The sequence below is a fragment of the Lissotriton helveticus genome, chromosome 2_1 (assembly GCF_964261635.1).
Source record: "Lissotriton helveticus chromosome 2_1, aLisHel1.1, whole genome shotgun sequence".
NCBI classification, from domain to species: Eukaryota; Metazoa; Chordata; class Amphibia; order Caudata; family Salamandridae; genus Lissotriton; species Lissotriton helveticus.
The window spans coordinates 2,037,733,108-2,037,877,286 of NC_136059.1; the positions used below are offsets into that span (position 1 = coordinate 2,037,733,108).

The 144,179-nt window shown below is 42.8% G+C and overlaps 1 long non-coding RNA gene across 1 annotated transcript; it reads right to left on the reverse strand.

Annotated features, from left to right (window-relative positions):
- Positions 1 to 54,071: 54,071 nt before the first annotated feature.
- LOC144819027 (uncharacterized) lies at positions 54,072 to 116,011 on the reverse strand. The gene is made up of 3 exons (XR_013607199.1): positions 115,918 to 116,011; positions 58,294 to 58,498; positions 54,072 to 55,913 (listed from the first exon to the last, which is right to left on the reverse strand). It is a non-coding gene; the product is annotated as an uncharacterized LOC144819027 (long non-coding RNA).
- Positions 116,012 to 144,179: the final 28,168 nt, after the last annotated feature.

A 144,179-nucleotide genomic window follows, 5' to 3' on the forward strand; every position in this document is an offset into this window, starting at 1 on the left:
TGCCTATAGAATTCCGTAGATTCTATCTACCGTATGTCAATGATCCAACTGTGGGGCTGGGAATATTTTGCAAACAGGATTCTGGGCCCATTATTACCCGTGCTCCACGGACCCAGCAGCTACCTTTAGGGGATCCAGTGGAAGGGTCTCCACGGCTCCAACTGTCAGAATTCCTTGATCCAGAGATCCACGAACTGGGAAGGTATCCACTGAATGAGAATGCAGTATACCACACTGAGAATTCCAAGCTCCTAGACTTGGTTTTCCAGGAATCTGTGCGGTATTCCCGCTAGCCAGTGGCCCAGATTTTAGTGGGCGGGGACCCATGGTACTAGAGCAAAGGCTGTTGGGATCCTGAAGCAAAGAAGGCGGGTGCCTCAGGAACTGGTGCAGTGCCTACTCATGCTCTGTGGATAGCGTCGTCTCTCCCAAAGATTGGTTTGCAATTCTGACGCTCCGTCGGTGTTGCCACTAGTTGGCAGCCAATTAGAGCCAAGCTTGAGCTTGGGGGTTAGGCACAGCCAACTTATGTACTTATCCAATCACTCCGCCAATTCCCAAGCACTTATAAATTCACCATACACTCTCCTTGCAGTACTCTAATCACCCAGTACATATCCAGGAACTCATAGAATGACCCAGACAAAGTTACATAACCAAGGTCTTTCCCACTGCCAGAGGTAACATGGTTGCATGCGCAGTCAACAGCTCAATGTAATGTGGTAGGGCCCAGGGCCATCATGCATAAATAATAAACACATGGACACATTTTGATAGATAGTAAAATTGGCTTTGGGCACGTGCGCCCGGCTCCTTTTTATAAACAGGGTCACATGTACAGTGACACCTGTGCTGGATGTGTGTGCAGTGAGTGTAAGCCAGCCCTCAGGGAATGGTTAGTGCTGGCAACAACTACAACAGTTATCATCGGATCACACACAGAGATTCAATCATAAAGGGTCCATGACTTGTGGTGCACTACGGTATGGGCCACAAGATCTTAAATCACAAACAAAAATTTGTATCGTAATGCGTCTATGACTTGTGGTGCACTGAGGTAGGGGCACCAGAGATGAGCGTGCTCATGTGAAGAAATTGTTAATGTCCCTTCGGGATATTCCTGCTGCTTGAGGTGACATCATGAAAGTCAATCATATAAAGTCCATGAGTTGTGATGCACAGAGTTAGTGGCACCTGAAGAGCTCAATGTGTGCCCAGCCAGCGATGATGCGTTGTGCGGGCAGGCTGCACTGGGAACAATGTCTTTTGCCTACTGCACTGCATCATCTGCAATCACAACTCAGTCTGAATTCTGAGCCCTGCTGTCCGCGGTGTAGGCCGGAGGTAGCGATCAGCAAGGACCCACAGCCATGTGGCCTTGAGTTGAGCTGCACAGTTAGTGGCACCAGAAGCATTCAGCGTGTGCGCAGAATGCGATGATGAGCGGTCCGGGAAGGGCTGCAATGGGAACAATGTCTCTTGCCTACTGGACTGCGTCATCTGCAATCGCGACTCAATCTGAATTGTGAGCCCTGGAGTCTGCAGTAGCCTGTACAGACATAACTCTGAGGTGCTGTGCCGCTGGGTTTGCAGGGGGCCTGTCTCGAGGAGGTCGGTGGTCACAGTGGCGGCCTCGTGGCCGGGTGAGAGCCGCCACTCTGGCAGACACATTGGCCTTCCCAGAAGTGAACCACGCCCTGAGCCCCAGTCAATTTATTCACACTCCTATGCTGGAGTGGCGTACATTGGATCAGCCCACTCCGCTTGAGCTTCCACTTACAGGGGGACAAAACTGCTACATGACCGAGATCTTCCCCACTACCTGAGGTAACATGGTTGCGTTCACTGTCTATAACAGTACAAGCACCAACAGTATATGTACACATGGAGAGGTCTGTGCTCTGCAAAGTGAGGTCTGTTCAGCACATCACAGCTACATTTGGAATTGTGTGCATTGTTATTGATGTGTGACTTGCCTCCTTCACACATACTTGGTTGCCACGTTTCCCAACATTCAGCTATTGTGTGGCTGAGGGGCCATGTCGTTTTGCGAAGGTACGACGTTCTGCGCTGCCTCAGTGGTAGTAGGAGGGGATCCGGGGGGGAGGTCCTGGGGTGGTGGCAGTCGGTGTTGTGGCCTTCTTGGGTGTGGGCGCTCCATGATCAGTATCTCTATGACATGTGTTGGTCTTCAGATGTGGCTCTGGGTTGGGGTCCCTTTTATACTGTAGGTAGTCGTCCTGCTTTACACCAGTAAAAGGCAGATGTTAAATTCTTACTGCTACCACAGCTTATCGTCTGTTTTTGGATCGCATCACAGATTTGGCTGGTCGTCAAAAATATTGGGAAGTGGTGTTTTCGTGTTTTTTTTGCACAGGAATGCCTACTCTGCATATCATAGCATTGGTTGTCGCTCTCATTCATGGCAATGTTTTTTGTTGTAGCTATCACTGGAAAACTGGCTATAACGGCAGCTTTCGCCAGGTTGAGAATCGGATGATAATTCTTTTGCTGCTCTAAAGTGCCGATAACTCAGCAATAAGTCCTTGAGAATACGCCCCATCGTTTTTTTTTTTTTTTGGTCAGATTTGTGCACCCAGCTGCTGGGGCTTTTTGTGGGATCCCCTGAGCAGGCCTAGGGGGTCTGGGTGTTTATACCCTGCCCAGTTTTCTTTTTTTTCATCTTTTTTCTTGTTATTTGCATATAGATACAACAAAGTCCTAATAAACACAAGGGCTTGTTTTAGAGTCACCCTATAACCCAACAGTGGGGAGTTATCACCGACTTATCGGCACTTTCGTGCAGCAAAAGTGGCGGAATAACTAACGCCCAATTATCAAATTGGTGCACACTGCCACATTGCTCACAGGCTGATGGTACCAACATAGTGGACAATCAACATCTTTAGACAGACAAAGCTGCTGGGTGTGCTGCACCTGTTGGACTCTGGTACCTTCCAACTAACAATTGTGAGAGTCAGAGGAGTCTCACAGCCAGACCTATTAAATATCCTCACACGTCTTGGATGCATGTCTACAAAAGCAACGTAGCGCCCCTGTATCCGCACCACCCGCTCGTCCCAATTCGAAGTATTCCAGCACAACGAACCACAAACCCAACCGTTGCTTGGCGCCTCTGTGCTCTAGATCCAAGATTGTAGTCACTGAATTGGGGGTGCACCAGGTCATGATGTCTAGTAGTCAACAGTAGTGGAAAAACTGTACTTTATTAGAAAAATATAAATTAACAACACAAAAACATCAAACAACGAGTGACATTTCCAACGGGGTACATCAACTTGTATATCGAAATAACTGTATATCATCCTGGAAATCTCAAAACTTGTTGGATAAATGAAGACAATGGTCAAGGGTTAGTATGGTCACAAACGTAATATGGTAGAATGTATTGCACTTGGACAAACCGAAATGCTACAGGTATGATCAATCGTGCTCAAAATTACCGTAACAGAAGTTTGTGTGGCCATAACATTCATAGGAAAGAAAAGGAACGCTACAACCACATGAACTTCTGTTAAAGTCTCATTATGCAGGATTTATCATACCCGTAAGCAGCACGGTTTGTTTCAGCTTGATACATCTGCATGTTCACTTCACTTCACCCACACATTGCACATTGTCCTATGATGCCTGTGCTGTATGGGTGTGCTGTTGGTGTTCACCAGCCATCAGGGCGTGGCTGTGGCATGCTGACAACTAGACCTGTGATCATCAGATCACAACAGGGGTGACCTGGGACATGTAGCATTGTAGTTCCCTCCTTGTAAGCGTAAGCGGAGTGGGCTGGCTGAAACTTGCATCCTTCACGACTTTACCAATATGACGGTTTGAATCCATACACCCACCGAGATAGGTACACAATGGGTGCGCGACTCCACTTTTTTCTCAACAAAAAAATATATATATTAATGCTCCTGAAAACAGAAGACATTATATGATTTTATTAACAAACCAAAAAAATTACAACTATTTTTAGTATTTAAAGTTACAAAATATCACAAAAAAATCTTAGTGAAAAAACATAGGTTTATTAAACCTTATAATTAAAAAATAGAATTTAAAAAACCATTGAAATTCACTGAAAAAACCATTGGTTTCAGGCACGTTATTGTTAGAAATTAGCCTTTAAAACACTTTAGATTTTCACTGGAAAAACCATAGGTTTCAGGGTTGTTACAGTCTGACATAAAATGTATGTTTCCCCTGTCATGCATTGTAAGAATGTTGCAAGTCACTGCTGGGTTCCATGACCATATAATGGAACAAAACAAAAGATTGTGTTTCTTGATAAGCTTACGGAAATTTTCAGTCACAGTCAAAGAAGTCATGTTGGTTAGCAGCACAAATTAACCAAAGCAACTGTCCTGCCTCTTACTAAGGAACATTTGCCTCTTCTGAGTACAAACTCATTGACTTGCTTATTCTTCTGTACTCCAATAAAAAAGCCTCTTCCTATGTGGGTTACAAAAATATTCCACCCACTATGTCAACTTTCTTACAAAAAGATCCCCCCAGCACTCTGCATCTTACTCTGTTTCTTCAGCAGCCCACATTATATATCGTGTAGGCATAGCCTCTCCTTCTACATCGGCGTGCCCTCTCCCTGTGAAGCAGTTTCTTATATAAGGCTGCACGTTACTGAGGGGGGTGATTCCTTCCATTTCCATCCATGTCCTGTTCCTATATGCCTCTTGTAAAAATAACTTCTTCTACAGATTTACAAGAAGTAGGAGATATGCTGATCAGTAGTTGTATAGTGTAGCCCACTGAATAACTTTTTGATACTTTTGGGATAGCAAACTGGTCACTGCCTTTAAGCTTGAGCCACAAATTTGATTCAAATTGTGCACATTCTGAGTAGGGCAGTTAACTATTTCCTAAACAAAGCAAGATTCAGCCAGAAACCGGTCCCAGGATGCTTGTTCCCAGTCCAGGCAAGACATGGCTTGGCAGTTCGGGCTGGACTGTTCTCATGAGTCACAGGGTCAGACTGATTAGCATTTGGCTATGTCTGAACTGGGGTGGCGGATCAAAAAAGATTGAATGGATCATCAATTCCTGTTTACGAGACTGGCATGAATCATGTCTGTTATCTGACACAGAGTACAAATATTTACAGGCACAGGACTCCCGCTATCCCTGCATCTACATCCTCCCGAAAATACACAAAGGGGGGAAAGGTTTCCCCCCGGGCGACCTATAATAGCAGGAAACGGGGGGCCAACAGAAAATCTCTCTGAATATGTAGATGGATATTTACAGCCCTTTGTCAAGAATTTACCTTCGTAGATAAAGGACAGTAGGGATGTTCTTTGTAAATTGGAAGACTTCACTTGGAATAGCTCAGATTTGCTCTTTGTCACACTTGACGTAGAGAGTTTGTACACATGCATAAAAACTGACTGCGGCCTGTCTGCCCTAAAACATTTTTTGTACAAACGAAATGCATGCAATTTGGAACATACTTTGATGTTGCTTGAGATGACTTGGATGATACTTGATATGAATGCTTTCTTACACAATGATGAATGGTTCCTACAAAGACAGGGTACGGCCATGGGATCCAGGTTTGCTCCGTCTTATGCAAACCTCTTTATGGGGTTGTATGAGGCGGAGCATGCCTGGGGACCAGGCTCACGAAAGTGGAATGATAACATAATTTTCTATGGCGAGTGCTTGCACTGTTCAACACTCCACCCATCATCCCCTGTAGTCTTGCTTTGTTCGCCCTAAGTTGGCAGGCTATGCCCAGACATGGGTTCCTTGCTCGCTTTGCCCCTGGATTCAGGCTAGCCTGGCTGATGACGGCTGATTAACCAGAAACCCGTCCCAGGACGCTTGGTCCGTTCCAGGGAAGACATGGTTTGAACGTTCAGGTTGGACTGTTCCCATGAGGCACATGGTCAGACTGATTTGCGTATGGCCATGTCTGAACTGGGGTGGCGGAGTGATCTGAAGAATGATGATGCATTAAACCCGGGTCAGTTGACTGGGGGTGAGTGCTTGCAATATTTAACACTCCGTCCATCATCCCCTTTGGTTTTTCTTCAGAACATTTCAGCCAAAAATTGTCCCGTGAATCAATAGGAATTTGACATTGCAAATCGTCTTTCCGTAAAATTTGCTTGCAGAGTTAAGTCTGGGAGAAGTTGTCTGAATTAAAATCCTGTTCATAGTTGCTGCTTTTGGCATAGAATTACACTCCATATAAGAGTTGTACTAAGGTTCATAGGAGAAGTCGGGAAATAAATCAAATATTGTAGTACACTTAAATGTAAACTGATTATAGTCATAGACTCTGGGGGTCACTGGAGATGCTCCCTGGACACATTGTACAACCATTCTACAACCGAAACAACCACATAATCAAGTTATGATTGCAATATCTTTAATAAAATGATTTTTTGGTATTTTTAAATGTTTGTTTTGCCACATAAAGGAGTTTCGAAAATTGCTAGGATGAATATTGATTAAATGTTAACTTCTATATTTTGCTGTGAGCGTATTTAAAACCAAGATATTTATTAATAAAGAACAGTTAGACGCATGCAGAACATTAAATGCAAAATCATGAATGCTTTCAAAATGAAACCAACGTGAAACTGGAGTGTCTGTGACATCAAATACATTTTAACACAGTCTTTCTTAACGCTATCTGTCTGAAATAGCAAAATCAAATTAAACAGAAGAGAGAAAAAAGTTAAATAAAATAGCAATAGTTTTCGCCTTCCGCAAACAACAGAATAGAAAATCTCATTTAACCTACCAACAACCTCTTCTGCAGCAGAGAATAATAGGATTCATCTTTAATAATAAAGTCTAGTTGTTTCTGTAAACATGCCGTAAGACTCAGCTGTATGTAACACTGTATGTAAAGCCCTGATCCCAATTAGACATCCCCTTGTGAATGGTCACCATGAAAAACAAAGTCTGGGCTTCATGACAATAAACTTAGAACATTTAACTTCACAATTAAAAGGTTGTCTTAAAATACATTTGCTCTTAAATAAAAGACTTTGGGCCAGATGTACGATCCTTGGCTTTTTTGACTCGCAAATTGCGAGTGGCAAAAGACAATGTACAACAGTGTCAGAGACACTGTTAGCGATTCCCAATGGGGTCACAAAATTCGAGGCTCATGAATATTAATGAGCCACTCACAATTTGCAACCCCATTAGGAGTGGCTGGCCCTCCCAGGTATGGTGGTCTGCTGGGCTCAACAGACCTCCATGTCTGGGACTGCTTTTCAATAAAGCAGTTGATTTTTAAAAAATGCAGCCAATTTTCCTTAAAGGAAAAGGGGATGCATTTAAAAAATAGGACCACTGCCCGCCCTTAAAAAATATTTTTAGAGCTAGTCACAGAGGGGAAGGTTGCAAAATATTCATTCATTTACAATTCACAAAATAGTGTTAGTACATTGGCCATGTAGGTTTTTGCATGCGCAAACTGGTCGCAAACCCGTTTGCGCATGCACAAACTGTTCGTACATCTGGCCCTATGCCTCAGTTAATTTCCTTTAAATGTCCTTGAGAAGGTTACATGCATTTATTATGGTATGGATTCAAGATTTTGTAGAAATAAATCCAGCTGTAAAACCAGGAATAGCATTTTTTCGATTTTTTAAAAAAGACTGAAATCCTATCCATCTCGAGGATATTGTTATGTTCTTTTGCTGAGAGATTCTTGATTTTTGGCCCTCTGTCCACTATTCCATCTCACCAGATGCTTAGAAATCGGAAGTGAACAACTTTTTTCACAACCCAGGCTTTAGAAAATAATGTTCTTATTTTTATATGCTCTCCCTTTAAATTCATACTTTTTAATATCTGATGACCTAGGGGCAATTTAGATTTAGTTAAACATTTGTGAGAATTGAATTTGCCACCTATTTGCTCATTATGGTCCGTAAAAATATAGAAATATCACCAAGGCTATGAGAGAAATGCAACTTACAGAGCTTTGACGCTTTAGACTCTAATGCAGTGTTTCCTTTAGACCCATTTGAAGGAGAATTACAAAGGCATAAACAAATGCAGTGTTTGTTTTCGGAATATTGCACACATAAAACCAAACAGTCAAGGCACTCCTAGGCAATGTGGCAAAAACAATTTTGAAAGGCTAGACAAAGACACTTAAGAAGAGAACACTGTGAATTCAACAGTCTTCATGTACTTCCCCTTGTTCAATTCTAGGAATCTACTTCATTAGTTTTGTTCTACAAAGCATAATAGTTCACAGACTGTGGACTTAAAAAATGCCTAACATTCCATGCTGTAAAGAGAGAATCTGCCAACTAACAATGATCGATGTGGAACAAATAAACATGTAAATACTGTACAGAGGAAAAATGAACTTCAATAATGTATGAACACTGAAGTATAGAAGTGGGAGTGTAGAAATTTTTACAGCCTTAGATCCCGCTTTTGAGGGTTATACAAGTTGTTAAAGGCCCTATGCCCAAGTTATAGGCCCAAGCCACAGATGAGGGTCTATAACATGGGAGAGGGTCTTTAACAGCCTGAGGTAGAAGGGTTGTAAGGCTATGTGTAGCCCGCAAAAGAGGGCTATAATGGTAGGAGAACTGTAGCGGGCTGAATATTCAAAATTGTGAAATAGAGGCCTCATGGACCAGAGGGGGTTGTGAACAAAGGCAAACATTTAAATGTTGATGCTCTGGGCTTCTACCAGCCATTAGGCCTATAGCACTCCATTGTCTTCAATGGAGGTCCCAAGATTACAATGTTCTAATGTGATATAAAAATTCATTACCATTAGTATTTTCGCTATTTATTACAATTGAAATTCTGATTCTTCCTCCTAGAGTCTGAGTTCTTCAAGCGAGCAGCATGTGCATAATTTTTGTTCCAATATCTGTGATCACAGTCAGTGCAGCTAAGTTGAGATTCTGGCAACTTAGTCAGCTGTAAATTAACATATGTTCCATATTTAAACCACAGAGAACTGTGAAATATGTTCCACATATGGAACTTTAAACAAATATGTTATGCTTGAACTTATTAGTTACAATGGTAGATATATTTGCATTCAGAGTCCACTATAAATAGTCAAGCACTTTTAAACAAGAGCAGCATTACTCTGTGAAAACTGTGTTAGACTCAAAACCTCATATGAATACACTGTTGGCAGGAGAAAAATGTGTGAATACTTAAATATGAGTGTGATATTATTAATACGTCAAGAGATTACACTGACAAAGTATGAATATTTTTAATAGTCGCTTTCTTTAAATATGCATTAACATTTCCAGTCTCGCGATCAGACCCCTAGTGACAATACTTAGACGTCTTCTGATCATATCAGAGAAGAAGTTCACTATGGAAGCTCATTCATGAGGCCTTTTCCCATGGGCACAGAATGGAGCAAAGCGGTTGATACTTCAGACCCTGATACAATGCTGAACATATTTAATTGTGTGCAAATCAAAGGAAAAATATTTACATGCTATCACTGACGCGCTGATGAAAATACAATTTGAATAAAATATTTTTGGGTTCATAAATGACAGCAGGCCCATGCGCAAGCCCTACTTGGCAGGGTATGCCCAAATGTGGGTCCCTGGCTCATTTTGCCATTGGATTCAAGACAGCCTGGCTGATGAGGGTTCCGAACCCGAAACCGGTCCCAGGATGCTTGTTTCCAGTCCAGGCTTGGCAGTTCAGGCTGGACTGTTCCCATGAGGCACAGGGTCAGACGGATTTGCATATGGCCATGTCTGAACTGGTGTGGTGGAGTGAGCTAATGAATGATGATGGATTAAACCCAGATCAGTTGACTGGAGGTGAGTGCTTGCATTGTTTAACACTCCGTCCATCATCACCTTTGGTTTTGCTTTGTTCGCCCTAAGTTGGCAGGGTATCCCCAGACTTTGGTCCCTTGCTCATTTTGCCACTGGATTCAAGATAGCCTGGCTGATGAGGGTTATGAACCCGAAACCGGTCCCAGGATGCTTTTTTCCGGTCCAGGGAAGACATGGCTTGGCAGTTTGGGCTGGACTGTTCCCATGAGGCACAGGGTCAGACTGATTTGCATATGGTCATGTCTGAACTGGTTTGGCGGATTGAGCTAAAGAATGATGATGATTAAACCCAGATCAGTTGACTGGGGTGAGTGCTTGCAATGTTCAACACTCTGTCCATCGTCCCCTTTGGTTTTGATTTGTTTTAAAACCGTCAAAACTACTAACTTAACACAAAAGCAATTTTTTGTGTATAATATAGTTGTTTTGTCACCAGCTCACATTTGCAAGTGTCACACATCTGAATCTCCAATTTGGTGGCCATGTGTAATAATATCGGTATCCTTCACTGTACATATGGCAAAGTATTAAGGATTTTTTGTAACAGATGTTTAGAAATGTTCAATCTTCTCTGAGTGTTGCAACTCTTTTTTGCTTCTTTACTTATTGATATGGATATTAACACATTATTTCTGTTCTTATAGATCTACTCCTTGTGATGGCCTTTAAAATGATACTGTGAAAATGAAAATATTTAAATACACTATCCATTTCTTTATGGTGGAATTTAATATGTGATAATCATACATTTCACACAGTTTCTTCGTTACCTTCTATTAGACCCGATTTTTTTCTATTTCTTTCCTTTTTCAGAAAATTCATATTTTAAACGTTGTGTTTTTCATAATCTGGTTACCTTCCATATATTTTGTGACATATTTTTATTTTTAATTGTAGCTCAGTTATAACCTACAATTCATTCTGAGAGGCTAGCTCAGTATATGATGTACACTTATGTAAGTGGGCTCCTTGCACCAATACAGAAAACCCTGATGGTAGTTTTAGTGGTCTTAGACAACCTTACCAGAACATAATCGTATAGATTTAGAATAAGTGAAAAAGAACCACACAGTGTATTTATAAAAATAAGTATTTATATAGACACTCACTAACACATACAGATATCTCCTAGCCCGAGATATACATAATAGACACAATGCATTGCAATAGAAACAGGTAAGTTCCACAGAACACCCAGTGGTCCCCAGGGGGAGACCAAACCATATACTAAAATAGTAGCATGGAAACCACGACTCGAGTCAAGACAATAGTCAGAGGATGTAGAAGTGCTGGGGACCCAAGGAACCACTCAAGGTGAGTATCTAGGAGTCCCATTGAGGTTGTGTGCAGTGTAGGAACACAAGCACCCTCTCAGTACAAATCAATGCGTAAGTTATAGTTGCAATTTTAAAGAAAGAAGCCTCTTCCCAGTGGACCCTGAAGAAACCAAGCAGAATACAAATGGTTGCAGAGCCACACCACCTGTGGATACCTTAGGAAGCAGGACAAGGGAAGCCAGGTGTATAGGTGTGAAGTGGCATCAGAAACCACTGTCAAACTCAATGGGAGACCTCAGAAAGATGCAGCTGCTGGAGAAGGTGAAAGTGTCCAGTGGAACCCAAAGGTGGATTCGAGATGTAAAGAAACTGCAAGCAGAGGGGTCAGAGTCTTTGCCACTCAGGAGTGACCAGGTTGCAAGTAAGACGAATGCCCACCGATGTTGGATGTTGCAGGAGAGCTGAGTTGTAACATTGAAAATGCAGCTGTGTGGACCAGGCGATGCTGTGAAAGACCAGGAGCTACACACAAGCTGTCTAACATCAGGTGTTGAGAGTTGAGGGGTCGGTGTCCAGCATGAGCACCAACAAACCTTGGCAACTGCAACCAATGGGGAAGTTAAAGAATGTGCAATGTCAGGATCAGCAAGGTCCAGGAGACTCACCACATGCAAGGGAGTCAGGGCAGACCCAGAGCAATCAGCGTAGCCCAAAAGAATTCAAAGGTGATTCTCAAGGGAACCCACAGGCCAGAGGCACTGGAATCGCAGAGGACCTTGAGCAGCTCCACAAAGAAGCAGGCCGACGTTGCAATTTATACAGATAGAAAGAAGATCTTGGTCACCGGAGATGCTTGAAGTTGGGGCTTCTTGGACCCTAAAGATCAGGGTGGAAGGAAGCCACAAAGCCTTAGCAACTGCTAGTCGACGTAATGCACAGGGGTTCAGATCCTGCAGCTCAGACGAGGGATACTGGCCTCAAGCTTAGTGAGAGGACAGGGCAGGCCTTGAGGTATGTGAAGAGCCACCACTTGTGTTGCTGAGCCTTTCAAAGTCCCTAGGAGCCCAGGATTAGCAGACTGGTCAGCTTAGCTGTGGTGCCTCCAGATGCAGGGAAGTAACTCTTTCACTTCAAGGGAGATTCCTTCAGGTGTCTTAGATGTTTACCGGCCCTGGACTGGTTCCTGTATGTAGCACAGGAACGGACGTTGCAGCAGCGAGTAGGGGGAAGACATCAGGAGCATCAGGAGTCTTCCCGTTTGCAGCCTTAATGTCCACTGAAGTCCAGCGAAGTCCTCCGGAGTGCCCAGACGGTTAAAGTTGAAGTGGTGTCTGAATTGTATCATGTCCCATGACAAATCTAGGGACCCACCCACAGGTAAGCCCTTTAATACCCAAAGGAAATGGTTGGAACAATACAGGGGTCCCTCCTAAGGAGGGGATGGACAAGGGGGAGGATACTGCCCTGTCCTTTGTCCAGTTTCATGCCAGAGTGGGAGCCAACAGCTCCCTGAACTGATTTGAGCTGACCTATGCATGTAGGGCACCAAATGTGCCCTGCACGCAGGCTATGTGGTTCAGGCAAGAGCTCCCACCCTGCCCCAATACACTAAACCCTGCATGGGAGGTAGTCACACCTCCCTGTGACAGGATGCCTATTGTTCTGCCTTCCCCTGCTCGAGCTTGGCTCAGAAGCAGGAGGGCAGAATCAATTCAATTCAAATAATCTTTATTTCGATCGTTGAGATCATAAAAGATGTACAGGTAAACAAACATTAGACCGTTAACAATAAAATTTCATATTAAGAATAATTCATCAATTTTAAAATCCATAAAATCATTTTCTAAGTTTCAAAGTACATTTTTAAGTTAGATTAGGGACAAATTGATCGTGGCACGGTAGATTCCCTTATAATTCCTGCGCGTACTCTCCACATTGCCGTCAGAAATTTCGCCATTACAAAGACTGTTGGTGGTGCAAGGTCAGTTTTAAGGACTCTGTAAGCTGAGGCATAAGTTCGAAAGCCCAAGTTCCTTAAGTAAGGGACGAGCCAGTAGCTCCTAATCATGCTGTAGACTTTGCAAAATAAGATCACGTGTATGTCACTTTCTAGCTTGTAATTACACGCAGGGCAGTTGGGTGAGTCTTGATTACCATCCCAGTTTTTGGTGAGCGACCTCAGGGGTAGAGAGCCATATCTCCATTGTACAAAAAATGTTCTTACGTGCACAGGGGACATTGCATCAAGGACATTATCGAAACTGTAAAAATCTTTTACTTTGGCGAATGTATCAGTTAAAGAACCCTCCCGGATTGAACTAATGGAACTTTGCAACATAAAATCATAGAAAAGTTTAGAAAGTGCTTTCCGGGGAAGCCTTACAGACATTAGTTCAGGGTTATTCCATTGCTCTGGGACTCCAAGGGTCATACACATGTCTCTAATATACTTGAGCCATTGAATTTTGGACACTTGTATCGATCTGAGAAGCTCCTGTAATTCGCTTCTATAATGGCCCAAATCCTGACTGCTCCACAAGCGCCTCCAATAAGTCAAGGGCTTGAGGCCCAGTTCTTCGGTAATTGGGCACAATGCCAAGTCCATTCTCAGCGGGAGTAGTGGAGTGCTCGAGGGAAGGGCCGTCAAGTGTCTGATAAAATTGTTCTCTGCCACTTGTATAGAATGAAGCGAAGTGTGTCCCCATAATTCGGCCCCATAGGTAATGCCTCCTCGTGCTTGGGCCTTGTAAATTTGTATTGCAGGTGCCAATGGACGAAAGGGGGATTTTTTAGCGATTTTTGTGATTGCGCCCGCCCTCTGGATTAATTTAGTGGTTGCTTTTGTTTTGTGTGGCGACCAGGTTAAATTTTGATTGAGTGTTATACCCAGATATTCAATCACTTGAACTCTCTCCAGAGGTGTGGACCCCAGGCGTGGGTTTGGACAACTTTTGTGCTTGTGGCTCAGGATCATAAATTTGGTCTTCGCAGGGTTAATTTCTAAACCCCTTTTATTACAGAAATCCAAGAATCCATCCAGGATCCTTTGTAGCCCCATTGGTGTTTTTGACAGCAGGAGGGTGTCATCCGCGAACATAATCGCCGGCACCCTACTGCTGTTCAATTGCGGCGCATCAATATTGGGGATTCTACACAGGTGCTCTATCACCCCGTTCGTAAATAAACAAAACAGGGTCGGCGCCAGCACACATCCCTGTCTTACCCCGCGTTGGACAGGGAACCTATCTGTAAGCTTGCCTCCCTTTCCATATCTTACCCGGGCATAGTTATCTGTATGAAACCTAATAAGGATCTGGAGAATATCTCCAGGGACACCCATGTCCTCTAGTACCGCCCACAACCTGGCGGGCAGAATCATGTCTCTAATCGGCAGAAGCCATGTTGTGCTGTCGGGTCAAGAAGACTGGTACTCGGAGCTCTGGTAGCCTAACGGAGGGCATTTACAGTGCTTGAAATCATAGCTCCCACACTGTTTACAGTGTGGGGGTATGATTCTTACATGTTTGATACCAAACACAACAGGGTTCGTTACAGCCAGTTTTGAGATAGTCATCGTGTAATGACACGGCGCCCCTCCATATGTTATAGGGCTGTCTCACTTACAACCCAAAGGCTTGGAGGGGGTTCCTGCTCATGCAGGAGCACCCTTACACTTAGAACTGACCACCCTGCCTTTAGGATTGAAAAGGCCAACTGTGGGGGTGACTTATAGTTTTTAAGTGCAGTGACCTTAAATATAGGGAACGTATATCTTCTGTAAGTGGTGCTAGCCCCAGCTTGCACAGGGTGCAATGGCAGGCCTGTAGAGATAGTTTGAATGGTCTCCCATAGGTGGCATAATACATGTTCCAGCCTATGGGGTCCTCTGGGGTACCTATGCCCTAGGTACCTTAGTACCATATACTAGGGACTGAGAAGCACACCCCAGTATCCAATCTGGGCTGTACCTAAGTACTTACCATAACAATTTAGGGGAGAAAGCAGAGAGACTGGGGTCCTGATTAGCAGCATCCCAGTCAGACTAGTCATAAACAGCATTACATCAAGGAAAAAGTGGGGGAGACCATAGAAGAAGATCCAACTTTCCTACAGATTCTTTTTTATTTCAATTAAAATAATTTCAATTAAAAATAGAAAATTGGTGCACACAGGTTGAACAGTAATGTGAAGAGCAGCTAAGGAGAGATGAGTTCCTCATCGGCAGGTTCAATGCAATTATGCTCTGGAAAATTAAATTATGCTGCAGGAGTGACTGAATGATACGGCGTAATATGGCACATTCTGTTGCAGTATTATTTTGCTGTTTTGTAGCTTTTATTACAATTGTCAAATTATGCAGATGATATTGGCTGCAAAATCACATAATTCCAATGGCTCTGCTTACCGGTGTCATGGGCTACATACAAAGGTTGGCTCTTTACTTCTAAGTATCTCTAAACTGATAACCTTTTTATGAAGCCAAACTTGTTTAAAGTAGTGGTTAAAGATACAAGCCTTGCAAAGCCAAAATATTTGACTTTCATATGGTACATTCAGATATGAACACAGGCATTCATTATTAGGGGATACTTGAGAGATTAAACATTCACAAGCAGATAGAGCAAGAAAGAAATTGAGTTACTTTGCTGATAGAAGAGGAAGCCCCACTCAGGCAACAATCACAATCCTCATGAGGTAGCTTGGCACAAATCAGTCAGGTTTAACTTAGAGGCAATGTGTAAAGTATTTACACAGCACACACAAACAGCAATAAACTTAAAACACCACACAAGGAAAATCCCAAATCATTTTTTAAAATAGAGTACATATTATTAAATAAAATGACACCAAAAACAAGAGAATCCAACTAGTAGAACCTGAGATATTGAATATTAAAGATTTTGGTAAAAATGGCGTCAAGAAGCAGATATTTGGTTGCGCTAGACTGGAAGAAAGTAACACGTTCATGCCAATCACAATGGAGTGTGGTTCAAAATCAGGACCCAGGCTAGTCCCAGTGAACAGTTACCTTATCAAGTCCAGCACAAAGAGTTATGTTGCTTTGAAGGAAGTCACAAGGAGACTTTCGCATGAAGAACAGGCGGAGAATCAGGAACAGTCGTTGCTGTTGCTGAAAGAGACTGTTGTCACTGGAGCTCAGAAAAGTTCAGAAAGGGACATGAGTTAAGCAGTCTCCCAAGAGAGAAGAGACCACCAAGGTGCACACAGCATATGCATCAGTCTGGAGTCCGCAAAGGCAGGTCTGGATAGATCAGCAAGGAGGTCCGCAAGGACGACAGTTCTTCCAAGAAAAAGTAGGTGAGAGACTCCCCCCTTTATGTCAATTCAATATATATTATGATCAGAAAGCTCAGAGGTGACACCTCCTTGGTCACTTCACTTGATCACACAACTCAATCCATTGGCCAGTGCAGAACATGTACAATGTTAGATCATTCACTAGTTGTATATCTTTGAACAAAGATCCTTTAACAAAGGAAGTTCAAAAGGACAGTTTCTCAGGCAGATGTTCCAAATGTAGCAGAAATTGTGACAAATAGTCCTTGTATACGAATGGGAACTCTTGAAATGAGACATAGTTTCAATTCACTTACAGTCATTGAAAACTTACCCATTAGAACGGAGTTGAGTATAGCAAAGAGAACGCAAGCAGACAGGCTGGCCTGCATTAAATTCAGGCTAATATAAGCAAATTATAAAGTATTGAAATATACATTTTCATTGAAGAAATATGACATTTGAATACTGTTTTCTGCTCGGTTACACTTAGGAGGCAGATTATAATAATTGTAAATTGCAGGTGTAACTATGATGTATTACTGCAGTTTCAAGTATCAAAGTATACCTTTATGTCAAATTCCAAATATCTAACATAGTTTCAGGTGCTTTAGCGTATATTTGAAGATCATTCTGTCAAAGATGCAATCAAATTGCATAATTATGAATATACAACACCATTTTCTCTTTCTCTTTCTTCACTTAATCAAACGAAAAGATGGAGCTTAAAACAAAAATCCCCATTTAGTACATAAACATTATCAAGACTACATTAGTCCTGCATCAGTTGTTCTCATGTATCAATACATACTAAGGATGATTAATGAAACACGTGAGTCGTCAATTTCAAATTTTCTATTACACGTTAAAGAATACACCAATGCAGCTTAGTGAAACAAGAGCCTATGGTATTCAAATGACTTATTTTGCTTATTCTACATATGCTTTTAGGGAAACATCCTTTACAACGCAACTTTTACCACGCAGTGCCTTTACGACGCAACATTTACAACACAAACCATTACAACGCATTGCGCTGGGGGGCGCTCTAGGATAGGGAATGTGTTTAATGTACTATCCAACACCTTCCCTACTATCCACCGGGACTGGAGTTGGAATAGTAAATTAAATAATTCACTATCCAGCGCCCCAAAGCACTATGCGTTGTAATGGTATGCGTTGTAAAACTCACGTTGTAAAAGCATGCGATGTAAAAGCATGCGTTGTAATGTCGTACATACATGCTTTTATGATGCAGTAACTACATTTCCGGAGATTTTTCTCCTACATGTACCTTGTACACATTTTGTAAAACGTACTTTAAAATGGGGTCACAATCGGCTGTACGTTTTATTTAAAATGCTTACCAGTTTTTCAACTGCATCAGAACCCCCTTTGATGGTGAATCAAGGCATCAGACCATTAATTTATCAGATGTGACTGATTACATTTCTGTGGCCTTCATGAGCTTTAACTAGGTTTTTCTGAAGCCTTCATCTCATCATAAAACCCAGTTTTCTGTCTTCCGCCTCTATCTCATCTTTTTTCCTCTTTATTCCCCCTGTATTGCACCTTTAACTCCTTTGCAAGAAGTCTAAAGAAAATTGGTTTTGAAGAACTATAGATCTCATTGCAATCATTTCAGTGTCTATTGCCAAGAACCGTCCAGCAGTATCTGTAGAAAGCTTGTCCACTACAGTAGAAAGTTTTGTATTTTGTGAAAAGTTCAGAATCACCCCCAACAGATGGTATTAGGGCTAAAAGAAATATCGCCCACTATCTCTCCTGCAGTTGCATGTCTTTCAAGTCTTTTGTGAGAGATATACATGCATTTAGTAGTATTAAAGTTAGGAATATAAATGCATTTAGTAGTTGTAAAGTTAGGAATCCTAACTTTACTACTACTAAATGCCTTTTGTGAATACCGAAAGTCATAAAGTTAAGATTTTGTCTCAGATTACTTTTGTGAATCCGGTCCTACATTCTCATCATTGGTGTGTAACTCTATTCCTTTTGGGGTACACTACAATAAGCACTTGAGCTTACACAGCAAGTCTCGTCCCAATATATTAACGGAATTTGAATCATACACAAGACATTCATGCAAATTCTCAAAGGACCATATTTGTGCCGTATAGGTTTAGTCACATGCTTTGAAATTTTTCAATTTGCAACTCCTATAACTTGGATTCTGTCTCCCAAGAGGCATAGGTTTTGAACTTGTGCTGTGTTCACAGTGGAACAGGTAGCACCCGTGTCGATAAGAAACAAAATAGGAGTTCAATTTACCTTGCCAACCACATAGTTCATTCGGAGTCAAAATCGTGAACTACGCCGACGACACCCAACTTGTCGTCTCCCTTTCCCATCCGGACCAAGGGCCGGGTCCCCTCCACGCTTGCCTATCAAAAATATTCATTTGGATGGGTGAATCTTCCCTAAAACTGAACGGATCCAAGACAGAGATCATGATACTAGGGAATAAAGGATCCACCCTCCCGCCGAACATCTGGCCTACCTGTTTGGGGGAGCCCCCATCTCCAAAAAAGGAGATCAAGAGTTTAGGGGTCTGGATGGAACAGGACCTATCCTTTAAGACCCAAGCCAAAAAAGTAGCGGGAACCTGCTTCGGCCTCCTTCGATCGGCTCGGAAGGTCCTGCCCCTCCTTCCGCAGACCTCCCGTAAGCTGCTCATCCAAGGACTGATCCTGTCTAGACTGGATCACAATAACGCCATCTTCCTTGGAGCGCCGGAATCCACCTTCAACAAGCTCCAACAAAGAACACCGCAGCACGGCTACTCACAGACACCCCAGCCAGATCATCAGCCAGACCAGCACTGAAACGGCTGCACTGGCTCCCAATAAGAGTAAGGATAAAATTTAAATCCCTCTGCATGGCACACAAACTACTACAGGACAAGGGCCCCCGCATCCTTAAAAACCTAGTCATGCCCTATAAAGCCAATAGATCACTCCGCTCAGACCACGAACGCCTAGTCACAGTGCCCAGAGTAAAAAAGGCATGGACAGGGGGACGGCGGTTCTCGGTCAACACAGCCAAACTGTGGAACTCCCTTCCCCTCAAACTTATGACCGAACCTTGTTATCTCCGATTTCGGAAAATTCTGAAAACCCACCTCTTCCCCTGATCCCCTCCTCTTTTTTCTCCCTGTCATCCCCTCTGATTCCAGCTGTCTTGGTCTTTAGCGCTGGGATGCTTACGGGTTACTACGCGCTTTATAAACCCACATTCATTCATTCATTCATTCATAGTGACCACTCTGGTCTACCTCTGAGGATGTGCCAAGCACACATTCTTCCTCTCCACTCAAGCACCGTCATTGTGACAGGTCTGAGTCTGTAACATTCATTTGAATCAAGTATTGCTGGGACACATTTTGGGTTATGTTTGAGTCTGCATTTGTATGAAACCCTTGGTTCGAATTCTGCTTCTGAACCTGATATTGATTTGAGGTATCGGGGCTACGGACATATTCAGATTTTGATTTTTTCAGTATGAGTGTCTGCTGATTCTGTACCATGCCATCGCCCTGTAACAGTGTATTTCCAACATTCTGAACCTCTCCTCCATTTTCCTGATTCATCAGAATAACTTGACATTCATGCTTCTAGTGCAAGAACTTGCTGCAAATGTGACACATGTTTGTTTTCTTCAACATGTCAATTGAAACACCACGATCTCTACCTTGTGGCTGCATTCCACCTACTCCTCGCATAGCTGAAGTTTGCAGATAACATCCCTGCAAAGCAACCATGTGATCCACACCTGATCCATTCTGAACTTTCTGTACAGCCTTCATCTGAGCTATCATCAGTTTCTCTTTGAGTTTCATGTGTTTAGAGTCAATCTCATCCCCGCAATATTTTTAATTTCTGAGGATTTCATCTATGAGCTTACTCTGCCAGCAAATCAGATGCCGTTGGCTCATGCTGCTAATCTCAGGTCTCAATCCATACACAAACTGTCCCACATCCTTCTCAGACACATACTCCTTCCTGCTGTACTGTCTGCAATAGTCTTTCATAATAAGCATGACCTGTTTCTTTCAGCTACTGCGTTGTCCTATCAATCTTTACCAAATAAATATCTTTTGTAGAAATCTTTCCCTTTAAATAAGTTAAGGCTTGTTTATATTTCTACATTACCTCAGGAGATGGCGCATCTGTGCGTACATTCCTAGCTGGTTCTATCTCTGGCTAATCAATAGTATTTTATTTTCTGCCCACAAATCACTTGGAGCCATGTTGTCAAAAATGGTATCCAGATCCTTCAGCAGAACCTTTGAAACCTTCACAAATGTCTCAACTTGTTTGAACCCCTTGAATGGAGTTTTTCTCAGGAAATCATTTGTAAAAGACAATATATCTGTTCGGGTCTAGAGGACATGTACATATCCTCCCCCAGGTACTTCTCCCATAGGAAACATATTCCCTCCCTCGTCCCCATCATCTTCGAAGACTGGGAACAATTTAATAGTGACTTTCCTTGGCTCCTTTTTTCTTTGCCCATCTGCCTTCCCATTTATCTAATTCTCCCTGTAGGAGAGTAGGATCTGCTTACCATGGTTACCCCCACTTTTTGCTGGTGTTTCACTGTTTTTCGACCTTAGCTTGGCTGGTACCCTGCTATCCAGGACCCCAGCCTATCTGTTCCTCTCTAAAATCATTGCCTGTACTTTAGTTACGCTCCAGTTTGGTTACTGAGGCACCCTTGTGAGTCTCTAGTATATGGTACACTAGGTACTAAGGGCATAGGTACCCCTGAGGCCTACCAGGGGCTGAAGCATGTATTATGCTACCACTGGGAAGCCTTCCAAAATGACACCACAGGACTGCTATTGCAGCCTGTGTAAGGTGGTGCATGCACCCCTTACTAAGTCTCTGCTATGACAGGCCTTATCAATCATGAAGGCAGAGCGCTTGGTTTTTTGTGAGAGGGTGCCCATGCATGAGCTGGGCCCCTCTGCAACTCTCAGAGCCTTTTCTCTGAGGCTGTTCTGTGATGCAACCAGACCATATACTATTAAGTGCATTATAACCATGCAGTAAATGCTAACTTTGGAATGGCTGGATGGAAACATGTTGGGTTTGGTGTCAAACACTTTGGAATCCTACCCCCACCCACAAGTCCTGGCAGCAGGGGTAGAATTCCACCCTTCTAGAGTTTGAGAGACATGTACACACTGGTCTGACCGGTAATAGTTTAAAAGAGCCCTGGCATCACAAAATGGATGCTGCAGCCACAGACCTCCTGCTGCTGACGGAAACTCGGGCAGGTGAGGCCTGGACAATAGGTTTCCTGTCACAGGGAGGTGTAATCACCTTCCAGACAGGCTTTAGTTTATTGGTGCTTGGTGGGTGCACTCTGAGAGTAATTTGAAGTCAGCACTGGGAGCACATTTGGTGTCCCTGTGCATAGCCCAGTTCAAACAGGTTGCAGGGGCTACCAGCCCCTGCTCTGGCATGAAACTAGACTAAGGAAATGGATGTAGACACCCCTCTTTCCATACCCTCCCTTAGGTGGGTCCCCAGAGTATGTCCAACCCCTTTTCTTAGTATAAGTAAGAGACCCCTGGCAACAGAACTTTAGATTACACCTTGATAAAACTCTGAAACTGAATCTTGGAACTTTCACGCTCTACTAAAGACTAGAGGACGGAAGAATCTCCCTTGGGATAAAGGAGTGACTTCCCTGCTCAAGCAGGCACCAATAAAGCATTTGCCAGTCTGCATCTCCGAAGCTCCAGCCGGACTCTGAAGTATTTGCAGCCCAGGAAGAGGATTTAAAGGCCGACCCAAGTCCCCTGCAAAGCGGAGACCTGGATCCCTCACGAGTGATGTAGAACCGCACACCCTGGACACCGTGCATATTTGCTAAGTGCATTAACTTTTTGAGATATTCTGAAGTTGCGCTTTGAGTTACTTGTATCTCAAGCCCGAGCACCATCTGCACCTAAGATTGTGGGCCTACACTCCTTGAGTGTTCCGTGAGCCCGCTTCTTGCATTTCTGCTTGAGGCTCCTTCGCAATACCTGGTCCGTCGACTGGTGGGTCCCCTCAAAGGTAACTCTACTTTTCCTTGGGCTTCCCTGGTTGCTCCAGATGTGCCCTGACTCCCATCAAAGGGTGAGTCCCTCAGACCTTGCTGGTCTGCACCTAAGCATTTCTTTAATTCCTGCATGGGTTGCTGTTGCTAAGGCTTGTTGAGTCCAATACAGAAACTGACACCGCAGCACTCAACATTCTTTGTGGAATAGCTTGAATCCAGACCCTGGTTGTCATCAATGCCACCTGGTCCACGTGGCTGAAGAGTCAAGCTTCACCTTCTTCAGCTGAAATCACCCGACATCAGAGGGCATTCTACTATCATGCCTCCGGTCACTGGCAAGTGACCCAGACTCTGTCCCCTCTGCTTTCAGGTTCTCCTGATCTTCCATTCAGGCTTGGATGCCACCAGACATTTTCCACTCCTTCGGCAGCAGCACTTTGCAGCAGATCGCCATTGAAAACGATGACGAAACCCGACACCAAAAGAAACCTATGCAACCGGCTTCCCTGAGTGAGGTAACTCGAGTACTCCAGTGCTCCCGTGGATGTTGTCTCTAGAACCTCTTAAGTCTAAAGTGATTTACTCAAAGTCCTCCTCTAAGTGTCCTTTATTTTTAAAATTCCAACCGCGCCTTTCCCCATAGAAGTTAATGGTGATTTGCAACTGTGTTTAGACACTGTCTGCGTCCCCGTGAGTCCCCCTGTGTCACTACCTCGGGTGGTTCCTGGTGGCCCCAGTGGTTTTACAGGCTCTAGGCCTTGTATCTATGCAAGTTGTGGTTCTTATACCACTTTATTGATATATGGTTTTGATCGCCCCTAGTGCTCAACGTATATTGTGCTAATTTACTGTGTGTTAATGAGTTTAGAGAATGTACTTTTGCCTGTTGCCTTATAAAGAGACTAGATGAATGTGTTTAGAATAAATACATAAATTATATATATATATATATATATATATATACATATATACCTGGTGTGGTTCTCCTGTCATTTGGTCATTCACAAGAATATAGACTGGTAAAACATGCTGCTTTACATTCCTCCAAGACTTAGCATGAAGGCTGCTCTCCACAGCTATCACTAGGATAGCTTTCTATAAATGTTCTCTTTAACCTATCATCAATAAGGGTCGTTTGGACTGGTGCAAGGTGCCCACTAGAATAGTGGCCAGCATACGCCAGGCCAACTTCTCACACTCCCCATTTCCTTAAGATAGCTAGCAGTTCTTTGATTTGTAACCTCATTCTGGAAGGTCTTTTCGATATCTCTGTCACTATAGTCTACTCTGTAGGGATTCTGAATGTTTTTGACTTTTGTACATCCACCCATATGTCAATGCTAATTCAGACTTCTAGTGGTTCGAGCCTGGCTAGTTATGTCTTTGAAAATAAATAATTCATCACCCTGATAAGCAATTATCCTATCCTAGCAGGGCCTATTGTTTCTATAATCATCTCTTCCACCTCTACTTTATGGCTTGCAACATCAAGGGAATTTTCTTTATTTACCCTCAGGGCATTTTTCCCTCTACTCCCAGCAGTCTGATCTTTTACAAGAGTGGCCATGCTCTTAAGCCAATTGTCTAATTCTTGAGATGTAGAACCTGTATGCTCTGCTGGTGCATTCCCAAGTATATTCTCATGATGAACCTCTGTCTCATTGATGGGGGTCGAATGCAAAAAGGACATGTCAGAATCTGGTCATCCCAACAAGAGAGTGTTGGCAGATCCGTTCTGTGTTACCGGCAAAGGGTTCATCGTATCTTTTCCAGGTACGTAGAAGATCTGAACTAACCAACCCTCTGCTTGTGGAATTTGGATCCGTGGTGTGCATATTTGAACCAAGTTTGGTTCTACAGGAAATATCTGCTAGAGTCTTAACTAGGGGCATCTGAGTAGCATGTCTTAGTCTTAAATCTGTAGAAGTTGAGGTCATACCATTCATCTCAGTAGGGACGGCCAATGTATGTAAATGGTTTCCTCTAATCCCTGGCTGATACAAAGGAACTATGGGACCGATAGTCACTGGAATGGTCAAAACATCACGAGCATTCAAAATAGTCTGATTATTTGTATCAGTCATCCCTATTGTGCCATTCACAGGTGTGAAAGCAGTGTGAGGTACTGGGACTTTTCCTCATTATAAGTTGCTGGACGATTCAATAACAATTCATTTAGAAGTTTGTCATCGAATTCACTGTCACTATCTCCAGCCGGAGGTAGTATCGGTGTAACCTCAAGATGTTTCTGCTTTTCCTTATCTCTTCCTCCACCTTCCTTCTCCGCGAATAATAACAGGATTTTTGAGTTCTTTCCGCTATATATGTTCTCCAAGTTTTCTGCCGTGCATCCCACCTGACCTCAACATATCGATTCAAAGTATTCTTGTACCTTCCCTGAAATCTCTGCTTCTCTTTTTGGTGAGCCATGTGTTTCTAATCACTATTGCCTCAAAATAGGGGTCTCAGTAGAAACTCCATCTTATCCTAGCTTCATCGGACAGAGAGCAATCCGACTACTACCACAGTTACTGTTGAAGTGGTTGAACCCTTTTTCTATCATCAAGTTATTAACTACTCTCTTGGTCTTCCTATGGACTTTTCTTGGTACTGAGAGGGGTCGGATAAAATGAGTTTCACTCAGCCATCCAATGTAGACAAGGCATTGGATCGCTGTTCTACAAACAGTATACGATCCTCAGAACTACTCTATACAAATATAATATTAAAACCGGCAGACCACTCTCCGAAGAAATTTGTTCTGGTTAATATCATGCCAACTAATAATTCAGTACAAGCTATACAAAACAACAACATTAAAACTTGACATTCAGAGATCTCCCTAAATTGATCAACAATTAATTGAAATGCATCCTCAAATGAAAATGAACTATAAAACAGAGGCAGTTAAATTTGTAAATTTCTTTATTGATTTCAGTAAGTAAGTACATTAGCAGTTATTTTAATAAATCAGGTTTGCCATAAAAGGACCAAAGCTCAGGAAAGTTCTGAAAGGAACATGAGTTAAGCCAGTTCAGGGCAGTCCCCCAAGAGGGAAGAGACCACCATGGAGCACACAGCATATGCATCAGGCTGGAGGTCTAAATAGATCAGCTAGGAAGTCCGCAAGGATGAAGGTTCTCCCAAGAAAAAGACCTGTTATATAGGCCGATTGTCATGAGGTATAAAAAAGAAACATATTGTGGGAATATAGGTGTTGTAGAATACGTGAACGGTCAGGTCATTCAGTAGGTGTATACCTTTGAACAAAGATCCTTTTACAGAGTGACATGAGCAAGTTCAGAAGGACAGTTTCTCATGTAGATGTTCCCAATGTAGCAAATAGTCTTTGCATACGAATGGGAATTTGAGAAATAAAAAATTGTTTCAATTCACTTGCAGTCAGTGAAATCTTTCCCGTGAGAATGAAGTTGAGTCAAGCAAAGAGAAATGTATGCAAGCAAGCAATCAGACAGGCAGGCATGCCCGCATTGAATTTAAGCTAATATAAGCAAATTATAAAGTACTGAAATATACATTTTCCTTGTGAAATATGACATTTGAATTTTGTTTTCTTCTTAGTTACACTTAGGTAGAAAGTTATATTAATTGTAAACGGCAGGTGTAACTATGATGTATTACTGCATTTTCAAAGTACCAACGTATAACTTTATGTCAAATTCCAAATATCTCACATAGTTTTTGGTGCTTTATATTAGTACATATGAAGATCATTCTGTGAATGTTGCAATCAAATTGGATTAATTATGAATATGCAGCACCACTTTCTCTTTCTTCACATTATACACTTTTCACATATGAAGATAGAGTTTAAAACAAAAATCTCCATTTCGTACATAAACATTATCTAGGGTGGTTAATGAACTCTATTATATGTGTGTCATCAATTTCACATTTCTATTACATGTTAAAGAATACACCAATACAGTTTAGTGAAACATGAACCTATGTTATTCAAATGACTTATTTTGCCTAAAATGCACTCTTCTGCATGCTTTTGCAGTAACTAAGTTTCTCAATACTTTTTTAACATGTAACTTGTGGATGTTGTCAAACTTCCTTTAGTGGGGTGTCGGAATCGATGTATGTGTCATTTAAAATGTTTAGCAATTTTCCAACTACATCCTCGTAATGGGCGGTCAGTTCACAGAAGAAGGAGGTTGTTTGCGGTTCCGTGGAGACCAAACTTCAGGATTTTCACCTTTTGTTTTAGGAGTAGTTGAATCTGATGCCAGCGGAGTATCCGGGACCTGCGGGGCACCTCTTGAGGATCAGGAATCATTCCAACAGAGGACAGCTGCAGGGCTCAGGAATGTTCAAGTAGTACTGGTTAGCTGGGCAGTTGCATGAAGGCCTCTGTAAGTGTGTTGTGTCCCTGTAGATGGCAAAGGACGTCAGCCAACTGATCCTTGGAGTCACTCTGGGTAGCCTGGGCTCAATCAAGCAAGTCCTTCTTCAATCAGCAAGTTAGTCCTTGTGGCAGCAAAGAAATCCTTCTGGCAGCAGGGCAGTCCTTCTTCTGAATTTTCCACAGTGTTCTGATTAGTTGTTCTAACTATCCTGTTTTTATACCCGGTGTCAGCCTTTGTGAGGGAGAGTTCCCTGACCTACCTCCATAGCAGGTTCTTGTCAGTTCTTCCCCTTTCCATGAGTATGGCACCAAACTGATACGGGTGACAAAAGGCAGGGAAGGCTTGGTGTCAGATTCCTTTGTGTGTGCTGCAGACTTAGCCAATTGAAGTGTAATCAGGGAAGGGGACAGATCTTCCCAAGCCATCCTGACAGGATGACTCACTCCCCTCACACCGAGGCCTTCTTTGTTCAGATATCTTTAAGCAACACACAAACCACCACTGAGAGCCATCCATGGTCATGTAACTCTGGACACAGGTGTAAAGGCTCATTTAGTTTAAGCAACAAAATGGCAACTTTCAAAATGTATTCCAGACAATGATACAATGCACTCCTTTTCAACTTTAAGCACTCGTTTTAAAGTATGCTCTTAGGCAAAATTGTTACTGCAGACTTGCGTGTGCCAAGCCCCGCCAACAGCACGTTGTAAATGATACCACAACAAATGGAGCGTACATTGCGTTCCAAACACGTCGCACAGCAAAGAAAATGGAGAAGAATCCATTGCTTTTCAATATTTCATTAAATTCAAGCTTTTTTTTCAACCATAAATAGTTCATCCAGTTCATCACATCTTTCTTCCGTTTTTTACGAGAACTTTCATAAATTCCATACTTTTCAAATGCTAGGGAAATGCCTGTTCAGGCCTTTTCGTAGCACGTGGGATTAAGTGGCCCAAGGCAGCTTCATTTTAAATTACCCAATGCATTTCGGGCTAAAATAAACAGCCCATCTTCAGGGGTAGCTGTAAAGTTAAAAACAAGCATCAATCTGAAGTGTATTTAACAACGATTATGTACACAACATGGCTGTAACTCATACGCCAAAACTATTAGCCCTATTTCACTATCAGACATATTTCATCATACCGCTATTATTATTGTCTCCGTTCGGAAATATTGTCCTAATTACATCATCTACAAAGTGCTCCCGACCCTCCCAAATAAAACCAGCCTTTCAAAGAAAATACGATCAGTGATTTATCGGTTAAAATGCTCAGTTGACCAACACAGCTTGACTTATGAGACAAGTAAATTCATTGCTATTAGTATGTAAAACAAAATGAACAAATAGTTTAGCTCCTTATCCTGCTGCTTTTAAAAGATACAAAACCACAGGCCGTTCTACAACTGACACCTTGGTGTTTTTGGAAAAGAGAAAGTCAGTTTTGCTTGCACATTTTTTTGTGCATCTAACACTGCTTTACCATTCCGCTGAGTTGATTAGTGACATCCCAGTTTTTTGCATGTCTTTGTGGCGCGTTTAATAAGTGTGGTAGAAAATAGTAAAGAATACACAATAAACCATTCCTTTTTGCGTTTCCCACTCATCAATAGTTAGAGAAATGTTATCATATACGTGTTATTTTTAAACTATGCGTTTCAAACACTTATCGAGAGCCCGAGCCTAACTCTCGAAATAAATCAAGTGTCACTGCCCTTCAGTCTAAGCATTCACAGCTCATATTAAATCTCCCATTCGGAAACACATCAAGCGTGTGAGTGGCATAATGTAAAAATTGAACATAACTTCAGCACAAACCAACAGCACGTCTACTGTCCCCTCTCTAAGTTAGAGCAAGACACGCCTCATGTGTAATTTTGTTTTATGCGCTGAGTATCATGCGGCGCGGGTACCACAAAATGTATGATCAAAAACCTGGCACCCTTTTCTGGATACATTTCGGTCTCATAATTTAGTATTCAATATCCTACTGGTCCATCCTCTTCACTCAGCATTCACTTATTGGGCAGAAAAATAGAGATTGTTTTGCAGGGACATTAAACTGGGCACACTAGGGTATTAAATTGAAAGGAGCAGCACTGGGTTTATTGAGAGGGTGTATGCAGTGTATTTATGTCCAAAGATTTTGTCGGAGTATTTCCTATAGGAATGGATTCGTACGAACATACTATGGGCCAGATGTACGAAATCCAATTTTGCATTTCCTAAATAACGACTCAATAGGAATCGCCATTTAGGAAATTCTAAATTATATGTATGAAATTTACTGGCACATGCATCAATATTGCATTTTGCGATTCCTTAATTGCGAATAAAAGGAATCGCAATTAAGGAATTGCAAACTGCAATGCATCAGGAAATTGCTAAAAAAATAGCGATTTCTTAAAATTCCTTAATTGAGATTCTCTAATTGAGAATCGCAATTAGGGAATACCTCCCCATCCATTCCTATGGGCCTTGAGGCCCATAGGAATGAATGAAAAGACATTCTTAATTTGCAATTCACCATTAGAAATTTGCAAATTAAGAATGCAATTTCAAGGGTGCAGGGGTGTCCAAAGGACACCCTGTTGCACCCCTGAAATATGCTTAGAAGTACATTTTGCACACTCACATGTCCCAAGGGCACGTGTGTGTGTAAAATGGAACTTTGAAAAATGCACTAAAGTGCATTTTTCAAAGTTTTCGCAAATTACCATGAAGGTCAACTTCATGGTAATTTGCTCCCCTTATTTGCGAATTCGCAAATTTTAAAAGTTTGATGCATTGCATTTAAGGAATCTCAATTTGGGATTCCTTAAATGCAATCGCAAATTAAGAAATCGCAATTTTGCAATTTCTTAAATTGCAAAAATTACAAACATGTTAATGCATCCCAAAAATGGAAATTGCATTCGCAAACGGCCGAATTTTGCGATTCACACCATTTGCAAATGCAATTTCCTTTGATGCATGTGCCCAAATATATTTTGTAATCGCGATTCCTAAAAAGTAGGAATCGCTATTAGGAAAACCCATGCCATTCGTACTAATGGGCCGGTTTTGCATTTCCAAAATAGCGATATCCTGAAATTGCTAAACTAGTGATGGCCATGAGCCAAATTACTGACCCTTGAACCATAGTGCAAGAATGTGTGCATTCCGTCAAAATATACTTTAATCCTTCTTAATCTTTGTTAGTGTGAGGTACTGTGCAGCACATGCAAAGTTGGAAAAATGTGAAGTGTATTAAAACTTGCTCAACTGTTACCCTCGCCTTGAGGAAAAGTACGTTTTCATGCTAATCCATGTCTGCCAATGTTAGTAGTTAGGGATCAGACTCCATTGGTGGAAGTCATAAAATCCTCAGCAGGACAAGGCAGCAAGCTATGGCTGAAGAGGGCTCCATGTCATTGGACAGCTGCTGGATGAGGTCTTGGTGAAGCCATTGGCTGTTGATGATAAATCTCAGAGCAGGAGAAGTTTGAATTTCACACCCAAGAATGATCACTCACAGGCTGGATACTTTTGGCGGATTCGCCCAATGAAGATTTCTATCTTTGGACTTAGTCACTTTCTTGGAATTCAGATTCTTCCAACGGGTAAGGTTACAGGTTGTAGCTGAAGAGGGTTCAACGTTGCTGAATAACTTCTCTGAGAGGTCCTACTGAATCAGATTTACTGGTGCGGAAAAGCTCCAAGAAGGAGCAACCTGAATCTTTGGTTCAACAGCAATGCACCTTCTTTTAATTGGCTTGGCTGGTTGTTCTTGGTCCCCTAGATGTCTTTGAAGCCAAAATATTTTCACATCCCAGGTATCAGGAACATTTAGGAGGAATACACGTTGAGACCAGCAACATGTCCAGGATCATGGGCACGGCACTGGAGGGTCAAGGTCCACTACAGCAGAGGCCAGCAGCAGGCTCCAGGGTAGGTCCAGTTCAGCAGTTGCAGAAAAAGCTGTCTTCTAGCTTGTTGTGTCCATCTAGATTGAACAGGAGGTCAACCTACGATCTTTGGAGGACAATTCTTTGTCCTGGGTGCAAGACAGAGAGCAGGTCCAGTTTTCTAGGCTCTATTCATGTCACAGACAAGTGGTCCATTCCTCTTCTATTCTTCCACTCACCCAGAAAGTATTAAAGGAGTTACTGTGGGTATAATATCTATGTCTAACACCAGCATGTGGGCAGTGGTGACTCCTTCCATGCAAATGGAGCTCCTCAGGTTTGAAGCAGGGTAAAGATAACTTTATACATTCAAAATGTCAAAATGTTTATTCCAAATCTGAGTTCACCAATGATTTGGCATTGCAATAAATATTTGTAGGAAAGTGCCCCTTTTAACATGGTTACCCCACACTTATTGCCTGTGTGCTGGGTTCCTGCTAACCAGTTCCCCAACATCAGTGTTCTTTTCCTAAACTGTACCATCTTTCCCCAATTGGTACCTCTTTAGGATCCTTGTAAGCCCCTAGTAAGTGGTAACTCTGGTACCTAGGAACCTGGCCCTGGAACTAAAGAGAGTCCCTAAGGGCTGCAGCACGAATTGTGTCATCCTAAGGGACCCCTCACCAAGCCCATGCAAACTTTCTGCAGAGAAAAGTGAAGAGTTGACATGCCAGCAAAACACTGCATGTGGTACAGGTAAGTCACCCCTACAGCATGCCTTCCAGCCCACAGGCAGGATGCACTATACCCATGTTTGGGTATATCTGCATGTGTGGATGTGTCTCCATGATATCTAGGTTCACCCTTAGATATTACAAGTGTGCAGGGAAGCCATGACAAGTACATGGGCTGGACACTAGTGATTATGAGTTCACCATCTACATGATGACTTCACTGTATCCCAAGGAGTTTAATACCTAACATCTCTTTCTATTAAACCCACACTGATGCCATTGCTTTATTTATTTTTAGATGCACCCATAGAGCACCTTAGAGGAACCCCCTGAAAACCTACCGACTGCTCGTGTGTTGACTGACCAGTCACGACCACCCAACTACCATCGACAGGTTTCCGACCTCCTAAGTTGAGAGCCTTTGTTGGAAGAGGACAGGAATAAAGTCTGCTTTGGGTGGAGGTGTTCACACCTCGTCCGTGCAGGATGGGTATTCCAGGGTGGGAAGTTTCAAAGGGCCTGCCGCCTTTGATATGCAACCCAAGCCTCTCTCAGATTCAGCCAGTAGCACCCCTAGGGTGTGCCAGCTGACATGGACAACACTTTTATGATTCCTTCATTTTGTTTTGGATAGAATTATTATTCTAGGGTCAGGGACATGCCCAATTTCCACAGGGTGTGGTCATATAGAGGGTGTAGACACCTTAAAGGTGGGTAGCCCATTGTCTACTACATTTTACTCCCAGTAACAGCCCATAAATGAGTATTTAGGTGACACCCCTGAACCCAAGAACATAGATATATGGATCAGTAAAGAAAGATGAAGAAGAGTCACTGCCTGGTGAAAACTGCAGCAGAACATTGGCCTTTGGCGTGAAACCATGCCGTCTTCAGTCCTCTTGTGACAATCGCAACAGAGTGACTCGTCCTGTGAGCTGGAGCACTACCAAAGCTCTGGATAATCTGTCAACACTTCAAAAACCACCAACAGTCTCCCTTGAAGTAGAGAAGATACTCCCCTGCAGTCCGAAGGCACTAACAAGCAGAGTCTGGCCCACCACCTTCCAGCTGCCTGGCTCGACCAATGCCAAAGATAACCAGGAGAAGGTACATGTGCTCTAGAAGGTGAGATATGTCTCCCCACGGAGTGTGAAGACATGAGGACCAAACAGAGCTGTGCCATACCTACCCCTGGGGTACTGGAAGTCCTGCAGCAAACACCAACAGTGAGTGTCCAGTCTGGATTGTCTCTGCCCCAGGACCAAGCAGCTGTCGAGGGATGTCAGCATCACTGAGACCCACTTCGTGAGTTGCCCAGGTGCTTCAATTTCTCCTCCATCAGCTGTTGTCCCTGACTGCAAGGTACATTTTTACGCACCAGTCTAGCCGCCAAACCACTCAGCACCCTAACCACCTGGCCTGGGTCCTGATGAACAGGCTGTGCCCCCTTGCTCTACGACCCCTTATAACCTAAGACCGCATTTGAGCGATGTCAGATTTGCCCGCATCTCCCCCTTTGCAGCCTGTTTTTGGGTCACCCACTTAACCCACTGCATTCTGCAGCACACATACAAAGAGGCAATACCTCTTGAGATTGTTTTTGTACAGGAAGGTGTCCCTTACAGCACAAAATAAATAATCCCACTACACAGGTACCCCTTGCACCATGATGCAAGCGTGCGCATCCATTGGCACATGGTAGCCAGTTGCAAGCCAGCACAGGGGAGAGCATAGGGATCCATCATATTGTTGTAAATATGGTGCATGTCTGTGCTTTGAAAGTACTGCAGCATGGCACAGCCTAAGTACTTAAGACTCCGCACTGCATTACTTTCTTGTAAATTTAGCCCCATGTGTACAAGTACATACAGTGTCTCAACATGTAAATATGAAACCACAACATAAGAGTTATTGAATTCCTCGCCACCATTGTGATGTATTCAGTATCTCAGAACTGTTCTACTTAAATGTATCAGATTTAAATATTGGAAACGGTGCATATAACAATCTGCACGTTAATCTCTATCAAAGCATTTAACTCACTTATTGTTACAACTACATGCAAAGTGTGTTACAGCTTGCATATATAATTTACCAGATGATTCTAAAATACTACATATTTCTCAGTAAAACTTGCACAAACATGTGTTTATGGTTGAATAGATAAATACTCCTTAGATGATTGAATTTGTGCATTGGTAGAACCTAGGTGATTTATTGAGGATATAGGTAGTGCCTAGATGATTCCGAGTATATCAGAACCCCATGGGTCATTCCATATCTGCATAGTTACTGCCTGCATGTTTACATGAGTATATCACTACCATCTGGGAGTTTGGAGGAGTGCCTGAGTAGTACTTTAATAATTAGTCAAGTGCATGACTAATGTCTCAATAATTTAATGCATGCATATATAGTGGTTGGATGATTAAATGAGTGCACTTTAGTGCCTGAGTGATTGCAGAAGTGCCTATATAGTATATAGGTGATTTATAATGAAGTGCATGGATAGTGCATACGTGATTGTGTAAGTAAATGCATAGCAACTAGTTGATTGGATGAGTCCATGAGTAGTGTTTCAGTGAATGCATGATGCATGGCTGCTGCCCATGTGTTTTTGGTTGAGTGAACAAGTAGTGCCAGGATGTTTAGATAACTACATGGGCTGTGCCTGGATAATTGAATAAGTGCATCAGTAGTGCTTGGCTGATTACATAAGTTCATGACTAGTGTCTGTGTGCTTGCATGAATCCATTGTTGAACCTTGAGATATTAGATTAAAGTAATTGTACTGCTGGGGTGAATGTATTATTGCAAGAGTATTCCCTCAGTAATTAAATGAGTTCATAGCTACAGGATAGATATCAGGTTTACTACAATGGTACTCTTTACATAATTAGATGAGTGCAGGAGTAGTACCTGAGTATTTGCATGACTTCATAAGTGCGCCTCAGTATTTCATTGACTGCATGGGTTGTAAGTGTGTGTTTAGATGACTGCATAGCTTCTGCACAAGTGTTACAATGCCTGCAAAGTTACAACCTTGTTAATTGCATAAGTAAATGGTTAGAGTATGGGTGAATAGACAAATGTATTGGTAGTGCCTCCATAGTTCAATGACTGTGTAATTTCTGCCTGTCCCATTCAAAGAGAACATGTGTAGTGTCTAGGTGATTCAATAACTCTATGAATACTGGCTCACTGATTTGAGACTGCCTCACTAATGGTTGAGTGATTGCATGAGTGCCTGAATATTGCCTGACTGACTGTGAAAGTACCTTCATTGCTGTTAGATACACTGCGGTTGTGACTATATCTCTGACTCACTGGTTCTCTTCTATCAGCAACAAACTACCTGTTTTACTGTATAAATTTTTTTCTAGTGAGCAAAGCGTGAGTAAAGTCTAGATATCACACTTGGTATATCAATCAATCAATCAATCAATCAATCAATCAGAGTATTTGTAGAGCGCGCTACTTACCCGTGAGGGTCTCATGGTGCTGAGGGGAGGGGGGTGCTGCTACTGTTCGAAGAGCCAGGTCTTGAGGAGTCTTCTGAAGGCGAGTAGGTCTTGGGTCTGCCGTAGGTGGGTAGGGAGGGTGATCCAGGTCTTGGCGGCTAGGTAGGAGAAGGATCTGCTGCCGGATGTCATTTGTTGGATGTGGGGGACAGCGGTGAGGGTGAGGCTGGTGGAGCAGAGCTGGTGGGTGGGGGCGTAGAAGCTGAGTCTGCTGTTCCAGTAGGCTGGTCCGGCATTGTGGAGTGCTTTGTGTGTGTGGGTTAGGAGCTTGAAGGTGATCCTTTTGACGATGGGGAGCCAGTGTAGGTCTCTCAGGTGGGGGGTGATGTGGCTGCGGCGGGGGACGTTGAAGATTAGTCGGGCAGAGGCGTTTTGGACGCGTTGTAGTCGTCGTGGGGGTTTGGCTGGGTTCCTGCATAGAGTGCGTTGCCGTAGTCCTGTCTGCTGCCGACGAGGGCCTGTGTCACCGTTCTTCTTGTTTTGGTTAGTATCCACTTGTAGATCCTTCGGAGCATGCGGAGGGTATTGTAGCAGGAGGAGAAGATGGCGTTGACCTGCTTCGACATGGAGAGGGAGGAGTCGAGGATGAATCCTAAGTTGCGTGCATGGTCGGTGGGTGTCGGTGCTGTTCTCAGTGTGGTCGGCCACTAGGAGTCATCCCAGGCTGAGGGGGTGGGTCCGAGGATGAGGACCTCCGTCTTGTCCGAGTTCAGCTTCAGATGGCTGCTCCTCATCCAGTCGGCGACGGCCCTCATTCCCTCGTGGAGGTTGGTCCTGGTGGTGTGTGGGTCTTTGGTGAGGGAGAGTATGAGCTGGGTGTCGCCGGCGTAGGAGATGATGTTGAGGTCGTGATGGCGGGCCACCTGTGCGAGGGGGGCCATGTAGATGTTGAACAGCGTCGGGCTGAGGGATGAGCACTGGGGGACGCCTCAGATAATGTCGGTGGCTTTGTATCGGAAGGGTGGGAGGCGGACGCTCTGGGTTCTGCCTGAGAGGAAGGATGTGGTCCAGTCAAGGGCCTTCTCTTGGATTCCGGCTTCTTGGAGGTGTGTCTTTAGAGTGCGATGGCAGACCGTGTCGAAGGCGGCTGATAGGTCCAGGAGAATTAGGGCTGAGGTTTCGCCATTGTCTAGTTGGCGCCTGGTGTCGTCTGTGGCGGCGATGAGGAATGTCTCGGTGCTGTAGTTTCGTCTGAATCCGGGCTGGGATGGGTCCAGGATGTTGTTGTCTTCAAGGTGGTGGACCAATTGCATGTTGACGAATTTCTCGATGACCTTCGTCGGGAACGGGGGCAGGGAGATAGGCCGGAAGGTATTGAGGTCCTTGGGGTCCGCCTTGGGCTTTTTGAGGAGGGCGTTGATTTCGGCGTGTTTCCAGCTTTCCGGGAATGTCGCTGTTTCGAATGAGATGTTGATGATCTTCCGTAGTTGGGGTGCGATGGCTGTGTCTGCTTTGTTGAATCGTGATGTGGGCATGGGTCTGACGGAGATCCTGAGTGGATGGAGTTCATGACTTTGCGTGTCTCGTCGTCGTTGACGTTGGACCAGGTGGTCAGGCGGTTGGTGCTGGTGGTGTTCACAGGGGAGGTAGAGTCTGGCGTAGTCTTTGCGGTCGAGGTGATGAAGCTGTCCTGGATGTCAGCGATCTTGCGGTGGAAGAAGATGGCTAATGAGTCGCACAGTTCTTGTGAGGGCGGGATGTCAATGGCATTGGCACTGGGGTTGGAGAGTTCCTTTACGATGCTAAAGAGTTCTTTGCTGTCGTGTGCGTTGTTATCCAGGCGGTCCTTGAAGGAGTATATACTTGCATACATGGCTCTCAAAGAGCATACATTTCTTTGTTACTGAGCATGCACATGCATCAGTAAGTTTCTGAAAAGGAATAAAAGATTTTCACTTTTTTAAAAGCACAAAACCTTTTTTTGAATGGTGTACATACATAATTTCTCAAACACTTCTTTTGCTTCTAAAACATATATTTAGCATTTCTCAAACAAAGTTTACACTCCAAATGAAGGTAGCCCAAGAACTCTCAAGGCATTCTACACTGTTAATCCTCCTCAATTTTAAACAAACCATGTTTAAAGGAAAAACACCACCTGCACCATATACATGAAATATTCATCAGCCGTTCTGAACACGGATCACCTTGTACACATATATGCGATTTCTTAATAGATCTTTCGAAAAATATATACCTCTCTGCATCTTTAAATAATCTCAAAAGTTCAACTGAATATATTGCTAGCTGCAACCACAAGAACCATATCTCACCATCTAAGCAGATGTTAGAGGTCATATAAGTAAAAAAAAACACATTGACAAACACTTCCTAATACATACTTAACAAGTATTTCATCTTTCTAATTCATAAATAGGTAGACAACATGTTATCATCTTTTATTTGTGACTACACTACTCCTGTTTAATAATGTTACTAAAAGTACTACAACTCCCAGAATACAAATAACAGATGTATCCCTTCTGCACATTATATTTAGACATTTAAAACATTCTTAGTTCCTCTGTTGGACCCGGCCCTTTTTGGCAGGTTCACCCTGAAACTTTGTGCTTTTGCCTAGCCTGTTTCTGTAACCTGGTGTTGGTGATTTTAGGTCTCTGCGCACTTTTACACTCTGGTCCAGTGTAAAGTGCATGGGCTCTTTGTGTATGTGTGATGAGTGACCTGCCCTCCCATAGGAATGCATGGGGAATATGTGTGACCATGATAGTTCCTGATGTGTGGGGAGTGCAAGGTCGAGTTTGGTATGTGCGAACTCGTGAGATTGAATGCTGTGCAATGATGTATGCGGCATGATTGTGTCTAGTGTGGAAGTGCCACTTCTAGAAGTTGGCATGTTAGCGTAATTTGTGTCTGGCGTGTGATTGGCTGGAGCTGGCTGGTGAGCCTGGCTCCAGGAGTCAGGATGGGTCAGCCCCGGTGGTGAATGGAGAGATTAGCATGCTGATGTGAGTGAGGGGTACACCTGGGACCTGAATAGGGCTGGTCCTTCCCTCCACAATGCTGGCTCCACCCCCTGTGGTGCGTCTGATGTCCCTAGCCTGGCCAGTGAAAGGGAGTTCCCCATAACCAGTTGTAGCTGGTTCTTACATTGCCTACACCCTGCTAGACAAAGGGATTTTTGTGTATAAAAAGAGGCTGTGACCTCTTGTAAAATGTTCTTGTTTCCTGACTTGAATCTACCAGGGGCGTGCTGCTGCTGGGGCCCAGGGGAAGGCTTGCCTCCCTGGGCCCTGCCCAGCCCCTGGATGCCTCGAGGAATTTCCTTTCCTGGGAGCTGCTGTGCTCCACCTTTTATGTCCTGGACCTCTGGGACCCATTTCCTCCTGTTTTGATGTTGCCAAGGCTTATTACAGCCTTCCTGTGCCTCATTTTTGGGATTATGCGCACTGATTTAAGCTCCCTGGGAAAGGGAGAGCTTGGGGGCTGCAGCCCTTCCCGAGGGGATCCCCCTCGTAGGGATTCCCCCTCCCCTTTGTGCTTTGCAGGTGCCACCCTGCATTATGCCCGAGTATCGTTGACTGCCTTGCAGGCGCCACCCTGCATTTATGTCCAATTATTGCTGTTTGAATAGCGGGTACAACCAGCTCCTTAATTATTTTGCTTTAAGGGAACCTACCCCTTTAACTGCCAACGGAGGAAATCCCCGCTGCAGCCGGTCCGAGAACCGGAAGTCAGGCAGGCCCGGCGGGTCGTGTGCGGGGCCTGCCCTCAGGCCGGAATAGGCCAGCACGAGCTTTCGTGGGGCTCCCAGGTGGAAGGGAGAGCCCCGCGGCAATGGCAGCAAGCCCCGGGTCCGAAGAGGGGGCCCGGGTGAATCCACATGGCGGCGAGGCCGCCGACGGAAGCGCTGGGCTCCCAGAAGCCTAGGGGAGCCCCGCAGGAGAAGCGCTGCCGTGTCTCCAGGAGAAGGACGCTCCCCGCCCGGAGGAGCTGGTGAGTACAGCCTGGGGGGGGAGGGAGCAAAACGAAGACACCATGACGGTGCTTCCCTCAGAACAGCCCCGCTTGGCAGAGGGCTGCTCCAAAGATTGGGTTATATTGGATTTTGAGCCCACGAGGCTCCACCATCGATAGGGGGCCTTTTCTTTCCTGAAGAAACCAGAGCGCTCCCAGGCACACACTGTGTGCAGAGCCTAGAGGGCTCCAACATTTTGGGCATCGTTATGTTAAGAGCCATATGGCTCTAACCTTTGGCGGCTAGTCTTTGCCCAGGCCCAGAGGGGCCCATGCTTTATTAGAGGGGCATAGTTGAGGTCAGAAGCTAGAGGGCTCCATCGTTGGTACAGTGGTGGTTCCAGAGCCAGGTGGCTCAGTTTGGCGCAATTTTGTTTAAAGGGCTAGTGAGAGCCTGTGGCGCAGACTTTGCTCTTAAGGGCCAGTGAGGGCCCCTGTCACAGTTTGCTGATTCCCAGCTGCCCAGCAAGTAGTGGGCAGCTGCATCGTTTAGGCGCAATTTGAGTGAAAGTCCCTGGGAGGGACAGAGATGGCACAGAGGTGCCAGGCCTTCTACAGCTGTGCAGCACTTAGTGCCAGCTGCAACGTTTAGGCCCTGTTGTTGTTCCCAGCTGCCCAGCAAGTAGGCTGCCCAGCAAGTAGTGGGCAGCTGCAACGTTTAGGTTTGCGCCGGTCGCACACCCCTGACTGGTGCTGCTTTCGCAGCGCGCCCTGACATTCTGGACACAGGGCATTTGAGCCCCTTCTTGATGGCCATTTGGCCTAGGGGCCTGGTAGAGGTATAGGGCGCAAGGCCCTAATGTGATTTTTGCGCAATGTGATTACTTACTAGGTTTGTGATGATAATTGCATAATGTGATTCATGTGCTTTAAATGTGGTGCTAGGAAATGTAATGCATCTAGTATGTTTTATGCACCCTGTATGTGATACCTCTAGAGATGGTTTTACCTATGGAGGTTGGTGTTAGTGAGATTTTACTTCACTGTGAGTTACGCCCCTAAATGTGATTTATTCCTTACGAGGCAGAGTCTAATGTATTTAGACTAGTGAGGAGATTGCCTACTGTATTTTTACTGGTTAGGCCTAAATGTGATTTATGGGTAATGTGCAATGCCATTATGCCTGTGATACCTCTCACTGTGTTTTCATGTTTAGGAGGTTGTTTGGCCTAGTATAGTTTATACTAGAGAGGTTATGTGTCCATGCGTGATCTATGCCTCTGGTTATTAGTATTGCGTAGTGTGTACCTACTTGTTACCAGTGGTTACTGGTTGTGATCTATAATTGCTATTTGGTGTGACAGTTATTCTAAGTGCTAGTTCTACTAAGTGCTGATTCTGACAGTGGCCCACGTGGCCCTGTCCTGGTGTAAATAATCCCTTGTGAATATTGCTCGTGCCAGTTGGCACAATGATATTATGTGAGTACTATCTGATGTGTTTTGACAATACAAAAGTTATTTTTATATAACCTTGTGTGGAGTTCCTTTTGTGGTGTGCCTAGGATGTTGTTGCTGTTGTGTGCGTGCACAAATGCTTTACACATTGCCTCCGGAATAAGCCTGTCTGCTCGTGCCAAGCTACCAAGGGGGTGAGGAGGGGTTATCTTGGCGTGTGACTTCGTTGCCCTAACTAGAATGGTGGTTTCTGCCTGGCTTTGGCGTAAGCCTTAGCCAACCAGAAATCCCAGTTCTAACATCCTCATTGTAACTTTCCACAATACTATGCTATTATTTTTCAATAAACTGCACAATGTAATAAAGAGGCACTAATTCATTTTTCTCTTACTTTCCAAAACTTTCACCACTAACCTCTTAAACACATACACTCTAATAGATACAGTGCATCTGATATATTTTTTCATATCACAGTGATACTCTTTTTGATCAAACTCGAATATACATCTTCTTTTCTAACGTAATTTTCATATAAAGAATTAAAAAGTTATGTACATACCATTGAATTTAGTTTGTGGATTATTTTGTTATTTTAGCTCTTTCTGAATAGTTTTGAAACTGTTAGGATTTGTAAACACTAAGCAGAAGAATTGCACACAACTCTCATACAAAGCAACCATGAAATGGCAACCTCTTGAACTTTGCACTCTGTGATCATGAAAAAGGTAGCAAATGAAATCATGTCTTTCATTTTAGAAGACACGATCTCCACTTGTGAAAGGTTAGTATCTGTTAACCCTTTCCCTCCCTTTCATAAAGAGATTCCTTTCTATGTGGGTCCGCAATGTAATTGCGATGATTGCGGTGAAATGTTGAAATAATGGGAGCTCAAACCTATATCTAGCTTGATTTTTTTTAAATTTAAATACACAACAGTTTATTGCATGGTCCTGAGTTGGAAAGTATAGCTTGCCCTCACTTTAATTGTGTCATCATCATTCAACTTAAACAAAACAATTCTCTCTCTATAACAACCTTCCCCCATACACTCTAAGCTATGTTTACCTAGCAACCAAGTGCAACCAGTAGGTCACAAGTTCACAGCAGATTCTAGAAGTAACATGCTACTTCCCAAAAAGAAACCGCAGGTGTGCTTTACTCCACAGAATGAAAAGCATATCCCTGTCTGTATTATATTTCTTTTGTTTATATAAGAGCCAATAAACAGACTTATTGCCTAGGTATCCAACACACTACCTCATTTTATTCACTTTCATGTTGACAGCATCCAATGATATATATCTTAAAAAATGCTTAAAAACACTTTTATTTTAACTGTTTTTCCTTTGAAAAACTACCTCGTTCAGCTCCAGCCTTCTCCTGACTACTATTGCTCTTTCACTTCAAAATGCTTAGAGTGTGGATTGTGAGCCACATCTATGTCTATTAGGTGAAAGAGGCTGCAATAAAGAGAGGTATGGATAGGGACTTGGGTGTGCCAAATGTGCACATTGGCCAGAGAGGGATACATTTTCATCAGGTGCTGGCTTTTGTTAAATCTATTGTGAATTCACAAGCTCCTCACCTTGAAAATGACCTAGGCACATTGACTAGGGTAGGGCTGGGAATCCAAATGAAAGAAACCTTTTCAGAACAGATGTCTCTTTTCCCTCACACTGTCTTGGTGTACCCTAATACCTTCCAAAGCCAGAAATGGAAGTGGTCAAATCAACTTGTTAATAAAACTGTCTCTTCATTCCTCAGAGACCACCATATGGGATGCACTTTGCAAAAGAAGGCAACAGGGTGTTTCTAAACAACCTGAAACTCTGTATCCAGTCTTATGTGTAGCAGCCATAGACGGCAACAGCTCTTGTCAGAGCCACCCTAGTACCTGAAGCATTGTGTTTTTTTCTGGAGGTTTTTTTTTCTTTCTTTTTCGGATCTTCGTGACAATGTCATGATCCCTGTGGCCACGTCATAGAAACGGAAAATAAAAGCAGACATTCAATGACCACCAACACTTCAAAAAATAATATGAAATAAATCCATTACACTACACATATTACTAGATACATACTTCTTTGAAAGCATGTTTAAACTCATATTTTGGTACTAAGTCTCTTTAAAAATCATCTTTCAGACCTATTTCTCGTTTTCGTGGTTATTTGGGACATTCCGGTGACGTTGTTAACCACGACGATTGTGCCTTTTTCATGAATCCTAAAATATGTATATTGCAGTATTTTATACACCAGTAGTATGTTACTGCACACTTTAAAATTCATGTTTTTCTATTGTATTTCTAAAACAACCATCTCTAAAGCCTATTTTCTGTTTTCACTGTGAGCCGGAGATTGCAATGATGTCAGTCATCGCAATCCTGTTGTTACGTCGTGTATACGGAAAGCAAACGAAGGAATTCAATAACCAACACAACATTAAAAATGATAACTATATAATTCATTCTAACCATCACAGTATACATAACTCACTATATGAATAACATTCTTAAAAACATTTATCAAAATCTCTATGATAATGAGTATTAATGATTCACTGATATATGTTTTTCATATTTCCACCAATACTCGCAGTGACGTTGATAGTCGCAATGTCCCCGATATGATACAAGGGGGCCACGGTGGCGGTCACGTCCTCATTGCAAATATTGTGTGCGATTACAAATTTCAGTTTGAGCACATAACTTGTGTCACTGACAACCCATTTCTCAAACATAGGGTCAGAGTACCCCTACTCTGACCTTTTATGTTAGCTTTTTCAGAAATTATCATCCCCGGGAAGCATTTCTGATAGATAAAATGACAACTGCAACTTCTTTTTCATGCTCCGTCCAGCAAATCAGAGCATTCCTATTAGTGCGTGCATTTGCGATTAATCGCAAAACCGTTGCAAAATATCTATTGCCAGAGATATCACAATAATTTTACACTTACATTTCTCAACAACCTCTGAATGGATTTACACCAAAAAAGCAAAAGGAACTTCCTTAAACCAACATCTACCTCCCTGCCAAATTTGGTGGAACTCCATTCAGCTGTTCTGGCTGTAGCTGTGGCTCAAGGTTCATATAAATATTAACTTTACAAATGCATCCTTATGTTGTGCCCCAAAGTCTTGGTACCCACTCCGCAGATCACCCACAAGCTTTCCATGATGCATAGAACCTACTTTGACACTTTTTAGGGAAAATTCCATTAAGATTAGTCAAACAACGCCAAAGTTATAGCCAAGTCAAAAAATGCTTTTCCTATGGAAACTAGGTCTTAACTAAAACTACCCACTGGTAATTGCCAGTAGGTAATTTACACTGAAAAACCAAAGGTTAGAAGAAACTTCATAGTTAGGCTTAGATTTCAGTCGAAAAAACCAAACCAAGCAAAAATCAGCAGCTATTGTTACCTGAGCTAACTATAACTCATGCCTCAGCAATGTACTGCTTATAATCTCACATATTACATCACTCATGACTTGGTCAGTGACATCACTCATGACATCTCAAATGACATCACTGATGACATTATCCAGTGAGTAAGTGTTGTTTAAAAATGTATGGGTGTTAAACATTTATACTAATCTACTACAAAAGGTGAATTAGTAATCTGGGTGAACTAATAATAAGTGATACTACTTTTAACGTGTAATATGTGAGTGGCTGTTTGTATCTGTGTGTGAGTGGGTGTCTGGGTGGCTATACAGGTGTGTGAGTACCTGTTTGGGTGTATACGTGGGTTTGTGAGTGACTGTATGGGTGAGTGAGTAGGTACCTGAGTGGCTCTATCAGTGAGTCACTGGGTGTGTAAGTGTGCTGTATGGATGAGTGAGTGGCTCTTTGAGTAGGAGTTTGGTTAAGGGAGTTGGTGTGTGAGTGACTATATTTGAGAGCATCTGTCTGAATGGTTGTATGGGCAAGTGAACAGATGTGTGAGTACTTATATGGATGTGTGAATGTGTATGTAAGTGGTTGTGTGGGTGTGTGAGTAACTACAACTGCTGAATTTCTAGTATTGTCCATGTTCCCATTTTTTTAAAGTGAATTTCTATGCCTTTTTAACTAGTTGTTGCGTTTGCAGAGTGGTGGAGAAAGGGGGCAGGGCCTATGATCTTTTCTCAGCAATCCCACTGTGTGGTACTTACTGGAGGTAAGAGGATGGGTTCTTGGCCAACAAGGACTCTCATCATCCAATAGGACTTCCTCCCCTAACTAGTAGTATCCAAGAGGTGTGTTTGCTGACTGATGGGCAGAGGGAGCGGGCCATCCGAAGACTGCCCAGCAATCCTGCTGTATGGACTTACTGGACATAACAGGAATGATTCTTGTCCCCAAAGGACCCTCAGCATCCAAGGGGACTTCATCCCCCAACCAGTAGTGCACCAGGAGGCACGTTTGAAAAGTGGTGGGGAAAGAGGATGTGGTGTTCTAAGACCTCTCAGCAATCTTGCTGTGTGGGACTTACTGAAGGGAACAGGAGGAGGTGTTGGCTGCCAAGGACCCTTCAGCATCCAAGGGGACTTCATCCTCCAAGATGTGCATCACCAGTCCCCTTTGCAGAGTGGTTGATAAAGGGAAAGTACCTTCAATGGCTTCCAGGGGGCCAGCCTTTTAAAAAATATACATTTTATTAGGGAAAGGGGTTCCCCCTTCCCCAGGGCAGTTTCATCCCTGTGGATCCCAGCCCTGGGGCCAATCCTTTTCATAATGGGAGAGAGGGCCACACTGCCCCCCTCCCCAGGCTGATTTTGGCCCCGGTGACCCCATCCACAGGGTTCACTGTTATTGTACTTTCTTAATTGTAATATGGAAGTGGAACTGTGTGACCCTCCTCCCTGAGCCGATATCGACCCCAGTGATCCCATTCCCGGGGCACAGTATTTTAATTGATATATTCCTTATTGGGGAGGACGGCTGCACTCACCACCTCTCTATGATGATTTTGTCCTCAGCAATCACTTCTCTGGGGACGACAATTTGCAAATGGTGGATGGGAGCTGCGTTGCCCCCTCCCCAGGCAAATATTGGCTTGAGAACCCCATACCCGAGGCCTGGCGATTATTACTGGGCGCCCCTAAGGTACCCGGTCTCCACAGGAACGGGGGATTGGATTGAATATCCCTGCGGTCCCTGCTGGCTCCCCGCCTTCTGCGTGCCGGCATTACTTTCAGACACAGAGAACTCCTAAACATGCAGCTCCTTGTGTCGGAAAGCAATTTGTCTGTTTCCCTGCTCACTTGACAGTGGGCAGAGAAACAGACAAATACTCTGCTTCCAGCATACAAGAGCATTTTGTCAGCTCTATCTTGCTGGAAGTGAAGCATTTGCTGTGACTTGGCAGGAGCAGTAAAGCTCCCGCCAAGCCCCTGCAAACACCTATGTCCCAGGGATGGGCACCCTGGGACATAGCAGGAACCATTCCTGTTGGGTAGTTCCTGTCCCACGGACCATGTATGGCTCCAGGATAGGGGTCACATGCCCCCCCCATCTTTTTTGTTTTTAGGGCCTGCCCCGGGGTGGTGCCGGTCCCCGCAGCCATGAACAGCGTGCGAGGGGGCAGTGTGTCCTCCTCCCATTTAAAAAAAAAAAAGAAGTTACCCCGGGGAGGTGATGGTCCTCGAGGCCAATCCATTACAATTTTAAAGCACCAGGGAGGTGGTGTACCCCGGGGTCTGGTATTCGTGTGCCCCTCGATCCATTTTGGGAATATGGCCCCAAGGAGGTGGTGGTCCCCTGAGTGGACCGAGAGGCCCCACTTAAACAAGCTATATGCTCCAGGGAGGTGATAGTCCCCAGGGCATTTAGATGTCACAGGATGAGGGACCTGGTCCACCCGGGGGCCGATTAGTAAAGCAGCGCTGCAGTCAGTGCTTCTTTTTAAAAAAAAGTTTCAGCCTATCCACAGATCTACTGCGGATTCAGTGTGGCTTCCGCCAAGCTTTTCTTTTATAAAACGCCTTATTTTTCCCAGGCGGGCTCTCTCTGTGAACCACCCTAAAAGGCCTAGGTGGTCACGGTATTCCTACACTGCCTCCCCTTTCTTTTTTTACATTTTTGGTTGGACTCAGCTCAAGCCGAATCCCAAAATGAGCTAACACTTCCTGGTTTGAAGTGCTGTCAGCCAATCAGATCTCAGCATAAGATTGGGAGGATTCACTGAGCCTTTGCTTTCCCTATATATACAAATTTGGATTTTCCTTAATATTTCATAAACTAGTGTATAGATTTATGCCAATTTCTTTTAAAAAGGTCACTTTTTGGACCAATGGCCCTTTCTGTCAAATTTGGTGTGATTCTGTAGCTCGGGCTATAGATGTGTCTAAAATTTTTACAGGAATTAACATGGGGTAAATGTGTTTTGTGACCCCTTTTTCTCAAACCCCCGCTTGACAGATCACCCCAAAACATTCAGACAGCAACTGGAGTGAGCGTCTTGCTAGTTTTGAAAATTTCGCAAGGATTCGTCAAACAAAGCCAAAGTTATTTGCAAATGAAAAAACGCTCTTCCTGTGGAAACTACATCCTAACTATACCTACCTATATATGTAAAATTGTTTACCAAATTATTAATAGGTATTTAAAGACAGGTTATCAAAAGCTACATTATACTAGCATTGTAAAGTTATCTCTGTTTTTTTGAGTTTTTGATATGAGGTTTTGGACATAACACATTCCTGATTTTTGAGACCATATTTAATTTAAATTGATTTTATGTAAAGTGTATTGATTGTCTTGTATTTGACTAATTGTTGAAATTAACTGAAATTTTATTTTATTTATTATTTCATTTGTTTATGCTTGTTGGGAATAGGTTAATTTTACAGAAAAAGTGCATATCTTTGTTTATGTAATCTTCATAAACGTTTAATATACAACCAGCTATTTTGGAATCCTCTTAATACATGTGCTGTGAATTTACTTTGGGTAGTTAATGTATATACCACACTCTAATTTCTACATTACGACTGTATGACCCTCTTTTTAGTATTGAATTCATGTTGTTTAACATTGCTCACATTTATTTTTGCATTTTTTTGGTTCTGTTTAGCAATATGTATCTGCATTTTATAGTAGAGAACTTTTCATTTTGGTCTCTCTTACTGTATTCCAGATTAGACTCAATGTAGCTTTTTCTGTTATGTCTTGTAAATTTCGTATTGACACCTGGAAGTGTTGACTGTCAGGAGAAGATGTTGTGATTAAGGGAAATATTCAGGTAGACAGATATAAACCATAGAGAGCAACACCACCACATGCATTAATTAACACCCCTTTTCTAATTCTTGTTGAGGAGTGCCAATGAATGAATGAAATAGTTTATTAGTCAATTAAAACCATAAACCTTAAAAAGGACATACATTGTGAAACATAAACCTAAAATGATCTAAAAACGTATTATCCATTAGCGTCAAACCATTTTGTTTCTTAACTAGAGATAAATTCAAGATTTACTACCCATCATGTTTATAAGTGACAAAAAAAAGGCTAAACAATCCTTTAAGTCATAGACCTTGGAAAAATCATACTACTGCAACATATATCTACAGATCTAAAAGTGTTTGTCGATCATAAACCAACTTTTTTATTTCTTGATTAGGGAGCATGCATAGAAATTTCTGTACAACTTATTGTGAATTTGCAGATAAAGTGCCAATGAGCAAATATAAGGTGCAGCTAAAGTGCCAATGCACAAGATTCAGATGACAAATAAAAAACAACTATATAATGTGCAAATGTTTACATAACTTGCCGGGATAGGGAGAAGATTATGTTCATCTCCCTAGCAACCCGTGGCCACATGGCAATTCACCCCTTGGATTCTTATTGGCTCTCTTCACCGACTCACCCAACTACTCCCAGGACTAAACATATACCCCAATCAGTGTCAATAACACTTAACCCCTCCAGCTGTCTCACAATGAAGGTATACGTAGTAGGAGATAAACATACCCATTCTTTATCTTTCGCTGTCTAAGTAAGAGCTCCTAAACACCCAGTTATTGCCACAATTCTGGAAAATTCAATTTTAGAATATATGCAAAGATCTGGTCGAATCCCAATGACACAGACTGATAGCTGGAGTGTATCTCAGCTAGTTCAGTGATTAAAGAAACACTTAATTTGAAACCCCACTAATGCTATCCCATGTACTGGCTCAGCTTCAATCTGCATATGTGTGTGAGGACCCTACAATTGTGCAACTTTAAATAAAGAAGCAGCTACTGCATCTCTTGTGTCTGGTGGAAGGGATGAAATACATGTTTGTGAGAGTTTAATATGGTGAGAAGCTGCAGAGAGTTAGAAACAGATAATCTCTTTGGTCATGGTAATGGGATGTGAATGAGCAGACTCAGGTGGTACCAAATCTACAGATCTAAAGTCATGTGCCTCAGGATTTCAATGCTCTCTAGGCCTTATAGATTCTCCCCCCATCTCTGTGTGTCAAATGTGCCTCTTCCATCCAGCATGATGCATGCACCTGTGAGCCTGCTGGACCCGGGATTCCCTGGAGACTGTACATAGATTTAAAATGAGTGTGCTTTAATCATCAGTGAAGTGAAGTGAGCTGCAGTCTCTGGTAACTCTGCCTGCACCTCACCCGCATCTGAGCACCATGTAGGACTAGTGTTCCGGCGGGCTTATACAGATCAAAGTATGAAATGCTTCTAATTGGTGCCTCTCTGCATCAGACTCAGTCTCAAAAACTGCTTGGGCAAATCAGCAGCCCTTTTCCATCTATGCAGCAACGATCTGGAACTTCAACTCCTTCATTAGGATCGTCCAAATGCTGCTTCAATTTAAGAAAGAGTTGAAGACTCATTTAAAGAATATAACATCACAATGCATTAAGCATCTACAAACCAGCTTTCTCTCCTATTACTCGTTGAATCAATTCTTGTCTTTGATCATATACAGTGCTCCACTGCCTTTTGGCTAGATTTGCATTATCTAAATACCATAGATATACATACATGCATACACACATACATATTTTTGATACATATAAACATACATACATGCATAGATACATTATAGTTCAAATGACTGGATCCTGAGACGGTCTTTGGATGATTGTGGGCTGAGGTATGTCAGTGTTTTATATCTCACCACCTGTTCCTCGTGCACCAGCTGAACTGTGTGGATAGCAGGGGTCAAAAGATGTGTGATGTAGATGGAAGACAAGCTCCTTTGCTCTGTAGCACAAATGATCCATATCGGGGGGATGCTCAAGGCCCTTATCACTGATCATGCTGGTAAACAAGCTAAAGGTCATACATCACGACTGACAGTGCAATCAAATAAAAGCGGGTTCTAAAGACATTCTTGAGACACAGGTTGCTGACAATAGTCCTCCAATCTCCTATCTGAAGAGCAAGGGGATGCAGGAAATAGGATAATCCTGCAGCCACATTCAATCTAGAGGGGAATGGCCGAGGGTGAAAGCAGGAGAGAGAGAGAGAGAGAGAGAGAGAGAGAGAGAGAGAGAGAGAGAGAGAGAGAGAGAGAGAGAGACAGAGACAGAGACAGAGACAGAGACAGAGAGACAGAGAGACAGAGAGAGAGAGAGAGAGAGAGAGACAGAGAAAGAGAGACAGAGAGACAGAATATGGCACACCAGCTCGATCTTTGGGGCCGATTAGGATGGCGGACGGACTTGCGTCCGTCCGCCACCCCTGAGTAGGAGGGACCGTCCGCATGGGCAGCGGCGGTCCCTCCATGGCAATTAGGATGTGACCGCCAGGGTGGCGGTCACATCCTCTATTTTTAACATTGCGGCGGGTGCAGCTTCAAGCTGCACCCGCCGCAATGTTAAAAATGCATGTGTTGCATTTACATGCACAAAGCGGCAGGCACCGCACGGTGCCTGCTGCTTTGTGTACGCAAATGCAGGGGGGTACCATAGGTACCCCCCATGTGCACCCCCCACCCCCCATTCACCCAGGGGGCCCGCAACGGGCCCCCAAAGTGAATGTCCGTATGCTTTTCCATGGCGGAAAAGCCGCCGTGGAAAAGCATATTTACACCAACATCATAATATGGCGGACGGTGTCTCATAGACACCGCCTGCCATGTTATAGCTTTTCCGCCGCGGTCGGAAGCCGACCGCGGCGGAAAAGCGGCGGACGGAATTCCAGACCCACCAGCCATCCTAATTTGGCGGTGGGTCTTTGGAGTCTCCGCCGCGGTTTTTCCGCATCCTCCAGGCCGGCGGACACTTCCGCCGGCCCGGAGGATGCGGAAAAACCGCCATCCTAATCGGCCCCTTTATTCGGCTCTCAACCATCATTCAGTAGCTCTACTTAACAAATGTTAATGTTGAATAGCGTTTAGTTATATGGTACACAAACATTGAGCTACTTTGTAAGCTTTTACAAGCCAACTCTGTTCACTTATCTTATGCTCTAGTAAAGGTGCAGTTGATGACACCGGAGAGTTCCAGTAACCCTGCTGAGACTCAGCAGCAGTAGAACACCAAACAGAAACAGTAATCATTGAATAGGGAACACAACCTTGGGGTAAAAATAATTTAGAGGCAATAAAGTCAAACTGAGAGACCAAACATCTAGGGAAATACCAAATGGTGAGCAAACTAACGGCTCCGGAGAGCCCTACAACCATAGACTTCAGGAGGCAACTGCTTAAGGCCTGCAAGATCTGCTTAAGCTTACCTGGAAATCCCTACTCCTGTTCCCCAGTCTCCTCAGGCCAAGCCTCCACTTTCTCCATTCTCACAGTGTTCGTCGATGGTTTACCTTTACCCTCTGTTTAATGGACTGGCATTCATCAATGTTATGACTTTCTGTAGTTTCAAAAGATTTTGCCTCAAGTTCCTGAGAGTCGATTTCTTGCGTGTTTGCATGATTGCTGAAAGTCAAATCCAAAACACGTGAAGCCATTCAGCCCTTTCTGAATGGATGTTGCAGAAGCTGGCTCTCTATATTGTGCACTTAAATGAAGTACACTGTGTAGAGAGTCTAGTGAATCCCAGACTGTATACAGAGGCAAAGGAATGTAATACTAATGCTCTACTTGTGATAGTGTAGGCAAGCAGTTAGTCTTATCAGAGGATAGTTCTAAGCATTGATTGTACTCACAGAGGCAATAAATTATACACACACTCAAGAATAAATCCGAGACCAATTTATAAAATGTTTAGTATAATTTTTCTGAACAAGCACTTAATTCTACAGTAAGTAGTTTTCGAGATATGATTTTTTCATATTTGCAAAATAAATCACTTTTGTGTGATATAACACACATTTGAAGCCAATAGTATAAAAGAAGAAAATGCATATAAACTCGCACAGTAGGATTTCAAGGTTCACCTTTGGGATATAGGTAAGTAGCAAGGCCAGGTCCAATGTTCCACCAGCAGTTTGTTGGGTGTGTCTCAGATTTAGTAGAGAGCTGGGTGCTCAAGATGTTGCTAGCTGGTGTGCTACGAAGAAGGAGGCCACCTGAACACACACTGCGCACGGGTACTTAAAGGTAAGTCCGAGGGGTCCCACTCAAGGGAGCAGATCACAAGGGCCGCAGGAGCACAGCTGGTTCATCAGTTCCCAGGCTGGGCAAGCTGGGTGATGAGCAGATAGGTCAGCCGGGCGGCGTGCGCCAGGATGTTTTCGTGGTCAGAGGCAGGCAGGTTTCCGGGACAATCCTAGGACAGCAGGACCACTCACAAAGTCGGCCTCAGGGGTCTCAACATCCCTCGATAAGTGCTTGCTTCCTGGGCATTTGGAGTCCGGAAGGAACTTTTTGTCTTAGTGTAGGTTTCAGGGGGTTCGGTACCGTAGGTATTGGTGTGGCAAGGCTAACATAGGTCCTGGTGTCTATAGACTTGATAGAGAGACAAATCTGACCCTCCAAGCTGATGAAGCTCTTTTTGTTTGGATGACATGTCAGAGTCGCCAGGGAGCAACAAGTCGAAAAACTTGACTTTGCGGGTTCAGTGTCTGCAGACTTCAAGAGAGTAGTTCCACTATCCCAATGGAGTTCTCTGGCACTTGGCAAAGGGCTGGGGGTTCTCCAGGGTTCTTGGAGTGCTCATAGTCACAGGACAAGACAGCACACCACAATTGTTTAGTCCTCAATGCAGCAGGCAGGGTTTTGTGCCAACATTCTGCAGCAGGTCTTTTTTCTTTGGGTCAGCAGCTCTTCTCTTATCCTCTTTGTGTCCTTCAAAAGTTAAAAAGGTCCAGGGTTGCCAGTAAATGCTAAATGTAGGGAGAAAGGGAGAGACGTGTAGTAGGCAATGGGTTACCTACCTTTAGGGTGTCCTACAGTCTCTAAGTGACCACTTACTGTGGGAAGGGGCACTACCCTAGTCCTAATTGGCTAATTCCATCTCAAACCAAGATGGAGAATAATCAAAAGTGGACTCTATATCACCTGCCTCACCTTAGGGGTGGTGCTGGCTGAATGTATGTATGTATGTATGTATGAATGGGGACTAACCTCCTAATTTAACTAATTTTCCTGCCTGTCCTCCCACCAGACGTGGAGCATGGCAGGTGGTTGATATCCTCCACTATATCGAGATGCCTGTTTTGCATTTCAAAGGTGGCATCGCCTTTGAAGATTTCTACCTTGAAAGGATATACTAGTGTGGGTGAGGTGTGAAGCACCTTCATCCAGATAAATATTCAAAGAATGAGCTGGGAGTGCTAAGTTATCTCAGAAACATCCAATCATTTAATCGTCAATGATATGCAAATGAGTCAATAATCAAACAATACACATTGATGTTCAAATAATATTACAATCACAAAAACAGTGTGATTCTTGTCTTTCGAAATATTCAGCAGCCGATGCGTTTCGTCCTATAGGCAGGACGTCATCAGGGCTTGCATGATTGTTTTAAATCTCTTCTATCTCTGCGTTTTATTTCTGAACCTTTGATCAAGGAAGCTTTCTACATGAGGCCCGATTCTTCAACAATCTACCGGTATGATATCAAACTTGTAACCACTTAGTCAATGGAACTCTCCAATCGCTCTATCACTTGTTTTCTAAATCAAGAGTCTTTTAAAGTACTTTGCCAGAAGAATATCACACCCAAAATCAATATTGCTATGGAAAAGGAATAATTAAAATCTCCTTTGAACCGATCCTATCACTTCCTTCCAATCCGACAATGTCAACAGTAACGAAGCCTCATGTTCATCCGCCGCCACCCGGGTACGATGAACATGAGGCTTCATTACTGTTGACATTGTCGGATTGGAAGGAAGTGATAGGATCGGTTCAAAGGAGATTTTAATTATTCCTTTTCCATAGCAATATTGATTTTGGGTGTGATATTCTTCTGGCAAAGTACTTTAAAAGACTCTTGATTTAGAAAACAAGTGATAGAGCGATTGGAGAGTTCCATTGACTAAGTGGTTACAAGTTTGATATCATACCGGTAGATTGTTGAAGAATCGGGCCTCATGTAGAAAGCTTCCTTGATCAAAGGTTCAGAAATAAAACGCAGAGATAGAAGAGATTTAAAACAATCATGCAAGCCCTGATGACGTCCTGCCTATAGGACGAAACGCGTCGGGTGCTGAATATTTCGAAAGACAAGAATCACACTGTTTTTGTGATTGTAATATTATTTGAACATCAATGTGTACTGTTTGATTATTGACTCATTTGCATATCATTGACGATTAAATGATTGGATGTTTCTGAGATAACTTAGCACTCCCAGCTCATTCTTTGAATATTTATATGTTTAGTCTGGGGTTGGGACGATGCCCCAGTAGCTGGTTGAGTGTACTTTAATACTATTGACTGATAATAACCCTTAGTAGTGCACCCAATTATACCCTACGTCGTCCACGAGCTTTTTTGTATAACACCTTCATCCAGAGCAGACTTTGTTCCTTGCCTCTGAGAGTGCTGGCTCTCATCCCATGAGGTCAGAAGCATGTCTGATGGTGGAAGGCTGGCTAAGACTAGTCAGAGACAACACCATGGCTTGATAGGTTTTTAGGGGACCATCTAAGGTGTACCCTGTGTGCATTTATTGATAAATCCAACAATTGCATCAGTGAGATTTTCTTACAACAAGATGTTTGGTACCAAACATCTTAGGGTACAGTGAATTCATCATAGAGCTAGGAATCTCATGATGACAAGTATCCAACCTATGTACTCTCTACGACTTCCCTGGGCACAATATCCAAGAATGGCTCAGATATTCTAGGATCATATCTGCTCATGCAGATATGTGCACACATGGGGTATAGTGCACCCTGCCTTAGGGCTAGGAGACCTGCGGTAGTCGTGACTTACCTATACCTCATGCAGGGCGTGGGGGCATGGCAATCGGGATGTGTTCCATGTTTTCTCGTCACAAAGATATGCAGCCTGCTGTGGCAGTTTGCATGATCTAGGTGACGCGTTTCTGGGGTGGCAAAATTTGTGGTGCAGCCCTAGAGGGCCCTCTTCAGTACCAATGCCCTTGGTACCAGGGGTACCATTTATTAGGGACTTACAGGGGTGTCAGAAGTTGAGCCTAAAGTGGTACAGTGTTAGGGAAAGAACACTGATACTGGAGAGCAGATTAGTAGAGACCCAGTAAACCTCAGCCAAAGTTGCATCAAAAAACAGGCAAAAAGTGTGTGAAGGGTACTGCAACACAAACCCTTTCCCCACAGGTTTTGTATTGCAGAAGCAATATTTGTAGCAGGAAAACAACACCTTAAATTTCTGAAAGGAAGTTTACCGGGTGGTACAAGAACTTTAGGAACTGAAGTCACCAGAACTTTGAATTGTGCAAATGACATCTGCAGGTCAGAAAATATGTTATGCTATTGAGCATAACTCCAGAGCTGTTTGCACCCCAAATAGGTAGGAATGTGAAGTCCTAAAAGTCAGCAAAAATGGTTTGATCAAAATTCAATTGATAGCATTCACAAGAAATAATGATCATACAGTAAATATGCAACACACAATGGGCCAAAAATCTCCAGCTAGATGGTGATCCTTATATTGAGGGCTGCAGTCAAATTTATTATAATTCCACAGCACCGGGGCTAGAACCAATAATACTACTACCATCTTGCAAATGTATGAAAGAATGTAGATTGGAATCAGCATACAGCATGAATACTGTGTTCCAATTCATGAGTGCAATGTGTATACCCATAGTATTACTATGCAAGTGTTAGCAGTTTGTAAAAAACTAATGCCTCAGCTCTAAAGCATAAGTGACGTGCTAAGAATCAGTAAGTTTGAAGTGCAAGTCTTTTGTGATGAACTAAGAGATTTTGTGGCTTTAATGTAGTATATGGCCATGTACATATCCATGCTGCAGACCTGCCTCTTAAAGAGTGAACCTACATGATGGACCCCCTAAGCAGTAAAGTCACCTAATGGTTGCAATATGGAAGAAGGTTCCCGAGTGTAGGTAGCTTAGATGTTTGCTGTTTACGTTCACATGGCCATCCATTCGGCATTTAGATAATATATCATCTACAGTATTCCAGAGAAGAAATAAAGTATTCCTTGTTGAAACCGGTTGCAGTTTCTGTAATATATCACAAGAGAAAAAAGAAAAGTTTGTTTAGAATGAATGAGTTGCATAGGGGCTAACATTATCATCATGCAAAATCAAATTTCAATTAAAAAGGCCTTTAAATTGGATGCGGCATACCAGTATTTCAACCTTACACACTAGATAAATCCTAATGTGGGTCTAAAGTCTTTACAAAATTGATAGATTTTAACACAAAGTATGTCATCTTTATTTTTAGGAAAGACATGCCATTGACAAACTGGATCTTCCAAGATGAACTGCTATGGGGCATATTTACAAGCCTATTTTTGCCGTGCTGCACCTCGACGAGGCGAAATAAACATCTCTCTATTTTCAAGAACACGGTAACGCATGTTTCCTTGATGCATTAGCCGTTTTCTCTCCATTTTGCATGTCAGCAATTATTATCGCTAAGGGCATGCAAAATGGGCGTTCCTCACAATGTTTGCATGATTTAGGTGGCAGACAGACCTTCGCACTATTTACAATGTGTCCCCAGCGATGTAAAAAACCATGCTAGCCGCGGTAATCGCATGAATTTTACGTCTGCTTTTTTCTTCTACTTAGCTTTCCTGATAATGGGTGGTGGATCACCATGTTACGATCAGCAAGCATCTACATTATCATCGCTGGATTTCTGGCGATATTTCTGTTTCTCGCCGTCTATCGCTGGAATTACATCGCCAGTTTACAAAGCGTTGATAATACGCTGCTAACATGGCAATGTAATTCAGAGTTAGACGACGATAAACTGGATCGCAGTTAGTGCGCTTAGCGATGTTTACCGCTCTTCCTCAATGCAATGCCCCTAAGTTTAAACATGATTGTACCCTGTTGCAAATGATTTGGTTTTATAGGTAACCCAACTTAAAGATCGTATATTCTAGAGTGTTAGGAATTTTAAGATGCACTAGAATTCTACAATAATAAGAAGCATTTAACTCAGATAATGCATATCTCCAATCATGTCTGCTATGAATAGAATTAGGAAAGTTTCATATTGTTATAAGAGAATGCTGCAACATCCTTGTAAAATGTTTATGAAAGGTAGAAGACAAGTAGGAACCATGGTTGGGGAGGTATGTTATCTATAAGTGTTATGATTGATTGATTGATTGATATATGTATGCTTAAGCAGCCTTAGAGAAAACTTTTCAGATGAAAAATGATACTGTGGAACACTATTGTCAAAACATTTCTTTCATATCATGTGTACGACTTTGTCAAGAATAGGTAAGAACGACACAACAATAGCATAAAGGTCAAAGAAGGGCTAAACAGAACACGTTTTCCTTGTCAATGTAATTGCCAACATACAGAGGTAAAAAATGCAATATATTCACTTAACCCCTTAGCTGCTAATACTTTTCCCACGGGAAACAACCTTTACACCGCAACTTTTACAACGCACTACCATGACAATGAAACTTTTACAACGCAACATCCATTACAACGCATGCATTTACAACGCAACCATTACAACGCATGACACTACAACGCACACCACTACAACGCGTGTCATTACAACTCAGTCATTACAACGTATACCATTACAACGCATAACATTACCATCCAACACTTACCCTACTGTTGCACCCCCTGGAATTAGAATAGTAATTTTTTCCCCTACACTATCCAACACTTACCCTACTGTTGCACCCCCTGGAGTTCAAATAGTAATTTTTACCCCTACACTATCCAACACTTACCCTACTGTTGCACCCCCTGGAGTTCAAATAGTAATTTTTACCCCTACACTATCCAACACTTACCCTACTGTTGCACCCCCTGGAGTTAGATTAGTAAATTTTACCCCTACACTATCCAATACTTACCAGACATGCAATGTAATGTAATGCGTTGTAATGGTATGTGTTGTAAAGGTAGTATGCATTGTAATGGAATGCGTTGTAAATGTAGTTTTTAAAACTTCGTTGTAATGGCATTGGTTGTAATGGAATGCGTTGTAATGGATGTTGCGTTGTAAAAAATGCGTTTTAAAGGTATGCGTTGTAAAAGTGTGCGTTGTAACGTCATACATCCTTTTCCCACCTTCAGTGCGGAGCCCTTTTTTGCTATTGGGGCACAATGCACTTATGTCTCCATGAATGTTTTTCCACATCAGGTATCCTTGCCAAATTTGTGTCTTTTTTTTCCAACATCATAAGAATTCTACAGGAACTTGGGTTTTGTCGACTCCTCTGGAGGGGACTGAGAACATTTTCAAAATACAGAATATTTTGGGTCTTTAGGAGCAATGGAAAAAAGTGCTGTGTTTCTTCCTAAAAATGGCATCAACAAAAGGTTTACTGTTCTAAAATCATTATCGTCCAAGCGTTCAGAAAAAAGCAGAGCCGTATGAAAAACCTACCTTTTTACCACAGTTCTGGCATTTTTTAGAAAGATAGCCCATTTTTCCTAATGTTCATGATTTTGACCTGTTTCCAGTGTGTGGTGGAAACGGCTGTGGAACCTATTGATGATGCCAGAAAGCTGCACAGTTCTATACAAGAAACAACACCCTGAATTTAGCAAGGGGTCATTTGTGTAGATCACTCACATTTTCCCAAAGAAACCTAAAATTAAAAAAATGAAAATTAGTAAGCAAAAAAACATCTATTTGTGAGAACCTTTTTTCTGTAACTTATTGCAGGATGACTGATTACCAAAAGAAATATACGGTAACATCTGTTGGACCTTTCTAATTATGAGATTATATAAGGTTTGCAGGTCCTCCAAGAACCCAAGATACACAGAGCCACCACCTGACATATACTGTACAATAGCGCAATTCATATGGGAAATATAAAGAGTGAAAAATTGGTGTGAAGGAAATCTACATATTTTTTAAATAAACACCTTATACTGAGCTTTGAAGCAGTGATGTTTTGTACATCTCTGAATTTGTGGGTAGCGGGTAGACATACTAGCATGTGATGCAGAGATCATTTAGCAAAATGTCTTCTTTCTTGCACACTGGCTTACATTTGGAAGGCACAAAAGCAGAGAAGTCCAATTGGTAATAACAAATGCTCTATTATTCCATGTTCCCTCTCATCTCCAGTAAAAACGGCACCACATTTGTGTGGCTGGGCCCTGCTCATGTGACACAAAACACCCCAAAACTAGACTTGAAGACATCATATTTAATCCAGCAGAACCCATACCTTATACATTGCTTGTAACTGTAGTTTTTGGGCCCTGGCTCAGCCACCACTCAGGAACAAACATACACAAACATTTCTGAAAACGAGATACCCAGGGATGTCCAGGGTGGTGTGTCTTGTCTGGTTGTAATGAGGTTTTCTTACCCAGAAGCCCTTGTAGACATCTAACTGTCCCTAAACACATGTCCTTACATTTCTGTGAGGGGAAGTTCTCGAATCTGGGGGATGGGCACACATTTTCTGACACCCAGTGTTCCACCACTTCTCACAATAAAATTTGTACCACACTTCTGTGGGTGGGCCTTACACCTGTGGAGAAGTGTGGCTCAATGGTTAGAGCGGCAGACCCTGAGGCAGAGGTCTAGCCCGGGACCAGGGTTCAATTCCCCGCCTCGGCGGGTCTTGAGCTCAAAAATTCCACGGACCTGATAATTCTCGCTTCGGTGCCTATTCCAATCATGGAGTCCCACTCTGCAACTCTGGGCAATAGCTTGCTTAATCTCCACAACGGCCCCCACAATGCTAAGGATGCCTGGCCTCCACCTTGGGGGTGCCAAGGAGTGGACACCTCACAGGGAAAGCCAGGATGGGTTCCACAGCGGTATTCGTACAAACGCCTTGAGACCCTTGCGGGTGAGTAGTGCGCTATACAAGTATCAAATTACATTAATTACATTACATTACACCTTGAAGTGAACGGGTTGAAAAGGAAATATGGATACATCAAATGTTTCCACAGAAAACAACCCTGTTTTGGCAATGTGGGTAGCTGTGGATTTTGGAACTTTTCTCGCCCCGAACTTAGAGAAACACACATATGTCTGTAAACTTGACAACTGATAAAGTCCATGGTTGTGAGTCTTGTTTGGATCTCATGGTCTTATACAGAAATCTTTGCAAATCTCAATGCCCTGCAAAGCTCTAAGTTCGCCTACAATTATGCATTTTCCTTGCACTTGGAAACTTATGGAATCAGCGGAAATTCTGAAAATTCCAGCCACCCATCATTCCCCCAATTCTCCCAAAACCGCTGGGCCTATCGCCCATAACAGGAGCAGATCAAACTAAGGTCAATGCGAGTTCTGAGGTAGAGAGCTGAGGTGCAGCGCGCTACCTCAAATCCCACAGCTACTCCTATTGCCATGGCTTCAATTGTAGGACATTTTGCATCACAGGTGCTATGCCAAGGCACACAAGGGGCCTAATATTTTTATAAAGACATATGTGAAACCACTAGGTAGTAGAAATGTTGTGGCTATGCACAGATTCTGAAAGTGTCCATCATAGAAAAAAGAGTAACATCAAACCAAATATCGTTATCAAAATCAATAGAACATCAGTCCAATAAGGTATCAATCCAAAGTATTCTCGGTTATAGTTCTTCTTTATTTACTTATTTCTTTCATCCAGTTCATAACCATGCATGTATTGCACATAGGTTCAAAATAACACATTGGTTTAGATGGTGTAACCAAGATGTAGCCTGTAGCCAACACGTGTTTTGTCTTGGGTAAATCGCCCAAAGTATTTGGTTTTATGTTTATCTTCAGTGAATTTTAGTAACAGAGGATTATGGGGGTGTATGTGGCCATTTCCTTCTTGTTCCCTGGAGCACCCTTTAAGACATTTGTTGTACACCCTGATTGAAATATTGGTTTTGCGCAAGGTTTCACCTAGACACGCTTCAAAGTCATAATATAAAAAAGAGTAACAGTTGTGATTTTAACCATTTAGGAGACTCTGGAAGATAGAAGTGAATTGTGGAAAAGTGAATGGGACAAATACTGTTTTAAAAAATGTGAGGAGATGTAATTCTTCCTTTGTTTTCTATCCAAAACTAAAGTACAGTTCATACTGGTGAGTTTTGGCCCTCAGTAGTAATAGGGTCCAAGCTTAAATACTAATACCAGTATCAGAATGCTGGACTGATCACTTGGCGGTAGTGAGCTGTAAAGCCACATCAAGGCACCAACCACATTACGTTCCATTCACACACCTTTGATGCATGCCATACAACACCATTCATACTGCCAACCACAGACCAACACACACAACACTCACATCAACAAACAGCCACCATTCAAGGGCCCATCACATTCATAGGTCAACAGGAATGAACCAGCTACCACACTGCCACTCAACCTGTTACCTTCCTGGAGCTGTGAAAGGCTACTTTACATGAGCCTTTCAACTGCCCCCATGTGAAAGGCTCATCCTGTTTAGACTTCAAGTCTAGAACAATCTCAAGAGATCTTTCATGCAACTGTCCAGCTCAGCAGTTCCAACTGGACCTGTTCTGGACCCTGCCGTTGGCCTACCCTGTGAGTCCTGACCTCCAAGTATTGTATTGCTTGGCTGTGTCTTGCTGGACTTCTCCTACCACCTCTGAAAATGAGTAATATTGTTCAAATTCAAGACTATCGAATGACAGGGACCAACCTGCCAAGCTGAAGCCCCTGAGGTGCGTTGCCTCTGGGCTGAAGATTCTGGTTCCTCCCACTTGGAGCTTCTCCACAACAGCAAATGAATATACGATCCTCAAAGTTCAGCCATATCTAGAAATACCATTGACAGTACAAACAAAGAATACATTTATGACCCCAAGAGTCCGAAAACTGCCAGGATTAATGCATGCAAAGCCAACTAAGCTGATCCCCTGTAAACTATGCAATCAGCGGGAAGAATATATTATAGATTTGGTTTGCATAGGCACAAAAATGAAGGATCAAAGAAAGGGATATTTAAAGAACAGTTTTAATGAAAGAAGTGTATGATCATGTAGACAAGCCTTGGTAGTTTGTTTTAAACCAGCGGACATAGTAATGAATGCAAATGTTACTACATTTCTGATTCTTGCAAAAAAGAAATTGGATGTCAGTGATTTGAGCATAGTAAGATCGTAAGTTGCTGATATCTAGAGAAGAACTTTGATTAGCACATGTAAATTTGCACAAAAGTAATGAACTTATAACTGTTGATTATTCCTATTTTAAAATGTACCTTGTTGACTTGTAATGACGATTAACTAAATTAGCATATACAATGTATTCTTTTTTTTTACCCTCTGTGGAAATTGCTTGACTAAGGGTTAAGATGGATTTTGAAATTATAGAAATGTTTTAATGGTGGTGTAGTGATAATTTTCTAATTGTAAGATTTTAATTAATCATGCAATAAAGTTATTATTTTTACAACAGCAAATCTGATTCAGTGGAAACTCGCAGAGAAAGTATGTGGCCTTGGGGAGCTCTCTTCACTAAAGCCTTGCGACTAGCCCTGCTGAAGGATTCAGAGCTCTGAAAAAGTGATTAAAAACAAAGGTAGAAACCTTGACATTGAAAAGATTTCCTTGGGTGCAACATTTGAATATCTCCCACTCTCAGCATTTATGACCAAAATCAACAGCTTCACCGAGAGCACACCCGATGCATAACACTCTTCAGCTAGAGCCTTCAAACTTGCCCCGCTGAAGATTTTGGACTTCAATTTTTAAGACTAAGAGGCATACTTATGAAATGCTTGTGTCACATTTGCACCACACAAAGTGGCGCATGCATGACACAAGCCTCTAAGTCTGATTTCCGAAGATATACAAAGCCACATTGGGTGGCATTGAATGGCTTGATAACTCTGGAGTAAGGCAATGCAGTGCAAATCGTTGCATTGCTTCACTCTGGGCAGGGGAGGAGTTCCATGGGCGGTGTTCCCATGCAAATCCCATGGTTATTGATGCATTCCCAAATTTACCAAACCTGGTAGACCTGGATATGCACCAAAAAGATACGCCTCCTCAGATGAGCTGTAACAAGGGGAAATATGCTTATTGTTCTCTTTTGTTTACTCTTTCTATATGTGCTACATTCTGCAGCCCATATAAAAAGTGTAAAGAACCTGTATGGGTTGATTTTGTGCAGGAAGGTCCTGCTTGCAGCACAATCAACAATACTGTCTATAACACAGGTACTATGTGGTGCAAGGGTGACTGTGTTGGAGCTAGACTGCCGAAACAGCACCAGTGCAGGGGGAAAGGACAGTAATTTCCTGTATTGTTTAAATAGGGCGCATTCCTACCCTTTCCCTCTGGTGCGGTGTGGCGTAGCAAGGTGACTGACTTGCTGCGCTGCACTGCATCAGAATCTCGTAAAAATGCCCCTATATCTCAAGGTAATTTCTCTGACTGGTACATACCTGGTATTTGTATCTGACCCGCACTCCTTTGTGGTTAGCCTTAAATTGCGCCCATGTCCTGATCTACCACAACCAGTTCACCATGGTTGGCGCTTAACAACTTTAGTTGCTCTTTTTTCCACATTATAAAAATGTATGTCAGTGGTTCCCGCTATTGAATTACTGTAGTTTTAAAGTCATTTTACTGATTACAATGTACTTTACTTATAAAAATTGGTTTGGAATTAATAGTGTGTCATCTTATTACTTTATGACCCTTTTGATACTGCATAAATAATTTACACACTTCCCTAAGTTAAGCCTGTCTATTCTGTGCCATAGGTACCAGGTGGATGAGCGCATGTTAATTTAGTGACTTTCAGGTTTACCCTGACAAAGATTGGGATTAATATACAAGGTGGGTAGTTCCCCCCTCAACTAATACTCCAATTTCTTACTGCTTCTTTTATAATTTTTCTTTTCTTTTCTGTAGGTCAGCCACTACAACAAAAAGAAGATCTGGTGGGCCAGTGCCAGGGCGTCCATAAGCATCCCAGCATAAACTGTTGTGAAAGTGTTAGGACCTTTAGTAGAGGACCCGCCTAATTTCTTTCTGTAAAATGTGGTGGATCTTCCAGCAAAAAAAGGTGTGGTGGATGCTGACTGCATAATGTTGTGCATTCTGACAGCAGCCTATCCTAACTTAGATTGGAAGATGAAGGGTAAGGAGAAGTGACAAAGGAGTCAGGGCCATAGCTATCAGCACTGATGCAGTGCTGTGCTGTACAGTGTTGTATCAGAAAAATCTGCACTGTGTTGTGGCATTTCCCTGCACCAGGGATGGTCTGTATGTATGGGATGGTGCACCATGGGGCAAGGACCAAAGATGCATCATGACTTCCGATGCAACTATGTTGGAAATGGCCGAAGGTGTTATAACGCAAGTGCTCTCTATGTGATGCAAAGCTGATTTGCACGTCATAAAGCACCTCTACATGCCACAAATCAGCATTGCAACACACAGGAGTGCTTTGCTTTGTGGGAGTATTTGAAAAAGTGGCACACTCAACACAGCAATTCTCCTGAAAAGAGAGAAGCATGGAAGAAGCCCAGGGAACCAGGATGGTACCAACCCCAACACAGAAAACTTCATATCAGCCCAGGGGAAGAGGAAGTCTAACCTTATTGAGGAGGAGAACAAGATATTTATAACTGAGGTGACACAAAATGTGTCACCTCAAAATTTCCATTAGGGAGAAATGATACAATTTTACAATACATAATGGACAAAATAAACTGTGTAGTGCAAACAAAAAAGACCATTCTGGAGTGCAAGAAGATGTGGCCTTAAGGTAGTCATGAGGACCAGAAGAGGAGAAGACCTGATCTCCAGGAGAAGTTGGATCCATTGGAAGTGCAGATGGCATCCCTCAGATAAAAAGAGTTGGTAGCAGGAGTGGAAGGGCAGGACAAGTATAGTACCATCAGAAAATACAGGGTGAGTAAAAAAAGGGACCATATGTTAACAAAGTGTCATAATGGTCAACACAGCAACACACGTTGTTTGGAAATGGAAGGGGCAGGAATGCCCCGAATGTCAATTCATCCTTCACATAACTGTCCCTTCATTTGGCAATACCAATTTTACCAGCCCAGTCCAGGACTTCCAAGTTTTCCAGGTCCATACTTAATGTGCTGCCCCAGTCAAAGTATTTCCTTACAATACTGGGACTTATATTGTCATTTATCCCTTCACAAAACAGGACCACAAGTTACAGAATACAAAGCACAAAGCCAGCACATCCTCATTGACAATGGAAACTTGGAGATATGCCAGTGCCAAAGCAGGCTACGTTACACCGTGACACAATTGTGCTTGTGTTGAGGCCAAGAAGCCAAAAGTGTACTGTAATGTAAATTCAGTCAATGTGACTATGTCGAAGGCCAATTTGCAACCCTTAAGTGTCTCCAGGTATGAGTAGGTGCATGCACTGCAAGTATTATAACTCAAAGAGCCAGGTGTATAGTTACTAGTACAAAGCCATATTTGACACAGCCAAGCAGATGTGCTGGGAGAGGTTGTTACAGGTGTTGCCTGTAATGTATGAGAACACCCTACCTCCTGTCTTGTTCATATGGATATGGGGGATGTGGGTTTGTGCGAGTGATGCAGAGCGGAGGTTCATGATTTGTTGGTGGAAGCGTAGATGGTGTGTGAGCTAGGTAGGTCTCTGGTAGTGTAGTGCCTTGTAGGTGTAGTGCAGCACCTTTAACTGCAAGTGTGTCTGAATGGGGCGATAATATACGTTTTATGAGGTAACGTGTGATGTGCATGCCACAAGGTAGGCTGAGTGACAGTCTGCCAGTGGTGTGATGGATATAATACAACATGGCCATTTATACTTGTAGAATGTTCCACATATCCCTGTGTATTTCTAAGTGAAGAAAAATACTGTCCGATTTTTACAGAAATCACGGAATCTTCATAAAATATTTCTATTTCTTTTCTGAGGGAGAAACACTACCTCCTGGAGATTGGCCTGTGTGTGATGCCCAACCTGTTGAGGATATCATTCTGCCCTCAAGGATCAAGATATGCTTTTATGGCTGTTTACAGTCAAATAAAGAAAGGATGCCTCCTTCAAATAGCACCTAGTCACTTTTGAAACCTCTCCTCCGGTATAAGCTAGGGAAGATAACATTGCTGTGTCTCCAGATGAACCAACACACACTGGACACAGACCATCATCGTTTGACATCACAGCTGAGGACTCTGAGGACCCCCAAGTTGCTTTTCAAAGGTGAGTGATAGGAGTCCAGCAGCAAATGGATGATGAGATCCAGTTGGGGTAGGAGACCATAGAGGGCACTCTTAGAGGAGTCCATGGGTGTCTTAGCCCTAATAAGGAGTTGGCAAGGGCTAACATAGACACCTATTCCTGGTTTCATGGAACGGATGAGTCCCTAGCTGACAATCAATGGTGTCATGATACAGAGGAAACGACAACACCAGCCTTCTACATCTGACACCAGTGAAGTTGTCAGGCAGCTGGGGACCATTATTACATCCGTCCAGTCCCTGGAGGCCAAGATAGACTTCTTTATAGCATCAATGAGCGCCCTCAATAGCAATTTTGCTTTGTTCGCTAACCAGCAAATCCTTGCCAGAGACTACCATGCTGCCTTATTGGCACCCACAAATGTTGTTGGGAACTTGGGAGTCACATATTCTGCCTCTGATGTGTGTGTGCCTTAGGCTAATCTCTAGCAAAGGAGGAGACTGTTATGGCTTGTTTACGAGGTCCAGAATGCGTGCCCAATCAATACATTACATGAAGAGTATGCTGTTCCACAGGGCGGACAGCGTGTTACAGAGTCCTCAGACACCCAGCAAGCTAGGTGTAATGCTTCATCATATGGACTTGCTCCTTGTCAGGTTGGTGCTGCAATATCCGACGGGTACCCATAAAGGGGCTCTTTAGTGGAGATCTTTTGTTCCCAGCCATATGGTGCTGTGGGAGTAAGGGCTCTAAAAGCAGTGTAGATGTGGTAAGGGTGGGTGACATTAAAAAAGGTTGGATAATCTAAATAAACTTTTATTAGGGTGGTTAGCCACCTTCTTAAAAGAAAACAGAGTGGCAGCTCTCTGGCTCCATGGTCCAGTGGAGCTCGGCTCACCTCTCATAGTATGGTCGACATGTTTCATGCACTGTGGTCAGTACTGATCCTTGGCATGTCAACAGGACCTAGTGTATGCACTAACTACACATGGTGGTGGGTGAAGAAATTCCTACCTACCACACTTCATGGATGTGAGCGTTAAGTCCCACCAATCCTGGTGGGAACTTATAAGGGTATGACATGAAAACAGTATGTAATCACAAGATACATCGATCTTGCCGAATCTATTCAGCGAACAAGTCATATCACCCTGACACACTCATGACAGTTGTCCATTTAGTGAGTTATTAGGGATTTTGTAGTCTAACCCCTAGTTGAAAACGTAGTATGATTAAAAACAGAGAGAAGACTGAATTACAAGACGGCTAAAAAAGGGCGACCAGTAGTAATAATTGATAGCATTCCCTGGATAGGCAGTCAATATATCGATGGTAACTCACCTAACTGTAGGGCAAAACTCCCTCCATTTGGTATTTTGGCTCATGACACCAGTATCGTGGTGTCCTAAAGAAATGGGGGCAAGGTGAATAACATTAAGGTATCACTGATAAACCAGCCAACTCAGGCTAATAACATCTCTCGGCTGCCTTCCATTCAGACACCACAACTTCCAGGGGAGATAGAAGACAATCAGAGGAGGAACATGTAGAGTTCCCCAGTTTCCGATGAAGAACGTTCCATTAAACTTTTGTGAATGCCCCTTGGCCAGCTTTCCCATCTGTCCTGTGTAGGACATCATGCCACCCTCTTTGGTACCCTGGACAGTACTATTTGTTTGTGCAGTACTTTATTCTGTCCACTTGTGGCACTAAATGCTAAGTAACTCTTGATAATGGCAATTAGTTCCTTCTCTTTAACCTAACTACACACATGTAAATGTGTTGTAACATGTAAACAATGTATTTTTGCACACAAAACCTAATAATTTGACATGTGTTTATAAAACATTCCACAAATAAGCCTACTCAGATTTTCTAAAATGAAAATAGGAACCTCTGGAAGAACATAAATATGATTTTCACAAAGCATAACAAGATTCAGATGGTTATTCCTCAAATGTCTACAAACATAATGTAACCATAACACCCAGCGTCACATTTTCAAGCTGAAGAAGGGTGAGCTCAACTTAATTGCACATGCTTTCTTTGTATGGGCACCCACACCAACTATATCCATTGCAATGCTACGAAGACCAATGTGTACCTTATCAAGGTAATAACAGAGTGTATCAACAAGATGCATTAACTTGAAAGACACACAGCGAGAAAGTTCTTGCAAAGTTCATACACACTCACCACCTATATATGGGAAGAATGAGGCATGTGAGGACACACTGTAACAAATATCAAAATAAATGTTGCAATGTAACAATTACAACATAATTCCAAACGTGAAAATATCACTTATCACACAAAAGATAATTATACTTGTAGGATAGTCATACCAATACTAGGCAGATATACATGCCCATAGTCTTCATGGATTAGCATTGTACTTGTGCCACAGAATGATGCATAAGGGCAAACCAATACCGTAAATGACAGTACTCAAGATAAACGGGTGCACCTTGCCCTGCCATGTGTAAATTGATGTGTTGAGTAATTCAACACAGGCCAAAATAGCCAACATGTTACTCTGCACTAGAGAGGCACCACATGGTTGAGTTTGAGTGCATCCACATATAAAAACTTTTACCCATGTACGTTTTGCATTGGTGGACAACTATTGAACCTGGATTAATGCTACACCTCCCCTGGGGAGGTGTAAATGGAGGACCAATGGTAAACAAAATATTGCTGTCAGCTTTTTATAAGTGCGCTGCATTAAGTGACACACCAAGCAAGAACTCCATTCAAATTATGATGGAAGCTGTCCAGGCAGGTGTTTCTTCCTGCACAGTTATATCTGCACAACAATGCAGACCCTCTTCACAATGGTGCAAGGGTGTTTACGTTAGTGCTATGCAGCAGTTTAGGTCACACCGCAGCCAGGAAGCAGCATTCTGTAATAAAAGCCCAAACTAAACATTTACCTACCCACTCCCTTTCACACAAGATCCTACAGTAAGAAGACTACCTTTGTTGTGCTGTGTGTAAGATCAAATAGTGAACCGCACTCACAGTGTTTAAACTATGGAAATGGTTCCATACAGAACTCAAACGTGAAGAAGCCTTACAGTTGTCCAGAAGACACTGACAATGCATCATATTTCTACAATGCACTCATGACAAGTTGAACATCATGTACTCACCTGACACAATAGTACCACTGCATTACAAATAAATTTCATCCAACTAGAGAACAATGATTATATTAACAAAATAAAGAACCTAAAATCTAAAAACCCTAACTAACCTACACTAACTATCCTTACAACTTGCCTGTAACACCTAAACTATACTGCCTAACCTATACTACCTAACCTATGATTAACACTATTGACACATAACAGGTTAAACGTAAACCTCTCCATCACCCTTACTACACATATCTCAGAACAATCCAAATATCAACTACATCCTAAACATAAATTAACTACAAATATATTTCTTTGCAATTTTATATTTTCTAATACAAAACATCAACCCCTATAACCACTTAAAAGCCTTACATAACAAAATCGTATTAACCCCTTCGATGCTCATGACGGAGCGGTTCCATCATGAGCATCGGTTGGGTTGTGCTCCTGACAGAGCCGCTCTGTCATGAGCACAGCCCCTAGGGGAAGGGCTGGCGCTCCCCCCTTGTGGTAACGATCTTGCCCCCGCAGAGGGGGATGGCAGCGAATGAGTTTCCACTGCCACACTGGATCCCCCACGCTTTCCCATGATGACAACGCGCCTAGCCGATGTCATCCGTAAGTGCTGTATGCGCTGGAAACCATTTGTTTCCAGCACATCGAAAGAGGAGGGTGAGTTTTTGTTGCTCCGGAGGGGCGGGGGGCAGTATCTGCACACCTTGAGGCATCGGGGCAGAGGAAAAAGTGTTTCCTCTCCCTTGATGTCTCAATGCAGGGCATTCCTGGTGCCCCATTGCACACAGACTCATGATTGTGCACCAGGAATGCCCCACTAGACACTAGGGATTCGTTTTTGGATGCTAAGGAAGCAACCCCTTGGGCAAGGGTCGCTTCCTAAGGGGGACATTTAATTTTAGACTTTTCTGGGAACAGATTAGCCAATTTATGGCCTTTTCTGGACCCAGGGGGGGGCAGAAAAGCCCACTAGAGCCAGCGATGTTTTTTTAAATCAGAAGCGACCCCTTGGGCAATTTAAAATCGGCCCCAACATAACCACCCCCAATGTAGAAATCCCTATGTTCTTCCATCCACTAAATCCTGTCAACGTCGAGAGCTGAGGCAGGAGACCATTATGCCAATGGGGGGTCTCCCCGGTCAGTCGCCCTAACCATTCCAGGTGGCGCAGAACCTGTCTCAATAGGGTGAAGACATTCCTCGTAGGTGGCAGAAGGGTTTGAAGCACTGCCTCATGTATAGAATAGTTTGTAATGTTGTCTTGCCCATTAGCCTTTGCTCCAACATGTACGCCGGGGCTTGCCTATCCCCATACCACCACTCATTGAACACCAAAAGATGGAATGCTGCATAATATGCCCGGGTATCTGGAGTAGCCATTCCCCCACAGAACACAGACTGGAAACAGGTTTTCAGGGCAACCTGGACTGACCTCCCACCCCAAAAGAACTGGCCCAGCAATGCACTCATCTGCCTGAACCACGTGGCCGGGACTGGATATGGATGATTTTGTAGCTGATAGAGTAGGCGTGGGAGGGAGACCATTTTAGAAATTGCAGAGCAGCCGAATAGGGTGAAGGGAAGGTGAGACCAAGTCCCAAGCTGTGCTTTAGTCTGCGTCATAAGTGGGGCCAAATGTCTTTCATATACGCCCAATTGGGAGGAGCCAGGCACACCCCAAGGTATCTGAACCCCTCCATGATCACTGTTACCTCTCCGGACCAGACGCCCAGGTCCGTCCCCCCACCTAAAGGCCACAGGAATGATTTATATAGAGGCCAGAAGTCTCTCTGAAAATTAGCATGATGCGAAGTATCTTAGGCCCTGACCGGTTAAGATCGGTGGGAAAAAGCAATACATCATCTTCATATAGTGCTATGTGGTCCGAGATGCCCCTGGGCCATTCAAAATCCTGAAGTTGAACATACATCCGACCCAAGCTGCAAGCGGATCCATAGCAAGAGCGAACAGGTATGGGGTGAGGGGGCATCCCTGGTGAGTCCCTCATCCAATAGAGTTTCTGGGAAGTGGAGTCCGCCACAAGCACCGACGCTGTAATATCCGTATACAAGAGTAGTATACAGGATAGAAGCTGCTAACAGCAGGGCCCCAGGGCACTCCAGCTGATCCGCTGCCACAATAGTTTTATACGCCCAGTGGATATTTTGTCGCATAGCGCAGCCGGACATAAAGCCCACCTGGTCTGGTTGCATGAGACCGGTGATGTGGGGTAGCAAACGGTTTGCAATGACCTTAGCCATCAGCTTAGCCTACACATTCAATATTGAAATGGGGTGCTATGCTGAGTGCTGTTCGGGAGGTCTGCCTGGTTTCAGAAAGATGACCACTTCCGTGTGTCTCCAGTCCTGTGGAAGACAAGATGCTTGGATCACTTTCAGGTTGTGTGGAAGGAGCTCAACCCGAAACGCCTTAAAAAATTCATTAGGGAAGCCGTTCAGCCCGAGTGCTTTACAAGAGCGTATCTCAATCAGCGCGGACGTACGTTTGTCAACTGATAATGGAGCATCTAGTTCATCCCACACCTCATCCAAGAGCATCCTGGGGGGCAGGTAATCGAAAAAACAAAGAATTGTGGCCATTTGTAGAATTGCATAATAGTTGGCAAAACTCACAGCAATTTGAGCTGGATTAGATAGTACTGTGCTGTTGGGACCCTGAATTTCGGGAATGGAGCGTGGCTGCAATGCCTGCAGGCAGAGCGATGTAATAGTGCACTAGACTTGTCCCCCACTGATACATCCGGCTACGGGTAGCGAGCCATGCCGATCTGGCCTCTTCATTAATTCAGCTGTTGTATGAGGAGGAGTTGTCGGCATGCAATGTTTCGCTCTGCCCCCAAGCTCTCTTGATCAAGTTCAGTGTGCTGAGCCTCAAATTCGGTCAATTTCTCCCATTTCTTGCGGTGCTGTGCTGCACAGAAGGATATATCAGATCTTCTTATAGTAGGCTTCATGGTCTCCCATAGTACTTCTAAGGCCTCAACTGACCCCGTGTTGTAACCAAAATAGTCTATGATTACTTGGTGTATGTGTACCTTGTATTCGCGGTCTTGCAGGTGCCAGGTCAAAAGTCGCCATTGACACGTCAGACATCACAGGCCTAGTGATAGCTCAAGTGTCACTGGGGAGGGATCGGAGAGTCCTCAGGGCAACATTTCTGCCCCCTCAGTCTGTGGATGTACCCCGATTGTATAAATATATAATCTAAGCGGGCAAATGAATCATGTGTATTGGAGTAGTATGTAAACTCTTGCGCAAGGGGATGTATTCTCCTCCATGTATCTATCCAATCTAACCAGTCCGTCATATGACGCTACCTGGACTCGCGCTGGGGCACCAAACTCCGACCACCTTGCCATCTATTGCAAGTGGTGCACATCACGTCATTCCAGTCACCTCCAACTACCATCAGACCATATAGGAGCTCACCCTAGGTGCTCATCAAACATTCGACAAAGGTCCAACTCAGGTGGAGCATAGACACTACCCAGGGTAACTGCGTCTCCATATAGTGTACCTGTTACTATAGCATAGCGAGAACGCAAAAAGGGGGTGTTAATTATCGCAGGGTCTTATGTGGCGCTTGCCTAGTGTCGTGGATGTAGCAAAAGGAAGGTTATCGATGCGGTGCAACAGGTGAGGAAAACCCCTAAGCCCTCAATTCTGGACACAGGTCCGTTTATATATAACAACAAGTCCTGTGCACACGCATATGAGTAAATACAACATTAAAGGTAATCGTTGATAAAGAATGATGACAAAGTGCTATTGAAGTGTAGATTTAATGGTGTGTTACTTCACAGGCCAGCCAACATGTGTTTTGTCATCGGGTGTATAACCCTTGACTTATTCAGGGCAGGAATTAAACATGGAAAAGGGTTTGTGTCACAATGTGTTACATAGAATCTTACATGTTTGTGTCCTACAAAGATGGGACACAATAAGTACACTAGTAATTCTAATTTATCAACCAATGGAGGGAAACACCAAAAGGCGTGAATTTGAGAGAAAAATCGTCATGAAGACATTATTATTTAAGACCATGCATAGTGAAAACACTGTGTTCGAACACTCAAGTTCATTTTCCATATTATTCTGTGGTAACAGTGTGGTGTACTGGTGAATACAGTACAAAATCCTATGCCTGTTCAGTTAAAACATAAGTACAAGATCTAGTGAAAGTAAGGGTGAAGTGCATTGGTGAAGAGTAAACCTCTACAATGTGAGTTAACGAATACGCAGATGGGGTGTTATTGTGTGTTCGTATTGACATTATTTCGCCGATTGCCAGTGTCTGGGCTAGTAGGAACAAACTAATTCTGCTTCTCTACTATTCATAATATCATACAGAAAGCTTACCTCAAGTATAGTATAGCAAGTCTTTGGACCTGGAACAAACAAAAGGGCACTCGGGTAAGTCAGTGCCCATCTTGGAAACATAACATAATAACACAGTAAGTGTTGCATACCATACTCCGTACTGCAGCTGATATGTGTAGCTCACCTTTCAGCTGGTGATAATTCTGACCCAGCGGGTCCTAACAATCAATCTGATGTGTGCGCTCTCTTCTTTTAGTACTTCAGTAAATCTGTATTATAATAACTCCCATGAGTATGCTGTAATCAAATCCCTCAATTCTTCTTAGACCAAACCAAGAGTCAGTATCAATTTATCAGTCAAAACGGAAACCACCCTCTCTTCTTACCTCTTAAGGAAGGTAATATTATTAAACTTCTGTCGCCGAATCTGGCTGTGTGTGCCACATTTATATCCTTCAAAGTTATATGCCAGTACTCCTCAATAAGGAAAATAAAAGTAATGCGCGCCGTCCACCGTAGGAAAAGATGTTATTAAGAACATAGCAGAATATTGTCAAATGCATGTTTTTGAAACCCTCACACAATCTCTGAAAGTGAAAACCAGTATTTTTGAACCCAAACTAGCAACTAAGTTTCTTACCTCTGGCGATTACGCCCTGTAACTCCTGACTCTGGCACCGTGTTTCACCGGAAACTCAGTGAGACGCGACCTGGAAGTGATTTTTAGCACAAGATAATGCCATTTCACATCATTTTCGGAAGGGAGATCGTTCAATGCATCAGGATAATCAAAATGCCTCCATAATGAACATGACATTGTAAATGATCGGAAAAAAACACAATTAAGGAAACACATTCCCGGACATGGTAGTATCTTTAATAACGCTGCCACTACTCAGAAGTATTGCAACACTTCTCATGCAAACCACGTCAGATGTAATTCTTGTAATTTTTTAACAAAGTAAACACAAAATAAAAAGTCATGAACCTAGTATAGACTGACATAAAGACCATTGCAAAGGGCATTATAGATAGAGTGCAGGACGTCATACCGTAAACAACCTGCAGATAGGTGAATCAAAATGCTGCTAGTCTCCCAGAAAATAATGCATCTCCCAGTCGCTGTTAAAACCATGCTCATTGGATTTCAAGCGCATGATCCAAAGGGCCTCAGAGCATCTTAACCGTAACTCCCTGTTCCCTCCCGTCGGACTGGGTGCAGGGATGTCTATTCCATAGAAAAGAAAACTTTTGTGTGAATCTTGGGATGGGCACTCCCACATACGTGATGTTATTAGGTATCTTGGGTCCTGTTGTTTGAGAGCTCTGATGTGTTTACCTATTCTTTCCCTGAGGATTTGCTGATTGTGCTGCCCACATACTTCCCACCACAGGTACATTCAAGTACGTATGCCAAAGATTTTGCGTTGCAGTTTATGTTGTGTCTAATGTCATATGTTCTGTCAGGACCGGAGAAGACTGTCTTTCGATCGGAAGCCTTCCTGCAGATTTCACATGAACCACATTAATAAAAGCCCACGGTGCGTGGGGTTAGCCATGTGTCCTTGTTTAGTGTTCTCGGGTAGCTGGGACTAAGTCTGGTTCTGAGCGTTTTACCCCTTCTGTAGGTGATTTGTGGATTCGAACTGATATGTTCTGCTAGCTCTGTGTTACTGATGAGCAGTTTCCAATGTTTATTTAAACTCTTGGATAATGCCCCACTGAAGTAATTAAAGTCTGTGACTAGTCTTTCTGTCTTTTTTCTGTTTTATGTACTTTGTCGTGAATAGTTTCTACCTGATGCTTATGTCTGATTCTGGTTTCAGCTTTGTGAGATCCAGGTGTGTGTAACACCTGTGTTTGAATCTTGCTTTCATGGCTAAGACAGAACAATGTCATACATTCACCCCAGTACAGAGATCTGGGCCTAAATCCCTCACTTTTTTGCTCTTGCTCACCATGCCATTCCAGTTTGGACCCAGCCATATGCTAATCAGGCTTGAGCCTGTGCCCAATGGGAACAGTCCAGCCTGAACTGCCAGGCCAGGTCCTCCCAGGACTGGAAACAAGCATCCTAGGACCAGTTTCGGGTTTTCAACCTTCATCAGCCAGGATAGCTTGATTCCAGTGGCATGGAGAGCACAGGACCCACACTCGGGCATACCTGTCCCACTCAATAGATTTAACCCCGATCTTTTGACTGGGGGAGAATGTTTGCATTATCAGAATTCTGTTCATCATTTATTTTCTGTAACACTTTTCGCCCTAAGTGGGATGGGTATGCCTAGACCTGAGTCCCTTGCACAATGTGTCACTGGATTCAACTTAGCCTGGCTGAAGAAGGGTGACATACCCTGAAACCGGTCCCAGGATGCTTGTTTCCAGTCCAGGGAGGACCTGGCCTGTCATTTCGGTCTGGACTGTTCTCATGAGGCACAGGGTCAAGACTGATTTGTATATGGCTGGGTCCAAACTGGGGTGGCATAGTGAGCAAAAGAACGATGGATTTAACCCTGATCTCTTGACTTGGGGTGAATGTATGATTTATTCAGCATTCCGTCCATCATTTGTTTGCGTAGCACTTTTCACCCTAAGTGGGATGGATATGCCCAGACGTGGGTCCCTTGATCACTCTGCCACTGGATTCAAGCTAGCCTGGCTGAAGAGGGTGACATACCCTGAAAACGGTCCCAGGATGCTGTTTACGGTCCAGGGAGGACTTGGCCTTGCAGTTCGGTCTGGACTGTTCCCATGAGGCACTGGTTTAAGACTGATTTGCATATGGCTGGGTCCAAACTGGGGTGGCTTAGTAGGCAAATGAACGATGGATTTAACCCAGATCTTTTGACTGGGGAGAATGTTTGCATTGTCAGCATTCCATCCATCATTTGTTTGTTGTAACACTTTATGGCTAAGAGGCAGCTTTCAAATGCCTGATCACTACTGCAATTCCTTCTGGCTCTAGTAAATTCACCAAAGGGAATTGCGCAGATCCGGGTCAAGGGATGGGCGCTGTGAGCATGAAGAATAGAGTTACATGCAGTATCCTTGCGAAATAGGCGGGTCTGTGAGGTGTTATGGCTGATAACCGAGAACCGTTAGAACCGAGTAGCAGAATAATTGTTACCCTGTTGTTTTAAGCACTGCACTTTAATCACGAATAGCGCTTCTTAACCATTGGCATTATTGTATTTTTTGTGTTTAGTGTAAAATTCACTTGATAATTGCCCCCGACGACCGGAGTGAGCTGCTTCCTCCTGCAGAATTTATTGCTTGTAACGAAGCCGTTTTCAGGGCTCCCGGTCACTCTTAGCAATCCCCCTCGAGGCGCAGAATTACGGGCGTCATCTTGAAACGGGGCCTGGACAGCGCTCTAGTGGCTGGGCGATTTGGGCCCACTCACTATAAAATGAAGCCCTTTTCCCGTCCGCGCAGCGGGCGGGCGCAGCGGGCGCGCCGAGAGGCAAGCCCGTCTGGGCCCGTCCGGTCCAGGCTGGGCTCAGGGCCATCCACTATGCCCATTTCACCCGATCATCAGATCAAATACTCACGAGATCGCCTTTTACAATATAGTACGGCTGCCTCCCCTCCCCTCCCTCCACCTTCTTATCAGGCTGAGCCCATTTGGAAAGCCAATCGCCATACACCAAAAAATGTCAGCCTCGCTTTGCTTAACTGTAGATCTGCATCTAAACACTCCACAGAAATCAATCTGTTGATCCAAGATACTAAGTTAGACATTCTTTTCCTCACGGAAACATGGTTGACGTCTAACTCCGAGGCAGATATTGTTAACATGTTACCTCACGGCTATGTAATACAGTTCCAGAATAGAACTAAGGGAAAAGGAGGCGGTTTAGCAATCGTGCACAGAGATAACCTTACATGCCGGACACAAGAGGGAGGAATTGCGGACTGCGAAAGCGTTCATTTTTCCCTTCAAATCACCCCAAACAAATCCCTCTCTGGTATTCTTATATACCGTCTGCCCGGAAGTCTAGGAAACTTCGTCGGATCACTGCTAGAGTCCACAATCACTTCTTGCACCGTGACCTCCAATTTCATCCTCCTAGGAGATCTAAATCTCCATTTTGAGGATTGCGCAGATAAAATTGCAAGCGACCTCATATCAGAACTGAAGGCATTTGACCTCAATATAAAAAACTCAGAGGCAACACACGCCAAGGGACATCTTTTAGACCCAGTTTTCGCCAACTTCCCTAGAATAGAAATTTTACCCTCACTCCCGCTTCCATGGTCTGATCACTTCCTCATCCAGTTCACATGGCAAACCATTCAAGACACCGCCCAAAGTCAAACATCCAGAGTCCAGGACAGAATATGGTCCAAACTCTCATTCGAGAACTGGACCCAGGAATTAATACTATGTTCCCCTCTCGCAGACCCTGACCCCGTGAAAGCTGACGCTAATTTTACTAGATGGCTCACCTCCACTCTGGATTTAGTCGCACCTAAGAAAAATCTAAAGAAAAAAAGCAAAATCTTCAAATCTCCATGGTACTCTCAAGAACTGAGGAACTTAAGAAAAATCTGTAAAAGCCGAGAGCGTAAATGGAGGAAAGATTGGGACCCCTCAACAAAGAGGAATACAAAATAGCGATGAGGACTTATAAATTAGCCCGAAAAACAGCCCAAGCCTCCTTCTTTGAAGAAAAAATCAACTCTGCCTCTAACTCGTCCCGGGAGACTTATAAAATAGTTAAAGAGCTACTTAAAATTCCTAACCCTCCCTCAATTCAGGAAACCACGGTCGCTAGATGCAACCAAGTAGCAGCCTTCTTCGAGAATAAAATAATAACCATCTTACAAGCCCTCCCGCCAAAATCTTACAATAATGCCCCTGCGTCCTTTCTGGCCTCAACTGAAGGCCCTACTTTGGACAGTTTTAACCAGCTATCCAATGAAGACTTCCTGAAAACCCTATCAGGCATGAAAAGTGGTTCACCAAATGACCCAGCCCCCATTAACATCATCAAACGAGTGGGACCAACCATCTCGCATCTGGCCACCAACCTCATTAATGCCTCATTTAACCAAGGAGTGGTTCCCCCCAATTGGAAGCACGCTATAGTCAAGGCTCTACAGAAAAAAACAGGACTTGACCCTTAAGACCTTTCTAATCTTCGACCAATCTCTCTTCTGCCTGGTATAAGTAGATTGCAGAGAAGGTCGTGAATCAGCAATTGTCGGCCTTCTTAGAAACCAACAATCTTCTACGCCCCTCACAAACAGGTTTTCGCCCGGGTCAAGGGACTGAGACCGCTCTTTTGAAAGTGGTCGAAGAAGCCAGGTGCATCTTGGATTCAGGAGGATCGGTTCTCCTGATCCTCCTGGATCTAAGCGCTGCATTTAACACGGTAGATCACACGATCCTGATCCAGCGACTCCTTAATCTTGGGGTGAGAGACACAGCTTTACGCTGGCTCACATCCTTCCTTTGGGACAGAACTTTCCAGGTCTGTGAAGGGAATGTGCGATCCAAGTTTTTCCCCCTCCAGTGTGGGGTTCCTCAGGGCTCCTCATTGAACCCTACATTATTTAATATCTATATGGCACCCCTGGAGGATGTGGTCATTCCCTTCGGGATCAAAGCCGTCACATACGCTGATGACACCCAAATGGTTGTCTCATTCTCTCTAGAAAGAGATAAAATTAGAAACCTGCATGACTGTCTTGAAGGAATACACAACTGGATGTGTGACTCAAGACTTAAACTAAATGGCTCCAAAACTTAGCTCATGCTGCTGGGTCACCAAACAACAGCTCTCCCCATTGATATGTGGCCATCGTGTTTAGGAGCCCTTCCACAACCCAAGACAGTACTCAAAAGCTTGGGCTTCTGGTTGGAGCAAGACCTCTCTCTGAAAACCCAGGCCAAGAAAACGGCTGGCACCTGTGTGGGCCTACTCCGCTCAGCAAGGAAGATCCTCCCATTACTACCCACACAGTCTCAAAAACTGCTCATTCAAGGTCTAATCTTATCCAGATTAGACTATTGCAATGCCCTTTTTCTGGCCGCCCCAGAATCCACTATCAACACCCTTCAGCGAACACAAAACGCTGCAGCAAGGCTTTTGACAGGCACTGCTCGGAGAGCATCGGCCAAACCAGCGCTAAGGGTTCTCCATTGGTTGCCGATCCGTGAAAGGATCAAATTCAAGGCCCTGTGTACTACTCATAGATCTTTGCAGGGTAAAGGGCCTCCCATGCTGAAGACCATGCTCTATCCCTATAAACCGAACAGGTCCCTTCGTTCCTCCCAAGGGAATTTGGCTACTGTTCATAGAGTCAAGAAAGTCCGCACTGGAGGGCGACGTTTCTCAGTCACAGCAGCAACTCTGTGGAACTCCCTTCCAACTCAGTTGCGCTCCGAACCGAACCATATGAAATTCCGGAAGCTGCTTAAGACCTTCCTCTTCCCGCAATAACCTTAAATTCACTTCTTCTACCCCTCTGTTTTCCCTCAGTCGTACACTGCAATCACAGCGCTGGGACGCTCCCGGGCAGCCATGCGCTATATAAATCTTTTTTCATTTCATTTCATTTCATTTCATAAACATTTCGATGTCTAAGAAGGTGATGCTCAAGTTACTCCTTTGGTATGTGCAGCGCATATCATATGTGTTCGTGTTCAGATAGGAGCAGAAGTAATTATGTTTGTCCTGTGGTCCTGTCCATATTAAAAGGCAGTCGTCGATGTAACAACCCCAGAAAATGATTGAATCGTTGAAATGACTGCCTTTTGGACCCCAAATCCAATCCTCTTCCAAACGATCCAAGAAGACGTTCGCAAAACTGGGTGAAAATTTAGAACTCATGGCTACACCTGTTTTTTGTTTATACCAATCTGTCTTGAAAAAAAATGTTGTTATCAGGAATCCAGTTCATCCTGGCCAGATGCATATTTGTATGTTGCCACTGTGATGCAGATCTTTTGTTTATGAGATTGCTTTTATAGCCAAGTCTGGTTTGATACTTGTTTAAAGTGAAACCACATCTATGGTCACAAGGGTCATGCCTTATTCCCACATGAAGTCAGCCAGTATTCTCAGTACGTGCTTAGTATCTCTTATATATGATGGAAGATTCCGGATCAGAGGTCCAAGAAATAGATCCACATATTCAGCCAAGCTTTCAGTGGGACCCCCTATTCCTGAAACAATGGGTCTCCCAGGGAGAAAAGGCAAGTGTTTGTGCACTTTGGGGAGCGTGTATATACACGGCTAGTGAGGTCTATAAACTCTCATGTAAGTGTGTTCATCATCATTGATGAGCCCTGCATCATGCCATTCCATAAGTCTTTTGTTGATTTCAATGATTAAAGGGCCAACGAGATTGAATGTAAGACGTTCATAGCAAACTCCAACTTGAAGTTGTGTTAGTATCTCATTATTGTAGTCCGCCCATTTCATCACTATCACGTTGCCCCCTTTGTCAGCCTCTCTGATGAATATGTCATTATCACTAGATAATTTTTTAAGAGCTGTCCGTTCCCCTGGTAGGAGATTGTCAATATGTCTGTTTTTGTTTCTCATTCTCTTATGGAATTTATCCATGTCCTCTAGAACCAGTTTATGGAACATGTCTATGGTGTTGCCACTATTTAGATTAGGTGTCCATTTGGATTTTTTCTTTAGAGCACTGTCAATGGTGGAGTCAGTATGTATATATATATATCTAGTTCTTGTAACAATGTGTCAATGCAGAGTGGTGTTTCGTCAGTGTCAGACAGTGATAAAACTGACACTGTTAAATAAACATTGGAAACTGCTCACCAATGTCACAGCGCTAGCAGAACATATCAGTAAGAATCCACAAAGCACCTACAGAAGGGGTGAAACGCTCAGAACCAGACTTAGTCCCAGCTACCTGAGAACACTAAACAAGGACACATGGCTAACACAACGCACCTTGGACTTTTATAAAAGTGGTTCATGTGGAATCTGCAGGTGGGATTCCAATTGAAAGACAGTCTTCACTGAACATATAACATCATCCACAACAAAAACTGCAACACAAAATTTGTGGTATATGTACTTGAATGTACCTGTGGTGGGAAGTATGTGGGCAGCACAATCAGGACCCTCGGGGAAAGAATAGGTGAACAGGTCAGAGCTCTCAAACAACAGGACCCCAGATACCCAATGACATCACGTATGTGAGAGTGTCCATCCCAAGGCTCACACAAATGTTTTCTTTTCTATGGAATAGACATAACTTCACCCAGTCCTAATGGAGGGAACAGGGAGTTATGGTTAAGACTCTCTGAGGCACATTGGATCACGAGCTTGAAATCCTATGAACATGGTTTTAACAGCGACTGGGAGATGCATTATTTTCTGGGAGACTACTAGCATTTTGAAATACCTATCTGAAGGTTGTTTCTAATTTGCAGTATGACTTCATGCGCTCTCATCTATAATGCCCTTTGCCACGGTCTTTATGTCAGATGATACTAGGTTATTGGCTTTTTTTTTCGTGTTTACTATGTTTAAGAATTACAAGAATAACATCTGACTTGGTTTGCATGAGAAATGTTGCAATAATCATGTGTTTTCCAAATAACTGTCCGATTTTACCCTGATCTCTGTAATTTTATTGCATATTCATTATCAATTGAAAGTATAAGTAATGCACCCTGAAGTGATCGTATCAACACTTACTGATGGAGCAAGGTTTCACTTGTAAAGAGACTTGCTTGGATTCAACCCTCTCGAAATAATATATAATATTTTAATCAACATGTTTTGTCTTACTAACAATGCACCACACAACATGTTTAGTATCTAGGGGAAGCTTGCATATGTGCTTTCACTAACCGTAACTTGAGTGACTTAATATGGCCGCTGCAAAGCGGGAACTTTTCTGCGCATGCGTCTGTCACACTCACGTGACGTGAAGTATTCTTTACTTGCTGGGAAATCTTTGCTTCTGCACACTAGAACTAAAGATGGCTGCTCTATGTTTTCATGTGCTAATGCTTGCTTTGCTGCTTTTACTAAATTGTTCATTCTGCTTAATTCCTAACGCTGTAGTTAAAAATAAAATAATGGGAATAGAGTAGAGATAAGTGGTATACAGTGCATTCATTTATTCTTTGTTCTAAAACTGTTCTTCTTTGACTTTGCTATTAGCTCGTGTTTGGACCAATCAAGTACAATGTTGTTCCATCTTGGGTACCGCGACTGCACATGTGCAGCGTTCTCAAGAGTCCACAAGCCATGGCATGGAATCCATGCCAACGACAGTCTTGCCTGAAAATGCGCCTGGGAAACTCACCCCGCAACCTCTCGAGAGGAAGAAACTTTTATAAATTGTTTAACATTGTATTTACTATTAGAACATTCATTGTTGGGTGGAATAAAAGGCATGGGGAAATTAAAGTTATGGGTGGGAAGATAATTTGCATTATTGATCAAGTGACCTCGTATGGTGTGATGACCTCTCCTCGTCTTCTGACCAATCAAATTGAGGGAATACACACATTTACAACATTTGGGGGGTGGTACACTGCCCTGGAAATTGGTATAACTAAGGTAGGCTTAGCTAGTTAGTTTGTCTCACTTGTCCGAATAGCTGACCTGTCACTGACCCAATCGGTGTGCTAGGAAGGAGTTCGATAACCCAATCGGGGTTCTGTGGGAGAAGGTTTGATAACCCAATCGGTGTCTGACTGTTAGTTGCAGAGAGGGTTGCAACGCTGGCTTTGCACTTTAGCTGTGGGTGCCAGTCCTGACCTAAGGTGGTCCTGTCCTGATCCAATTTGGTCCGTACTTATCCTGATTCTGGTCTGCACCTATCCAATCCTGTTGGCACCTGAACTGTTGGGAGTCCTGTCCTTTATCCCAGCCCATGGCCAGGGTTGGTCTTCACACCATTCTAGGTAAATATAAAGTTGTGTGGGTATGTTATTGTACAGTTTCCCTTTTCTTACCCTTCGTATGTTTCAATACTTCTAGTCTCATAATATTTTCTTAATCTTAAGCTGCTGAGGGGCGTGTATCTCAGCAAAGAGACTAGACACAAAGGCCTCCAAGTCCGACCCCTCCGTCCCTTCCTCCAAATTCCGAATCCGAATCCGAATGTTCTCCCTCCGGGTTCTGTTGTCCAGGTCTTCCGCTTTGAACTGAACCTGCTGCAACAGGGACTGCTGTGTGTTGTGCATCGTGGCCTGGGCGGACGAAAGGGTCTGCAATTGCCCTTCAACCTCCAGCAGACGGGATCCTACAGCATCTACATCCTGCCGCAGCATTACAAACAAAAACACCAGTGCACTTCCAATATAGTCTCTTTGACCGCTTCGCTATTTTAGCGATTCATTAACGGTCCCAGTCTTTGGTCAAAACTGTCAAATTCACAGACATCAGATGTAGTGGAAATTTCAAGCCTTTATTTGTTTCACTTAATGGTCCACAGCCGACACGCGTTTCGCCCCCTTCGGGCTTTCTCAAGGCTTTGTGTTGTGTACAAGTAATCCTCAGTTCCAATATATATGTGTACTTTTTGAAATTATATTCATAATGTTTTATCCAATCGATCTAAAACATAAACTTATTCTGAGACTTGATATATGTTGTTACAGGATCGTAGTATCAATTTTTCCCATGGTTTGTCTTGGTGTGGAGCCATATTACGTTCCACAATCTCAGCGCGAGTCGTAGTCTACCTTGTACGCCGTGCAACAGGGACTGCTGTGTGTTGTGCATCGTGGCCTGGGCGGACGAAAGGGTCTGCGTTTGCCCTTCAACCTCCAGCAGACGGGATCCTACAGCATCTACATCCTGCCGCAGCATCGTAAGCTTCTCGGTAAGGTCAGCCTTCAGTTGATCTACTGATGTTCTGAGGTCTTGTTTATACTCCCTGCAGAGCTCCCCCTCGAACTCCCGGAGTGTCGTCACGAGGTCCTCGCGGGTGAGTGCCATGTCTTGCAATGGCGCAGGATCCTCCCGGGAAGGCACCTGGCCCGAGGCCGTAAAGTAAGTTGAGACCTTGTTAGTCTGCTTCTTAGGAGGCATAAGATCCCTCCCCCTGGAACCAGGGGATGACCGGAGGGTACCCACGTCAAACCAGTATCGAGAAGTGACCAGGGCTGCTACCTGCGGGGAGGTAGGGATGACCGATGCGTGAATCCTCACAGCACAGATCCTTGAAGCTATCAGCAGAGCAAGGCACCCCACCAGGAAAGCGGGTGTAATCTGGGGGTCTCCGCGAATGAATGGAGCCCCCTTCAGGCCCAGGTTCACCCCCGCCGCTCCGCCCGACCTCTGCGGAACTCACGACCGCCACTCCAACATAGAATCAAGGCTCCCCACGTCCTGCTCCGCGGCTGCCATGTTAGGGTCAGGCACAGACATCCATAGACGCGGGAAGAGACCACCATAGTGCGGACCTCAAGAGACGACCAGGGCGCGCAGGATCACCCCTGCAGCCGTGCGAGGTGCCCAAGCAGCGCCCCTGCTAACGCCTCCACTGCACACCACAGCCGAAGAGGCGCCAAAATGGGGCAAGCCGCTCTGTCGTACTCGCCGCACCCCAGCAGCTCAGGACACCGACTCCAACTACTCCTCCTCAACCAGTCGTCCTAGGGGACCACTTGCAGCAACCCTCCGGACCCACTCGGGGCCGGCCCAGTCCCCGCTCACCACTCGGGACACCCTGCGTCGCCCTCCACAAAATGGCGCCCGGGGTCCGCGAGTGTCTCCGGGACTCCTCTCTCAAGACCACTGCATCTGTCTCCCAGCCCCGCGGTCGTCCCCATCCGACCGGGCACCTCCAGCAAGCTGCGGATGCCCGAGGAGCAACTACAACCATCTCTAACGCGCAGGTAGAGGCCAAAGAACGATCGGGCAGGTGCGGAGCAGAGCAATATCACGACCGCTCCACCATCTTACTTGGCCACGCCCCCCTCATAATATTTTCACATCATCTTGCATTGATTATATTCTTCCTAATTGATTGAACTTTGACTAAATTAGTATGGACTCTAACATTTAAAGAATTTACATAGATAAAGTGTTTAAATTGTTCCCGAGTCTGTGGTTATTTTATGAATGCAAAGTTTATTTACTCTCTACTACGCTAACACCCTTGATCCCTTAGGACTGTAGGACTGTAGGTACCGGTGACTAGAATTGGTATTCAATTGGTATAGGTCCTAAATAGTTTATTAGGAAATTTTCTGATTGAAGCGTAGGTTTACCTGTTCAAAGTGTGTACTTTTTATGGGCCAAGGTGAGTATGGTAAAACGAGTAGGTGAGCCCACGCTCTATCACTACTGTGTAGTGGCAGCGTTATTACCGATACAACTGTGTCAAGGGAATGTGTTTCTTTTAATTGTGTTTTTTTCGATTGTATACAATGTAATGTTCATCACGCAAGCATTTTGATTATCCTGATGCATTGAATGTTCTCCCTTCAGAAAATCATGTGAAATGGCATTATCATGTAATCTTGTGCTAATAATTTTTTTAAATTAAGTTGTAGTCACCTCGATCTTCAAAACCTTGTGCACTTCAGGCATGTATTGTAAATACACACACTACATGTCAAAACTGTCACTGCACACGCAGCTGAGCAAGGGTTCTAAAGCTGATCTAGCGCTCTAGTTGTTTGGCCATTTGTAGCCTTAAAAATCACTTGCGTCTCACTGAGTTTCTGGTAAAACACGGTGCCGGAGTCAGTAGTTACAGGGCGTACTCGCCAGAGGTAAGGAACTTAGGGGTCCATTATGATGTCGGGCGGATTTCCTCCGCCAGGCTGGCGGTGGCTACCGCCAGCCTGGCGGAGGATATCCGCCCGACATCATCAGCTCAATTACCCCCGCCATATTAGTATGGCGGGAGGGACCGCAGCGGTGACAAACACCGCCCGAATGTTTTCCGCCCCGGTCGCCTTGCGGCCGGGGCGGAAAACCAGTAACATGGTGGCGGTGTCTGTTAGACACCGCCCGCTATATTACAATGGGCTTTGGACAATGCCTTTCCGTGGCGGCAATGCCGCCACGGAAAGGCATGCGGAGACTCCCTGTGGGGGCCCGTTGCGGGCCCCCTGGGAGTCCCTGGCTTGGGGGGTTGCACATGGGGGGTACCTATGGTAACCCCCCCCCCCGCATTTCAAAGTGCAACATGGCAGGCACCGTGCGGTGCCTGTCATGTTGCGCTTTGCAAAGCACAACGTGCACTTTTACCATTGCGGCGGGCGGAGATTTCTGCTCCGCCCGCCGCAATGGTAAACATACAGGATGCGCCCGCCTGTGTGGCGGGCGCATCCTAATGCCAATGTCGGGACCCCCGCACTGTTAGCGGGCGGTCCACTTCTCCGTTAGGGTGGCGGGCGGGCAAAGCCCTCCCGCCATCCTAATGGACCCCTTAGTTGCTAGTTTGGGTTCGAAAATACTGGTCTTCTGTTTCAGAGATTGTGTGAGGGTGTCAAAAACATGCTTTTGATATTATTCTGTTGTGGTCTTAATTACAGCTTTTCCTATGGCAGATGGCACCGTGATATTTTTATTTTGCCCAATGAGGCATACTGGCATATACTTCTAAATACTGGGGATGGGCACTTACTTCTAAAACTGTCACATGGTTATTTGTGCTATAGTTCTGGTGGTTGTTCCGTTGACTTGGTTTCCACAAATAATTTTCTTTATTGTTCTTTCTTCATTCGCTGCTATTACAATTAATGTAATGGTGTCCTTGATGACTCTATTCATAAACTTGTGAATATATAATACTTTGTTCTTGATGCATCTTAATGTTTTGCATGTTGTGTTTTTTTAACTCTATTCCAGCATGGTAATTTTTGTATATATAATTGAATTGTTTCCTCTGGAGCCTGTCAAATATTTAGTATGAATTTGATTAAAAAGATATAGTGTCTATATGAAGAATTGTTGTGAAAAACATGTGTCTACTCCTTTTATATCTGCAGGTACTTTGTCCCACCCCTTATTGTACATCTCCGCCCTGATGAAAGCGCGTTGGTGTTATTCGTGTAGTGGCAGCTGGATTATTTCTACCCCTACCGCCACTTTGTCATCTGACCATTCTGTGGCTGTTATGCACGATTTCTAATTCCATGTTGTTCTGTGAAGTTGTGTGAATGATGCATGAGTCATTATAATGAGTTGTGGGAATGTATGACGGGAGGATTGTGTTGTTTGAATCAGGTGTGTGGGACCAGATCTTTGGATTTTTGCCTAACTATCATGTGCTTTGATAATTATTATTTGTATTTATAAACTGTTTATAAGATTTTGTAAAAATTAATAAAATTGCTATCATTTTGTAAAAACTGATGTGATTTCTCACGTCTGTATTTGATTCGCTCCAGATATGGTGGATGTACCTTAGGACCCTCATCTAGGGCCTGGTTTTGAAAAATGTGGGCAGGTATTCTCTTGTGTCTTTGGTAAACCGCCATTGTCACCAGGCCACACCGGTATAATCAATTTTGTGTCAAACTACTGGCCGTGGGCCCCAGGCCCTCTGGGTGGCGCCCACTTGGGGCTTATTGCATAAGTTTGCCTCCAGCTGAGTGAAGCGCGGTGATGGTCCATGCCACCACAGGGCCCCGGGGGGATAGACACTCCACCACGCACCTCAAGCCCAGATAGGTCACTCCACAGCAGGTACCTCCCTGGGGGATGTCAAGATGTCAAGGGTAGACATTTTTCAGGTTTGTTATTTTGTTTATTTTTAATATTTAATTAATTTTGTAATTTATTTAATGTTTTGCAATTGAATTGTTATTTTGCATATATGTGTATATCCACCATGAGCATCAGCTAATGAAGAAAATTTGCAATTACCTGGTGTCCATGTCCCGCTTTTCGACTTGTAGTAGTCGTGGAAATCTTTGTGAAACATATATATATATATATAACATGTATTTAAACTAGTGGATTTAATAAAATAACGTAAACATGTTCTTGTAAAACATAGATTTTGGACACTGGAGGGTTGAGCAGGATGCTTATGAATTTTGATAATATTTGTTTGCAGGAAATGTGGAATGTAAAGGGATGTTTTCATTTGGATGGTTTTACCTCCTTCTTCAGTCCCAGCAACTCATCCCGCCATGAGTCATGCCTGTGGCAGCCTTACCACTTTGGTAAATCTAGGTCTTAGTTGTAAAGTTGAGGTCCTGAAATCCAATGTAAAGACCATTATGGGTATTTTTTTATTAGTTACTAATAAGTGTAGATTGCTTCTTATTAATTTTTAATAATGCAGCCATGCTGAAGAATAAGCTGTATGCTGTTGTTAATCTCAATGTATTTATTGATGACGCTTTTCAATCTGAATCCCCATTCACTGTGATCATGCTAGCTGGGGACTTCAATCTGCATCCTTGTCATAATGACTCAGACCACGAGCACTCTTTTATTAACCAGGTTCATTTACACACTTGCCAAGGTGATATTGCCAACAGTTTAATTTCTAAGTTTAAATTGATGAACCTAATGGATCTTAATCAGGAGACCCTGACTGAGAGAACACCAACATTCTAGGCGGGCTGGCACAGTTCTGTAATAGATTATATCTTTGTTTCTTTCTGCTTAAGCTTAGCCCTCCTAGAATATAAAGTACTAAGGCATAACCTGAGGGATCGTAATCCCCTGACGGCTGTCTTTCTTTTGGGCAAAACCCACTGGTATCGTTCCCTCACATTTTGTACAACATTTGGTTTCTACGTGTCAATCCTATTTTCATACCTCTTTATCTGAAGAAGAGCTGGTTCAAGGTATCATAAAGTCATTTTTAAAAATTAGTAGGTTAAAAAAATAGTGCTCTGCATAGCAGGTGTACCCCCCTGATTCGTAAATTAAGATGGTTTGATGAAGGGGCGTGGCTAACCGCAGAACATGGCGGCCGCAACCTGACAAAGCTCCGCTGCAAGACACTCTAATCCTGTTAACATAGCCAGAACAGGAAGTTAAACACTGCTATTACTCCCTTCTACCTATCCCTGGACAAAGCGGCACAATACTGGACCACTGTGAAGTCGTTGCATGAGGTGCATGCGAAGGGAAAACCGCCAGAAAATTGACTGCGTACATTGGGGCCCAGCTGTGCAGAAGACGGAGGCCCAGGACTGCAAGCCGCGACACCAGAGGCTGAAGCAGCGCGATCATGCACTCACCGCTGCTGATGAATCCAGCTCACTATTACAGGGGTCATGTACTTCAGTCATCTACCATTATTGAGCAACCTATGATTAAGACCGTTTGTCAGCCCACCAGTTCGTCTCCCATACGGGGTAAGACAACCATTTTCTCGATAACCCACAGTTCATTAATAGCTCAAATGTCAATCTTCAGCATACTGATCAATACCACTTTTGTATTCTCACATGTGCAGCACCAGACCAGGTCCCCGTGTGAGTATTCCCTTTTCCTCTCTCACTTTACCAGTGTCTCACTTATTTCACTGTCTCAAGAGGCTGAACAATTGCCATCAGGTACTAATTATTCCATCTAAGTCCTTTTTTAAGGATCCTAGCTGACATATAGCATTCTAAGCGTATGCCTTCTTTTCTTTTTCTGATCATTAGATTGTCCCCATATCCCTTGGTCCTGAAGAGACCCTGCACTGTAAAAGGGTCCAAACTCTGTTGACTGTATTTGAAAGCGAACAATTTTAACAGCTCTGACTATTGTACACAGAAGCTGGAATCATTACTAAGTTAATCTTTAGTCGCCTTTTTAAAAAATCGTAACATGTTTTTCACTGTTTGTTTTATGGTTCCATTTCACTTGGGGACACAAAAGCACTATTGTTTTTTCTTGGACTGTGTATATATCAATTTGAATTTTACAAATCTGATTTAAAAAATTTATGTGAGCATAAAGTCTGCAAGGCCCTCTTTCTTTCTGACATCACCTTGACCCGTTTGTGTGATAGTGATTGTGCATTTGATTATTATTATAGATTAGCCTAACTTCCGTTGGAACCATTGTTTCTGTTACACATGACATACCCTGGTTACTAGTGAGTAGGGTGCCCCTTGTTTTTGCTGAATCCATGAGGAGCAGTACTAGTCCGACAAAAGTGACCTGCACGGACACATGCCGCAAGGCAGTATGGTCTGAAAGACCGAAGTAGAGCTGCAAGGAATGCTCGAGCCTTGGCGCACCGCAGTTCCCGGAGGATCTACGCACTACGGAGCACACCAGCAGGGGTAAGACGGCACCACTGACCATGTTGGAAGAGAATCCCCCTGCAACACCAGGCGGTGTTCCATAGAAATACTTGGAGTGCCAGCCCAGACCGTGCCGGGCCCTAAGGCCGGGCCGAGACTGAGGTGATGATAAGCTGGGCTGACAACTGGAGGCCAATGGAACATTGTGGCCACAGTGATTGATCCCCGAAGGCGGATCTGAACCGTGATACCCGTCGTAAGCAAACATTAGTACGGGGCGCAGTGACAGAGCTACGGACCTCGTGCACATATGGAAACGGCCCCCCTCCCTTCACCCTTTCCACCCACCCCCGCCGGAAAGACTGGTGATAGCCGTGCCCATTAATAGCTGAAGTGGGGGCGCGACAGAGGCAGACACAGGCAAGACCAGTCTGTTACACTAACTTGGCTATAAATCAGGACGCCACACGTACAGAAAATAGCAAGAACATCCAATATGGGGCGCACAAAGGGGAAAAATGTAGAGCAGCCCAAAACCAATGTACAGATACAGGGAGTTTTAGAAGAGGCTCGCAAATCAATTAGCTGTGTCCCACCAGCCAACGAAGAGCTGGTACAAGACAATCTGTATGTAATCCTCCAGGAGACACGGTACTCAAGCAAGTGTCTGGAATAACAAATAGGACCCCTTAACACCGATTTGACACCAAACGGACCATGTAAAACTGGCAGACACAGTCAAAAACAACAAGCAGATGCTGCTAGAGATCCTGCCGCAACACAAAGGACATACAGAGACACTGACGTGGCCTGCCAGATCGGACGGAGGGGGCCAACGCAACCCAGTTCATGGAACAATGGTTCCGATACCAGATATCCCCTGAGGGACAGTCTCCTTTCTTTTGTGTGGAGAGGGCTCACCATATTCCAACAGGCAGACCAACGGCGGGGGCAACACCGAGAACAATGACCGCCCGTATTCTCAATTACAGAGACCGAGATATCCTATTACAGAGGACCAGAGAGAGCGCGCCCATCCACTTTGAAAATCAACATATCTTAGTGTACCCGGATTATTCTATCAAGGTACAAAAACAACAAGCATCCTACCTGCCTCTGAAAAAGAAACTCCAAGAACTGCAACTTAAATATGCCCTAATATTTCCTGCCTGACTAAAAATCCTGCACAACCAGAAATCCTACTTCTTCGACAGCTCAGAGGAAGCAAATGACTGGCTTGAGACCACCCTCCTTTTCTCAGACTCTGGACAAACTAAATCACAAGAAGCACTGCACTACACCCACCAAGATCGTGATTTTGGAGAAACAGTAAGCCCCGCAAACCTGAGGAACGGGGACCCTCCCTGGAACAGACCATACGGCACCAAGCCTGAGCAATAGCAGCTGTGTCAGCCATGCGAGATCCGAACTCACCCTCTCCCTCAACACAGTCTGAAGTCACCATAGAACCCTCTGACTCTGAAAGCCAAGACCCACTGTTCCCAACCATTACTCCACAAACAGTGCAAACGCTCTTTAGGTGAAGCCGCAGAGCTCAGAGACTATCGAACACTGTTGTCGACCAGGAGCCTATGAAGAAGGGAAGTAAGACTAATGTAATCCATTCCTAATGTAACTTTACCCCCAGGAATCCTCTCAATGATGTGATAAGATCGGGTCCTTGCCGGTGTGCTGCACCGTCGGGCAAGGAGACGTAATGGGTCCTATAGGTCCCACCCCCCACCCCCCACACATATCATAATACTTAACCGTGTGGATGTTCACAATGTTTTGGATACCGTTTGGACTAAAAATTTTCTTGTGATTGTCCTAGTATTAGGAAGTTTAAATAGCTAGATTTTTGGGAAGGAGTCTCACCTTCGATTAGTACTCTCACTCTTGTAGTACAGGCCCAAACTGATGTAACACGTTTAACCAGTATAAGATATGCATATACACGGTAAATATAACATAGTGACCTGGAATGTTCGGGGTATGGGATCGGTACCCAAACGATACCGGATATACACCCAATTGAATAGGAGTAAAGCACACATAGCACTATTACAGGAGACCCATCTAGCAGCTAGTGAAATAACTAAACTATGCAGCAAATGGAGAGGACAAATCTATAGCAAGTCTTTTTCCGCCTTCACTAGAGGGACTCTAATTTGGGTGAGACATGGTGTGCCATTTATACAAATAAAGTGACATATAGACCAGCAAGGTAGATACACAATAGTACACGGTACACTTGACGGAGAACTCTTAATTCTGGGTAGCATATATACTCAAAATTACGAACAAGATAAATTCCTCACTAGCCTGAATATCACGTAGAAGATTGGGTGGATATCCCGTGGACACTGGGCGGCGATTATAATGCAGTATTAGATACTCAGCTAGATCGTTCCCACCGCCGGACCCCAGAGCTGTATCCCTTAAACAAACAGAATTCCTGAATTCATGGGCAAAGGGGTGGCTACTGGGAGGATGTGTGGCGTCTTCGCAACCCCACTAATTGCAAGTATTCCTTCTATTCCCCACCGCACCTACTTCATGCTAGACTGGACAGAATCTTCTGCTCTGCAGCTATCGCTCCACAAATCCACCACACCACATAATTAGGGATTGCCCTATTGGACCATAACCCACTAGAGGTCACTCTGGAATGGGGGATGATCCACACCCCAGTTCCCACCTGGAGCAACTGTTGAAAGACACGGTCTTCAGGGACGGGCTAGATACAGGTATCTCCCACTACTTCAATGAAAACACTAACTCCAACTCATCCCGCTCCATTGAGTGGGATGCACTCAAGACAGTAATGCGAGGTACATCCATAGGGGTGCTGGTGGGGGCACGACAAGAAATCAACAAGGAGAATAATATCTTGTCGGATTACCAGGCAGGGTTTAGGGCATGTACAAGAACGATCGATCAGGCCTTTAGGCTGGCCCTCCTGTACTGGAAGGTGGTGACCATCGGCAAAGGCAGTCTTTACCTCGCCTTTATGGACCTAAATACTGCCTTTGACCTGGTCCCCCGAGACCGCCTTTGGTTGGTCTTACAGAAGATGGGGATTCCCTCGCCCATCCTGAATCTCCTGTTCGTATGCATGAGGACAATTATGCCCGAGTTAGGTGGGGCACACAGGAACAAAAAACTGAGAAAATTCCTTTTGAGAGAGGTGTCCGCCAGGGCTGTGTTATGGCCCCAACCCTCTTTTCTCTTTTTGTGAACCTATCTACTAGAGATAAATGCAGACGTTCCAGTCGTGGCGGGCGATAGGGTGCCGGCTCTACTTTTTGCGGACAACACCCTACTAATTTCCAAAACCCCTGCCGGACTCCAAAAACTGCTAAATGGTTTTCTTTTTTCTGCAACTTGAGGGGTCTGTCAATTAATACTTCAAAGACCAAGCTCCTCTTTTTTAATCCTAGCAGGCAGGTAAAAACTACCCTCACATTCGACGGGGTGCCCTTAGAGTGTGTTAAAACATTTGATTATTTGGGTATTAGAATCTCAGATAAATTGACCTGGAAACCACATATTGATAAAATGGCCTTGAACCATAAGCGGGTTGTGGGTGATATAGGTAGAGAGCATCGCAGTTCAAGATCTAGGCCAATTGCTCCTGCCCTTGTGATTTATGCTGCCAAGGCCGTAGGCTCGGCACTATATGGTGCTGAGCTCTGGGGCTTTGAGAAAATCGACGATATGCTAAAGGCAGAAAATAAATTCTTCAGAGAATTGGTCTCACTCCCTCATGGCACTCCAACCAAGCCATTATTGTGCGATTTGGGACGCCGCTCATTGAAAGATCTCGCTACTCTACGTCCTCTTCTCTATTGGGCTTGCCTTTGGCGTACACCCGAGTTATCCAAATATGCCAATGGCCTAAGAGAAGTGATGCGTCTTGAGGGATCCTACAAGATCAGTTGGCTTGCAAATATAAAAAAGTTCCTTATAGTATTGGGATTCAGAGAAGCTTGGGACTCAGGGACCCCGCTGAACAAGGCAGTCATCAAAAGTGCCTACTGGGCTTGGGTTGACAGTCAGGAGACTAGAAACCACAGCCTAGGTAGGCTGACTGATGATTTTCGCTTGCATAAACAGGTTCCAAGCCTAGAACCCTATTTAGATTTTATCCAGAAACCCAGAGACAGGGCTCTTTACATCCAGTTTAGATTGGGCACACTTCCTATCCGTGAATACACTAGCAGTTGGAAATCTCCCTATCGGGCGCATTTATTTTGCCCAAACTGCGATGGAGTGATTGAAAGCATCCCGCACCTCGTGTTCGCATGCATTGCTTATTCTAATCCAAGAAGAAAATGGTTGAATCATGTTTGTCATCAATTAGGAACCAGGAATCACCGTGAAGCATTGAGAATATTACAAACAGACACTAACACCACTCTGGCCTGTGGTGTGGCCAAATTTCTCAGTTGGGCATGGGTGATCAGATTGAAAAAGTTATGCTCCGGATGATGATCCTTTTTAAAATTTTGTTTTTATTCTGTTCCAAAGCTGAAATTGTTTAATCTATTTTTAAAACATGTGTTGTGTGTTCTTGTTTTGATGAATTGTTATTTATTGATTGCACACTTATGTATGGGAGGTATGGAGAAAGGAAAAGGGAAAGTCGCATTACCTTGTTGTGTTTTTAATTTTCTGCTACTATGGTACCCCTGTCCAAAACTTTTTTATTTTTTGTACCCTCTTTACATAATTTGTAAAATGCTTTTATGATATATTTATATTGAAATAAAGCTTTAATGATGAAATAGATTCCTGGACGGCTTACAATACCATTGTTGAGGGCAGCTCCGATGGAACTGGAGGGTCCCATTGCTAGTACGGAAATTAAAGAGGCCATAGGGGAACTTCCAGGCAACAAGACACCAGGCTTAGATGGATTGCTGGTGGAATTTTATTCCACTTATGTAGGCAAGCTGACTCCACACATTGAACACCTATACAAGACAGCGAAAGACAGAAACACGCTCCTATTGTCAACTATGCAGGTATTAGTTATATCACTCCCTAAGCCAAATAGTGACCCACATTATATGGTGGGATATCGCCCCCTGTCCCTCCTATCCACAGAGTACAAGATACTTAGTAAAATACTAGCCCGCCGACTTCTTCCCTATCTTCCTAAACTGATCCATCTGGACCAATGCGGCTTCGTACCGGGCCGCAATACGTCCCTAAACATATGCAGATTGCATTGCGTAATAGAGGCAGCAGCCAAAATATCAGAGAAAACAGGGTGCATCACTCTTGATCTCCAGCAGGCATTTGACACAATACCCTGGGATTACATGTTTAAGGCACTGAGCAAATTTGCCATACCACCTAAATATATCCAATGGGTCAAACTCTTGAACACTGTTCCCACAGCCCGGGCTCATACGGGCTCCCAGATTTCTGATCCGTACCCGGTGACAAGAAGTACTAGACAGGGATACCCTCTCTCACCAATCCTCTTTATTCTGGAACTGGAGCCCCTTCTCTTAAAACCCTCTTAGGAGGAACACAACATGTAGTATCAGCCTATGCAGATGATTTAATACTGTACATCCATGACCTACTAGATGACATCGAGCCCATCCACTCTATCTTTAGACTCTTTGAAATCATTTCTGGGTTAAAAATTAACAGTACCAAATCGCACCCCTTTTACATGACACACAGGGAAAACCCGGAACCTATCCCCTTTGGCTCTACAAATTTGAATGTTGCACCACATACCTTTACATTTGTGGGTATCCAAATATATAGGAGTCACAGGACCTGCTTGAAGGCAACCTTATGAAAATTATCTGATCGTTAAATACCCAGATTATGTTCTGGACGTCACTTCCTATCTCGGTAATGGGGAGAGTAGCTATATCCAAGATGGTCCTGCTCCCAAGGCTGCTGTACTACTTTACAAACCTACTACTCATAATCCCACGCTAGATGCTCTACTCACGGACCTCATATGGGAGAAGGGCCCCAGGGGAATCAGTCTAGCAAAACTCAGGCTGAAGTCTGGGGAGGGAGGACTGGGAGCCCCCGATTTCAGACCATACTGCATAGCCAGTCAGCTGAAGTGGTTATCGTATTGGCTGGCCGGGCGTAACCTTCATGAAATTGACTACACGCCGCAGACACTGGCCCAAGGATCTCTACACACACTTCTCCTGCCAGGTGCCTGGTTGCCCCCTGGAAACCGACCTTTACTAAAAGTAGCCTTAGTCTACTGGAAACGGTGACTACAATACACTAAGAAAGCTACCCCATATTCAGATAATATTCTGCTGTAAGGCATACCAACTAATTAGGGACTGATTACTAACCACCGCTTACTGTATTGGATGCAAGAGGGGGTGGAAACAATAGGTAGTTTTTTCACGGAAGGTGTGCTAGTGGATCATAAAACTTCACCCAGACCCAGGGCGTCCCCCCAGACACTATTCTTGTTCCACGCCACAATCACACACTATGTTAAAAAAGCACTCGTCCCCTAATGGGGAAGAACATGAACTAGTACATGCAGTCTACTTGATGTGTAGGGGAAGCCACTTGGTCAGCTGGCTCCACAGGGGCACCCAGGCACATGCAGGAATCTCACTTGACCCTCTACGTGCAAAATGGGAGGGAGACATCGGATGGAACCTCACTGATAAGGAATGGGTGGCTGCCCTAGAGTTCTCCAAGAAAGTGTCCCAAAATGCTAAATTCAAGCACATCCAATACATGGTGCTACAAAGGGGATATCTCACACCATATAGTCTGAACAACATTTACACAGATGCCCAGCTCAGCTGCCCTAGGTGCGGGTCTGCGGATGCGGACTTGCCTCACATGCAATGGAACTGTCGAAAATGAGGGAGGTACTGAGCTAAAATAAGAGATATACTGTGAGACACAACAGGCACATCGCAATGGGACGCAGCAGAAAGCTGACTTTTGGGTCTGCACCCTCGCCCTCGAAAAATGGAAAACGCAATATAGATTTGCGGACTTGGCCATCTTATTGGCAAAGTGGGCCATTACCATGAGATGGAAGTCATCCTTCCCTCCTCGAATACACGCGTGGCACCCAGAGTTGGTCCGATGGGGAGTGGCGGAGAGCGTCATGCTACGGCTTGTGGAACAGAGAGGACAGCGCAAAATACGCTTCTCCATGGGGTGGGACTGTTTGCTAGAATCGGTCAAGGCCATAGATCTATCAGAACCTGCTAGTTCTCAGACAGGGTAGAGTATACACAGAATACACCTTGAGACCAGAGCAGCTCCCCAGCAATATAATTACAGCCCAGGTCACTCAGATATTATATAGAAAATACTGAGAGGTTCGCTAACTAATGGAGCACTGTATGGAACAACATGTCTAAGGGTGAGCCTAACAAGAGGGTTTGAGGGAGGGAGGGAGGGATGTTTATGTTAATCTTGGATTGAAATGAGTACTGAAAATGTGTACACATTTTTTAACCTAATATCAGTATGTGGGTACACAGTGGGCAAGGATAAGTTCTATTGGCTATACAGAGACTAACTGAAGGAATGGACTTGCAGATTCGAATGGCGAATGGAGCAACACGAGGAGTAATCATCAAATTGTTTTTTAATTATCTGAGGTCATAGTAGCTATTTCCCTACTACCAGTAAACAAAGCACCAGGCCCAACGGGGTGCCACAGGATGTTTTTAAAAGTGATATAGACATGTGGGCCCCCTTGCTAACACTGCACTTAAACTCAGTAGTCAACAGTAGTCTCCCTCTAACCTGGTCTCAATCAATATTAGTCCCTGTTTTTAAAAAGGGCAACAGGTCAGACCCCTCTTGTTTTAGGCCCATCTCTCTGAATGATTCAGAGATTAAAATTATTGTCCAGATTTTACTGTGTTGTCTCTCAGATCGGGCGGAGGAGAGAGGCTTTTTATTTCACCTACAGTATGTGTTTAGGCTAGGTCAGGGTACCATTGAATACAATCTGAACCTTTACTTGCTGATTTGTAAGTAAACCAAGAGGGGAGCAATTCATTTGGCCTTCATGGAACATAGCTCTGCTTTCGACAGAGTCAACCGCTTCAAACTATGGTTCATGATGGCTCAGATAGGAGTGGACGCTGCATTAATTAATTTTTGGAATGATTTGCACAAGGATCTTTTCACAAGTGTTAGGTTTGGCCCTAATGGAGAATGCACTGAGCACTTTAAATAGTGATGTGGGGTTTGTCAAGGTTCTTTCTAGGCACCGTTTTTTTATTTATTTATATCAATGAAATAGAACAAGTTCTGTCGGGCCCAGGTGTGAATGTCCCTAAAGTAGGAGGCCACTCTATACCGCCCCTGCTTTATGCAGATGATACAGTTTGAATTGCTCGGACAGCCAAGGGTTTACAAAAACTTCCTAATCTTTGTATTGATTATATGAACAGCTTCAACCTTTCTATCAACTTCTCAAAATCATATTTAATGAAGTTTGGTCCACCCCAAAAACGAAAACAATGAAATTTATGTAGATGGACACCTACATGAGTCAGGTTGATAAGTGTAAATATTTAGGAGTTCAGTTAGACTCTGGTCTAAACCAGCACTCCCTTATAACACAGAATGTGATGTCCTTTAACAGAGTCATGTTTAGTATCAGTGGTTTTTCACGCTGTTTGGGCGCACTTATATTAAATCTGTCTTGGAAATTCTCAGGGCTAAGTGCGTCGCATTAGGGAGCCATGGCAGTGATGTTATGGCCCGGCCATCGTGATCCAAATTGCAGAAAATAGATTTCTAAGGGGCCTCCTGGGAGTCCCACAAAGTATGTACCTTATTAGGTCATATTATTGACCAGATCTGACTTTCCACCTTAAAACTTTGGTTATCAATATGGACAAAGGACAAGCTCGGTTTTAATAGATTAATATTGCAGGATTATTTAAAATTGGACAAACCCCTCCTGATCATGTGGCTGGCTTATATCTCCTATAAAATGACGTCTTTAGGGAGGCCCAATTTATGCGCTAATCCCAGCTGCTTAGTAAGGTCTGATCATAAATGGGTTGCAGTGGCATTTACGGGCAAGATAGCAGAGGACCGGGAGGGCAATGCAATAGTGAAACTTTCACTTAGACATGTGATTCTAGTGAAAACTGTTAGTAATTTAGAACCTCGTTTGACTTGGAGCATGACTCGTTATCAGCAACGCTTATTGACTTATTTTAGGCTGAATCTATTCCTGCCTTTAGTTTTTTATAATCAGGGCTGTTTTAAGGATTCGGATCTGTCCTTATGAGACAATGACAATGTCTTGGTCAATTACATCTACACATTGTTATGATTTGTCCAAAATATAATACACTACCATATAACCTTTTGCAACCAATTTAAAAAATCTATTAATTGTATGCAAGTTAGGCTGGTTCTACTGTATTTACAGTTTTTAAACTCACCCACAGTGTGTTTCTCTCTTGTATGTTATCTCTCAAGGGTTTTAAAGAAAGTGATATCAAGTGGATGTAATTTTTTGTTTTTAACTGACGTGTCTGTTAGGATTTTATTTTTAAAATCAAATAAAGATTATATGATAATATATTTTTACATTATATATATGTTTATATAAAAATACACAGACTATACTTGGGTGTATATTTATATATTTATGTATTAATATATAGAATTAAATATTATTTTAATGTATATTATTTTTATAAATTAAAAAATTTAACATAACTATTTTAAGCTACATATATAAACATATTTTGGTACACAATATTTTTGTTTCACAATATTGTAGCTTTTGATATTGTGCTACTGATCCCATTGCTGGCAGCTTTTGACTGGCACCCTTAGATTTTCTATGTGCTCCCTCACACCCTTTTGGAGATCCAGGGGGCATACATTTTTACTCCCGTGGTTTTTTGGACTGCAAAAAAAGTTTGAAAACTTTTCAAAACATTTTACCTACCTACTACAAAAAAAGTAATCAAATGGCAGATGAACAACATCCAAATAAATGTCATATTCATTCCCCTGAAAGGCTCCAGCATCTCTGAAAAAACAGCAAAGTGTCTTCCAAGCAAAAATCTGAACAGCTCCACCGCCTTATGGATACCAACCAACTGCATGTACCCAACTGCCAATTCCACAGAGGCAGCTACAATGTCACATTTGTCCTTTGAGGAGGCAGCTTTTTCTTTAAAATAGTTATGAATCCCCCTTTTGGATCAGGACTTTGAAAACATGGTTGGACTTGTAGGCTTTCATTGGAATGAATCAACTTTGTGTATCTGACTATGGCTTTATCGCCACTGGCCTCAAATCAAATATAGATCCCATTCTACCGCAACCTGACTACCATTGGTGCTTATTGGTTTTTGGCCTTATTTTCACTTAAAGATAAAACATTCATATCTCATGTGCCCCCCATTTGGATGTTTGTAGTTTTGGTGTAATTTTGTTAATTACATTTTTCTTTATATTTCTAATTCAGCTTGTTTTTTTTTATTTCTATCTGCTCTGTGATATAGCTATCAAGGTTAATAGCTTATTTAGTGACATTAATGGTTCACCCTGACAAGAGTTGTGATTATTTCCTGAGGTGGGCAGTCACAATCCCTAAATCATAAACCAAGTTCCTACACATATTCATGTTCAACATGATGTCGCCACATTTGTGATTTAATGTGGAATATGAGCATGGATATCAACCCCTGGCCATATATTCAGGCTGCAATTCGCACATGTATATGTTAAGTGGGTCAAAGTAATTTGTTGCCTTAGTGTGAGTGGCATTTAGAGTGGTAGTGTGTGTGACTACATTTAGCTCCAATATTTTAGTGATTAAATGTATGAATAGCTTGAAACATGACACTGCACATATAGTCCATGCCATACATTATATGTACCTACACCTAGGTTAAGGATATTAGAGCAATGTCTAGCTTGTCAATGCATCTCCAACTATTAATATTGTGGGCCACATTTATAGAGGAAATGTATTAGTTATTTTGTTTTTTTCCTCATCTCACCAAGAGATGTCAGCAGATTTACCAAAGCCATCTTATTTTACTTCTGGGAGCCTCTCGGCTAACTGCATTTATCTAGACCAGCCCCGCCTGCCTCAATGAAATGTATTAGTGACTACGTATTAAAAAATTTACTTGGAGTTTATGGCTGCAGCACAGGATTGTGGAAACTATGTGGCAAGTGGGAATAGTGAGATGAAGGTTAAACTCTGAATAGTTGTGTGATTTATGATAAACACTTCAAATGTGAAATAGCATAGGCATACCTACTTTTTCAATATATTAAATCAACTTAGTTATAAAGTGTTAGCATCATATGTTTGTGTGACCATATATTTGTGTGAAAAACGTGTGTTCACTTACTGAGTTGAGGCGTGTGGATGTAGTAAAATTGTATAATGCGAGTTATTAATATGAGACTGTAGTGTGAGATTTGTAACCAGACAGGTAGTCTGGTTAAATTGTTGTTAGATATGGATTGTTGTTCATCAAGCTAAGGTTAGTGACTTTGATAGTTAACGTAGTGCATTTAACAAATTCTTTTACAGTGGTACTTATCTTCTATTTAGTTTTAGATTGAGTTGTTGTTCATTCTGCACTGCCAGATAGAGTCCTAAGCCTAGTAGTAGCATGGACATATTTTTAGACTAGGTTTCGGGGTTGTTGTAGCCATATTTTGATATTCCTCTATTAAAGTGTTAGAAGAATCACCATGTTTCCTTCCACAGATATTATAAGTTTTAAAGGTTGAAGGAGAAGTGGCTTTATGTCGCTACTCTAAATCTAGGAGACGGTGAACCCTTTGGATTTGTAGGAAGTGCAGTTCATACAAAGTCATTGAAAAATGTCTGTCATTGGTGATGGACTCTTACTCCAAATAGTGAATGTTTTACACTTTTTAAAAATAATCTCCGTAAGTGGGACTTTGCTTATGCAAAATGTAAAACTATTGGATTCCAGAACATGATAGTTTTCCCCCTTTGTGTGGGTGTCGTATTTTTATTTTTAATGTCCTTAACAGCTAGGTTTTTTGGGGGGTGACAGAGAACAAAAAAGCAATCCAACTCAAACCCACTCTAAATCTGGCTGATGATCATATAGCTTACCTCCGATGGGCAGTGCTGCATCAGGCTATTGGAAGAGGATCACTGAAATTATATCGACCACAAAAATATCGAGGAAAAAATATCGAGGGACAAAATATCTTTAAATTAAGTTAAAACTAATATAATAATAAATATATTTAATATAAACTTAGTTAAAATTATTAAATAAATGTAATATTAATAAATAATTAATGTAAATAAAAAAAAATATATAACAAAAATAATACATATAAATATATATATATATATTCACAGAAAAAACCATAGGTTATAGACCATATATAGTTAGGAATTAGCATTTACAAAACCTTGAAAATTCACTGAAAAAACCATAGGTTATAGACCATATATAGTTAGGAATTAGCATTTAGAAAACCTTATTTTACTCACACAAAACCATTGAAATTCCATATATAGTTAGTTTCACTAACTATATATCGCGCACCCGCAATCCACTGCTGATGATGTCACATATTACATCATTCATGACATGGTCAGTGACATCACTGATGACATCACTGATGACATCTCAAATGACATCACTGATGACATCACTGATGACATCTCAAATGACATCACTGATGACATCATGACACACCAATACCAGTTACTACATACGCACTCACTGATTCCTACGTCTACACACACATTCACTCATTCACCCATACAATCACTCATACATACAGTCACTCATTATTACAACACTATCATATGCACTCATACACCTATGCAGACAGTCACACACTGCCACTCATCCATGGAGTTACTCACACACCAAGTCAGTCCTGTAAAGAATCAATCACACTTCCATTTCTTCATCTATACAGTTAAACACAGAACACCATACTTCAGTGACATCACTGATGACATCACTAATGACATCTGAAATGACATCACTGATGACATCTCAAATGACATCACTGATGACATCATGACACACCAATACCAGTTACTACATACGCACTCACTGATTCGTACGTCTACACACACATTCACTCATTCACCCATACAATTACTCATACATACAGTCAGTTATTATTAGAACACTATCATATGCACTCATACACCTAGTCAGTCCTGTGAAGAATCAATCACACTTCGATTTCCTCATCTATAGTTAAACACAGAACACCATACTTTTCACACATATACTAACACATACTTACTCTCTTATACAATCACTGATACAAGTACACATTGATATGCACAGAGTCACACACCTCCCAGCCAGCCACACACACACTCAGTCTTCCATACATCCACTCATTCTTCAATATGTAAAACGTATTTAAACTTTACAAAAACACACAGACACTAGATGATGTCATCAGTGATGTCATTTGAGATGTCATCAGTGATGTCATCAGTGATGTCACTGACCATGTCATGAATGATGTAATATGTGACATCATCAGCAGTGGATTGCGGGGGCGCGATATATAGTTAGTGCAACTAACTATATATGGAATTTCAATGGTTTTGTGTGAGTAAAATAAGGTTTTCTAAATGCTAATTCCTAACTATATATGGTCTATAACCTATGGTTTTTTCAGTGAATTTTCAAGGTTTTGTAAATGCTAATTCCTAACTATATATGGTCTATAACCTATGGTTTTTTCTGTGAATTTCATTGGTTTTTTAACAGCTAATATCTGTAGCTGTAAAATGTATTCTTCTTTAAATCCAAAAATATATTTTATATGTTTATGAATAATTTTTTTTTTAAATATTTTTTTTTCTTCGTTCCCGCTTCGCGAATCGGGAAGCTTCCCGTTAGCTGACCTTGATGCCGCGAAATAGACCGCGAGCCGGTAAATGTTTCTTTACCGCAAGTGCCGCGTTAGAAAACAACATCGTGACGCCTCCCGTCCGCATGACGTTTCACGTTCTCGCGTGATACGTCATATGACGTGCTACGTTAGCGAACTGGTACGCGAAGCGAGTCGCAAAGCGCAGGTTTCTGGAAGCAAACCGGGAGGCCCTGCAAAGCGCTTAACGTAAACACAGCAAGTCATGTGACTTGGTAATAACACTTTTCATTGGTTCATTTCACTTTTGGTTTCCTAATGATGTAAGACTAGGTCATATAATCTAAAATGAACACTTTTGATTGGTTGAGAACTCTTGTTTTTCCCAAATGATGAAAATCCCTCCTTCTTTCCTCACTCTGACTTTCATCATTGTGAGAGAAAGACCCTTTGTGATCACTGAGCAATGGCTTCTTTAGTAGCTTCAGCTGGTGCTTCCCCACCACCTCCACCACATCCAAGGAAGAGTGGACCACCTGCTCAAGTTATAATTCAACAAGAAGAGGAAGAAGAGGAACAGGACGACGAGCACGAAGAGAGGCAGTTTTTGCCTGAGCAGCCCAGGACGTCTCACCGGAAAGAAAAATTCATTTGGCAATTTTTTAAAATTCCCAAAGGTCAGAAAAAAGTAAATGCAAGATACGTAACTTGCCTTATATGTCAAGATAGACTGTCCAGAGGGACCGACAAAAAATACAGCTTCGGAAACTACACAATGCATCGCCATATGACTAGGTGGCATCCTAACAACTACAGTGCTGCACAGTTTCGGAACGACCTAGATAATCTCCCTATTATGGCCAGAAGATCTGTTGTACCGGAAGTAACGGGACCAGAGGGCAGGGAGATGGTGCCAAATATACAAATGAGATTTGGTGAAGTAAAACACATCTGCGTATTTTGCGATGGATTCATTTGCTACGGAGAAAGAAGCATCACTCTGATCAACAGAGCTATTGACTATCATATGCAAGTTTGTACGAAACGCCCAAAATAATAAATACTTCTTTTTTTGTTTTGTTGCTCCTGTTGAGCCCTTTACAATGAATCGTTTTCATTGCCCCCTCCAAGAAAAACCCAAAAAAATATAAAACTGTTCAGAAAAATTCAAAAAAAGTAAAAAAATGTTCCGAAAAATAATAAAAAAAATATAAAACAACAAAAACAATAAAAAAAAAAAGTTATTTTCAGAACTACCTCCCCGTTATTAAAAAATTGGTACAATATTTGGAACTGTGCCAACCTCTATTTCTCTTAGTTCGCTTCCCAGTTCGCTCGCCGGTACGCGAACCAGAAGCGAACCAAAAACAGTAAGTATAAGGGAAGGAAACAGACACTTATGTTAAAAGAAAGACAGCTATAGGGGAGTAAACTAGAGATACTATTACCCGTAATCCACTGCTGATGATGTCACATATTACATCATTCATGACATGCTCAGTGACATCATCAGCAGAGGAGTGCGGGTTTTTTGGCAACGTGCCTTATCCACGGTTTAATAACGCTGCCTTTTGCTTTATATAAGTTTTCAAATTGTATGAAATATATACCAATAGGTCGTTATGAACCTTTAGGTAGTGCTTTTCTTCATGAGGTCTGGTCGCTTCCATACACATACAGATGTTTCAAAGATGATCAAGAAGTTTATCTGAATGGAGAGGAATGCACTGAGACGCCAGATCATTCACTAATGTGTAGGCACATACAGTTACACGGTTCATGCAACAAACACCGACCAAATATGGCTTGCGTGTTGCAAGGCACGCCAGTTCCTGCTATCATCCCCACGTTCAAGTTGTTGGAAAATGGTAGTTATTTGATGCTCAATAATGAAGATTGTTCTGAGTTAATTAAAAGTATTCCTTTTATCGTAACAGTAAGTGAACGGGTTATTTGCTGCAGAAATGTTCTATTTCCTCCCACACATGAACATAGGGAGTTTTCAATCTGGCCACAAATACCAACCTTGGGACAGATTTCAACGGCATGGCAAGAATAAGAGCTCTTTTGTCTCAGAGAGAGGTGGCCTTGAGTTCGGCCCGTGAAACTTTCGTGCTTCACATAGCGAACACCCGTACAGAGGTGCAGACCCTTTTCAATTCAGATTTGCCTTTCAATTTCAGCAAGATGGTTCCGACTATCTTTAACGCATCCTCCACAAAGACCCTGGCGCACTTTTTTAAAGTTGTTACCAGTGGTCTCGTGACTTCATTTGAGAAAATCTTTGGAGTCATCCCTGCTTCCTTTCATTCTATTTTCTCCACTCTGGTTCGTGGATTGGCATTTTTACTTGCATTACCAGCGGACGCTCTTGTGCTTTTTTACATTTTTAAATATGGATGTCCCTCCTATGCAACCTCCCACCCTGCAGCTGCTGACACTGTTCCGCAATCGCATGCTAGAATATTATGGCACAATGCCGTTGGCGATATTAAGCACGGCATATGGATTATCTTTTCGATTCTCCTACTTCACCTGTGTCCAGCCTGTATTTCACTGCCTGACCTGTGATTTCGATTGGGCCATTGATTTGTGTCTCTGCGGACCGGTTTCTCCTGACGTCGACTTTAATCAGCTGATGACTCCTATCATTACTCACGAGTTGGTTTGTCCTGGCGAAAGGATTATGGCTGTGGCATTGATGCATGGACTACTTGGTCCCTGGAATTTACTGGCGGCAGCACAGTCTTTCTTGGAACAGAGCTTTCTTGAAAACCCACCGAGCTGTCCTCTGATGGTGATAGAGGATCCGGTGCTGGGAGAGCACGTATGTTCTTTTCCGCTTTTAAATTGGATGGCTGAACTGTTTTCGGATGAAGACGGTGACTTCCTATTGGAGGCTGTTGCAGCTTATTTTGCATACACAGTTATGTCATAGACCTTTTTCATGTTTGATATGCTGAGTACTAGCATTTCATTGACAATTCATTGACTTATTTGTCAAGTTTTTATTATTTACCTTGCCTATTGGCTTAAGACTCGATAAAGTACTTGGCTGTTTTATTTTTCTTTAGCATTAAATTTTCCTAGTTTTTAATGCTTTACCTTGCGGACCGTCCACATATAAACTTGCAATCTGCTCTCATGAGATGGCACTTCTATTATCTTATTCAGTTCGTTTCCGGATCATGGGGAGGTGTCATCTAGGTCCTGGATATCTTTACACCGTGTTAAGTTAGCATGGGCTCATTACCGGTTTAAACGCCATTTTTCCTTTTTTGCAACTTCTGCACACGACACTTAGTTGTTGCTTTAGCTTTCCACCTAGTAGTTCATCGTGGTTTACATGAGAATAATATGTTATTGCTCTACTATCTGCTTTGCTCGTTAAACTATATCTGTACAGCGAGTGCTAAAGTTTCAAGAACAACACAATACAGAATTGTTATGAGGTCTGATCTCCACGACTTCATACTCATAACATAAGTGCAACTTCTGCCAATTCTGGGCATGAGGCGGGTTTTATATTGCTTTGCCGAACACACATACACAACAGTTGATGCGGTTCACATGAAGAGAGAGCTGGTGTATGCTGATGTGATTCCTTCAAATCTAAGACACTAAAGTATGGGCACGCCCTAAACCAACACAAAGAGACCTTCTTAGCAAATAATATAATATGTGTATTAGGGAGGGTGAGATATAAGCAGCCGCGGGCCGTGGAGGGAGTTACGGTGAGGCAGGGAGGCGGGGAGGGGGAGAAGCAGGGTGGAGCCCTCTCTACCTTGCCCCTCCCCCTCCCCGCCTCCCTGCCCCACCGTAACTCCCTCCACGGCCCGCGGCTGCTTATAAGTGTTGCTAACTCTTATTCATTTACAGCATGTTAACATACTGTCACCATTCGCTTTTTATGTACTAGTAACTATGCTGGTAATTTTGCTACTGATAATATGTGTACTTGTATTCTCCACCCTGCTTCTCCCCCTCCCCGCCTCCCTGCCTCACCGTAACTCCCTCCACGGCCCGCGGCTGCTTATAAGTGTTGCTAACTCTTATTCATTTACAGCATGTTAACATACTATCACCATTCGCTTTTTATGTACTAGTAACTATGCTGGTAATTTTGCTACTGATAATATGTGTACTTGTATTATCTAAGATACTACGCCTGAGAAGACGGCATTAGTAAATAAACATTTCAAATACACATGTGTTCTTCTTAACTCCATGTTCTGGTTTCTAAGAAATATATAACGACCGACTGTTCATGAGTTCCACGTATCCTGAGGTACTATAAGTTCATATTCTGGATTGTCTAAACATTGAGAGTTTGTTATATCCAATGTGACACTGTACCTAGCTTGCTAAGGAGTTTTTGATTACTAACGTGAGTTTTGGGACACCCTAATTCGCCGAGGTTCCAATCCTCTGTCCACAGTTCTGTGTGAGAACAGAAACCCTGCGACAGGGGCACCCCCGACCCTTGCTGGAGCTTCATCACACTTGCGATACAACTCCAGCAATGCGCCACCTTTACGGCACAGATACATCACGCATCTGTGCTGTTTTTGCCCCATGATGCGCCGCATTGTAAATGCAGCACACCATAGGTGACGGAACAGCGGCACAGAATGACTAACACATCCCTGGTGATGCGCCAGTCATCATAAATGTATCCCTATGCTTCTTATCTTGTTAGAGATGAACCGCCATATGTATCATCAAAGTTTTTTGCATTTCTTAAATAGCGAACTTTTAGGAATAAATAGCGATTCTTTACCATTCCTAGTTTGCGATTAGCTATTTGCTAATTACAAATTACCCATTCATTTCCTTCATTTCCATAGGGCGGTTGGACTCACTTTTAGCTCGAACGGCTGAATGGATTTCCACGAAACTTGGCAAAATTGTAGGGACTGGTAGCCCGATGTGCCTTTGCTATGTCTCAAGATATATGCTCCAGTGGTTTTTACGAAAATTAACTTTGAAAAATATATATTGGGCTACATTGGCCTATATATATGTTGGAGCCCAAATGTAGCCCAATGTAGCCCAATGAAGCCCAATGTAGCCCAATGTAGCCCAAAGATGGCCGCCAGACACACAAAAAAACAAATGTAGCCCAAATATCAGCCAGATGTAGCCCAACTATAGCCCAGTGACAGAATGACCAATCAGCTTCGCAAACCTCCGTTACGCGAAGCGGAGCGCTGTTACAGATATATATCTTTTTTTGAACGTTAATTTCTCAAAATCCACTGGAGCACATATATTGAGACCTAGCAAAGGCACATCGGGCTACCAGTCCCTAATAATTTGCCAAGTTTCGTGCAAATCCATTCAGCCGTTCGATTATTATTATTATTATTTTTTTTTGCCCCGCGGGGCCCTTTTAAAACCTCCACATCAAACCTAGGGGGTCAGCGAGGATCTACTATGCCCCCTTATAGTTATTTCCCCCTTTGTTTTGACCTCCTCTTGTCTCTCGATCCTACCGAGAGACAAGATGGCGGCCGCTTCGGACTTTTTGGAATGTTGACAGACGCCGGAGAACCAATCAGCTTCGCTTCACAAAGCTCCGTTGCGCGTAAAGTACGCGTCCTGGGACGCTGCCAGGTCCGCTGTTACAGATATATATCTTTTTTTAAACGTTAATTTCTCAAAATCCACTGGAGCACATATATTGAGACCTACAAAAGGCACATCGGGCTACCAGTCCCTACAATTTTGCCAAGTTTCGTGCAAATCCATTCAGCCGTTCGGGCTAAAAGTGAGGCCGACCGCCCTATGGAAAACTCAATGTTAAAAACACGTTTTGGGACCCCCCTTTTTTCTCGGCCCCCCCTTGACGAACCCCCCCCAAATTTTCAAGGGCTGCTCAGAAACAAAATGTGCCATTTTCCTGAAAAATTCAGCCAATTCCGTCCACAAACGCCAAAGTTATTAGACATAGAATTTTCAAAAATCCCATAGAGAAAAAATCCTAACTATATATACCTACTGGCGACCGCCAGTAGGTAATAAATACATATTATTAAATAAACATGTATAATATTTTTACCGCAGCATAGCAAAATGGTTAAAATGTATTGTAACAACTCTAGTGAGTTCAACAGTATCGAAAGCGTTGGATAGCGTAGGGGTAAAATTTACTATTCCCACTCCAGAGAGTGCAAAGTAGGGAAAGCGTTGGATAGGATAGGGGTAAAAATTACTATTCCCACTCCAGTGGGTGCAACAGTAGGGAAAGCGCTGGATAGCGTAGGGGTTAAAATTACTATTCCCACTCCAGTGGGTGCAACAGTAGGGAAAGCGCTGAATAGCATAGGGGTTAAAAAAAAAATTCCACTCCAGTGGGTGCAACAGTAGGGAAAACGTTGGATAGCGTAGGGGTAAAAATTACTATTCCCACTCCAAAGAGTGCAACAGTAGGGAAAGCGCTGGATAGCGTAGGGGTTAAAATTACTATTCCCACTCCAGTGGGTGCCACAGTAGGGAAAGAGCTGGATAGCTTAGGGGTTAAAATTACTATTCCCACTCCAGTGGGTGCAACAGTAGGGAAAGGGCTGGATAGCGTAGGGGTTAAAATTACGATTCCCACTCCAGTGGGTGCAACAGTAGGGAAAGCACTGGATAGCGTAGGGGTAAAAATTACTATTCCCACTCGAGTGGGTGCAACAGTAGGGAAAGCGCTGGATAGCATAGGGGTAACCATTAATTTTCCCACTCCAGTGGATACAACACTAGGGAAAGCGTTGGATAGCGTAGGGGTTAACATTACTATTCCCACTCCAGTGGGTGCAACAGTAGGGAAAGCGCTGGATAGCATAGGGGTTAAAATTACTATTTCCACTCCAGTGGGTGCAACAGTAAGGAAAGCGCTGGATAGCGTAGGGGGTTAAAATTACTATTCCCACTCCAGTGGGTGCAACAGTAGGGAAAGCGTTGGATAGCGTAGGGGTAAAAATTACTATTCCCACTCCAGTGGGTGCAACAGTAGGGAAAGCGTTGGATAGCGTAATGGTAAAAATTACTATTCACACACCAGTGGGTGCAACAGTAGGGAAAACGATGGATAGCATAGGGGTAAAAATTACTATTCCCACTCCAGTGAGTGCAACAGTAGAAAAAGTAAAAACTTCATAAATAAATATAATTATTAGAAATATTATTACCAATTATATTTATTTCCAATACCAATTACTTTTATTTACCAATTAAATTTTATTTAATGGACAATTATTAATTAATTAACAATTTTAATTAATTTACATAATTAATTAATTTTTATTAAATTACTTCCCACCCTGTCCCCCTATAAACTCACAACCCACTACAGAAAATAATTGACTAAATATTAATTATTTATCAATTAAATATTTATAATGTATTACCAATTATATTTTAATTAACCCCTTCGACGCTCATGACGAGCTGGGCTCGTCATGAGGTAGCCTCCTTGCACGCTCATGACGAGCCCAGCTCGTCATGAATAATGGGTTTTTGTAAATCCCAGCGCAGCAGCAGAATATCGACCGCACGCATGCGGTTAATTACCAATTAATAATTAATTAACAATTATTATTAATGTACATAATTAATTATTTATAATTAAATTACTTCCCACCCTATTCCCCTATAAACCCACAACCCGCTACAGAAAATAATTTACTAAAAATTCATTATTTATCAATTAATCAATTATTATTAATTACCAATTATATTTAAATTAATTACCAATTAATAATTAATTAACAATTATAATTATTTTACAAAATTAATTAATTATATTTAAATTACTTCCCACCCTATTCCCCTATAAACCCACAACCCGCTTCAGAAAATAATTTACTAAAAATTAATTATTGATCAATTAATCAATTATTATTAATGACCAATTATATTTTAATTAATTAACAATTAATAATTATTTAACAATTACAATTATATTACAGATTTAATTAATTATAATTAAATTACTTCCCACCCTATTCCCCTATAAACCCACAACCCGCTACATATTTATATTACACAATTATTTAAAACGTACCTTATTTTCGATTTTTTGGTTGTCTATATTCTATCTAGTCGATATTATGTCTAGTCTATATTTTTGATTCGATATTTTGGCTATTAATATCGATATTACTCGATATTTTTGTAGTCTATATTATGTCTGGTCGATATTTTGTCTAGTCTATATTTTTACCTCCATATTATGTCCAGTCGATATTTTGGAATCGATATTATGTCTGTTTACCATTGGAAGAGTATTTCAGTGAGGACGCTGTAGTAGGCTCCATCGTCAACATAATACTGGTCCGTCTGGCCTTTAATTGGACAAGCACACTAAGATTTTGACAGACAATCTATTCTATAGCAGAATAGCCTGTCTGCCAAACTCTGAATTGGGTCTTTAGTCAGAAGGTACAATCTTTCACAGTCTGAAATTGATCTTAGATAGTAGTCAACCACAATCAATGAGCTCTGGTTTGTACTTTACTTTTTCTTTATGCTTTTTCCATTAAAACGTGAAAAACTCATATCTCTGGTACCCCTTCCTGGATTTTATTGATTTTTTTTGTTTTCTAATGACATTTTTTTGTTTGGGTGGTTTTAGAAATTGGTTGTGGAATTTTATTGTGTTGCCTTTTGGCACGATAATTGTTTTGGTACTGCTAAATATGTTATACATTTTTCCTTACGATAACTCACAATGTGAGCTCGTCCAAACCACAGAGCTGTAGGTGTCGGACTTTTAACCTCCCGGCCCATTGGTGCAAGGACTTAGTTCAATTCACCCATATAAGAATATAGCAGCACTGTGATCCATACACAACCCACTGATCAGCATTGTATAGGAAGTGCTTTATGGTCATGATTAAACTCACTAGATAAGTCCAGGGACACAGTGGGACTCAAAACCAACTTTTGTAACAACATCAACAAGTGGTTTGGGATGTATGACATTACAACGCATGCTTTTACATCGCATGCTTTTACAATGCGGTTTTTACAACGCATACCATTACAACGCATAATGCTTTTAGGCGCTGGATAGTGAATTGTTTAATTTACTATTCCAACTCCGGTACCCGTGGATAGTAGGGAAGGTGTTGGATAGTACATTAAACACATTCCCTATCCTAGAGCGCCCCCCAGCGCAATGCGTTGTAATGGTTTGCGTTGTAAAAGTTGCGTCGTAAAGGCACTGCGTGGTAAAAGTTGCATTGTAAAGGATGTTTCCCAGTGGTTTGCAACCCATGTGGTTGCCCTGGAGATGAATAGGATCCCTGAGGAGCATTGGGGGGACAGTCTTTGGAGACAAAAGCCTCTTGAAGGGATGGGCACCCTGCTAGCCCTAGAAAAGGGAGACAGGATGAGGTGTCCACCAATGAAAATCACCCTTGTCAGGAAGTATGGCCTCACACCAGAAACATACAGGCAGAAATTTAGGGACAGTCATAAGCTGCCCCTTCAGTCCAGGGTGTATTGTGTAGATTCCTTTTGCAAGGCACTGGATAGTTGTGTGAATGGCAGTGAAGTAAATAATTACCCGGGACTTACAATTTGGTGACAAGAGAGCATAAGCTCAGCCTTTCTTTAGCATAACTACACCAACACCTGATGATAGCAAGCTTACTGACTCTGAGAGCTTGACAAGTGAGTGGAACACTGGCACAGCACCAGGGTCCACAAGAAGGTATCTGGGGGGGGGGGGGTGTTACCACAAGGCTGGGCTGGGACCCTACCATAAGAAGGAGGCAGGAAATAAAATTAAAAACAAGGCGTTGTCTAAAGGTTACAAAAATAGTTCCACAAGGACGATTCCCCATTCTCACCTAACTCTAACTGCCATGATTCTCTCATCAGTTTGGGAACTCCAAGGACGATACCAAGTATCCCTAGTGGGCAATGCCTAGTAGTGGACAAAAACTGGGAGAATGGCTAGTGTAGTCCCCGGGAGGAGACTGCCCCAGTTAGTATGGGGGGAGTGCAGAGGTTACAATAGTGTCCCTGGGTGATAGAGTGATGATGCCAAGAGCCCTATGCCTAGCAATACCATTAAGTACTAGCAGTGGGTTACCATCAATAGGCAGAGATTGGAGGCTCTGAGAGACACAGGAGCCAGAATGACAACCATGAGGTCTCGGCTGGTGTCCTCTGAGCAGGTAGTCCCTAATGTATGCCACCAGGTTGCAGCAGCTGACAACCATGAGAGCGGCTTGGGTTCTCTTTGAATGGGGTAAGTCTCAGATTCTTTTAGGGTAGCTGTGAGTCCATCTAGGCCTGTGGATTTTCTGCTTGGTAATGACCTGGAGTACACCATCTAGAAAGAGGTAGAGCTCCAGTCCCACCTGGAAATGTTGGGGTTTCCTGTGTGAGTGTGCCTGCCACATGGTCAATGGCTGCCTGAGAGGGTAGTCAGGAGGACCTGGAGCCTGGACGAATGGCCCAGGTACCTGCTAAAAAGAGAAAGTGTAATGGGGTGGGAAGTCCACTCCTGCAAAGCTCATTTTTTTAGGGGGATTCAAATATTAAAAGACTTAGGGGCTTATTTACAAGGCCCTTGCGACACTTTTGCATCATTTTTAACAGGGTAAAAGTGATGCAAAAGTGGCACAAAGGGTTTATAAATCTGCCCATTATTGTTTCAGGTAACTTTTGGCCAGATGGATTTTTTACCCTAGGGATGGTTTACCCATGTTGCATTTATTATGCTTTATTGCATTTTTCTCCTTTACATTCCTAAACTTGCTGTGGACACACCATTACATGGCGACATCAGCATGGTTTTCCTTCTGCAAAGCTTTTTTCTGTATGCACACAGCAGTAATTAAAATTAAATTTTCAGATCCTTATTGAATGCACACAGATACAATCGCCTTAATTTGATATGTTGTTTACTCCTCCTCATGCCATTATTTGCCCATCGCTATCTTTGTTACTAAGCCGACTGAGGAGATTAGACACTCCAACATGGCCGACGGTATTTGTTTTACAACTACGCATTAGCCCATCGAGCATAATGCTGATCAATACCCCACGAGGCTTTTGCACATCAACACACCACAGGGGCTGATGAATTGCCCACTTTTAATCCTTTATAAACAAGTAGGATACTGAATTTACTGTTCAAAGATGGCTGACGTCTTTGGAGCAGGTACAGTCCTACAACGGTTACCGTTCCCAAGCCTATATGAATGTGCGTTCTTCTGCAGGCCATTAGCTCTCCAGCGTACATGCCAGCGCAATTAACACTCACGTGCAGAACAAAGACAAGCTGTCTTATCTAAAGACCATTCACAATCCTTCCCTTCTCTTTGCTTCTTCGCTTGCCACCTACCCGTTTCCCGGCTTCCAGGACTTTGTCTTGCAACTCCCTTGTTCCTTCTACTTCTACCTCACCACAAAGGACGTTCCGCATCAGTCTTGCACCTGGATGGAAAAACAAGAAGAAAAGGAAATAAGAATTAACAGACTTGATGCCGCTACATGCTGAGCTCAGTCACAACATTTTGCTTGGAGACAAGGTAACCTGTGTTTTTTTCAACTTGTACTTTCTGTTGGCAGGGCTCTGCCAGGAAGGACTTGGGTGAAGCTAACCCTGTCCAAATTAGCTTGTGGGTTTGATGCTGGAATCATATTCCCTACAGTTTTGGATCTTTGATGAAGGAACCCCTATGGACTCTCTCAAAACAACTGACAACAAACCTAATGTTTGGTTGAGACATAAAGCTTTCAAGGGGTTATACCTTGAAAGACCCATTCTGACCCCCTTTCCCTTAGGATTTGCACCGGAGCAATGTCTCCTTCTGTAAACTGAAGGCAAGTCTTAGGAGTATTTGGGAACCAGTATTGCCACCCCATTAGAATCACCTGGGATACAGGTAGGAGGCTTATAACAAGCCTAGCCAAAAAGTGTGAGTGATGTAGTCTGTGGAGAGAAGGAGCAGGTTGGATTAGTGGAGGCTGTCACCTTCTTCCCTTCCTTGACCCTAGAGCAACAGAGAGACTGTTGCCAAGTGTTCTGGCAGTTTGTCTATCTCTTCTCCCTAAACCCCAGGGTTCATTACTAAGCCTGGGCAGTAAATTCTGCTCCGTTTGTGGAGTTTGCAGCATTTTTCACATTCCACAGAGTTCGAAGAGTTCCGAAAAACTCCACACTGCTACTCCAAAGGTAGACCACTTCCCTGACAGATTTCTCAATGCAGGCTTTCGCGGAGGGTCCCCACCGCTCTCATTGAGAAACCTTCTGCTCCTGTTGTGGAAGCTGCTGCTGGAGTAGAACTTCTACTTGAGCAGCAGAAAGAAGCAGTGCCCTACAAACTCCTTGCACTAAAAATCAGTGTGAACGGCGTGAGGTAACCCACTCCACCGTTCATGGAACTTCACATAACTTGACAGAGTATTTTTGTCGTTTCATGGAGTTCCGCATAGCTCTTATGCCCAGGCTTACTTACTACATGGTTTGTCTATTGCATTGACGCAGGAGACAATATGCCTGTGAAGAATAGTTCTACAGGCAATCTACCATGGTGAGAGCCAGCATAAAGGAGGAAGTCTCCAAGATTCTGGAGCTAGGGGTTATTGATCCCTCAAGGAGCCCATGATCCAGCCCAGCGATCCTGGTCCCCAAAGCTGATGCAACATCTACCACCCCAGAACTCCACTTTTGCATGGAATACCGGGGCCTCAATGCAGTCACTAAAACTGATGCTCACCCCCTCCCTCTAGCCGATGAGCTCATTGATGGGATACTGGCTGCTAAGTTCTAAAGCACGTTTGATCTGATGTCTGGGTACTGGCAAATTGCCTAACTGAGATGGCCAAAGTGAGGTATGCATTCTTTACCTCAGAAGGACCCTTCTAGGTTCAGGTGATGCCCTTTGGGTTGAAGAACTGCCCTGCCACCTTCCTGAGCTTGGCCAATCAGGTTTTGCCTGCATTGCAAAACTTCAGGGCTGCCTACTTAGATGGTATTATGGTCTTCAGTTGTGCTGGTAGGACCACCTGTCCCACCTGAGAGAAGTGCTTCAGGCTCAGCAGAGAGCAGGCTAGACTATCAAGGTAGTAAGTGCCAGATATGGCAGGGGTCAGTGGTCATCATGTTTCACCAAGTTGGAGGGAGCAAGGTACAGCCCCTTCAGGCCAAATTTCAGACCCTTCTGGCTTGGGAACCCCCAAAGATCCAGACATGGGTGAGTCCCTTCCTGGGCTTAACCAGATACTAGAGGAGATTTTTCAAGGGGTATGGCACTATTATTGCTCCATTGAGAGAGTTCATTTAGAAGAATCAGCCAATACAGGTGATTTTGATGGGGGAAACATCCTTTACAATGCAACTTTTACCACGCAGTGCCTTTACAACGCAACTTTTACAACGCAAACCATTACAACGCATTGCGCTGGGGGGCGCTCTAGGATAGGGAATAAGTTTAATTTACTATCCAACACCTTCCCTAGTGTCCACGGGGACTGGAGTTGGAATAGTAAATTAAACTATTCACTATCCAGCTCCCCAAAGCGCTCTGCGTTGTAAGGGTTTGCGTTGTAAAAACCGTGTTGTAAAGGCATGAGTGGTAAAAGCATGCGTTGTAATGTCATACATCCCTTGATGGAGGTGTGACAGACTGCTTTTGACACCCTGAAGAAGGACATGTGCATGGCACCTTTGCTGAAGGACCGTAATTTCTCCCAGGATTCATCATGCAGAAAGATGCCTTAGAGCATGACATAGCGGGTGTGCTCTCACAGCTAAATGAAGGTTCAACCAGTAGCCTTCCTGATAAAGGAGTTACTCCCCAGGGAATAGAGGAAGAGTGCAATAGAGAGGGAAACATTTGCCGTGGCCTGTGTGCTGAAGACATTGAGCCCCTATATGTTTGGGACTTATGAGTTCAGACAGACAGACCACTGATCCCACAGATGGCTAATGCAGATGAGGGGTGAGAATCCCAAACTGCTGAGTTGGTGCTTCTCCTAAAGGGAATGGTCTTTATGGTGGAAGGTTGCTCTGGAAATGAGCATGCCAATGTTGAGGGTCTCTCCAGGTTCTTCCACATGAGCACCAAGAACTCCTAGGAGGGGTGGTAGTTCTCCCTTCTTTCATCTCGGGGAACACATTTTCGAACTGAAATTCTTGCCATGATTTTTCCCCAACTTTTTACCTTCCCCCTCCTGTTTTGGCTGACTTCGTATTTGTTGGCTTTAATACTCTGAACACTTTACCACTGTTAACCAGTGCTCCTTTAATGATGAAATTGGCTTACACCCAATTGGCACACCTAATTTACTTGTACATCTCTAGTAAAGAGAAACTACATGTACCCAGGGCCTATAAATTAAATATCACTAATGGGCCTGCAGCACTATTTGTGCTACCCACTTAAGTAGTCTCCTAAACAGATCTCAGGCCTGCCATTGCAACCTAAGTGTTCAGTTTTAAACTGCCATGTTTACCTGGCAAAATAAAACGTTTGCAAGGGCTAAACTTTCCTTTTTAATATATATATATATATATATATATATATATATATATATATATATATATATATATATTACCTACTGGCGGTCGCCAGTAGGTATATATAGTTAGGATTTTTTCTCTATGGGTTTTTTGAAAATTCTATGTCTAATAACTTTGGCGTTTGTGGACGGAATTGGCTGAAATTTTCAGGAAAATGGCACATTTTGTTTCTGAGCAGCCCTTGAAAATTTGGGGGGGGTTCGTCAAGGGGGGGCCGAGAAAAAAGGGGGGTCCCAAAACGTGTTTTTAACATTGAGTTTTCCATAGGGCGGTTGGCCTCACTTTTAGCCCGAACGGCTGAATGGATTTGCACGAAACTTGGCAAAATTGTAGGGACTGGTAGCCCGATGTGCCTTTTGTAGGTCTCAATATATGTGCTCCAGTGGATTTTGAGAAATTAACGTTTAAAAAAAGATATATATCTGTAACAGCGGACCGGGCAGCGTCCTAGGACGCGTACTTTTCGCGCAACGGAGCTTTGTGAAGCGAAGCTGATTGGTTCTCCGGCGTCTGTCAACATTCCAAACAGTCCGTAGCGGCCGCCATCTTGTCTCTCGGTAGGATCGAGAGACAAGAGGAGGCCAAAGCGAAGGGGCAAATGACCATAAGGGGGAATAGTAGATCCTCGCTGACCCCCTAGGTTTGATGTGGAGGTTTTAAAAGGGCCCCGCGGGGCAAAAAAAAATAATAATAATAATAATCGAACACCTGAATGGATTTGCACGAAACTTGGCAAAATATTAGGGACTGGTAGCCCGATGTGCCTTTGCTAGGTCTCAATATATGTGCTCCAGTGGATTTTGAGAAATTAACGTTCAAAAAAAGATATATATCTGTAACAGCGCTCCGCTTCGCGTACTTTTCGCGTTACGGAGCTTTGCGAAGCTGATTGGTTCTCCGGCGTCTGTCAACATTCCAAACAGTCCGTAGCGGCCGCCATCTTGTCTCTCGGTAGGATTGAGAGACAAGAGGAGGCCAAAGCGAAGGGGGAAATGACCATAAGGGGGCATAGTAGATCCTTCCTGACCTCTTAGGTTTGATGTACCATTTTGCCAAGTTTGGTGTAATTCCGTTCAGCCATTCAGGCTGTAGACGTATGTAAATGTCCTATGGAAAATTGCATGGGGAAAACACATTTGAAAGTGTTGAAATTTAGAACCAATTAAAATGTTACTTTGGTTTTGTATTTGTGTGTGATGAAAGTTAATTGGTTATGTATATATGTCAAATGAGAGGAAACCACAGCCATTTTGTGATACTACTGTCTGAGGTACATTTGTGAGGAATTTTTGGTGGTGAATTTCTGGTGTTTGATTTACACAGTACTAACACTTCTGCTACTTTTAAAAAGGTGAGTTGTTAATTTGTAAGGGGAACTATGTTGTACACTTGAAGATAATTTGAAAAATGTTTTCTGTTATTTATTTGCAGTCCTTCTGTTATACTAAATACTTGATGAAGTTAGTTTTATATTATGTATTACTAAAAACGATAAATGAAAGTGATTATTTTTTTCTGCAATTTACAGCAAGCAATTTCAAAATAAAATGGCTCACAATGAAGAGACCGTGGCAATTTCTTTTGAATTGTCCACTACATTGATTGAAATTGAGAGCACCAATAATGAAATATTGTCACAAGGAGGACATGACTTGTATGATTCCATTAGATTGATTGAAATGGACAGCACCAAGAATGAAATATTGTCACAAGGAGATGACTTGAATGATTCCACTACATTGATTGAAATTGAGAGCACCAATAATGAAATATTGTCACAAGGAGGAGATGGCTTGTATGATTCCATTAGATTGATTGAAATGGACAGGACCAATAATGAAATATTGTCACAAGGAGGAGATGACTTGAATGATTCCACTACATTGATTGAAATTGAGAGCACCAATAATGAAATATTGTCACGAGGAGATGACTTGAATGATTCCACTACATTGATTGAAATGGACAGCACCAATAATGAAATATTGTCAGAAGGAGGAGATGACTTGAATGATTTTTTTGATCAATCTCTTGATGGCGAATTTATCGAGTGTTTGGAGACCATAGAGTTACAAGAATCATCATTGCAGACTTTTAATGAGGAGATTCCAGATGAGATGATTGAAGAGGAAATTACTGATGAGGACATGTTACTAGTTGTTTCAAATTTAGAAAATTTTGAAGAATAAATTTATATTTAGAAATCAAAAATTGTTTGAGACATTATTTATTTTTATTTTTAATTTATGAGGTTGTAGCGAAGTGATTGTAGTATAAAATGAGACTTATAGTATAGAGTGCAACATTTTTATGTTACATGGTAAGTTTACTCATATTTACTTCCCTTCTGCCACTATATTATCTCCAATGTGTATTTGACATGTCTTCTTCATCTCCGGCCTCCTTTCTCTCACTGTGTGTCTCCGATGCATCTTATCGCTGGTATTTTGTGTAATTACAGAAGAGAGTAAAATAAAATAGTTCGGAACGTGAAAAGGGGGCAAAGTAGAGTACTCCTCACCCCCTAGGCCTTTTTAGGCGGTCCCAAAAGGATCAGTTTCTGCTTTCCTGAGAGATTATGGTATGAGTTCCATATACCACAATAACTTGCATTACAACATGCAAGATATCTATCTCCTATTACCAACTTTTGGAGATATTCGCGCTAAGCGCGAATATCTCCAAAAAGTAACACCTGCCCTGAGCAGTTCTTAGCCATGTTATCCAATGGGAGGTGGATAACATGGCTAAGAGTATTAGCTCGGTAATGCATGAATATCGCTGAGTTTTTAGCGATATTCATGCATTGCGGCCGTTTATTATCGCATTTGCGATAAACCTTGATAATAGTAAGGTTTATCTTCGATAATTTCTGACGATGCTTAGTGGTAAAAAATTGGTTGGTAAGCATCGTTAGCGATAAATATCGCTTAACTTTGGTAATATGCCCCAACGTCTGTTAACGTTCGATTCGAAGGAAATGAGGAAGTGTTGAAAAACATTGTCTGCGCCATCTTGCCTTTTTTGAAATGCCACACTTTTGTCGTGCACGGCAGCCATTTTAGATGTCTTGACCAGACCCACTCTCTGCACGCTGTCGATTCGTAGCATGGCTCCTCACCCTCGCAAGCATCTTCCCCAGGCACTGGTCACCCCCGCTCTCTGTCTTATGCATGGGCAATAAACCTCCCCCCATCTGCGCTGCTCTTCCCTGAGAATCACACTGTGCCCGCCCGACACCTCCCTTTCGCCCTATTCACTACCGCACCCTGTGACACTCCTCTTCCTCTGTGTCCGATTGTCCAGGCTATCAGCTAGCCCTGCAGATGTAGTTTATGGCCCCAGCTGTAAAGAATCACCCCTCTTCAAAGGAGTTATAGTAGATCAAGGCCCACACCCGATGAGATCCGTCACACCACACGTGTTCCTACTATCTGAAAACTATCCTGTATTGTGATTGGGGAGGGGACCGAGCCTGAAGCGGAAGATTCCAGGAATGACTCTTTGTACATCAAAGTTTTTACAATTATGTGTCACATAAAAAATATATAGCACTCCAACAAAGTAGTAGGAATATAAAACTTTAATAACATATAAATATATACAACAAAACAAAAACAGTAAAAACATTTAAACAACGAAGAGACCGTGGCAATTTATTTTGAATTATCCAATAGATTTATTGAAATTGACAGCACCAATAATGAAATATTCTTGTCAGTAGCGGTCTGTTGTGCGAATAGTTCCAAGGCAGCAGAACGCGCTGAAATCTGGATGTCACGAAGGTGATGTCTAGCAAGTTGCCGCCCAGCAAATAACGGCGTGGGGCGCCGCGGGGGTGAGTGAGTCCAGTAGGCACCACAGCTATTCTTACCGGCATTGCAGAATTACTGCTGGGGACAATGCCTGTGCTGGAGCAGGGTCACAGCAGAAACAAAAAGGATTCTGTTGAAGATGTTGTTGGTTTTCAATTTGAAAACAGTTCTGGTGTCAACTGCTATGCTAATGTAGTGGTTAATGTTTTGTTTTCTCTAGAAAATGTAAAAGAGGGGGAGGCAGTCCAAAGTTCCGTTAAAAGGGCAAAGGAAAGGATCGGTGGTTTGAACTATCAGTCAAAAAGGGGAGGGGGTGCAACAATTTTTCCTACCGGGTCACACTGTGCTTTCACCGGAAGTGAGGTCTGCAGGATTCTAGTAATTCAAAGTGAGGCTGGCGCCGACGTCCCGCGGATACAGTTTCGTCACTCCACGGGTGATCATGGCAGTCATTCCCCATCGGGGGTGGGAGACTCCCGCGGCTCCTCTAGAATCTTCAAGGTCGTGGAGGACTACGGTGGTGGAGTCAACCAGTGACCGGGCCATTTCTTTATGCTGGGCCCGCTCTTGCCAGGTCGACCGCCATTTTGAGAGTTCGGTAGCTACTGGCGATCGCGGGGTCAAATGAACGGACGGGCTCCACCCTGCCGGGCGAGACGTTGCAGCATGGCCACAGTGGAAGAACTCTTTTCCGGGCGCCTGGACCGCTGAGGGTGCAGCTGGGAAGCCTACACTGGGGAGGCGGGAGAGGCCTGTTCGCACCGTCTCTCCCTCCCAGTGCACCCCACGGCGTCTCGCTTGAGATTTGTTATGGCCGGACCAGGCGATGAGGACGAGGGGGGGGTCGGAGGCATGTGCAAGACATCCCCCCCCAGTGTTGTCGCAGCCATTATAAAAGAAAGAAGTGTCCCGTCCGTCTTCGGGCCGGGCTTCCGGTGGATGTCGGCCGGACGCCCCTGGCTCTGGCCCCATGAACGGGTTTCTTGGTTTATCGGCTGCAGCCGGATTCCGTCGGCCTCGGCCCCCCGACCGTTGGTGGCCGGACCGGAAGAGCATGTGGCGGGACTACCTGCAACTCTCAAGGGCCACCGCGGCCGGACTGGGAGAGAGAGGGGAGGGTCGAGGAGACATTCCCCCCCCCCTGCAACTGTTCAGCGTTGTAAAGGCAATCCCCTGGCCGGGTCCCGTTGGTCTCGGCCTCTCCTCCGGCTACACCCTACGTTAGGATCTCCTGGCCGAGGCGTGGCAGCAGGACCTGCCTTATATGGGCTGCTCCCGGCTGGGCGTAGCCGGAACCCTGCCCCACCTTGGAAGTTTCCAGAGTGGGGGCGGATGTTCTACTGACTTGCATTTTCCCTAGTCTATCGATTTTTTTGGCGTGGCAGGCGGTGGGACAGCGAGGGGTGATTTGGTTTCTCTTACTGTTTTTCTGGTCTCTCACCACTGGCATATTTTAACGTTTTCTTGTTTCTAGGACATTAATAGGTTTTATCATTACGTTATGTTATCGTTTCTTTGTTCGTTGTTTAATAAAAGTTCATGTTCATCAGTGGCCTACTGATTTTCGTTTTCCTATTCTTTTCTTTCCAGGTTGTTTCATGCTAAAGTTTCTGTTAACAGGATACAGTGATCACTTCGTTATTATTGCATATGTCCTTTTCACTAGGGGTGCTCTCTGGTCGGGCCAGATGACGTATGTCTAGTAAATGGTCCGGGTGAAACAGGTGCATCAATCAGTGGGGATAGGCATGATAGATTACAACGGGGGAGAAAGGTCCGCATTACGTACCCTTTCACTACTTGCAAAGATTTTCCTACGTTTATTTGCAAACAGGGAATACCTCCAAAAAGAACTAATTCCCAAACAGTCAATGTTCGGACAATCAATCAATCAATGAGGAATGAAATAGGTACGACGTGTTAAAGGCTTGCGTTACCTACCCTTCACTATCTGCAAAGGGAGAGAGAATATTCCTATTCTTCCTCGTTTGCAGGTAGAGAAGATCCTTAAGAGAATTAACATCGAACAATTCAATGCTCGATTGAAACAATCAACAAGGGGTACTGTGAACACAAATGAACGCCGCTTATGTACATACGCATTGCTATTTTCAACAGGTTGTTCCTAATGTTTCTATTTTAGCGAGGTCAAAAAGAGATCCCATTAGTGGCCTACTGATTTTGCTCGATTCCTTTTGTTTTTTTACACGATTTTTCGCTATCTGCAAAGACTAAACAGAGTATTGCGACTCTGTGCTTGTTTGTAAATAGAGAATGAACCAAAGAGAACAATCAATCAAATGGAGAGAGAAGCAGGCACGACGGATTACAAAGGGGGAAAGGGCTGCGTTAACTACCCTTCACTATCTGCAAAGAGAGAGTACTCCTAATAGAAATGAGGGGTGGGGGGCAGCAATCAAAGCAGATCAGTGTGCATAAACACGAAAAAAAAAATTCTTACCACGTACTTGACATTCGACAGCTTATGATATTTGCTATTAAAAAACCATTGAAATTCACTGAAAAAACCATAGGTTATAGACCATATATAGTTAGGAATTAGCATTTACAAAACCTTGAAAATTCACTGAAAAAACCATAGGTTATAGACCATATATAGTTAGGAATTAGCATTTAAAAAACCTTATTTTACTCACACAAAACCATTGAAATTCCATATATAGTTAGTTGCACTAACTATATATTGCGCACCCGCAATCCACTGCTGATGATGTCACATATTACATCATTCATGACATGGTCAGTGACATCACTGATGACATCACTGATGACATCTCAAATGACATCACTGATGACATCTCATTTGACATCAATGACCACATCACTGATGATATCATTCATGTGACAATACAATGCATCTCCTCACATTTTAATATAACCTCTGTTTCACCCAGTGTTAAAAACAGAGTATAATTTTTGAAACCATTGACACACCAATACTAGTTACTACATACGTACTCACTGATTCCTACGTCTACACACACATTCACTCATTCACCCATACAATCATTCATACATACAATCACTCATGTTTACAACACAATCATATGCACTCATACACCTATACAGACACTCACACTCTGCCACTCATCCATGGAGTTACTCACACACCTAGTCAGTCCTGTAAAGAATCAATCACACTTCCATTTTCTACTCTATACAGTTAAACATAGAGCACCTTACGTTTTCAACCATATACTAACACATACTTACTCTCTTATACAATCATTGATACAAGTACACATTGATCTGTACAGAGTCACACACCTCCCATCCAGCCACACACACACTCAGTCTCCCATGCAAATACTTGGGCAATCAATCAATAACCCATATAGTTACTCATATAGCTACTGATCAACACATGCAGCAGTTTACAGAACAACAGACATAATGATGCACAAATTAAGACAGTTTAGTCACTAACCCATGCACTCAGTGAGACACATTTAATCACTCACTCATACATTCAGTCATGCACCTACTAAATCCTTCGTCCAGACACTTATACATCCACTCATTCTTCAATATGTAAGACATATTTTAACTTTACAGAAACATAGTCACTGGATGTTGTCATCAGTGATGTCACTGACCATGTCATGAATGATGTAATATGTGACATCATCAGCAGTGGATTGCGGGTGCGCAATATATAGTTAGTGCAACTAACTATATATGGAATTTCAATGGTTTTGTGTGAGTAAAATAAGGTTTTTTAAATGCTAATTCCTAACTATATATGGTCTATAACCTATGGTTTTTTCAGTGAATTTTCAAGGTTTTGTAAATGCTAATTCCTAACTATATATGGTCTATAACCTATGGTTTTTTCAGTGAATATATATATATATATATATATATAAATATAAATATATATATATATATATATATATTTTTTTTTTTCTTAAACGCAGGATTCACCACCGCCGCACCACTTGCTCTGGGTGCAGTCTTCGCGATGGTGAGTCGCGCTATATTATTCCACAGCAGCGTAGTAGAGACTGCAAAAGTAGGCACTTGTGGGTCAATTTCTTCAAAGTTTCTTTATTGTGCGGCCCCCCTGCACCGACAGATGCGTTTCGGCATTGAAGCCTTTGTCAGTGACCTAAAGCCAAGCACTGACTTAAGTATTACACCATTGGTGCTTCTGACATGTGACAATTCATAGTAGAAATAAAAAATGGTGGTGAACTGGCCATTATTTACGGCGGCCATCTTGTAACATGCAAAACTGATGTTAAACAATAATATAAGCAAAACAAGTTATTTACAGATTAGATGGGGAAACCATAAGTTGCAAATGGATTTCATGATTATGAACTTCCCAGAAATTGATAAAGATATTTTTGTCAATATGCACAATAATAATTCATGTTAAATACATAGAATCTTATGTCTTCCCTCATAATTGTGCCCTGAATGGGCAATCGACCAAGTCAAATTTTCTTGTGGTTGGTTTTTACAAATTTTCTATCATCCCTTATGTCAAGAGACCATCTATATACAGATACATGGAAATAAGAAACATCAAAATTATAAACAAATTGTATTTAGGATATTAAATATATCAAAAATATTGAAAAAGCTATAGCCTTAACTTAGTAGTCTAGCATTTCTTGCAAGAATCATGGAGCGATAGCTAGTGTCTATTCCTAAGTTGATAATAACAATTCCCAGGTATAGTGTAAGTAGTCAAAATCTAAGATTTAAAAGGGAAATAAAGAGTTTAAGGCAGCTGCAGATAAATATTGTTAAATTGGATGGGGCTTTTCGGGAAGTTAGTCTAGATGGACCCACATCTCTTCGTCCCCGTTAAGGCCATTAGGAGTCATTGTTTCGAGCTTGATAATATATTTTGACTCTAGAACCCATAATTTCTTATTCCTGTCTCCTCCCCTCTTGTTTTTTGTACTTGATCTAAGCAAAAGAAACTAAGTAAGTCTCTTTTGCTTTGATGGACTTCTTCAAAGTGGCGGGCAATGGGGTAGTGAGGATCTTTATGACTTATCGCCCGTATGTGCTCCAGAATCTGCTTCTTTGCAGGATGTACAGTGCTTCCGATATACTAAGCAAGCCTTGGTCCCTTTGGCTGCTGGCATGACTCCCGTGGACTCTGCAAGCTTTCGCCACACTCTTCGAACTCCTCACATCCTGGCACCTCAGATGGCTACTGATCTTTGCGCACACACTCCTCTTACAGAGCGAGATGATTGTGTATATCAGGACGGTCCTTGCCCCAACAACTATCACTTCCACCTTTCTTTGCCTCACCCAGTGCAGTCCTTAGGATCTTGGGGAGACAATAAGATCCTTTGTGTCCAGGAATTTTGGGGATGGAAGGCCAGCTCACCAGCCCTCAGAGAGTATTTCGAGACCCAGGCAATGACAGTTGGCACCAGCTGTCGACCAGCAACGTCCAGGCAAAATCCACCAAGTGATACTCCCCTTCTTGAAGCACAACTAGCTTTAAGTCACCATGAGTCTGCGGATAGTCCAGTTGGAGCCCCTACTTCCATAATGAATCCTTGTGTCAAAGTCCCAGTATCGAACCAGCATTGTAGGGGCCCAAGTCCAAAAGTGCCTCTACTTTTGGAGGCAAAAACCCAGTAGCTCTACTCACCATTACCTTTGAAGATACAATCAGTTCAAAAGGCCACCTTTGAAATTGACAGTCCCTCTCTAAATTTTGCTCTTTCTGCCAACGTACCCCGAGAAGTTTGATAACATTGTTTAACAGGCCAAGACACTGCCTTTTGGAATGCACATGCCAATTCCAGACCCACATAATCGTCCCAGAAAGGCCCTTCAAAGTCAGAGGTCTGCAGTTTCAAGTGAACCCCTATTTTATGACCATCTATCAGGAATGCACAGATGTAACTATCCCCATAGCACTCAAGTGTGAATTAGGAGACAGGCCACCAGGCACACAAAGCCATGCATACTGAAATGCCCCCTTCCCCAAAGTGACATTTCCACCACTGTAATGTCAATCCCACTACCTCTATTGGCGAGGATTCGCCATTACAATCTCATCGATAACAAACACCATACTGATACTATTCTTCCTGTAAGAAATAATGCTAGACAGCCTTTCCCTACATCCCCTTCTGCAAATCCAGCGTGAGATCAGGCCCCATCATACTGAACACCACCCAGTGTCATTCACGACTCTTGCAGGTAACAAAAACATACACCAGCCCGACCTCTTCCCAACACAGTACCCTATCACTAGGGAGAACTCCGATATCACAGGAGACATTCAAACCATGTCACATAGCTTGCTTCATGCCAACACGAGTAACAGTATCCTGTGCACACATGCCCCACCAGGGCAAACCTGTGGCACAAACGATGATCTACATCCTTGGATGGCACCATGGAAGCACATTTGAGCTACATGCCCCTGGTATGGGTCTTACCCCATGACAAGGACTTACAGCTAACTCGAGACAGCAAATCATGAATACACAGCTCCGCAGTATTTAAATGGCCAGCCCAGTGCGTTGATACTGCATGGCAGTGCCAAATGTGCTCAAATTGTAAGTCTAGCATCCAGAACAGCAGAACACTGGGAAAGGAGAAAAGCAAAAAGTTAAGGGAAAGCACCCTAGCAAGGGCGATTTTCAACACCCGTCTACCCCCTGGAACAATGTGGCCTTTACAACTTTAGTCCATACCACTGCTTCTCAACTGTTAACAGGTGTTTAAAAATGTGGTAAAGGTACTCCCAATCTAAAAAGCCAGCAGTGGCTATCTATTTGCTTAGGAGCTGTCAATAATGCTCAATGCCTACAAAATGCATGGTCAAATTCCTCTACTTTTGCTGGGCAAATGTTGGTTGTATCAAGCCAGTAAGGTTATTCTTTAAGTCAATCAGTTTCTGCTCTAATGGTCCCATGTACAAGAGCAGTCACTGATGGAATAATATCCTTCTCTCTGCAATAACTTCTCCCCCCCCCTAATTGTTATATGAATTTCAGCGCAAAAAAGCTTCTTTGATAGTCTGTGCTTTATAACTAAATATAACACAGCATACATTATTTAACCACTCCCCAAACATCACAAGAGCATGTATCATATTCTTTCTATAGTGTTTTATTATAATCTACTTGGGAGAATGGAGAAAGTATCTACTAAATCCCCAGCAAATCTACAGTCAAGTAGTGAGACTACTTGAACCAAAGAAGTCATATCACATTTTAAAGCATTCAAAAACCTACATTAGTTTTGTGTGATAAGACATCAAATTTACGGTGGTGAAAGTAGTCAAAAACAAAGTTCCTTAAAACCCATCGAAAGTGACCTCTATATTATACCTTTTGTTTTATCATCAAATCAGGCAATGTCTGATGAAAGTTGTTGGCTAAGACTTCATGCGACGCAGGGCAGGAAGCAACATTGCTGCACTGAGTTATGTGAACTGAAGAAAGCAGAACTGTGACATATCTACAATGAAATGGCCCAGTCTACTCTATCCTTGCACCTTGTGCTGCCTAGCACCATCCCAGGTACCATTGCAATGTGATGCAAGGTGTCCGCATTGCGGTCAAGACAATTTTGGTCCAGGAAGTGAAGAATACAGCCACATGCAAATAGGAAATAAGAAGAAATAAATATATATCTCCTTGTTACACAAGCATCAGACAGGTATACCATTTTTTGTGCAAACTCATGTCACCGTTTCTATGAAAAATGGGTTTGCATCAAAGTGAATGCATAGGAACACCAATGCACCACCCACGGATCACTTACCTGAAGCAATGTAACGCAAGTTAGTGCAGTACGCTGTGTTGCGTTACTTTTTTTTTTCTTAAAGCAATGCAAATCCACATTTGCTTTTATTTATATTAATATAGAATTAGGAAAGTGATGGACTTGGGGGGGAGAGCAGCCCTGATCCTGCTAGATTTGTCAGCGGCCTTCGATACTGTCCATCATACGATCCTGGTGTACCGTCTGGATGCCTGCAGGATACAGGGGAAAGCTCTTAAGATCTTGAAAGCCTTTCTTACCAACAGTGTCCAGGTGGTAGCACTGGGGGAGTTCGAGTGGAAACCATTTGTGCTTCCCTGCGGACTTCCCCAGGGATCCTCCCTAAGTCCCACCCTTTTCAAGGTTTATGTATCCTCATTGGCCCCAGTCATTCGATCCTATGGGTTCGAGCTTACATCATATGCGGATGATACGCATATTAAAGTCTCATTGCTACCAGGTAGAGAGGAAGGCATAGCCAGTAAATTCCAAGAGTGCATGTCAGCCGTCAGTGACTGAATGGCTAGGAACTGTTTAAAGCTAAACTCGGCTAAAACTGAAGTTCTACTTTTTGGCTCCAGTGTTAATTTTTGGAGCCCCAACTGGTGGCCGGAAGGGTTGGGTGTACCCCCCATTCCAGTTACTAAGGTCAAGAACCTGGGGGTTCTGATTGATGATAAACTTACTTTTAGGCCCCAAGTTAATGCTATGACGTCAGCCATTCATTTTACACTGAAAATAAACAGGAAAATCCTTCCTTTTATACCCGACGAGTGCAGGAAAACAGTGGTGATGGCCTTGGTCTTATCTCGCCTTGATTATCGCAACAGTCTATTGCTCAATGCCCAACAGGGGCTTCTTAATAAACTACAGGCCTTGCAAAACGCAGCAGCTCGTCTTATCAAAGGCGTACCAAAGTTTGCCTCCATCTTCCAGGAATTGGTGAAGCTGCACTGGCTCCCAGGGGGGAAACGGATCTCCTTCAAAGCCTTGTGCATAGTTTTCAAGGCCCTTTGGGGGCTTGTCCCGGCGTTTCTCACACAGTACTTTCATTGGTACCGGCCGGGTAGACATCTTAGGTCAGCAAGTCTGGGGCTGATCACTACCCCTCGGATAAGGAAATCTCGATGTGGTGGCAGAAGCTTTATTTTGGGAGCTGCTAGGGCTTGGAATGCTTTACCTTTGGTGCTTAGACCGACTACAGATTTAATGACCTTCCGAAAAAATTTGAAAACATGGCTTTTCGTCCAGTAAGTACAGGCCAGGCTAGAGGAGCTTTCATTCAGCGCCAGGACACCGTTTGGTAACAGTGCGCTTTATAAATGTTATAAATAAATAAATAATTAAATACATTTACCAAAATGGATTTTACATTGAGTCTGTGTCAAAAAGTGATGAAAACCCAATACAAACGCTTTGTAAATGTAAGTCTACACGTAGGAGGGAAAAACACAATGTGCCTTCATGTTTTGATTCCTCACCCTAATGATATTTAAGGAATAATTGAAAATAATGTGTTCAAGAAGCATTGGGCATCATTTATGCAATATGAAAACCTTCTAAATACCTCTGTGATGAGACTGGTGTGGGACATACTTTCCATCTCCTGCTTCATCTTTGACTCACACTGTCCAAGATATAGCTTGTTAGAGAGGAAAGGTGGGGCATGGTACCATTTATCCAAATACCTAATGCATCCACAGACCACCGGCTTTGAAGCATCTGTGCTTTACAACTCCCTTAATTAAACAAAGAAACAAAGTATCAGTAGTGCTTAAAAGGCTTGAATTAGGCATGAAGTCACTTTGTTCTCATAGGTCACAACATACATTTTGGACTCCCAAATTAAAGATTTTATGCAAACCACCTTTATGTTTATGTAAAGGAATTCACTATACAAATTAGGGATTTTTTGCTTTTGTTTGCAAAGATTCTGAAACAAAAATAAGTGAATAATATAGTGCCATATTTAATTTGATGAACCACAATAACCTGCTTTAAAAATATTTTCCCATTTCCACTCCTGATGATGTGTACAACATGATTTTCCGAATATTAACGTTTTCATTATATGAAGAAGTCGTCGGGGCTTCTACCCAGTGTAAATAAAAGGTTTGTGCATCTGTTAAAACATCAGTGCTGTGGACTTTGCTGTAACTCAAGGCATTAGAGAAGAAATAGTTTGTGGCCCTGAGGTGGAGATTTTTGCCATGTCTAAATCTCCGCCACCGGCTGGAATCCCCACCTCCGGGTCGGAATCCCCATCTCTGGGCCGGAAGTCCCACCTCCGTCCCGGAAGTCCAATATCCAGGCCGGAATCTCCGCCTCTGGGCCAGAATCTCGGGCCCAAGTGTGGACGTAAAGTTAGTAGTCATAAATCCATTCTGTGAATACCAAAAGTCGTAAGTGAATTCTGTGAATACCAAAAGTAGTAAGTTTAGGATTTTGTTTTAAGTTAATTCTGTGAATCGGGCCCAGGGAGACTCCAAGAACCAGAGAAAGTGAGCTAATGAAGAGGAAGGTAGAGAGAAAGCGATTCGAAAGGAAGAGAGAGAGAAGACAAGGGGAGTGAGAGGATGGATGGATAGAAAGAGAGAGAGTTCACAAGGAGTCGACGAGAAAGGGACTGGTTTGAGCATTTTTGCCAGGACTGCTTTTGGTGCCCCGGTTCGGCTCTGGCATCCAGCACATTTATGTTGAATGCTTGGCACCGATCTCTTGTTTTCCTTTTTATCTGCCGTGCCAATGTATCACGGCATTTCTTTCTGTGGATGACTCCGTTTTTCTTCTGGAAAGTCCCTCTGCCTGAATTGAGGAGGGGTGGAAAAATGACTTAATCCTCACTCTCATGGAATGCTCTGATCTGCTTGCTGCGACCACCAGATCCAGAAAGCCACACAGTAATCACAGCCTAGTCCGGCCTGCAATCCTGCACATTTGTATTCTCTGTCCATCAGGTCTCTTTGAATATGATTTATTTTTTCTCGTTCTGCCCCTTAGGTAATGGCATGAAAATGGATAGCTTAGAGTCGGCCTGCATTCCTTAGAAATACTTTGATTATTTCAATTTCCTGGGCTAAAATGAACATAAACGGTGTGAGTAAATTCTGTTTCCCACATGAATGCGGGCTGGTGCTTTGTGAGGCACTCACGGCGGATGAAATTGCTTCACCTTATTCACCTCTCGTACAGGAGGCAATTCTAAATCTTCCCTTGCAACTACGTTTTCTGCCTGCATAAAAGAGTATCAGCATTTACTGCAAAAATAAAAAAATAAAAAACAAGAAAATAATGGGAGGCTATTCTCCACTCAAGTGCCTCGGGACCTTTTTATCACATTCTTGTCATCTTCCTTTCTAGAAGCTTTAGTAGATTTAAACGCTAATGTGGGCATTTATTGTGCACGGTGTAAGTGAGAAATCTTCCAAACTAGGCATTCAAAAAAGTTATGGCCAGCTTGTTCTCTGCATGAATGTTATTATTTGCTTCAGGATTTCTCTTTATTTCTCCAACCAAAACATATTTTTTCCTTTTCATCTCTCGCACATGTAACATTTTCTGTTCCGGCCGATGACAACGAAAGTAGCATCAGCTGTTAATAGTCAGGGAGAATCAAGTATAATTGCATGCACATTTATTTTGTATACGTTTAAGTGACATTTTGATATTGGGCATAAACGTTTCTTTGTTGTCAAATAAGTCATTATGTAATAGTCCTGATTTTGCTAGAAAGAAATCTAAACATGAACATGACGCAAAATGGGTCGCACATAACATGGAATAAACATATGAATGTTTGCACCCATCAGTGGTGCTCTGCGACTGGAAAGGGTGATGTCAAGTGCTAGATGGGCAAAGATGCCGGTGGGCAAAGCTCCACTCATTTTTATTGCGATACCTGCAGATTTGCTCATTTGTAGATCCCGTGGTATGGTGATGACCGGTGGGCCTCTAGGCGGGAAGTGAAGGCCTATTCGATATAACTCCTGCTATCGCATATTTTCTTCAGCTCGAGAAGCGAACACGAATTGTGCATGACTGGCGCATTCTTTCTGGGTCTTGTTTTCCCTGAAATGCACTCAGGATGTGTTGTTTTGCCGACCGATTAAGTTTACATCAGGATCTTTTTTTCTGCATTGTTTGGCAAGATGATGCTTACTAATGTTATGTTATTTTCCAAAGCTCACATGTTGGGTTTAGTCGAAGACTAACCAGATGACTGAATTTAAGGCTAAAAGAGCAAACACCAGCCTTTCTGCACAATTCACTTTCTTCTCTCTTAATAAGACCTCATCCACTCAACTTTTGCATAGCTTCAACCCTGAATCTACTTCAGACGTTGATATTGGTTAGAGGCTCAGGTTTCCATTGTGTGCACCCTGACTCCATTCTGTTCTTGTACTTTCAATCTACCATTCAGTGGTCTAAGCATTGAAAAGGTACATTTTATTCGCATGATTAACAAAATTCTTACAATTTCTACATTCGTAAAGAAAGTACACCAATTTAAAATACAGACATTTTAACATTTCTAATAGTCTAAAATAGGTTTTCCCAAATAACATAGTTTCTAGACGTTACATCGGACCGTCATTTTTCCAGAGCTTAATATAAATCTCAACAATTGATATTTCATAATTCATGTATATTATCATAAAATAGTCCTACATTTTTTCCCTTAAAGTTTTTTTTATTTTAAGCTTCTAGATTTCCTGTGCGCAGCTCACAAGTATCCAACTTCTTTTTTACAAGTATTAAAAATTTTGTAAAATTGGCGTTCATTTTAATATCCGTTGGTCTAAAACAAACTACCACAGCATGTCTGCAGGTTCGAACACCTCTGTCAATGAAGCAGTTTTTCAAGTTTTGTTTTCTTTCCTCCATCATTACTGCACATATACAAACAAAATGTAAAATGCTTTCGTCCCACAGGTTGCATAGTCTGCATATAGTCGGCTTAAATGGTCTCAACCAGGGCACTACATGTTTTAAGCCTGGTAAATTCCCAAATCGTGCTTTCATGAAAGTGTTTTTGGTTTGTTCAGACCATGGTATTTCTAGGTATGGTTCAACCTTGAGAGTTGTATATTCCTGGACTAACATCCATGCATGGGATCTCTTAATAAAAAGGTCTTTATCTTTTAAAAGGGACAAATATTTAACTGATTTGTTAATTAATTTCCTAAAACTTTGTACAGTTAAAGACATTTCCCAAATCTCAGCAATTGACAATTCTTTGAGAGCTTTTTGCAGATATTTATAAAAGGACACATTTACATTTTGTTGCATTTCTTTCCACAAAAGGGTACACATTGGGTTATTGATATTAGTTTTGATTTTTCTCCAGGTCTTAATGTACTGACCCATTCGTGCTTATTGTTGATTACAGACACCAAATTCCAACCTTATCTGGGTAGGAGATACATTAAGTGGAAGCCGAAACAGATGTTTAAATGTATTTGTAATAGCATTATTTAATAATGCAGAATCCAGACCACTGAGTATTTCACTTCCATATGTAAGACTCGGAAGCAATTTTGCTTTTATTACTTTTATTAATGGGGTATAGGTTGGACCTGCCACGGAGCTATAAAGTAAGCGAAAGGCCCCTGGTAGACTTTTGGCTCTTTTCTCCATCTCCATTTTATGGTATGAAAAAGATCCTTTCTCATCAAACAATATCCCCAGATATTTATAATATTGATTTTTTTCTAGCTGCCGCTTTTGGTGGAACCATTTGTACTGACTGCCCTTCCGTTTCTTGGTACTGACTTCCATTACTGTTTTTGTTTCGTTTATAGTCATTTTATTCTCAATTGAGTACAATGATGTCTTAGTTATTAATCGCTGCAGCCCTATCCCTGTTTGGCTTACAAGAACGACGTCATCAGCATATAATAAATTCGATATTTGTTTCTCAGCCGGGTTCGGTGAGTCTGCTAACTCATTGCTCATTGCAAGGGTGAAATCTCATAAAAATAAATTAAATAAATATGGGGCTAAAACACACCCTTGCTTTAGGCCTTGAGTTGTTTTAATTTTCCTTGACTGCTTTGAGCCATTCCCTAGGCAGTGAAAAGAGTTTCTTAGGTTCTCACACACTGTGGGCTTAAGCTCCATATCAGGTGTCTCATACCTTTGAATAGGAGACACTTGTGCTCAATTGAAACCATCCTGAGCCACTAATATTACTAGTGCTGTAATAATAACCACATCAGCTAGGATTACATTGATGGGCATCCCATGGAAGATTGCCGACAGGGGTCACCTCAGTGCAGGGTTGCCAGTGGTCATCACCTCAGTGCATCAAGCAGTGTTGTCCAAAGCAATGCACATAAGGCTTTGTTAATTTGTAATGCCTTTATATAGGTAATACATAGGAGCTACATATACAAGGCACCAATGTATTATTAGTAAAAAGTCACAACAATTCCACATGATTTATCACTTAAATGTTAACTTAAAATATATCTTGTAAATTCAACCAATTTTCCCCAAACATAAGCTTATAAGTTCTGAAAATACAGACATTGTTTTCTCAGATGCTCACTTTTGAGCTTTGGTGTACATATATTAATTCAGCCAAGCTTCAAATTTAGTACACTGGACTGCAAACAGGAGAGCTTCTTACAGGTAGCTGGAGAGCTACCAGTGGTCCATGAACTACTCACTGGTGTCACTGATCTTTATAGGACCTTTCATGTCCGACTTTTAAATCAGATTACCGTGTCTCTTCTGGGTCTCTAGACTCCCAGAGGCCACGATGTCACATGCATTAAGACATGCATTAAGACTATACACAGATTTACCTAAAGATATCCTCACTAGAGAATATTATAGGCCTCAACAGAACACTAACCCAAATATGGGTAGTGCTAAATCACCTCAAACCTAATTCTTTAAAGACCGAATTCCTATTCATCTCTCCCCCTCACAGCAACCTCACTTACAAGACTAGTTTATTCACCTGGATGCTCACACCTGCACCACCACCATTGTTGAATCTACAAAATCCATTGGCATACCACTCAACAGAAATGTTAACAAGCAAGCCCACATTAGCACAGCTACACAGGGTGAACTCCTGCATCCTAGAACCCAAAAGAAGTTGAAAGGATTTATTCCGACTACCGTCTTCAAAACAGCAGTACAGTCTCCAGTATTATCTAGACTACTATTGGGTCTTCACAAATCAGAACTTGCAGGTTAAAGGCAACACTCAATGCAGCAGGAAGACTGATAATGGTAGTGAGGCAACAACATCCCTCCATCACGTAAATCCCTAAAGTGGCTCCCAGTTGAAGCCAGGATCATCCTTAAGATGGCATGCCTGATGCACAAAGTCCTACACGATGGGGCATCTGAGAACCTAACCCGAAATCTAACTCTATCAGTTGCTCTCTTAGTAGTGTGAGCTATCTTCTACTAGAGTCGATGAGATTTAGGAAATCGTAGACCCACTCTCCGGTGTTTTCAGGCTCAGCACTCAAAGTATGGAACTCCCTCCCACAGGAGGCTCAGCTGAACCCACTGACCATGGGTTTCAAAAGAGAGGTAAAATGATTTTATATACCGCAGATGCCTTCCTAGTTGAATGTGACAGCGTGTCAACACTGTAAGCACACAATATCAGAAGGCGCTGTACACCACAATCAGCGATGTCATCACAACATTACAAAGTATCTCACATTATGCATGATCAGACAGTGTTATCATTCCTTATCTTTTCTTATTGATTAGATGTTTTATTCTGCTTATGTATGTAACAGTAATCGCCTATTGCTATGTACTTCAATCTGATAACTTTGGGCCATGTTTCTGTTTTATAAAATTCTCAAAAATAAATAAATGCCCTAGTAAATTATTATTGATTTATGATGCATTCTTTTTTAGCCAAAAAGGATAATCAGTGCTACTAATGGATCTGTGAATCCCAGTTATGCTTCTTTATCTGACAGATAGGAGGATGCTCTGTGAACATTGAGATAAAAGTATAGTTTGAAATTACAAAACAGTGTGGAAGCTCAAAATTATGTCATCTTTGTTGGAATCATCCACATATCACTCTAGGAATACTGAAATACTGCTGTAGGTTGAAGGACTGGGAAAAACAAGCTGCAACCTTACAAGAAGAAGGAGGCCAACTTGGAATCACAGACACAGATCATGTGGTAGAAAAAAATTATTGGGTGATGGTTGAGGAGTAAACTGTGCATGAATGAGGGGCACTGAATGAGGATGGAGCTATTGTTCCTGCTCAAAAACCAACCACTTTATTGTTTAAGGTATATAACTGTAAGATATTTGGTCTATGGAAGGTGTAACTCCAGTTATTGCAGGTTTAGACCTTTCGCATTATAGAAGTTGTGTAGTTTGACACCTGCTATCTAAACCTCAGCTGTATGTGCTCTGCTTAAAATTCCAGTTTCATTACCCCCAATGAAGTCTTCTGTAATGTGGGACTTGCCTCACATTGTGCAAATTTACCTAGCTTACATTGGCACATATCATAAGTGTATTGCGTGCACATTTGTCAATACGTTGTAAGAATATAGCACAACACCTGGCCAACCTATCCCTCCAATGGAAAGCAAAGCTTGGGTGTAAAATATTTTTCTGTGTAGTAAGACATCCCTAAAGTGGTCTTTTGTCCAATTCATTGAGAGCTGCCCAGTCTGTGTTTACCTATAACTTTCCCTAACTTTATCATTTGCATTATGTTAAATTATGAGGCCTTGAGGTAGAAATTATAATGGTATTTCATGGTGTATGCAGTCATATTTCAAACACTCACAATTACATTTCAAATATATAAATGGATTACAAAATGTTGTGAAATCTGTTATTTCACAATTTTCCAGTGAAAGGTAAATTAAAGGCTAAATACACTACTGTACTCGTGATAAGTACTAATTAAGTTATACAGACCACCCTGATATGACCATCTTTTACCCTCAGGCATTAAAAGATTCCACCACTGTAGGGAATTGTTGGTGAAGGTTTCCTCTGCCTGTCTGGAACTTGAAAGGAGGCCGGAACAGCTTTTCTTACTTAGCCCTCTTCAGCACTGGCCTCTTGAAGGAATATTTCTCCTTCTTGAAGCAATGATGGATCAGGAATGTCAGAAGATATTTGATGTGCCAAAGTCAAAATCTGGCCACGCATTGGTTTTGCTGATATGGCTAAGCGAGGCTTCCTTTTGTCATGTGGTTGTTCCTCAGGGACTAGAAAATGTATTACAATGCTCAGAGAGGTAGAATTGGGGAAATGATGGGTCAGCGCCTTGAGACCCTCACGGGTGATTTGTGCGCTCTTCAAATGATTGCTTGATTGATTGATGGGTGGACAAGATTAGATTATGGGCTTCTACCGCTGGCACCCCAGCTGGAAGTCTGGAAGAACCCATGATACCACGTGAGAAACTGTGGTCAAGGCAGGAAAACAGAAAAACACCTCTGAGGCACAAGGAGGACACTTTCGATGAGTCAGGAACATTTTCTTTTTTCTTGTTTACTGATTTTTATTGAGTTTGAAAGAGAGAAACATATTATCAAGCAAATGAACACAATACATATATAATGTACCAATCAATATAGAGAAATAAACACTGGCAAATAATTTATAAAAAGAGAGAGGAAGAAAGAGAGAAGAAAGAAATAAAGAAAGAGATAGATAAAAAAGAGATAAAGAAGAAAAAGAGAAAAAAAGAATAGTATAAAGCATGAAATGAAGATTAGGGTTATTATTATTATTATTAGATTAAGATACAGGTGCAAAAGTAGAAAGATATGAAGTAAAAGGTAACCATAATAGATCAGATTTAATTTTCAGAGAGAGAGAGAAGAAACATTAGCATTTCTGTGTTCTTCACAAATAAAGTTTAACCAAGTTAACGATGATAATTTAGAATAATTTTCCTTCAGGATGAGATCACTTTAAAAGCAAGAGCAATAAAAAGATCAAATAGCAAAGACTTAGGATAAAAAACATCAAAAGCAAGGTAGGCAGTGCCAAGAAAAACAGTTTGGATTGATAACTAAATATTACAATGAAATATCATCATGTATTTAGCCCAAACCGATTGCCAAAACTTCAATACATTGGAAAATTAATATAACTGAAGAATCAAGGTCCCAGTGGAGGCAGAACAAGACCAATATAGGGAAGAGGGGGTAGGTGAAAACTTGTATATACATTCAAGGAGTAATAACAACTGTATTAAAAATGAAATATAAAGATTGAGTGATATGAGCTGCAGCAGAACATTTGAATAATGTAAGCCAAAATGTATCCCATAAAGGGATAGGAAGTGAAATACATAAATCTATTTCCCAAAGTAACTCATTATGGGTTTTAGAATATTCAATAACAGGTGATAACACCATCTTATAAATAGAAGCAGCCTTAGGTATAAGGTCATGAAAATTCTGGAAATCGGTGTGATAGGGATGAGTGAGGGAGAGGCTGAAGGAAAGTTGTTAGCCGTTAAATGGGACTGAAGAGCAGACGATATTAAAAGGTACTCATGAAGAAACGAGTTAGGAAAGTTGTATTGTAACTGCGATTGGGGGAAGGGAATAGCAGAATTATGTGGGATCAGTTGATAAATAAACATAATTCCCTTCTCCTTCCAGTATTTGTAGTCAAATGAATTATGACTAGGGCTCCCGGTTTTCCGTTTTTACGGATTTTTACATATAAATACAGACAGAAAATTATATTTCCTTTGTCTGTATTTATATGTAGAAACGGCAAAATACTAACACATTTTGCTGCGCTGCCGAGCTCCAGTTCAGTTTCCTTGCCACGGACTGTTTATCCCTCTCGCAGCCGCTTAACCATCTAATCAGCAGTAAACTCTCTCACCCGCACCACTTTCATCCCAGTTGTCCGACTCACTACACATGCGTGAGTCACCTCACTCATCCTGTTCAAACCACTTGTCCACCCCACTGCAATGGTGTAACATTAGCCCCCAGAGGCTGAGCACGAGCAGAGAGCCGCGAAGGTGAACCCAGGCTGATTGAACAACCCAGGGGTAAGAGGGACGCAAAGGGTTCACAGCCTCCAAGTGGCAGAAAGAGGCAAAGGGAAACTTTCCAGGAACTCGACCACGTAGTGCGCCTGCCTCAGCTTGTCACAGAAGCCTCACATCGTATGCATATTCATTGAACGTGTGTGTGTTTATTTAGACTTCCAATTCACTGCAGGGTTGTGGCTTTTCGTGTTGTTGCAAAACTCGTAATCTGAGACCAAAACATCAAGGCTCATTTACACATCAGTTCCTGGCATCTTTTTGAATAATAGTTTTCCTCTGCGAAGGCCCCCACCCACGGCCCCACTAACTCTGAAGTTAGGAAATTCTTATGCCTGACTGCAGAGGCGCAACTAGAGGCAAATTTAGGGGTGGGAGGGTGGGTGGGCTGAAAGTTTACGCAATAGGTGGAGTGGCGCTGCAGGGGCTCTTAGAGGGGTTGAAACAATAACAAAGCCTCATTAACATGAAAATGGTCTTTTAAAGACCTGTAAACCTGTGAAGTGCTCGGGTGCAGCGGGGTGTGCCCAGGATGCTGTCTCATCCCAGGCTGCCAACCATGAGGAGTGGGGGTGGGGGCTGAAGCCCTTTGATTCAAATGGGCCTGCCTGACTGTGAAGCTCCCTCCACATTCAGTTCCCGGCGTTGGTGTGACAGCGGTTTGTTTAGAGAGTGTGGCTGTCTGGGTCACCAGGCGCTGGGGTGGGCAGAGGCCACTGATGACCCCCGGAAGGTGGAAGGTGCTTGTGTTGTGATGTCTCATAGGTTTCTTGTTTTTGTTATTTTTCTGTAGTGTTAAGATGCTTAATGTGGGAGTTGTAGAGTCCACAATGTAATGTGACATTCACCAGCATGTGTTTTTGCAGTGTGCCCTGAATATTAGTCTGGGAGTGGGCACCATGGAACAAACCTCCCCATGCACCCTCAAAGTGTAGACTCGTGTCATTGCCACATTCCATCTCCTCAGTTAAACATTTCACATGGCCCTAGGACCTGCCCATCTCACTCAGAAATCACTTCTGGTCAACACTCTCAAAGGTGGATTTGGGGAGTAAATATTCATCAAACCCTGCTCTTTATTACTTTCTAATGTCGTATTTCATGTAATCATCCCTTGTTAAAGAGAAGAGGAGTTTTCTCCAAAATCTGCTATGGCCCTTGAGGCTGTCCTGGCTGCCTGACAGGATCCAGGATAGACTGTCCCACCCTCCCCACGTGCATGAAGCTTATCCGTGCTTGTCTGCTCGGTGCCTGCCCTGGGGTGTACAGAATGCCCCAACTGCTTGATCGTTTTCTTCCAGTTACTTCAATTACACATTTCATGTGAAGCTCACAGAAGCATTCAGTTTTAGCTGGCGCTATAAAAAAGATTGGACAACAACGGAGGTTTACCACTGTACACTCCTCTGGGAAGTTGGGGAGAAATGATGGATAATGTTGAATTGTCTGTTTCTCATTGAGATTTATATACGTTGTTGCATTGTTGTTATTACTTCCTGTTATACTTTGTTGAATTCTTCTATCAATGCTATGTCTTGTAAAGTGCAATGATACCCTAGGTTCTAGCCAGCACTATATACAACTCCTAATTAAGCCCCAGGGGTGCAGTGGGCCCCCCCCCAGCCTAGTTAACAAGTGAATGGCCTTTTAAAGACCTGTGAAGTACTCGGGTGCGGCTGGCAGCTCAAAAACTGTGTGTGTGCCTGTCAGCATCACCACTTCCCCCCTCTCTGCCCAGGATCTTCTGTGCCCGCCCAAGTTCATCATCAAATGATTAAATATTAGGTGGACATGAAACCTGCATTCATACATCGTCCTTTCTGTCGGTGTATCTCCCTGTTCCTCTCTACGTGCCTGAGTGTGCACTGTCTGATTGTTTTTGCATAGGGTGAGACTGAGTTCATGCCTGTCTGTATTTTGTCTGTGTGTATCAGCCTCTGCGTGTTGGGTTGTGGTTATAGGTACCTGACTCTCCCTTGCTTGACCTGGCATCCCTAACACTCCTTGCCCTTCCCCCCAGACTTAAACCTCCTGCAAATATTGAACGGGTTTTCAATGGTCTTCATTTCATTCACAAACCAGAAAGAGCCTCATTCTCCTCAAAGTCTGAAATGCACATGTGCTTGTACTACAATGGCAAAGTTTTCAGATGAATGTATTGTGTTGACCAATAACAACCGAGAGCATGTGTGCATTGTCAATTAAAATAAATGTGGAAAAATACTAGCTGTAGCGTCGTCTTTTGCTTGTGGCAAAAATAAATGTGGATAAATACAGAAAAAATGCCCAAAAAATAAATATGGATAAATACAGACGGAAATGGCAAAAAAATAAATGCCATAAAACCGGGAGCCCTAATTATGACGAAATGTAATACATTTGTGATACCAAATAGTAGAGGACAAAAAAATTGGTAGGGGTTAAATCCGGTTGACAGGATATTATATAATAAT